At 43.9% G+C, this 144,179-nt stretch overlaps 1 protein-coding gene across 1 annotated transcript; it reads left to right on the top strand.

Annotated features, from left to right (window-relative positions):
• The first annotated feature begins 33,841 nt into the window (after positions 1-33,841).
• Positions 33,842-102,594, top strand: RNF43 (ring finger protein 43). The gene is made up of 10 exons (XM_044287093.1): positions 33,842-34,549; positions 87,587-87,709; positions 92,666-92,740; positions 94,632-94,763; positions 94,873-94,974; positions 97,307-97,504; positions 98,332-98,434; positions 98,712-99,791; positions 99,926-100,161; positions 101,837-102,594. The coding sequence occupies exons 1-9, from the start codon at positions 34,322-34,324 to the stop codon at positions 99,970-99,972; spliced, it is 2,088 nt and encodes a 695-aa protein (XP_044143028.1). The 5' UTR covers positions 33,842-34,321; the 3' UTR covers positions 99,973-100,161; positions 101,837-102,594.
• Positions 102,595-144,179: the final 41,585 nt, after the last annotated feature.

Raw genomic sequence — 144,179 nt, forward strand, 5'->3', positions numbered from 1 at the left:
CCTAAAAGCAGCAGTATAACTGCAATTTGGATCCTCAGTCAGTGCAGCAAGGTGTAATAGAATCGCTCCTATTACCCAGGCTGTACACTCTCCTAGTGCACCCTGTTCTCCTTTTATAGTGTAGATGATGCCTCTCTATCCTTTTCCTACACCTTGACTAATCTTTCCCTGAACGTCTAAATTGTTTTTTCAGCACAATAAAGTCTTTCCTAGCACTGTCCCTAGCGCCTGCTGACATCTCTTCCTGCACTAAGTACGCTGGAAAATCGCAGAATCCAAAATGGCTGAGGCTATTTATAGGGCTGTGACTTCACAAGACTGGCTGGCTGCTGATTGGCTGCATGCATGGCATTGTGGGTGATCCCTCGTTCCCAGAGTTCCTTGCTCCATGTCCTAACACGTGCATCAGCCATTTAGGAAAAAATGCGTTTCGTTACCACGAACTGTTATGAAATTCAGATCCAGTGCAAATCAAATTTTTCCTGAAATTCGGATCAAATTCCACTTCGTCAACTTTGATTTACTCATCTCTAATCATTATATATGTAGATACAATACAGCCCCAGTATATAGGTACAGTACATCAGTATATATGTAGATACAATACAGCCTCAGTATATAGGTACAGTACATCAATGTATATGTAGATCCAATACAGCCTCAGTATATAGGTACAGTACATCAGTATATATGTAGATACAGTACAGCCTCAGTATACAGGTACAATACATAAGTTTATAGGTGCAGGCATCAGTATATAGGTACAGTACATCAGTATATAGGTACCGTACATCAGTGAATATGTAGATACAATACAGCCTCAGTATATAGGTACAGTACATCAGTATATATGTAGATACAATACAGCCTCAGTATATAGGTACAGTACATCAGTATATACAGTACAGACCAAAAGTTTGGACACACCTTCTCATTCAAAGAGTTTTCTTTATTTTCATGACTATGAAAATTGTAGATTTACACTGAAGGCATCAAAACTAGAATTAACACATGTGGAATTATATGCATAACACAAAAGTGTGAAACAACTGAAAATATGTAATATTCTAGGTTCTTCAAAGTAGCCACCTTTTGCTTTGATTACTGCTTTGCACACTCTTGGCATTCTCTTGATGAGCTTCAAGAGGTAGTCACCTGACATGGTCTTCCAACAGTCTTGAAGGAGTGCTTAGCACTCTTTGGCCTTTTTGCCTTCACTCTGCGGTCCAGCTCACCCCAAACCATCTCGATTGGGTTCAAGTCCGGTGACTGTGGAGGCCAGGTCATCTGGCGCAGCACCCCATCACTCTCCTTCATCGTCAAATAGCCCTTACACAGCCTGGAGGTGTGTTTAGGGTCATTGTCCTGTTGAAAAATAAATGATGGTCCAACTAAACGCAAACCGGATGGAATAGCATGCTGCTGCAAGATGCTGTGGTAGCCATGTTGGTTCAGTATGCCTTCAATTTTGAATAAATCCCCAACAGTGTCACCAGCAAAGCACCCCCACACCATCACACCTCCTTCATGCTTCACGGTGGGAACCAGGCATGTAGAGTCCATCCGTTCACCTTTTCTGCGTCGCACAAATACACGGTGGTTGGAACCAAAGATCTCAAATTTGGACTCATCAGACCAAAGCACAGAATTCCACTGGTCTAATGTCCATTCCTTGTGTTCTTTAGCCCAAACAAGTCTCTTCTGCTTGTTGCCTGTACTTAGCAGTGGTTTCCTAGCAGATATTCTACCATGAAGGCCTGATTCACACAGTCTCCTCTTAACAGTTGTTCTAGAGATGTGTCTGCTGCTAGAACTCTGTGTGGCATTGACCTGGTCTCTAATCTGAGCTGCTGTTAACCTGTGGTTTCTGAGGCTGGTGACTCGGATGAACTTATCCTCCGCAGCAGAGGTGACTCTTGGTCTTCCTTTCCTGGGGCGGTCCGCATGTTTCTTTGTAGCGCTTGATGGTTTTTGTGACTGCACTTGGGGACACTTTCAAAGTTTTCCCAATTTTTCAGACTGACTGACCTTCATTTCTTAAAGTAATAATGGCCACTCGTTTTTCTTTACTTAGCTGCTTTTTTTTTGCCATAATACAAATTCTAACAGTCTATTCAGTAGGACTATCAGCTGTGTATCCACCTGACATCTCCACAACGCAACTGATGGTCCCAACCCCATTTATAAAGGCAAGAAATCCCACTTATTAAACCTGACAGGGCACACCTGTGAAGTGAAAACCATTTCAGGTGACTACCTCTTGAAGCTCATCAAGAGAATGCCAAGAGTGTGCAAAGCAGTAATCAAAGCAAAAGGTGGCTACTTTGAAGAACCTAGAATATGACATATTCAGTTGTTTCACACTTTTTTGTTATGTATATAATTGCACATGTGTTAATTCACAGTTTTGATGCCTTCAGTGTGAATCTACAATTTTCATAGTCATGAAAATAAAGGAAACTCTTTGAATGATGATACAGTACATCCTCAGTATATAGGGACAGCACATCAGTATATATGTAGATACACTACAGTCTCAGTATATAGGTACAGTACATCAGTATATATTGTGACACAGTGAGGGGTTGTGTCTGGCAAGGCAGGTATTTTCCTCCCAGCACGTGTGGCTGGGCTGGTTTCTAGCCAGGTAAAAGGTCAAATACCGGACCAGAGTTTAAGTGCCGGTCCGGGTTTTGGCAGCACCTGGCTGTCCTTATATAGGCAGCTGGGCTCAGCAGAGATGTCTCCGTTTTTGGGATCTGAGGCTTTGTGCCATGCTGGAGGGCTGAGAGCCGCATACTGGGGAAACAGGCCTCCTAAAGTCTGCTGTGGACTACTGGAGGCAGAACTGCTAGCAAGGTGACTTGTATTATATGAACTTTCCATTGTGTGTGAATTAAGACCAAGACTGCACAGTTACATGCTGTTTTGTGCAATTGCCTTAAGTTTGAATAAACACTAATGTTTTGAGTTAAGAACTTGTATTTTACCTCTGTACTGCACCCGCTTACCCTAGCTACCAAAGTGAAACCTCACAATTGGTGGAGGATGCGGGCAAGAGCAGTGTGGCTGGCGTGAACGCCGATAATTTTGGTTTCTGCATTTTTGAGGCATGGTTGTATGTCGTACATTAAACCAGATGTATTATAAGCAGTGCACGACAAAATGGAGGCTGTTGTGAAGGCCCTCATGGAGGCTAATATGCAGCAGCGAGAAACAAACCTGCAGCAACGCGAGGCTAATAAGCAGCAGCAGGATACTAGCCAGTTGCTGCTACAACAATTGATGGCTTTACAGACAGCAGGAGAAACCCTGAGCGTCCATGATGCCCGGAAAACAGTCCGTGCCGCAATTCGTAAGATGACCCCCGCAGACGACATCAAAACCTACCTGGCGATGTATGAGAAAGTGGCCATTAGGGAAAATCTACCCCGTGACCAGTGTGCTGAGGTCGTCGCTCCATTCCTGGCATCCAATTTCCAGCGGGTGTATTTTGACTTGCCGGACAATCAAGCGGCCGACTACCAAAAAGTAAAGGGTGAGATTTTGGCAAGACTGGTGGTAAATGTGTTGGTCCAGGCCCAGCGGGTACATCAGTGGGGGTTTAGGCCGGCTGAGCCTGCGATGATGCAGTATTATGACTTACTCCACCTCTTTCAAAAGTGGCTACAGTCTGATGTGCTGAGTCCCACGGCTATGCTGGATATACTATTGGCTGATATGTTCTGGAGGACTCTGCCACCCCCTCTCTAGCACTGGATCAACCAGGTGTTTCCTGGCAACGTCCTAGAAATAGTGGACCTGGTCGAGCGCTACGAGGCTACTAAGACTGTTACAGGGGGTTCTTTTTGGGAGGGGGCAGTCAAACCACATAAATCTCCATCCCAGACCTGACAACATGTACCAACCAAACCCACCCGGGGTGTACCCTCTACGGACCTGGCTCCGATAGTCAGCTGGCAGTGTCAGGAGCCGGGCCATGTAAGAGCTGACTGTCCCCATCAGGTGGAACCCATGGATACTAACTATGGCTACCGTCAGTCGCTATATGCCAGGAAGCTGTGTATAGCAGGTACCCCAAAAACTCTAAACCACCTGTGCCAGGTGGAGGTAGGAGACACTCCAGCAGAGGCTCTGCTGGACTCTAGTGTCCCTAGTAAGGGCTTCCCTGGTACGGTCAGTGAAGAATACTGGCTGGAATGTCAGGGTCATGTGCATCCATGGGGACTTAAAAGACTATCCTACTGCCCTCGTGTCTCTAACCACAGGGGCTGGCAGATGGACTCATAAAGTGGCAGTTGCCCCAAATTTACACTACGAACTTATAATAGGGAGAGACTTCCCGTGCTTCCCAGCACTGTGGCCTGCTATGAGAGTGACTGATACCCATGAGACATGGATAACCCTAGCAGAGTGGCCCAGCTTAGGGGAGAGACCAGAACCCTGGGAACCTGAGACTGAAGGTCCAGCGGTAGGGGTGACCGCCACTTTGGTGGAAGAGGGGGAGACAACCCCGCTAAGTGTGATGGTGGGAGACGTGGCGGACTTACCACCGGGTCCTGAATTGGCAGACCTTAATGTCTCCGGGGATAATTTTGGTACCGCCGAATGTCGGGACCCAACCCTATCCCGCGCCTGGGAAAATGTGTTAATAGTTGTCACGGCTGAGGATGGGGAAAACCCTCAGTCGTGCGATGCCAGAAGATGTAAGTGGCTGCTCGGCCAGGACGACAGAATTAGAGAGCAGGTCACCTCCTATCGCGTCCCTAATCTGACCCTGACTCCTAATCATATGAGCCAACCCTGATGGTGGGAGGGCTCAGACACCGGAAACCTTGGGGTCCCTGCTAGCCCTCAGGATTGCCCTGGAACAAGGAGCAGGGTAAGACGACCTGTTCCTCCTAGGCACGGAGGAACAGGAGTCTCACTGGCCAAGCTGCAAGGAAAAGGGGAACACAAACAGACATATGGATATGGCAGGTGAACTACACTAGTTCCAAACCTACCTGCCACAGCCTTGCTGACTTGATCCCGTGCACACATACATATACACACAGGAACCCAGATCCATAGCTGCATAAAACATAGAAAGAAAAGCAACATCAACTAAACATCACATATAACATTTATGACCACAAGGGTGGCCCTCACTGGCAGATGGTATACAAACCAGGAGGATGAATCCAGCAAACATGCCTGGAGTACCCCTCAGACCTCTGCTCTCAACTGAGGCTAAATAGCCCATGTAGCCACACCCACACACAGACACACCCAGTGTTCACACAAAGAGGGAGTTAACCCTTCCTACACCAGGCAAGGGATGGAAGCCACTTAAAGGGGGAAAGTGCACACATAACTAAAACCCTGTGCACACCAGACATACAAAAGACACACTTAACAAAGACAGGTTGCCAGGTGCAACCGCATGCACATTGCAGCAAGCTGCCTAGCACCAGCTCAGGCTGCTATACTGCTACATACATCATAAGAACATGTTGCCAGCGGCAACCACAAGTGAGGCAACATACAAGCGGCCCTCACCTGTGGTTGAAACAACCAAACGAGACCGCAGGCAACAGCCTGCGGTTCAGGAGTCACGACCATGACCATGGTCGTGACAATAGTAGAAAGTGAACCACAACAACCTAGGGCAGAGTCAGTGTTTCCCTGTTTTGTGGTTCATCAGGATATGTTGTATCGGGTAAACCAACTACGGCGTGAGCCTATTGAACAATTGGTGGTCCCTAAGGCTTATCGCAAGCTTGTGCTAGATCTAGCCCACCAACACGTTCTCGGGGATCACTTGGGACTGCAGAAAACTCAAGATTGTATTGTACAGCGGTTTTACTGGCCCAGCATATTCAAAGAAGTGGAAGAGTTTTGTAAGTCTTGCTTGACCTGCCAGATAACTAGCCCCCAGCCACATTTCTGTAGACTCCTAGTACATCTCCCAATTATCGAAGTACTGTTTGACTGAATAGCTATGGATCTCATAGGCCCAGTACCGAAGTCTGCCAGAGAGCATCAACACATCTTAGTCATTCTAGACTATGCCACTTGGTACCCGGAGGCAGTGCCACTGCGACATACCTCGGCCAAACTCATAGCTGAGGAGTTAATGGAGATGGTTTCCTGAGTAGGACTACCTAAAGAGGTTCTGACCGACCAAGGGACCCCTTTTATGTCCAAGGTGATGAGGGAACTCTGTAAGTTGCTGCACATAAAACAACTACAGATGTCGATTTACCATCCGCAAATGGACGGTCTGGTAGAATGGTTTAATTAAACATTAAAAAATATGTTGAAAAAGGTAGTGTCTAAAGATGGGAAGGATTGGGACTTCCTTCTGCCCTATCTCATGTTCGCAGTGCGAGAGGTATCCCAGGACTCTTGGTTCTCGCCCTTTGAACTGCTATATCCCAGACATCCTTGCGGTCTTTTGATCGTGGCCAAAGAGGTGTGGGAACAACAACCCACTCCACATAAAAAAGTCATTGAGTACGTTACCCAGATGCAAGATCGGATAGAGACAGTGTTGCCTCTTGTTTATTTATTTTTATATACTGTAGATTTTTATTAGCTCATAGCGTGCAAATTTTCAATAATACAGAAAGGAAGAAAAGGGAAAACATGAAATGGTACGACATAGCTCATACAGAGTCATTTGGCAGACCATCAAAATGGGAACATACACAATGAACATCGCGTGTGGTAGTACAGGTCCCATAATTATATCCAAAGATGTAGCACGTAAAACTCAGGACTAGGGATAAGACAACTGACAAGACACAAAGGGAAAGGAACAGGGGGAGGTAAGAGTGGGGATGGTAGGGTGGGAGGGGGGACCATTAGGGGGATGCCAGGTATGTATCTCAGGGTAGCCATATTGTTTGGAATTGTTCCACGGCGTTGTTAATGGACGCCATGAGATATTCCATGGATCTGAAGTCACGGACCCTGGCTATGAGCATGCACTTATTGGAAGGGGTAGTCTGCTTCCAGGATTTAGCAATCAAGGATTTGGCTGCAGTACATAGTGAGAGAAACAGCCTGGAGGAGTGCTTGTTGAACCCCGGAGGTGGCAGGTTAAAGGGGTTGTCCAGGTTCAGAGCTGAACCTGGACATCCCTCCATTTTCACCCCGGCAGCCCCCCTGACATGAGCATCGGAGCAGTTCATGCTCCGATGCTCTCCTTTGCCCTGCGCTAAATCGCGCAGGGCAAAAGCATTTTTCTGAGTTCCGGTGACATACCGGGCTCTCTATGGGGCTGACAGGCAGCCCGGTGACGTCACCGGCACTGATGGGCGGGATTTGGCTCTGCCCTAGCCAGTAAAACGGCTAGGGCAGAGCTAAAGCCTGCCCCTCAGAGCCGGTGACGTCACCGAACACACTGCTGGGCGGAAGTTACCGCCCGGCAGTGTGTATTGAAAACACAAGAGCCTGTGCCCTGCGCGATCTAGCGCAGGGCACGGGAGCGCATCGGAGCATGAGATGTTCCGATGCCAGGCTCAGGAGGGCTGCCGGGGTGAAAATAAGGGTATGTCCGGGTTCAGCTCTGAACCCGGACAACCCCTTTAAGTAAGTAGACCTTTGGGTCTAGCGGTACAGGGGATCCAAAAAGGGAATGAGCCACGTTCCTCACCTCCCGCCAAAATGGGATGATACTGAGGCACGTCCAGAAAATATGATAGAAAGAACCCACGTCGTTCAAGCACTGCCATTGGAACAGTGCGGTTTATGGAATGTAGGAGTGCAGGGGTATAGTACCAGTGCATTAGCAGCTTGTACTGCGTCTCCTTATACATGGTACAAATAGATGACTGGGCTGCCCTATTCCATACAGTCTGCCAGGCACTGCAATAAAGAGGCAATCCGAGGATGGTAGCCCATTTTTCCATTTAAGCATGATGTGGGGTCTCGCCCTCCGCAATTGTGGCCAGAAGGAGGTAGATAAGAGAGATCAGACCAGATGAAAGAGACCCAACGACAACCAGACCTGGACCATGGGGTCGGTCAAGCTAGAGGGAATAGCTGGGTTGTATAAAAAGTAGATCATAGAGGAGTGCTGAGAAGCTAAGGAAAACCGTCAGTGGCAGGTGTCTAATATGTGTTTGGTAAAGGCCATAGACCCTAGGAGGGGAGTGTGGGAAGCTACGGGGGCCCGCTGCCATAGCAGTGTGTTTGGATGAACCGGGGCAATCCCGAGTTTTTCGATTTCTACCCATTTGGTGTTTGCCTGTTGGGACGCCCCCACAAAGGAACGACACGCAAATTAGAAGCCCAGTAATAGTGCATAATATTAGGGACCGATATGTCGCCTCTATCTGTGGGCGCGAACATAACCTTACGGGGGATGCGGTGGCGTTGACCTTGCCATATAAAGTCGAGAATGGCCTGTTGGAGGAAGCGTAGTTCTGACATAGGGATTCATACTGGGAGCGTCTCAAAGTAATAAACCAATTTTGGGAAGAGGGACATATTCACCGCTGCTATGCGGCCTAACAAATGATTTGTATAGGGGTTTCCATTTTCTGAGGAAGGATTTAAGTTCACGGAAGAGGGGAGGGAAGTTACTGGGGAACAATAAGGCATACGTAGGAGTAATGTGAACCCCTAGGTACTTCAGCATGGTGTCCGACCATCGATAAGAGAAATTGCTCTGGAGCAATGCTAGATCACAGGCGGGTATAAGGATAGTTAGGGCTTCTGACTTAGAAGCATTGACCTTGTATCCCAAAAGGTTGCCGTAGTGAGTTAAGGCTTTTTGTGGGTTTGGTAGTGTAATACGGGGATTGGTCAGGGTGAGGAGGATATCGTCCGCATAAAGGGAGATCTTAAATTTCCTGTCCCGTACTTTAAGTCCATGAATGTCGGGGTTCAGTCCTATGTGTGCTGCAAGGGGTTCTATACACAATGCAAAAATAAGCGGTGAGAGGGGGCAGCCCTAACGTGTACCAAGCAGCCATATTTTTCTGTTCTTGGACAACCCCTTTAACAAATAGAAGTGCAAAGGTGGAAATGTAAAAGATTTATTGCTCAGATTGTATTTTTATGACTGGAAGTAATGTACAATCCACGATCAATCAGTAGTAATTCCTGTAATAAGGTAGCAATACAACTTTGTAATCATGGAATGACTATGTTGGCCTTCTCAGTTCTTGCTGATAAAAGCCAGTTTTATTGTTACTTTCAGGATTAGATTTAGGACAGGGGAAGTTTTTAGTATTCCTTCCACACTTGCTTGACAAGCCCTTTCTGTATTCAGAAGTCCTTGAGTTTTAAATGGCCAGAATGAGGCCAATATTCATATTGTACATATACCATTTATGCACACTTTATGGCACTTTTAGGGTGTCTAAGCAAATACATAAAATAGATTCAAAAATCACAGAACAACCTACCAATAAAACATAACCTTTACTTCCACAACTGAATTAAAAAACAGACATACCCCACTATGTCCCTGAGCTATTCCAGCTGTTACAAGTTATCCCCTATCCACAGAATAGGTGTCACTACCAGAGCTTTGAGACGTTCTCACAGCTCTGTGTCTCCACCCCTGTGATGATGTCACTTAGAGTTTGGAGGTGTTCTCACTGTTCTGTTTCTCCGCCCCTGTGATGAGGTCTTTACTCTCAGCTGTCTCTCCTGCGTTTGATTTCCCTGCCTTTAAATCACCCCTCCTCCTATTGCAGGGCGTGGATTATATTTCTCTTTTCAGTTGTAGCTCTGCCTTGAGTATCTTCACTTCTTTAGCTACTAGTTCTCTGGACCTGTGTTCTGTTGCTGCAAGCACTCCGGATATTGCCAGCGGCCCTTGGATCCGTCTTCTCTGCGGCTGCAGCTCCATCAGCTAAGTGTGCAGACTTTGTTGTGTACCTGGTGATTTCCTGACTGGATCTGAGGTGGCCACGGTTCCCTCCATATTCTGAGCAGGGCATCGGTGGCCGTGCCCCTTCCACTATTGTAGGGGTTACAGGGCTCATCAGTCTAAGGTACGCGGGCATGCCTCGTTCCACCATTTGGATCCGGGCATGTGCTTTAGCAGCATAGGGAGAGTGTTGAGGGTCTGACAGGGGTCACCCTTCCTCTTCCCTAGTTTGGGGTCCGGTCAGTAGCTCTTCTTACTGTGTATGCTCTGGTTACCCTTAAACAGCCGTGACAATAGGGGATGACTATTAGATCGGTGGGGGTCCTATTGCTGAACATGAGAATGGGGACCCTGTACCTGTTGGTGCCCCCCTCCCCTCAAATGAATGGAACAAGAAGTGGGATATGTGCACTGCTGCTCCTGCCACTTAATTCATCTCTACGGCAGCTCCCATACAGATGACTCGAACAGCACTGTGCTTGCCCAGCCTGCTGCTCCATTCACTTTTTCTTTTATTGGGGGGGGGGGGGCTCCGAGAGGTTTGGGGTCCCCTTTCTCATGATCTGTGGGTATCCCAGTGATAAGACCCCCCACTATCTAATAGCTATCCCACATACTGTGGATAGGGAAAATTTGTAACAGTTGGACTGCCCCTGTAAAGCATTTAGCCACCCTGAAAAGATCTAACCCAATCTGAACCCTCCACTGATGCACCCTGTACTACTGCCCACTAATAGTAAATGACCTATACTTGTAGCATAGGGTAGTAGATTATGATAGGTTCCTGCTGAGATCATATGCAAGCAGGAGCAGCCGGAGTACACACTGCAAGACCAAATTGTGGCAAAAATTGTCCAGAAACAAACAATATTGGAAGTATTATAGAAGGTATCGAAGGGGTTGTCTAGGAGTTAAGTATTGATGACCTTTTCTCAATATGTAGGAAACGTAATTCATACACAAGGGTGGTCTTTTTAAAAAGGTATTCTCATCTCATGTCTTATCCACTGGATATGTTCTAAATGTCTAGAACGGGGTACCTCTGACCTTGTTCCACTGGCCACTGCATACAAGGGGACCAGGTGTATGGAAACAGCTAGTTAGGATACTTAGTAAGAGAAGTCTGTTTGTAGTACACTCCACTTCTGGTCAGTTATAGCCAGCACTTTCCCCCTTCACTTTACGTTGCATTTCCCTTCTGGAACAAGACTTGTTGGTGGGTCTGTCTCCAAGACATCCATATCTGCTGCCAATTTCCTAGCAGAGACTGAGGCTCCTCATGGGTGCAAAAGCCTTGGGACCAGAGCTATGCAGTTGATTTTCCTTGGCTGTTTATTACCAAGTAGAGGCAATGACGTGGATATATAGCAAACAGGCTTCGCTTAGTAAGTGCCATAACATAGCAGAAGCTACTTCTAATTGGAGGTACATCTAAAGGGAATTGGTTGGAACATCCAATGATGCCATCTGTAACCCTCAGAAGGTGTATGCACGGATCCCTTAAGAATATGAAATTGATATTCTGCCCTTTTTAGATTGGACTAGTGTTTACTCATCTGTGCCAACCTGTAGCCTGGCAGACAGTTTGCCATGTATGTGGCTATTTCAGCCACAGTCACCTGTCTAGGGTCACAGACTGGCACATTTTACCCACTAGTTCATCTTTATAACATAAAACAGATGTCCTAATCCAAAAGGAACCTTTCATAGTGACAAGTTCCCCTAAACAGAGTACAGATTTAGATACTCGTGAGTATACTGTGTGCATATTAGATTGATAGCCTTGTCAGACCACCATTATAAACTGTGAATTATGGGAACCGTTGCATTCTGATAAGTGGTTGTCAGGGGTTATGTAAGTACACACTAGTTTGCACAGAGATATATGCAGCAGTGTTCTCCTATATGTAGCATCATAAAGTCAACAATGTACATTTCTGCCCCTGTAAAATCCGACTGGTATAGTTTGCAATGCACGAAATTATGTTAAACCCTCACACAGTGCCAGTCTGTCCAGGATACTGCTCTTCTACTAGCTTATATATTTAAGAGAACTGATAGTTTTCTTTGTTAAGATTTCTGGAGTTTTGCTCTATCTTATGTTTGTATATATGAATTTCAGATGTTAATAGTGCATTATGTTTTCTATTTATATAATTTATTCAATTACAGCATAATGTTTCTCTTCTGCTTTTATACTGTTTTTGTGCTATTTTCCCCTGACAGTGTGCTATCCTTAAAACAGCATCATAGGAAGGATTTGAAATTGCATTACTTCCTAGAGACAGCCAAGATGGTGCTAATTTGTGGCCTTTTCTGATTATTTTACACAGGGGTTTTCCAGCTTTTCACACATTTTAAAATTTTAAGCCCAGCCAGCATTGCCTCTTAAAAAATAATAATAATATACCATACTCAGCTTTCACTTACTCAGCGTTCCCGGGTCTGCAGTCTTCCTCTTCCTGTCCTATAAACTTCCAGATAGACTAAGTTATGTGCCTGCTGCAGCCATTCACTGGTTTTAGCAGTGACGTGCACTTGGGGACACATCATTGGCTGCAGAGGTGCATGTGACCCTGTTCGGCCAAAAGCTTTCAGGAAGGGAATGAGTTGAGTAAGGCCAGGAGATGGGGGGAAGAGTTCTGATTCAAATGTTTTGTAGTACAGGTCTATGAACCCGTCAGGTCCCAGAGATATGCCTAGGGGGAGAGTTTTAATCACATCCCTGAGTTCCTCAGCTGATATGGGGCTGTTCAGAGAGGCGACTGCCTTTGGAGAGAGCTTGGGCAATTTACAAGAGGTTAAGTAATTCCGTATGCGGGATAGGGGGGGGTGCGAGTGTTTGTTGTCAAGATTCAACAATTTTGAGTAATAATCACGAAAGCATCGAGCAATCGTGTCAGGGTGGTATTAGGGACAGCCAGCTGTGTCTTTCACTGCCCGGGGAGCAGGTTTAGAGGCAGCATCCCGTAAATGATAGGCCAAGATAGTGTGGGCTTTATTTCCTTTTTCGTAAAGCAGCATGCATTCTACAGTATGCATGGAGGCATCTTTTAGTTTTGCGTGGGCCTCCACAAGCTCCTGGAGAAGAGAAAGGCTCAGTCTATGACTTAGTTGGGTTTGTAGCAAAGTAATTTGCTAGTGCAATACATTGACCCCGAACTACCGCCTTATGGGCTTCCCAGACAAGTGCGTTGTGGTACAGGTTGAGAAGAGAGGGTGAGTGTAATGGGGGTGTGGTCTGACCATGAGATAAGTTTAGTGGTAACATCGTGCATAATCTTCAGAGTCAGAGCATTGCCAAAAAAGTTATCTATCTGGGTGTGCAATTTATGGGGGGGGGGGGGGGGGGGGATAGAAGGTAAACATTCTACCCGAGGGGTTATCCACCCTCCATAGGTCGTAGAGGGCAAAACGCCTGATCACGCTACGAAAGTTCCTACCCAGGCGGCACTGGGACAAGGGAGGGATGGGTAAGGAGAGAAGGGACAATCGGTCTGCATTCTCGAAGAAAAGCATATTAAAATCCCCACCCATGGAGTTTGCGTAGACCCGACATACAAACAGAAGTTGGGAGGTGTTGGGGGCATACACATTACAGAGTACGATGGGGCGACCTTTGTAAATCCCTTTCGGAATGACATAGTTTTCTAATATAGCTTGTATTTTTATGTAGATGGACCTGCTAATAACCTTAATACAGTTCCTATGTTTATGAGTTAGAAACGAAAGCAGATTTATTTACTGTGGCATCATGTTTTGGATGTCATATAACTGTTATATTTTGTGTTCACAGAAGCAGAAAAAGATAATATGCCTTTAAGATTCATTTTGTAATGTAAGGTAAGCTCAGTGACACAGCAGAAACAACAGAAAGCATAGTGTTAATCTGTTGTTTCTGGGCAGAAGTCTAGACCAATCACAGCCAGCTTCTCACACAGCAAGAGTTTTCACCAATCACAGCCAGCCCCACACACAGCCTGTCTGGGAATTCCCCTAGCAGGAGCTGCTAGAATCATTATTTACCAGAGACAGGAGCTGAAGAGACATTCACTCCACTGAGAGCTGTGTTTTTATGTGAACAAGAGGCCAAAATAGTTCCAATGGGGCAGGCGCAGCACTATGAAGTGCCGTTTGCGCTGTGGCATTAGAAGAATTTTGATATCTCTGACTTTTAGTCTAACCAGACTGTCTGTTACTCTGTAATTCCTATAGTGCCGTTCTATGGAAACAGTAGTTTTAAAGAGCACACCAAATGCTTTAAATAACTTCTTTATGAACTTAAACTTTTCTTCATATAAAAAATGCGGTACGTGGTCTCTCTGTGGATAGTGGTGCAGGCACTCTAGAAAAGTCTCCTTTAAGACATTTGTTCCAGCAACCTTCAGATTGCAGTATCCTGCTCTTCAGAATAAGGTCAGAGCTTTCCTTTTATTACTTATCATTGCATAAAGAGACATTTTTTCTGTTCAGAAATAAGAGACTTTAAATAAATGTTGTATTTAGAATGAAAGTCATTTATTTCTGCATTTGTCAGTATTGCATTTAAAGTGAAAGGACTCTTAATATTTGCATTGATTGTCAGTATTGCATTTAAAGTAAAATGTCTGAGCCTAGTATTACCATGCCACTGTTAGATGATGCAAAGATAGATAGAGTAGAAGTTGAAGAACAAGGGAGCCTGTCTGAGGTAGAAGAGTCTGATATAGCATTAGTCTTGACTCAAACAAATATAGCCCAACCAAATAAACTAAGGTGTTCATCACGTGCCAGAAAACAGAGCCTAAAGATGCTGGAAAATTTAAAGGGCTTCTGTCACCCCACTAAACCTTATATATTTTTTTGCTTACTTATAATCCCTACACTGCGATTTATGCCTACATAATCAAATTATTCATTTTGGTCCTGTAGATTTTGTTTAAAACATGCTTTTAAAATATGCTAATTACTTTGCTACCAGCAAGTAGGGCGGCCACTTGCTGGTAGCAGCCGCATCCTCCGATCCTAAAAACGCCCCCTCCGCATGTTGATTGACAGGGCCAGGGAACGGAATTGTTCTCTGCTGGCCCTGCCTGTCTGCATTAAAAATCTGGCGCCTGCGCCGCGACCGTACCTGGCGCACTGAGAGGCGGCCGCTCCATCCTCAATGCGCCTGCGCCGATGACGTCACATCTACACCAGGCGCATTGAGGATGGAGCGGCCGCCTCTCAGTGCGCCAGGTACGGTCGCGGCGCAGGCGCCAGATTTTTAATGCAGACAGGCAGGGCCAGCAGAGAACAATTCCGTTCCCTGGCCCTGTCAATCAACATGCGGAGGGGGCGTTTTTAGGATCGGAGGATGCGGCTGCTACCAGCAAGTGGCCGTCCTACTTGCTGGTAGCAAGGTAATTAGCATATTTTAAAAGCATGTTTTAAACAAAATCTACAGGACCAAAATGATTAATTTAATTATGTAGGCATAAATCGCAGTGTAGGGATTATAAGTAAGCAAAAAAAAAAAAAAAAAGTTTAGTTGGGTGACAGAAGCCCTTTAAAGCAAGCAGCATTGAAAGGAAAAAAGTTTGCCAGAATGTATGATAAAAGGAAATTATACATTAAAGACATTCGTAAAAAGCTAAAGCAAGAAAGTATAAAAGGGAACTTGAGTCATATGGTAGAGACACTAGAAGAATCTGAATCAGAGCTTATGGCAGCATATGTCAACCTGCGGTCATTTAAGACACCTTCCCAGGATATTGTAAGGAACATGGATACATGTACTGCGGTCACTAAAGATTTGGTAAAGTTTGGGAAGTAGAATATACAAGCTTTTTATGAAAGACTATGCTAGGTCCTTAAGTGGTACCACAATCTCAAGTTTGACTTCCTTCGCTAGCAGAAGTGCCACCCATATAGCAGAGTCCTCAAATACTTCAGCCAAAAGAAAGTAATTAGCTGAACAACTTGCTGTCAAGAGATCAGAAATTGAAATGGAAGCTGTCATCGAGGCGCAGTGACAACTGATAGCTGAAAAGAAAGCTGAAAAGGATGCAAAACACCATCAGATGGAAGCTGAAATTGAGGCATAGCGCCAACAGATGAAAAGTCTTGAAAGGAAGAAAGAAGTTAAGAACATAGATGCCAGACTCAGAGTACATGAGGAGGATATGAGTCAGAGTAGTCATAGGTTCAAACCTGTACTAAGTGAAGAAACAGACTCCTAATGTCCTTCATATGCCCAGGAGAATGGAAGGAAATCTCCAGCATGTAGTAAAGAAATACGTTATTATCCTTCCATCCCTGCTCATAAAAACAAAGAGAGGCCTAGTCCAGTGTTAGGAATAAGGTGTGTGGATTTACCCTCTATCTCTAACGGAAAATATTAAGAAAAGGACTTACCTAATTCAGAAGTAAATGAGAAAATAGAACCAGATGATTCTATTCCTAGATGCCATGGCAATGGTCAGGAGAGTGTTACATTCATTGTCCCAGCAAGACCACAGAGAACAGTCCTAGCTAGACAACCCGGAACCCACTGTATTTTCAGGAGACGTACTGAAGTTCATATTGTGGAAGGCAAGTTTGGATATGATCATTGGGCATCATTGCTTCAGTCCAGTTGACAAGTTATTCTACCTTCAGAGATATGTTTGTGGAGAAGCCACAGAAGTTCTTGAAGGTAACCTTCTATAGAAAAGACGAAGAAGCCTACAAACAAGCTTGGTGAAAATTGAATGCAAGATATGGTCATCCTTTCTTAGTACAAAGAGCCTTTAGAGAGAAACTGAATAACTGGTGTAATGCAAGGCACTAATGAAACAGACCAGTGAGGATGAAGTCAAAGGGGCTTACTAACAAAATAAACAAAGTCCAGGTAAACTTCACTGGGCAAATATAAGGCAAACAAAAAACGAAGGAAAGCCAGGAGTAGTCCCTATCCCTGCATAAGTCTCTGTGCAACTTGCCAGGTAAACGGATGCGTCACAGAAAGTCCCGGGTCCTGGGTCCCACTGGAACGGACGGAGTCCCAGCAATCTTCAGTCAGTAGCTAGCAGTACTGACATGCACCTGGATAAGGAAGGATAACAGTGGGCACTGACCGACCTGCAAGGCCACCTTTTATATGCCTGCTAACAAATCCCAGGGTGCCAAGTGTCCACTCCCCATAGGTCATGATCCTGCCCTACACCTGTGTATAAGGCTTTGGTCGGTCATTAGTCAATTAGACCAATGCCGGCCCCTTAATCTACTTTGAACTTGCGGCCAGGTGCTATTCCATTTGCTGGTCGGCGAAGCGCATAAGAAGAGTGTACGCGTTTTTGAACGTACACGCAGATGCACGACAGGCTCTGCGAGAGTGTGTCAACATGGACACCGGAATGGAATCCGCAATAGGCACCGGAGACAAGCTCGGCTGCAATGCACTGCCACTAGTCCGGCTAAGCTGTCCCCGAAAGCCATGCGGTCTTCCCCTCCGGCGCACATGCGAATGCATCCCCACTTCAGTTCGCAAAGGGGGCGGAGCTGGTGTATCAATGGAGACACGCTTAACCTGTCCCGCAGCTCCACAAGGACCCTTTTTGGTCACACCGGAGTGCGAGACAGGTGAGGATCTTACAACTGGCCTAAAATAGGTCCTAAAGAACACTTCAGACTCTAAAAATATGGTGACTTCCTGCAAGCATGCAGCAATGCCAGCCCACATGTTCAAGGACTGGAAGTACTGAATGATTATCTAGAAAACCACAGGATGCTGACTAAGCTACCTGAAGAAGTGGTTTCTAGATGGAATCGCTATGTGACTAAACAGTTAGATCTAGGTAAGAACTTTCAAAGTTTTAAAGAGTTCTCTGAGTTTGTCAATGAGGAAGCACAGATAGCATGTAATCCAGTAACATCATCTTACGTCTTAAAATCCTTAGAAGAAAGGCCTGCAAGAGAGATAAGACGTGCAAGAGCAACTAGCTTTGCAACCAACACAACAGCTAAAGGTCCAGATACCTACGAGAGCAAGTTCAAAGTCACTACTGGGATCAGTAGAGAGACAGAACCGACAAATCTTCAGACTACCTTCAAATGTATATTCTATGGAGAGAACCACTCCATACACCAGTGTCAACAATTGAAGGAAAAGCCCCCAGATGAAAAAAAAATTGTGCTGGATAACCAACTGTGTTTTGGATGCCTAAGAAAAGCCCATGTTACTAAGGAGTGTAAGAAAAAGGCCACATGCAGCGTTTTCAAAGGATGCCATCCTACACCACTACATGAAGAACGTCCAAAGAAAGATAAATCCTCAATACCTAAAGATACTGAGGAAGGAAAGAAAATATCGGTATTCTCTTGCAGAGTGAGGGAAGGAGAAAGCAATGGCACATCAATGGTTGTACCAGTGTGCATATTAAATCCTAGAAGGAGGAACAAGAAGGTATACGCCTATGCGCTACTGGATACCCAGAGTGATGTCACCTTCATTGATCAAAAATTTGCAAGAAATTACAAGTGGCTACAGAACCAGTGAAGCTCAATCTCACCACAATTACGGGGAGAGACAGTCAAAAGGTCAAAGGACTGAGAGTTAGAGGACTTCATTCAAACTGCACATTAGATCTATCTCCAGCTTATACAAAAGACGATATACCTCTAGATCAAGATCGCATACCTACCTGTGAAACAGCAAATGAATGGGAGCACCTATCTGTCATATCTCATGAAATGTCCCCATTGAAGGAGTTTGGTGTTGGACTGTTGATAGGCTACGATTGTCCCAAACCCTTGGTACCATGAAAGGTAATCACAGGAGGAAAGGGTGAACCCTATGCTGTTCAAACTGATCTAGGATGGGGTGTTGTTGGAGGAAAACAGCAGATCGCAAACTCAAGACAGGTGACAGGATTGTGTCATCGAATATCTGTCCAAGAGTTACTAACTGTAAGTCCAGCAAAAGTAATCAAGAGCCTTGAATCTGACATTGCAGATATCAGTTCTAAAGAAAAGAGTGTATCCTAAGAAGACATTAAATTTGTACACACTCTAGAAGAAAATATTCAGCAGAATCAACAAGGTCATCTTGAAATGCTCTTACCTTTTAGAGAACGACCTCGTCTGCCAAATAACAGTAATCTTGCCCTAGCAAGACTAAAATGTTTGAAGAAAAAGATGGAAAGAGATCCCAAATTCAAGCAGGATTATTTGAAATTCATGGAAGGCATCCTTAAAGAAGGACTTGCAGAGAAAGTTAATAACAAACCTAAAGAAGAAGTGTGTTACATCTCACATCAAGGTGTTTACCACGCAAAGAAACCAGATAAGATTAGAGTAGTATTTGATTGCTCAGCAAAGTACAATGGTGTTGCATTGAATGATCATCTACTAAAAGGACCAGATCTTACAACCCCCCTGTCTGGAGTACTCTGTAGATTCAGAAAGTATCCTGTAGCAGTCATGTGTGACGTTGAAAAGATGTTCCACCAGTTTCATGTGAAAAATGAAGATAGAGACTTCCTGAGGTTTCTATGGTAGGAGGATGGAGATACAGATACAGAGCCAGCAGAATACAGAATGAAAGTACACTTGTTTGGAGCAGCGTCATCTCCAGGTTGCGCCAATTATGGTATGAAGTACCTGGCTAATCAGAATGAAAAGGATTGCCCATCAGCAGCAAATTTTCTGAAGAAAAACATTTATGTAGATGATGGACTCGTAAGTCTAGAGTCTAAAGAATCTGCAATGAAACTAGTGAAAGAAAGCCAAGAGTAATGCGCAAGAGGAAACCTGCGCCTTCACAAATTCATCTCAAACAACAGAGAGGTACTGGAATCCATCAGTGACTCTGAACGTGCAGCAACAATGAAGAATGTAGATCTCAATAATGATCATCTTCCAGTTTATAACGTACTTGGATTGGGATGGAATGTAGAGAACGACAAGTTCTTATTTGAAGTATCTATTGAAGAGAAAGTTGCAACTAGATGAACCATTCTTTCCACAGTGGCTTCTATATTTGATCCATTGGGATTCTTGGCCCCAGTAATCCTCAGAGCAAAAGAAATACTGCAAGAATTATGCAGACAGAAGTTGGTATGGGATGAGCCCATACCTGAAAATTTGAGGCCAAGGTGGGAGAGTTGGATAAGAGACTTGCAAAACTTGAGAGAAGTTTGAATACCCAGATGTTTTGTACCTCATGGTTTTGGAGAGTACAAGAAAATAGAACTTCATCACTTTTCAGATGCCAGTAGTTGTAGTTATGGTCAGTGCTCCTACATCAGAGTGATAGGAGAAGAAAAGATACACTGTGCCCTGGTTATGGGGAAGGCCAGAGTTGCACCTACCACTATTCAAACAATACCAAGACTTGAACTGACAGCAGCCGTAGTTTTAGCATCAGTAAGAAAGTTTCTGAGAGAAGAATTGGAATTGAAAATAGATTAAGAAAATTTTTGGACAGACTCACAAGTTGTCCTAGGATTTGGGGGTGGGCGATATAGGCTATATGCGATATGTACAATATGAATTTGTGCAACGATACAGATTTTGTCTATATCGCATATATCGACATGATATGTGTGTGACGTCAGGTCCCGCCAAATGCATGCTGGGAAGAAGACGCGACACCTGCGGACTCCATTAGCCAGCTGCTGCCAAGCACCCTGCAGGAAAGGTAAGTAAAATAACAGAGATTCTTCTGGGGGGCTGGAGGATCGGGGGGGGGGGATATATTTGCAAAGACTGGCCATGGGGCTGATCTGATGGCACTGACTCTGAGGGAAATGTCTGATGATGGCAAATGCCATGGGGCTGATGGCACTGGTTCTGGGGGACATGTATGATTATGGCAATTGGCAAATGCCATGGGGCTGATGGCACTGGCTCTGAGGGAGATGTATAATGATGATGGCAAATGCCATGGGACTGATGGCACTGGCTCTGGGCCCCTGGGGGACATGTATGATGATGATGGCAAATGCAATGGGGCTGATGTCACTGGCTCTGAGGGACATGTATGATTATGATGGCAAATGCCATGGGGCTGATGGCACTGGCTCTGAGGGACATGTATGATTATGGCATATACCATGGGGCTGATGGCACTGGCTCTGGGGGACATGTATGATGATGATGGAAAATGCCATAGGGCTGATGGCAAATGGCACGTGGCTGATGGCGCTGTAATCAGGACAGGAGGAAGAAATTTAATGTTTATTTTTTTACATTTTGTACTTTATTTTTAACAAATTTGTATTTTACTAACACTTAGTCTTCATCTTTACATTGTTTGGAAAAAGATCTGTTACACAATATACATATAAAAAATTTCTTGAAAAGTTTTGTAATTTGTATTTTTTGTATACATACAGAAGAAAATAATATATCGCAATATATATCGCATATCGCACATGCTTCAAATTATATCGCAATATCGATTTTAGGCCATATCGCCCACCCCTACTAGGATACATAAACAATGAAGCTCAAAGATTCTATATCTTTGTCACCAACAGAATTGAGAAAATTCGGGAAATAACAAATCTGGAACATTGGCATCACATTGACACAAAACATAACCCAGCAGATCATGCTTCCAGAGGCCTGAATGTAACAGAATTGAAAAATTCTAATTGGTTCACAGGCCCAGAGTTCCTTTGGGAAAAGGAAATCACACCCAGTAAAGGTTACACAGAATTGTCTATGGGTGATCCAGAAGTAAAAATTGTACAAACATTGAGTACTGCTGCCAAGTGTCAAGATGACATACTTGAAAGACTAGCCAGATGTTCAAAATGGAATACAGTCATAAACGTAGTAGCTCGAATTCAACGTTTGGCAAAGGGAATCAGAAAGAAGGAATTGTTGAATGTAGAAGAAACAATGAAAGAGTCATAAGACTCATTCAACAAAGATTCTACAGTGAAGAGTTGAAGAGACTTAGTCAAGAACCTAAAAGTCTTCCAAACAACCACCCATTGTACAAGCTTAATCTTGTTCTGCAGGATGGTATACTGAAGATGGGAGGGAGACTGGAAAATGCATCATCATCCAGCAATTCTACCCAAAAACTCTACCTTCACAAGATTGATTATTGATCACTACCACATCATATCCTTGCATCAAGGAAGAAGCTTTACCCAAAGCTGTTTGAGAGAAGGTGGTTACTGGATTGTGAAAGGAAGCAAAGTATATAAGTAAATGTGTAGTCTGCAGAAAAATAGTTTAGTGCTCTCATTAAGAGAAACAAAATAAGAGTATTGCAGGTTTGATACCTTTTAATGGCTAACAAAAATAGAAGTAATGATGTTACATAGCGAGCTTTCAAGACATCACCAGTCTTTTCATCAGGCGTACTACAAGAATATTTGAAGAAACAGCAATATATATACAATAAGAACAGAGGCATGGGGGGAATGAATGGACATTAAAAAAAAAAACCAGAACAACATATTAAAGATCTTGAGAATGAGTCCTTAATTATCTTACAGATAAGGGGTGTGAAAGTTTTATGGTCTTTAAATTGATGTTATCTCAGAGACCTGACTATGTCTATAGAAGACTCTTTAGATCTTGTAGTGTGTCATAAATCCCGGGGACAAATTCAGTCCAGTATTCAAAGTGTCAAGCAGTGTTATAAATTTGTATTCCCAAATTCTTCTAGCTTTTTTTGGGATTTGAAGTTACCTTTTAATATGAGAACTTTCATATGTTCTACATTGTGTCCTGGGCTACAGAAATGCTTAGCCACAGGAAAGTATAGCTTCTTCTCTTTAATTGTGTGGCGGTGGGACCTCATCCTTGCATTGAGTCTCTGCCCTGTTTCTCCAACGTAGAGGCCTCTAACAGGACATTTAGTGCAGAGAATCAGATAAACAACATTAGATGTAGAACATGTGAATGTCCCAGGGATCCTATATTCCTGCTGTGTGTTGGGGATCCGGATCTTATCTGTTGTCATTATATGGGAACAGGTTTTGCATCTTCTTATATTACAGGGATGGGTTCCTTTTTCTGTGGTACATGGCCTTGAACTTGATCTGATCAGAATGTTCCTTAGATTTGGAGGGTGTCAGTAAGCTAGTAAGGAGGGGGGAGTCTGGGAAGATTGTTTTTAGTCGTTCATCCTTACGTAGGACATGATGTCATTTTTGGGCAGTTTTCCTCAGTACCTCTAGTTGTGAGTTGTAGGTCACAACCAGAGGTATGCGCTGGTTCTGTTTCTTTTCATTGTATTGGAGAAGTTGACTTCTGGGGATCTTGGTGGCTCTTGTGATCTGATCTTCAATCGAAGCAGGACGATAGCCCTGGTGTAAAAATGTCCTTTTCAGATATTGTAAATGCTCATCCCTGTCTAATGGGCTGGAGCAGATTCGATTATATCTGACGGCTTGACTATAGATGATGGACTTTTTAATATGTTTGGGGTGGAAGCTGTCCCATTTGGGGTATGTAGGCCGATCAATAGGTTTCCGATACAGGGATGTCTGTATTGAACTGTCTTGAAGTTTTATGGTAGTGTCCAGAAAGCTGACTTCTGTGTGGGAAAAGTTGAGGGTCAGGTTTATGGTGGGATGGAATTTGTTGAATTGTTCATGAAATTTTATCAGTTCATGTTCATAGTCGGCCCAGATTATATGGATGTCATCAATGAAATGGAAGTAGGCCAAGGGTTTTTTGAGACAGGATACCAAAAAGTCATTTTCCAGTTTTGCCATGAACAGATTTGCATATTGCGGTGCCATTTTACTGCCCATGGCGGTCCCAGTGCACTGTAAATATATCATGCAGACCTACAGAAGAACAAAGAATGGCAGATTTACTGGCAGATCGTGTAAACCTATCACCACCATTTCTTTATAGCGGAATGGATTGTTTTGGCCCATTTATTACCAAGCAAAACCACAAGGAGTACAAGAGATATGGACTCATATTTACAAGTCTGAGTTCCAGAGCAATTCACCTGGAAATGTTAGATGATATGTTAACTGACCCATTCATCAATGCCTTGAGATGTTTTATAGCTATTAGAGGTACTGTCAGAGAGCTTAGATCTGACCAAGGATCTAATTTTGTCAAAGCAAAGAATGAATTGAAGAAAGCTCTAAAAGAGATCTATAAAGAAAAAGTAACTGAGTATTTGTTAGAGAAACAGTGTGATTTTCATATGAGTGCACCACATGCAAGCCATACAGGAGTTTGGGAAAGACAAATCAGAACTGTGAGAAATGTGTTAAAAAAGAACGCCAGAAGAATAGATGATGCTTCACTTAGGACCCTATTCTATGAAGTAATGTCTATTGTTAACAGTCATCCACTTACAGTTGATAAGATCAACGATCCAACAAGTTTGGACCCTTACTCCCAACCATCTACTTAACCTTAAGTCTGATTACATACAGCCACCACCTGGCAAGTTCGCCAAAGAGGATTTATATGCCAGAAGGAGATGGCGAAGAGTTCAATATCTATCAGAACAGTTTTGGAACAGATGTAGGAAAGAGTTCTTAGCCATTCTTATGCTAAGAAGTGAATGGCAAAGACCCAGAAGAAATGTCCAAGTTGCTGACTTTGTGTTAGTGAAAGAATATTTACATAGAAGTCAATGGGATTTGGGCAAAGTTCTAGAAGTTCAAAAGGATGAAGACAAACTAGTAAGAAGAGTGTTGCTACAAATAGGAGACTCAAAACTTGACAAAAAAGAAAAACATCTCACTACTCCACTCTAGTTGAAACGTCCTATACAGAAGTTAGTTGTTCTACGTGAGAGTGATAAAAGACACTTGGAAGTTGAGAACCTGATGGAAAATTCCTCAAATTCATGTTCAAGTCCTACCACTAAGAACATAGAATTATAGGTAATTTTGGTGGGAGTGTATCTGGCCAGCTAAGACTTTTCCTAGTTTGCTAATATAGCTTGTATGTTTATGCAGCTAGACCTGCCAATAATTTAAATACAGTTCTTATGTTTATGTGTTAGAGACAAAAGCAGTTATTTACTGTGACATCATGTTTTGGATGTCATATAACTGTTATATTTTGTGTTCACAGAAGCAAAACAAGATAACGTGCTATTAAGATTCATTTTGTAATGTAAGGTAAGCTCAGTGACACAGCAGAAACAACAGAAAGCATAGTGTTAATATGTTGTTGCTGAAGTCTAGACCAATCACAGCCAGCTTCTCACACAGCAAGAGTTTTCACCAATCACAGCCAGCCTCACATCACAGCTAGCTTGCAATTTGTATTTGCAACTATTCAGATTCCATATTGCAATCCAAATTGCATACAACCACACCAGATCATACTCAACCAATCTGCAAAAAGTCACTGCTAACTGCATACTGCAAGTGAGCTATTAGTTAGACCTCAGATATACCTCTCAGAGAGATCGTAAAGTGCTTAAATAACACTTAAAGTGAGAGTACAGATACTCAAGAGAGAAATATATCCACCATTTTATGTTGAATGACAAGATTGAACAGTTGAACCACCATCTTATGCATACCGCCATTTTAAGATACTTTATTCAACATGTGTTTTGTACATGGACTGTCTGCTGCGGAGGCGGCCTTGTTATATATTAAGAAAAGTTGAAGTTAATAAAGAAGTTATTTCAAGCATCTGGTGTGCTCTTTAAACCTACTGTTTCCATAGAACGGCGCTAGAGGAATTACAGAGTAACAGACAGTCTGGTTAGACTAAAAGTCAGAGATATCAAAATTCTTCTAATGCCACAGCGCAAAAAGGCACTTCATAGTGCTGCACCTGCCACAAACAGTCTTACCAGCTATAAAGGTAGTAGCAGAAGCGCAGGAGGTGTCCACTCCAAGGAGGTGGCCTCCTACAGGCTGCTCTCTGTGGGGTAGGAAGAGCGTGAGCAAGGGATAGGGAGGGGGTATGGGAGGGGGAGGATGTGGGATGATAGGGAGCTTCTAGGCTTTGAGTAGGCAAAAAACTGTGAAGTCCCTAAAGAGGGACAAAAAAAAAAAAAAAGAGCGTCCAGGCACGCCGATGAGCCCTTCAGTGGGGGAAGATGTTCCGCCGGGTTCAGGGAACGCCAATCTCGGTGAAGGGGATGCTCCCCCGGGATCAGCAGACCTCACTTTGGGCGAGGGCAGTCGACGTCTCTTGTGACCCCCGTCGTCTGCCAAGCAAGAGGGGTGAGCAGGGATGTTGTGGCAATCTCCCAATCAGAGAGGTTAGGTACTGGCAAATCCAGCGTGGCACAGAATGGGCCGATGTCAGCGTAGGAGCGTAAGGCCACAGTGCGACCTTGGCCCCCCGAAAGTCCACAAAACGGGAGTATCTGGCTTTCATCATGATCACCTCTTTCCGGGCAAAGTCGTGAATGCAGCAAATAATGTCCCTGGGTTGGACAGTGGATCCTTTGGGTCGGAGGGCTCTGTGGGCCCTGTCCAGCTTAGTGGTATGAGACGGGGGGGGGGTCCTCCATAATTTTGTTGACAAGCAAGTCCAGGATTACCTGTATGCCCTCCTCCCCTGGGGGCTCTGGGAGACCACGGATTCTGATATTATTCCTCCTCCTAAGATTGTCTAAGTCCTATATATGACACTGCAACTCACAGAGCCCTGCAACTTGTGAGGACACTGAGGTATGGAGTTGAGAGACACAAGACAGTGTAACTATGTGATCTTTCTCTAGGGTCTCCACTCAGGTGGCAATAGAGTTTAGGTTGCACCGAACTGCAGAGATTTCAGAGCGGCATGTTGCGGTGACCTCTGTAACCAGAGCCTGGAAGTCGCCTTTAGTAGGCAGCTAGGAGAGCATAGAAGCCAAGTCCATAGGGGGGGACCAGTATAGTTGCCATGGTCAGAGTATGGGGAGTGTGCAGTGGTGCGGGGGGCGTACCGCTGCATGGAGGGGGTATCCCCTATGTCATCCTCAAGTTCCAGTGAGGAGATGTGGGCAGAGGACACTGCCACAACATTGGGCACATCTGGGGGTCCCCTTCTGCATGGAGAGAGAGCCAAGGGGGAGGATGGCTGAGGGGGGTCAGAGAAACGCCACTGGGCACTGACCTGAGAGGGGGGCTCCCCCGCTGTCTGTAGTTTGGCACATGCAGGCGCCAACTTGGGATCAAGGGCTTCCTGCTGGGTCCACGTCCAGGGCGGCGGTGGAGAGGCTGGAGGCTGGCAGGTCTCTGTGGCCACGTTAGCCGATGCTGTAGTAGTGGGCCAAATCCTGATCCTTGTGAAGTACTATTAGCTCTTTTAGATATATGGAGACTTGCAAGTGTAAGCAACAAGCACCGATGAAAGAAGACTTGCGTACAGTCTGCTTAGTTTCCAAGAAATTCTGTGTCTCTGTTAACCTGACTCAGACCTTTTACTGGGCCAACCCTGCTCTCCATGGCACATGGCCGCCCAAAATAATTAGATAGGCAGGTACAATCCACCTCATACCTTGACCAATAGAAATACATTTCAGAACTGGAAGGGACATATTTGGACACTTCCTGAGAGTGCCGGTGGGTGGAGCTCAAACATGCTCATTTGGTCTGCTGATCACAATCCACCACCACACCCAGGACATGTGCAAATTCTACCAAATGAATCAGCCTTTACTTAAACAGATATTGCCCTCTAATCAGACAACATCCATATAATCCAGTACAAATCTCCTACTGACCCAAAGTGAACCTCTGTTAGACATGGTTCCGAAAGGGGGGATCAGTCCCTGAGGAAGGTCTTTTAAAACAGGGTCGATCAAGAAAGGTGATATAGCATTCACATGGACACCAGTCCCACCAACCAATGTTTAGCAGCATGTTGGGGCCCCCATGGTTCAGTGAGACCGGCATCAGTGTGCTATATCCCACTGTTGCTGATGAGGACCCGCTGGTAGCTTTCACTAAGAACATTGTACTCAGAGCCAGCAGCCATTAGTTCACCCCTCAAACCAACGGTGGTGGCTTTCACATGGGGGAGTAGGAACCCGAGTGCTGATCAATAGAATTTCCCTGGTACCGTCTTGACCCAATCACACTCTCTTATAACCGTAATCCGGTCAGATTTTACATAGGGAGGCATATACAAAATAAACCTACACAACATTCATAAGCTAAAGAGAAAGTCCACTATAGTCATCCTATGCTAATAAAAATTTCCACGACAATGCTGGGGGCTCCTGTGCAGCAGGAGTGCCTGGTGTCTCACGGTCCCATCCTTCCCTGCAGCTCTGAGGGAGCGCTTCTGCAGGGGCAGCCAGGTCGGGCGGGAAAGATGGCGGCGAGCTCTGTCCTGAGCGCAGGACGAAGTCACGAAGCGTGCCTTGGTGCGGGGGGTCTGGAGGAGGTATGTGGGGGCTTCTTGGGCAGCTTCTTGCCCATGTGAGGGTCTGTGCTGAGGACTCAAAGCCCCTAATGTTGCAGCTTGGTGGCGGAGCTCGGTGCTCGCGCGTCCTGCTCCATGTGCTGCTAGCGTGTTGCCTATTGTTAGGGAGCATATGGAGGAAAAAAGGTGAACGGATGGACTCTACATGCCTGGTTCCCACTGTGAAGCATGGGGGAGGAGGTGTGGATGGTGTGGGGGTGCTTTGCTGGTTGGGGATTTATTCAAAATTGAAGGCATACTGAACCAGCATGGCTACCACAGCATCTTGCAGCGGCATGCTATTCCATCCGGTTTGCGTTTAGTTGGACCATCATTTATTTTTCAACAGGACAATGACCCCAAACACACCTCCAGGCTGTGTAAGGGCTATTTGACCATGAAGGAGAGTGATGGGGTGCTGCGCCAGATGACCTGGCCTCCACAGTCACCGGACCTGAACCCAATCGAGATGGTTTGGGGTGAGCTGGACCGCAGAGTGAAGGCAAAAGGGCCAACAAGTGCTAAGCATCTCTGGGAACTCCTTCAAGACTGTTGGAAGACCATTTCAGGTGACTACCTCTTGAAGCTCATCAAGAGAATGCCAAGAGTGTGCAAAGCAGTAATCAAAGCAAAAGGTGGCTACTTTGAAGAACCTAGAATATGACATATTTTCAGTTGTTTCACACTTTTTTGTTATGTATATAATGCCACATGTGTTAATTCATAGTTTTGATGCCTTCAGTTTGAATCTACAATTTTCATAGTCATGAAAATAAAGAAAACTCTTTGAATGAGAAGGTGTGTCCAAACTTTTGGTCTGTACTGTATATATATTGATGTACTGTACCTAAATACTGAGGCTGTACTGTATCTACACATATACTGATGTACTGTAGCTATAAACGGAGGCTGTATTGTATCTACATATATACTAATGTACTGTACCTATATACTGAGACTGTACTGTATCTACATGTATACTAATGTACTGTACCTACAGTATATACTGAGGCTGTATTGTATCTACATTTATACTAATGTACTGTACCTATATACTGAGGCTGTATTGTATCTACATTTATACTTATGTATATATATATATATATATATATATGTACAGTACATCAGTATATATGTAGATATAGTACAGCCACAGTATATAGGTACAGTACATAAGTATATATGTAGATATAGTACAGCCTCAGTATATAGGTACAGTACATCAGTATATATGTAGATATAGTACAGCCTCAGTATATAGGTACAGTACATCAGTATATATGTAGATATAGTACAGCCTCAGTATATAGGTACAGTACATCAGTGTATATGTAGGTACAGTACATCAGTATATATGTAGGTAGAGTACATCAGTATATAGGTACAGTTATACATCAGTGTATATGTAGATATAGTACAGCCACAGTATATAGGTACAGTACATCAGTATATATGTAGGTACAGTACAGCCTCAGTATATAGGTACAGTACATCAGTATATATGTAGATATAGTACAGCCACAGTATATAGGTACAGTTATACATCAGTGTATATGTAGATATAGTACAGCCACAGTATATAGGTACAGTACATCAGTATATATGTAGGTACAGTACAGCCTCAGTATATAGGTACAGTACATCAGTATATACACTACGTGCAGAATTATTAGGCAAATGAGTATTTTGACCACATCATCCTCTTTATGCATGTTGTCTTACTCCAAGCTGTATAGGCTCGAAAGCCTACTACCAATTAAGCATATTAGGTGATGTGCATCTCTGTAATGAGAAGGGGTGTGGTCTAATGACATCAACACCCTATATCAGGTGTGCATAATTATTAGGCAACTTCCTTTCCTTTGGCAAAATGGGTCAAAAGAAGGACTTGACAGGCTCAGAAAAGTCAAAAAATAGTGAGATATCTTGCAGAGGGATGCAGCACTCTTAAAATTGCAAAGCTTCTGAAGCGTGATCATCGAACAATCAAGCGTTTCATTCAAAATAGTCAACAGGGTCGCAAGAAGCGTGTGGAAAAACCAAGGCGCAAAATAACTGCCCATGAACTGAGAAAAGTCAAGCGTGCAGCTGCCAAGATGCCACTTGCCACCAGTTTGGCCATATTTCAGAGCTGCAACATCACTGGAGTGCCCAAAAGCACAAGGTGTGCAATACTCAGAGACATGGCCAAGGTAAGAAAGGCTGAAAGACGACCACCACTGAACAAGACACACAAGCTGAAACGTCAAGACTGGGCCAAGAAATATCTCAAGACTGATTTTTCTAAGGTTTTATGGACATATGAAATGAGAGTGAGTCTTGATGGGCCAGATGGCTGGATTGGTAAAGGGCAGAGAGCTCCAGTCCGACTCAGACGCCAGCAAGGTGGAGGTGGAGTACTGGTTTGGGCTGGTATCATTAAAGATGAGCTTGTGGGGCCTTTTCGGGTTGAGGATGGAGTCAAGCTCAACTCCCAGTCCTACTGCCAGTTTCTGGAAGACACCTTCTTCAAGCAGTGGTACAGGAAGAAGTCTGCAAGGTAAGAAAAACATGATTTTCATGCAGGACAATGCTCCATCACACGCGTCCAAGTACTCCACAGCGTGGCTGGCAAGAAAGGGTATAAAAGAAGAAAATCTAATGACATGGCCTCCTTGTTCACCTGATCTGAACCCCATTGAGAACCTGTGGTCCATCATCAAATGTGAGATTTACAAGGAGGGAAAACAGTACACCTCTCTGAACAGTGTCTGGGAGGCTGTGGTTGCTGCTGCACGCAATGTTGATGGTGAACAGATCAAAACACTGACAGAATCCATGGATGGCAGGCTTTTGAGTGTCCTTGCAAAGAAAGGTGGCTATATTGGTCACTGATTTGTTTTTGTTTTGTTTTTGAATGTCAGAAATGTATATTTGTGAATGTTGAGATGTTATATTGGTTTCACTGGTAAAAATAAATAATTGAAATGGGTATATATTTGTTTTTTGCTAAGTTGCCTAATAATTATGCACAGTAATAGTCACCTGCACACACAGATATCCCCCTAAAATAGCTAAAACTAAAAACAAACTAAAAACTACTTCCAAAAATATTCAGCTTTGATATTAATGAGTTTTTTGGGTTCATTGAGAACATGGTTGTTGTTCAATAATAAAATTAATCCTCAAAAATACAACTTGCCTAATAATTCTGCACTCCCTGTATGTAGGTACAGTACAGCCACAGTATATAGGTACAGTACATCAGTATATATGTAGGTACAGTACAGCCACAGTATATAGGTACAGTACATCAGTATATATGTAGGTACAGTACATCAGTATATATGTAGGTACAGTACAGCCACAGTATATAGGTACAGTACATCAGTATATATGTAGGTACAGTACAGCCTCAGTATATAGGTACAGTACATCAGTATATATAGGTACAGTACATCAGTATATATGTAGGTACAGTACAGCCTCAGTATATAGGTTCAGTACATCAGTATATATGTAGGTACAGTACAGCCTCAGTATATAGGTACAGTACATCAGTATATATGTAGGTACAGTACAGCCACAGTATATATGTAGGTACAGTACAGCCTCAGTATATAGGTACAGTACATCAGTATATATGTAGGTACAGTACAGCCTCAGTATATAGGTACAGTACATCAGTATATATGTAGGTACAGTACAGCCTCAGTATATAGGTACAGTACATCAGTATATATGTAGGTACAGTACAGCCTCAGTATATAGGTACAGTACATCAGTATATATAGGTACAGTACATCAGTATATATGTAGGTACAGTACAGCCACAATATATAGGTACAGTACAGCCACAGTATATATGTAGGTACAGTACAGCCTCAGTATATAGGTACAGTACAGCCTCAGTATATAGGTACAGTACATCATCGTATATGTAGGTACAGTACAGCCACAGTATATATGTACAGTACACCAGTATATAGGTACAGTACATCAGTATATAGGTACAGTACATCAGTATATATGTAGGTACAGTACATCAGTATATATGTAGGTACAGTACAGCCTCAGTATATAGGTACAGTACACCAGTATATATATAGGTACAGTGCATCAGTATATATGTAGGTACAGTACAGCCACAGTATATAGGTACAGTACAGCCACAGTATATATGTAGGTACAGTACAGCCTCAGTATATAGGTACAGTACATCAGTATATATAGGTACAGTACATCAGTATATATGTAGGTACAGTACAGCCTCAGTATATAGGTACAGTACATCAGTATATATGTAGGTACAGTACAGCCACAGTATATATGTAGGTACAGTACAGCCTCAGTATATAGGTACAGTACATCAGTATATATAGGTACAGTACATCAGTATATATGTAGGTACAGTACAGCCACAATATATAGGTACAGTACATCAGTATATATGTAGGTACAGTACAGCCACAATATATAGGTACAGTACAGCCACAGTATATATGTAGGTACAGCACAGCCTCAGTATATAGGTACAGTACAGCCTCAGTATATAGGTACAGTACAGCCTCAGTATATAGGTACAGTACATCAGTGTATATGTAGGTACAGTACAGCCACAGTATATATGTACAGTACACCAGTATATAGGTACAGTACACCAGTATATAGGTACAGTACATCAGTATATAGGTACAGTACACCAGTATATATGTAGGTACAGTACAGCCACAGTATATAGGTACAGTACATCAGTATATATGTAGGTACAGTACAGCCACAGTATATAGGTACAGTACAGCCACAGTATATAGGTACAGTACAGCCACAGTATATAGGTACAGTACACCAGTATATAGGTACAGTACAGCCTCAGTATATAGGTACAGTACATCATCGTATATGTAGGTACAGTACAGCCACAGTATATATGTACAGTACACCAGTATATAGGTACAGTACACCAGTATATAGGTACAGTACATCAGTATATATGTAGGTACAGTACATCAGTATATATGTAGGTACAGTACAGCCACAGTATATAGGTACAGTACAGCCACAGTATATAGGTACAGTACACCAGTATATAGGTACAGTACAGCCTCAGTATATAGGTACAGTACATCATCGTATATGTAGGTACAGTACAGCCACAGTATATATGTACAGTACACCAGTATATAGGTACAGTACACCAGTATATAGGTACAGTACATCAGTATATATGTAGGTACAGTACATCAGTATATATGTAGGTACAGTACAGCCACAGTATATAGGTACAGTACATCAGTATATATGTAGGTACAGTACATCAGTATATATGTAGGTACAGTACAGCCACAGTATATAGGTACAGTACATCAGTATATATGTAGGTACAGTACAGCCACAGTATATAGGTACAGTACACCAGTATATAGGTACAGTACACCAGTATATAGCTACAGTACATCAGTGTATAGCTACAGTCTATGTAGCTATACACAATGCAGTGGCGGCTAGGCTGCAGCTCCGGTACTGTGTGCGGCCTGGAGCCCCATGCAGAGCGGAGGCTGGAGCCGCAGACAGGGAGCTGCCATCTGGCGGCCGGGCTGCAGAGGGAGTCTGGGAGCCAGCAGAACCACATTCTCCAGCGAGGGGGGAGGGGATGGCCTGCAGCTGCTCCACCCTCACTTTGTGTCAGCAGGTAGGAGCCCAGCAGCCCAGTCCCCGGGGAGGGAGGCTCAGTGTCCCGGGAAGCGTCCTCACCGCACTGCGCCCTGAGCCGGGGGAGAAGTTGTGCGCAGGGCGCCGGAGTCCACACACTGCTCGGCGGGGATTGGCTCAGGGAGATGTGAGAGGAGCCAGCAGGGGCCTGAGGAGGAGGGGGCACCGGCTCCACACGGCCTCATCTACCTGTGCGTGAGAGGGAGGAGGAGGGCACGGCGCCGGCCACTCACTGCCACTTGTGCGGCTCGCTGCCCTCCACGCTGCTGCTGGGATGATGCTGGGCACGGCTGAGCCGCCCTGGTGCCTTTAGAAGACAAGTCAATGAATGGAAGTGACTGTGCTGTGAGCAGCTACTGAGGATTACGTGACAGCCCAGGCCATGGATGGGGGGCCCCTGCCCTGGGGGTAGCGGCTGGCACTGCTGGCACGCAGGGTTCCTGGGACTGGCTATGGATGCCTGCTGCTGGCTGCAGTATGAGTAGAGCCCGGCTGCAGCTGGCACCCCACTGGCTGCTGCTTCTGGTAACTCTGCAGGCGAGGCTGGCACTCACTGAGCTGGAGCACAAGCAGAAAGCCCTGGTCAAGGTTTTCCCTCTGAGGATGGAGAGCCCAAACTTTACCGTGGTGGGGGAGTTCGCCAAGGTGGCCGATGCGGGCAACGCCGAGGGCTGGCTGTTCCAGGTGAGTGTGCCCTGGCCTCATGTGACCGGGCCTGGCAGTGCCAGTGCCCACATGTTCGTACATGCATGTCTGCAGGAGCCTGGTAAGGGCACGGTTGCGGTGTTGTCAGAGGTGAGAACCTGGGTTGGCATAATAACTATGTAGTAACCAACAATAATAAGATGAAAGTAACCTCAACTACCGCTGCTAATTACCATGTGTGCCCACACGCTGCCCGCACCACCGCCCTGCGTCTACCTGCCTGATATCTTACTATTCATGGATGGTCCCCACCTGGGCAGTGGTGCAGGAAATCCTAAACTTTACTAAAAAAAATAATAATAATCCCTTGGTGCCCGTGAAGGTTGTGTGACACGCCAGGACGTCCATGGCCGCTCTGCTGGCACACTCACTACGTACTTGTCATGTGGAGATAAGGACTTGCAGTGCGCCGGTTAATAATGACCTTCATACGGCGGCAGATAACTGAACCGTCCTGGGAGACGTTTTTCTGCGTATGTCTCCTGGGCGAGACGTTTTCTCAGACCTCAATAATCTGATTTAGTTTCTTTTTTTTATATTTGTTCACGTCTGCGCATGTATTTTTATTGTTCTGCCCGATCCGTCATATGACGCCAACAGCGCCGGATGGATCCCACTGACTATAACGGGATTTGTTAGGTTTCTGACATTTCACGGCAGTGCTTTTTTTGGACAAAATCTGGGACGGAGCTGCCTCCGACGAACCTAGCCTAGTGTGTGTATCTGGTCTCGAGGCTCTGTTCACACTGGTGGTGTTTGCTTTCTGCACATTGGCATCAGGTTCACGATGGACCCGTCGTATGTCGTGGACGGAAGGGGATAGAGAGAGACTTGAGGTACAGGCCGTCCCCTCTGTAGTAAGACGGCTAGGTAAAGAACACTTACTCGTATAGAGAAAAGGTCTACAGTATACTTAGATTCTGTCCTCACCATTTGTAAGATTTCTGCTTGCTGTCAGTGAATGGAAATGTTCTATTTATTTCCAGAAATTGAAAGCCCATGTAGACCTTGGTGTATTGTCACGCAGCATATTTTACTGTCACAGATTTTCAGGTGTACATGCCATTGATCTGGCCACGGATCTAATGGGTTAATCTTCTTTTGGCTACCCACCATGGTTGGCCATGGCAAAAATGGATGTGTCATATGAACTGACTGTATCATAAAACACTATGATGCGGTCAGGTCTGGTCAGAAGAGCCGCGGTCATCCCAGACGGAGTTTCCCGGGCCGATCACGGTCGTGGGAATCGGCCCTTCTTCTAGCCATCCTAGTTTCCAGCACAGAACTGCAATATGATGTGGATTTTAACAAGACCAGAAAGACTGAGCAGAGATGTTCAATGAGAAGAGACATCGAATTGAAACACAAGAAGTTCAATTCTTTGACAGCAAACTGTGATATTGAACATCAGGCGTTTTATTCTCAGAGGCATTGGCTACCTGGGCCCAGTAAATGATCCTGTTCTCATACAGATTCATGGCAAATGCAAAAAAATGTAGATTACTCAATTGGTCAGATTTACGTCTCATGAGTCGCATGGCTCAGCGTATAAGTAATGTGTCTCGGTCATGACTTTTGTATGTAAGGTCTCCCACTAGTAACCCTCTAACTGAGCATTGCTAAGGATGACTGCTGAAAACGCTGGGTAAGGCTATATGCACACGAACGTGGTTTGGTTCTGCATCGGGTGCGGACCCATTCACTTAAATAGGGCCGCAAAAGATGCGGACAGCACACATTCCGTAGCCCCGCGAAAGAAATAGAACATGTCCTATTGTCCATTTTGCAGACAAGGATAGGCATTGTTACAATGGATCTGCAAAAAAACCGATGCTATAGGGACATCATCCAATATGCGGACCGCAAAACACATACGGTTGTGTGCATGTAGCCTAAGGCTACTTTCAAAACGGCCTCTTTCCTGGATCCGGCAGGATTCAGCAAAAACGCTTCCGTTGCGGATAATACAACCATCTGCATCCGTTATGAATGGGTCCGGTTGTATTATCTTTAACATTGCTAAGACGGATCCGTCATGAACTCCATTGAAAGTCAATGGGGGACGGATCGGTTTTCTATTGTCAGAGAAAACGGAACCGTCCCATCGACTTGCATTGTGGGTCATGACGGATCAGTCTTGCTCCGCATCCCAGTACTGAAAGCAAACCGCAGCATGCTGCTCTCCGGTATGAGAACGTAACAAAATGTATTTTGGACTAGCATTCCAATACGTTTTGTCCCCATTGACAATGAATGGGGACAAAACAGAAACTTTTTTTCCCGGTATTGAGACCCTATGACGGATCTCAATACCGGAAAACTAAAACGCTAGTGTGAAGGTAGCCTAACTGTTCGATGTGTAGGCTCTCAGCCTGCCTCTGGTCTCCCTGCCTCCTTAAATATGTAATAGAGATTACTAAGAATATGACAGATTTATCTGCTGCCCAGCTATCTTCCCATTGTGTGTAGCTCGTTGGCACAGCAAGATAGGATGCCGGTTCCAACGCTGATAGTATATAGGCACGCTGCAGCTCTGCGCCTCTCTAGCTTCCCGGTGTGTCCCTTGTTAGCCCTGAGAACATAGGGAGATGGCTGCAGTGTTCAGGGCTGACGGCAGGTATACAGACAGGTACATAGCACACTTAGGGTCCATTCACACGTCCGTAAGTGTATTGCGGATCCGCAAAACACCCGACACCTGCAATGTGTGATCCGCAATTTGCGGACCACACATCATAGACACTATAATAGAAAATGCCTTTTCTGGTCCGCAATTGCAAGAACGAATACGGACGTGTGAATGGACCCTTACTGTCAGCGCTGAATGCTGGGCTGCTGCGTGCCTGTATACTGCCAGCATTGAGCGCTGCAGCGTCACACATCTCACTATCTTCAGCACTACTGAGGGAGCAGAGAAGTATGTGGCATCATTTTTAGGAAGCTTGGGGTAAGGAGACCAGAGGCAGGCTGAGAAGCCAGTTAGAGGGTTGCTCAGGGGAGACTTTACATACACTTTAATTTTTATTAGAAAACTGTATTACAAAAACTCTCCCCACACATTGAAAATTGAAATGACTGTTACACTTTAAAGACAGAATGAGGAGAATTCCTGCCATTTTATTCCTGTCGGAACAATACTGTACATTTACATGCGGTAAGTATAGCTTCCTGTGCATCTGCAGCGCTCTGTAATAAGCAGCAGAGCCCCTGTAATCCTATCAGTCCTACAATCAGGCACAGAATAACTGATTATACAGATTAGTAAAATAAAATTGTCCGCCGCCTGCCAGCCTTATCGGGCTACACAAGTGCCTCTTTGTTCCAGTTTGATGATTTTATATTTTCCTGTATAACACTGGGATCTGGGCGAACTCTTATCTTTTCTTAAATTCCATGTCCTGAGCACTTCCAGTCTCGGAAAATTCTATTTGCTGCCATCCTATAGCAGAAACATCACTTAAGATGTCTGTGTAATTGAAAAGCTTTTTTTGTCGCGGCAGACGTGTGTTTTAGTGGATACATTTACTTCAGTAGGTCTGTGGTCTTCATTTTGCGGACCTATTCTATCTTTTTGCGGAATGGACATACGGATGCGGAAAGCGCACAGGGGATCAATGTGCTTTCCGCATCTATATCTCCGTTCCCGCAAATAGATAAAAACACGTCTTATACTTGGCTGCGAAATGCAGACCGCGGACCCATTGTACAGTCCCTGATAACAGATGTTATCAGTGGGGGTCCGAGAGACAAGACTCACACTGATGGGAGGCATACGTAGGGGGACATTTCTCAAACTGGCCTAGTTGCTCATAGCAACCAGTCAGATTTCACCTCAGCGCTTCTTTGGAAAATGAAAGGTGGAATCTGATTGGTTGCTCTGGGTAACTAAGCCCGCCTTCACTTATACCGGTTTGATAAATCTCCCCCATAGTGTTATATATCTAGTGAAGCGCTCTTTTGGCTTCACCCTATTGTCGCGAGTGATGTTGATGGGATACCACACAAAAATCAGTGACATGACAGCAGAACTACTGGCATCGGTGCTAAACCATGTTTTAATACTGAGCAATATTTGTAATGGGGGAGGGGTATGTATTTTGCACATTCACCATGTTCAAGTATGTTTAGGGGTAGTCTGAAATTCATACTGTCAAAGACTTAGACTGCTGGTTTATTCTGCCTCCATGCTTTACACTGCCACTCCACTTGTTTTGTTTGGCTGCTGTAGGAAGTTGGGAAATGGGGGGGGGGGGGGCTCATTTCCATTACAGCCGGGCCCCTTCTCACTGCTGGGACAGTACTGTGTTATCCCTGGCAGTCCAGTAGAGCGTGAATGGGGCAGCAGGGTGCATGCTGGAGCTGCCCCTCTCAGGATTGCTGGACCCCCGCCACTCGGCTATGTCCCATCCTGTGGATAGGACTTAGCGCGGTTCTCCATCTACGGACAGCAGCGTATGCTTGTGTGATAATCCCGTTATACATGACAAATCGTATAAAGTTCAGCCCTGACGTGTAAATGCCGTGCACTGTGCCGGGAGGGTCACCTGGTTCCCTGGAAGTGCTGTGTATAAAGATGTGGGAACTGTGGCGTATATCTCTAGTTTTTATAGGTTATTGACACGTTTCCCTTTACATATTCCCCGGCATTGCTGAATAGTACCGCCTGCCCGCTGGTCCCCAAGGACTATAATGACTCCGGCCGCTCCCCGGCAAACATGGAGGCATTCAGGCGGACAGAAACCACTGCACACAACAGTTTTTTGTCCAGGCGATTCCCGGAACAGCCTGCCGGAGAGCTATGCTGCAGATGTGAAACCAGTGTTAGGGTACTTTCACACTAGCGTTATTCTTTTCTGGAGTTGAGTTCCGACACAGGGGCTCTATACCGGGAAAAAAACGGATCAGTTTTATCTTAATGCATTCTGAGTGGAGAGAAATCCATTCAGGATGCATCGGTTCAGTCCCTCTTACGTTTTTTGGACAGAGGAAATACTGCAGCATGCTGCAGTTTTCTCTCCGGCTAAAAAATACAGATTACTTGCCGAAATGCCAGCATTAATTTGCATTGAAGTGTATTAGTGCCGGATCCGGCATTAAGTGTTCTGGCAAAACATATCCGGCTTTTTTCAGACCTTTAAAAATGCAAAAAAATAATAATAATACTGGATCTGTTTTTCCGGATGACACCGGAGAGACGGATCTGGCATTTCAATGCATTTGTCAGACGGATCCGGATCAGTCTGACAAATGCCATCAGTTTGTGTCCGGATTGCCGGATCCTCTGCCGCAAGTATGAAAGTACCCTTATTTGTGATTATTTTTTTTTATTTTTTATTTTTTTTCAGGCTTGACACACATGGTTTTAAAGGGGTTGTCCACCTTTGGCAGCATTTCTGGTTATTTCTCCATTGCACTGGACCTGCGGAGGGAAGCTCACCTACCTGCTCCCTTCTGCCGTGTCCCCCCTCCACCGCTGCTTAGTGCTACAGTCCCTATTTGTCAGCTCCCAGAATGGACGTGGGTCAGGTATACCGTTGAGGCAATGACTGGCTGCAGCAGTAGGTCTGGTGAGGTGGGCATCCACCTTTTTAAAGGGGTTGTCTGACCTTCAAAAAAAAAAAAAAGTGTAATGAAAAATAAAAATAAACTTGCATTTTGAAAGCTGCTCTGTTCCTGTGCCAAGGCTCCCATCCCCGTGGGTGATCTACGGCCATTTGAACAACAGCACAGATTCCCATCTGAAACAATAATTATTGAAATCCGCATGGAATTTAAACTGTGTGAACATACGCTGAAGGAAGCCATATGTAGCAAAATAAGAATAATTTAATATAAATGTCCTACCTTATGGAACAGAGTTTCGTAAAGTGTAAGAAGAGCTGCAGTGTAAAGTATGGATAGGGACAGAGCAGTAGAATGAGACGCCGATGAGACAGAAAGGGACTTAACCTTTTGGGTGGCTTTCTAAGGAAAGTGGAGGAGTTGCCCACAGCAGATACTAAGGCCTTTGATAACCCATGTGTGAACAAGGCCTGAGAAGATGAATTGTGGCTAGCTTGTCAGCGCTCCAACAGGTAATAAGAGGAATGCACCTTCCATAGAAGATACATTGTGTTTGTCAGATCTCGGTAAGGTTTGTGGGCACCTTAATTACTTGTCAGGCCTGTGTACCGCGCACACGCAGTGGGTGAACACTACCGCCTGGTGGGAGAGGGAGCAGGTGGGTTGTGAGGACGCGAGCTGGCGCGGTTATTAAAATCCACGCTTTTTATTATGTCATTAATGTTACAACATACAAGAAGCGGGAACTTCTCATTATCCAAGTCAAGGCTTCCGACCCGAGCCGATGCCAAGGAAAACAGATCTGCTCACAGAACAAGATGTTTTTCCAGGCATGCGTTTTTATGGGATTTTTTAAAAGTGTCTGTTGAATAAAGGAAAGTTTTGTGAGGAATACATGTCACTTTCTCTCCACGTTTTGTTATTTCTGGAGCCATACCATCCTCTGAAGTGCACAAGATGTGGCGTGTTAGAGAACCCTACTAGTAAAGGGGTTGTCCCACAAAGGATATGCTATATTTTTCTAACCAGAACCTGAATCTGAATACTTTTGTCATTTCAGGTAATTAAAAATGTGGTCTAGTCATTGAGTTATTCACTAAAAAGTATCTTTATAGCGCCACCTGCTGTTCTTTTTTTTTTATTATTTGTTTGTCCACCTCAGTGACATCACTGCAAAGGTCGCACATGCTCAGTTCCTAGACAACATTTTTAATTACCTGCAATTACAAAAGTGTTCAGGTTCTGGTTTGAAAATGTAGCATATTCTTCATGGGGCAACCCCTTTACTAGTAGGGTTCTCTAATATGCCACATCTCCTCACCCTAGATTTTTACTTTTATCCTTTTTAGTACATTTGACAACAGGACAAAATGAAGGTCCACATGAGTCGCTAATAATAATCTCATGATCGCCATAGTATGCTGTAAGACAATAAGGCCTTTGTGGTAACCTGGTCATCTGACTGGTGGAAGGACATGGATTATTGTACATTTTTTTTAACACACATTTTTTGTGCTTGCAGTCCCATATTGACTGTGTGTGTGTATGTATGTGTAAAAAAAAAAAAAAAAAAAAAAATATATATATATATATATTATTATTCCAGACCTCGTGCATTGAAAAGTAGGCTATATTCACACGTGGCAGATTTGTTACAGAGATTTACCTGAATGGGACTTCTGCCAAAACAACCCCAATCAGATGAATGGACCTGTGCTTGAGGTGCAGAAGCTTCCGCAACAAATCTGCAGAGTGTTAATATTCCCTTAGGGTCCTTTTACACTAATCTAAGGGCTCCGTGCCCGTATTCCGGCCCGCAATACACAGGTACCGGCTGTGCGATTCCCACATTACGATACAAACCCATTGACTTGAATCGGTCTGCGATCCGCAAAAGATAGGACACGTCCTGTCTTTTGCTGTGCGGAGGCATAGACCAGAAAGCCCACGGAAGCACTTCCGAGTGCTTCCGATCCATGCCTCCGCTCCGCAAAAGAGAGGACACGTCCCATCTTTTGCCGTATGTTGCGGATCGCAGACCCATTTAAGTCAATGGGTCTGCATCCGCAGCACGGAGGGCGCGCAGTCAGTGTTTTGCGGAACTGCCGTTTGCAGTCTGCAGTACGGGCACGAAGCCCTTACAGTCGTGTGAATGGACCCTTAAGGTAAGGTTTAAATGGTTAGATGATCGCCAAGTACAAACAGGTCTCCGATCAGTGCGCAAACAATCCTTTGTTGGCTGATTGGGGGCATCCAGAAAGCCCACTGGTTGGCAGCACATCTCCCAATGTAAACAGCAATACTGGATTGACACGAATAATATTACATTATGTATGGGGGCCACAAAGAGACATTCTACTGTATGAGGGAGGCCTAAGGCTACTTTCACACTAGCGTCTAACTGGATCTGGCAGGATTCTGCAAAAAAAAAAACGCTTCTGTTACTGATGTACAACAATCTGCATCCGTTATGAACGGATTCGGTCGTATGATCTTTAACATCGCCAAGACGGATCCGTCATTAACTCCATTGAAAGTCAATGGGGGACGGATCCGTTTTCTATTGTGGCAGAGAAAACGCATCCGTCCCCATTACCTTGCATTGGGGATCATGCCTGCCGGATCCGTCTTGATCAGTTTCCCAGGATGGGAGCAAACTACAACATGTTGCGGTTTTCTCTCCGGTATGGGAATGCCTATGAGCATTCCGTTCTGTTCAGTTTTGTCCCATTAACAATGAATGGGGACAAGACTGAAGCGTTTTTTTCCGGTATTGAGACCCTACGACTGAGCTCAATAGCGGAAACCTTAAACGCTAGTGTGAAAGTAGCCTAAACATGTAGCCCACAACCACATGCAGTATAATGTCTCCTTGTGACTCCCAAGTGTTTTTTCTTCTAAATGGGTATTTCTTGTGATGTATATCGTTATTGTGATACATTTCTTGATATCGTTATCGTGGGAATATTTTTGATATTGCCCAACCCTAAGCTAAAGTGCACCCAGTGGTTAGTGCACATAACCTCATTTGCATATACATTGAAGCACTAATATCTTTATAGCAGCATAAGGGATCAGGTTTTAAACAGCATTGTGTCAGTTTTAATAGGGTTGATCCTGTAGACAGATGCTCTTTAATGTTCTTTTTGTCCTGCTGCATTCGCACAGAGGGCAAGGCTCCAGCCAGCTGTCTTACTGCCAGACATGTGACATTGAGGGGGGGACGTGAGCTGCTGGGAGATTCTTTATATATGGCTCACGTTTAATTGTAATAGAAGACCAAATAGGAGGAGATGAAGGCAGCAGTGTTGTGGGGTTATTTTTTTTTTTACGCTTTTTTTACGCTTTTTTTTTTTTTTTTTGCGTTTCTTTGGGTCAACTTCGAATTCCCTAACTATGTGTATGATTATGGAGTTTTTAAATCTGATTATCAATTTGAAGCGCATTATCCTTCTAATGAGGGCGTTTCCTCCGTGCTGTGTGATGTAGAATTACTGGGCTTTCACTCACACTATTCTAGATACTAAAACTGCTGTGGAATGGGAACCTTGCGCAATATTTCCACGAATTATGAGGAGGCGGTTTGTGTGCAGACTGAACATAGCTAGGGTAGACACCCATAAAGAAATGGTAATCACAATTATAATTATCCCAATGAGTAAAAAGGCAGAATATTCTCCACGAGCCCGTCTAGACCATGACTACTCCCCATAGGTATTATGTCAGTCAGCCTACCACCCCTCAGCGACAAAGGTGTAGTATAAACTGAGAACGACTTTAACAAATGTCATGTTGTTTTTACACCATCAGTATAAAGCCTAGGCTAGGACTATATGGGGGGCGTTGTGTTATCCTGAAGCTATGGTGGGTCTCTGACCATGATATTGGGTCATTCCACCCAACAAAGTCGCCCATATGGCCCCAAGCATAGAGATAATCATGTATCTTCCAAGAAGACCTATTATGGCATGGAAGCAGAGGAGAAGTTGGTTCTGAAGGCTTCCAAGGGCTTATCACAAAAGATGGATGTAGAAAATGCAACGGTGGGTCGGCAATCCATGGCCGCCGGCTGTATGCACTCTGCATCACGGATGCGGACCCATTCCCTTGAATGGGTCCGCAATTCCAGAGATGCGGAACAGAGTCACGGAACAGAACACCAGAAGCACTACGGAGTGCTTACGTGGTGTTTCTTTCCGTGGTTCCGCACCGCAAAAAAAATATGACGTCATATTTTTTGGCGGTGCAGACTGACCACGGACCCATTCAAGTTGAATGGGTCCGGCCCGCTGCACGGAACGGCCGCACAACTGCCGCGTGCATAATACAGTACCAGCAAAGTGAATGAGATTAGACAAATCTCAAGTGCACTTGGAGTAATTTATGAAGGGGCTTGCAACTTTTTTAGTCATAAAAAAAAGGTGCAAGTCCCTTTTTTTTTTTTTTGATCAGCTGTGTGACTATGTTTCGATTGAACGCAGTGGTCGACAGTTGGGCGAGACGCGGACGTGCCCAGCGAATCTGCTAACCCATTTAGATGTAAATGATGTAAATGTTGACAAAAAGTACCCAAGACAGGGGCTGGAGTAGTTTTTACACCAGGTGAACAGACTGTCATAGATGCGCCTAATTTATGACTAGGTACACGCCTCGTCATAAATTAGCCGAATCTTACAGCAATGTAGGGGGGGGGGGTGTAAGACCAACAAAAAAGGTGGTCTTCGTAAATTGCCACCTTTGGGGGTTTTTCCATGCGGAAATTGACCTGTCACACAGATTTAGAAATCTGCAACATGCCAGTTGTATGATTTTATTTGCGCAGATTTCACACTTTGCAATTTGTGTTGAGCGAATTTGTGTTTTAAGTTCAGAGTCTAAAGTTCGGGTTATCGAAGAATCGCGTTATGGATTTCGCTACCACGGACCATAACAGAATTTAGAATCCATAACGCGATTCTTTGATAACCCGAACTTTAGATGCCTAACTTAAAACACAAGTTCGCTCAACACTATTTGCAATGTATCAGCACCAAATCTGAACCAAAAACCACAAGTAAGGCTGCTTTCACACTTGCGGCAGAGTGATCCGGTAAGCAGTTCCGTCAACGGAACTGCCTGTCAGATCCGGCAAAACGTTGATGGCATTTGTAAGACTGATCAGGATCCTGATCAGTCTTAAAAATGGTGTCATCCAGAAAAACGGATCCGGCATTTATTTTTTTCACATTTCATTCAAAAACGTCATTCACACTTATGGCAACAAAACAGTACAACAGCCCATTTGCAGTTTTGATGTTCGTTCATACCTAGACAGTTCATACAGCAAAAACAGTCACCTTTAGGCCTCATGCACACGACCGTTTTTTTTTAAGGTCCGCAAAAACAGGGTCCGTAGGTCCGTGATCCGTGACCGTTTTTTCGTCCGTGGATCTTCCTTGATTTTTGGAGGATCCACGGACATGAAAAATGAAAAAAAAAAATCTAAGTCAAGTTTGCCATTGAAATTATAGGAAAAAACGGACACGGATCACGGACACGGATGACAATCTTGTGTGCATCCGTGTTTTTTCACGGACCCATTGACTTGAATGGGTCCGTGAACCGTTGGCCGTGAAAAAAATAGGACAGGTCTTATTTTTTTCACGGATGCGTCTGCCAAACGGTGCATTTTCAGATTTTTCCACGGACCCATTGAAAGTCAATGGGTCCGCGAAAAAAAACGGAAAACGGCACAACGGCCACGGATGCACACAACGGTCGTGTGCATGAGGCCTTAATCCTAGGTGTTAATCCACACCCGGTCGGCATAGCACAGGACAGAGCAGTCCTCCCGGATTCAGGCCTTCAGCCTGGCACAAAGCTCAGATTCCACAGAGATTGTCAGAGAGAGATCATCACCACCACCTGATACTGCTAGCAGTTTTTTATAGGCCTCTCAAAACTCGGCCTGGAACGTAGGGAGTAGTCACCCACCCAGCACTTTGACTACTCCCAGTAAGAACCGTCCCAGATGCAGCTATTACAGCTATACTAAATAGCTAGGTGTCGAACAGCAGTTGCTGCTGACGCATAAAAACCGGCTCTTACTTCACCGAGGCCAGGAACCTCTGTGACAAATACCTTCCGTCAACGACGGTCCCTTGCGCCTACCTACCACTCCCAGAAAATCTCTTTGATGGTGGCCTTACCTGGTACCATCGCAGTTTCACTCCAAGTGCAGGAGAAGCACATTTAGGTTTTAGGTGTTACCGTTACTGTGTGTATGGGTACCCTTACTGTACTCTACATTTTCCGTGATTTTGCAATACTTATTTCTCATCTGCCAAGTTTTATTTGGCTTCATATTTTCTGAGACTGGTGTTTTTTGAATAGGATGAAGTTACTGACCCAACTAGCAGGGCTTGAAGTTTGTCAGAGAATAATCTTTACTTGCTACTTTTCCATTACCCCCTCCATTGCAGAGACTAGCCCACCGTTCATGAGCGTAGGTTGTGACATGATAACAGCACTTAGTCACAACTATGTCCAAGAGGTCCATCAGCGGACAATCCATCTGAAGCTGTCAGTGAAGGCACTTGCTTATCACTATTTAAGTTGTCTACGTGTAGAGAACATAGAGGTTGGGCTGTCATCAATTCCCGGCACAGTCTGGAACTCCCCGCATCTGCTTGATAGAAGTGATTGATTGTAGACCACCTCTGCCCACCACAGCTCTGATGTCGGACTGCAGAGATTTGTACAGGGCGAGGTTGTTCTATACGAGTAGCCGCTTACTGGCTGCACATGTTTTATATTATTTCCTATGGGCACCAGTGCTTTCTCAACTGAAGAAGGTCCCAGCAGCCACCTTTTATTGGCGGTTCAGGAGACCCCCTTTCTCGAGATAGGTGCAGGAGCCGTGGGGGGGGGGGGGGGGGGGGATATAGCTTATGAATCTGACATAAATGTCTAAGGTGGGAGTACCTCTTTAAAACTGTCAAATTGAAAAAATTTATTTTATCAGCTGTTTGCGTTTGGGACATGTTCCCACACACAATGTGCTTCTGGTGAGTGCGCCTCAATATCCAGCGGCCCTTGTGTCCTTGGGTCATTGAAAAGTTTTGCAGTATTCTGTATGAACTTGATTTTACGTACACTTTCATCTCCTTGGGGGTCACTTTTATCATGCTCGTCTGTTTATTTTTTTAGAGTGCGATTTGACCGGCGTAGTGAATCTTGCACAGCAGGTGATGAATTAGGCAATACGGCTTTGTATTCGTCAGGGCGCAGGCAGATTGTGTGCAATTACACTACTCGCTGGTCGGCTCACGAAGTGCAGCGAAAAAGTCGCAAAGTTTTCAAAACAAGTTGCATATTAGATTTATAAAGTCGCAGCCACATGCAGATGTTTGCAATTAAAATGTTTTTGCGCCTATTTCATGTGTAAAAAGGTACACCTACATAAAAAGGCCCAAAAAAATTAGCAAAAAAAAAAAAAGCCACCAGAATTTGTCTGAGCAAATGGTTCCAAAACGGGCGCACTTTTATTAGTAAATGCACCTAAAAAATTACAGTCTAAAATAGGAAAAATTAGACTAAGGCCTCATGCACACGGCCGTTGGGCGGGTCAGCAATCCACGGCCGCTGGCCGTGTGCACCACACATCACGGATGTGGACCCTGAATGGGTCCGCAATTCCGGAGATGCGGAACGGAGTCACGGGACGAAACACCGGTAGCACTACGGAGTGCTTCTGTGGTGTTTCTTTCCGTTGTTCCGCACTGCAAATTTTGCGGTGCAGACAGACCACGGACCCTTTCAAGTTGAATGGGTCCGGCCCACTGCACGGATGTTGCCCGTGCATTGGGGACCGCAATTGCGGTTCCCAATGCACAGAACGGCCGCACGACGGCCGTGTGCATGCGGCCTTAGGGCTCATGCACACTAACATTTTTTTTCCGCATCCTATCCTCATTTTATGTAGGTCGGATGCGGACCCAATCAGTTCAATGGAGCAGCAAAAGATGCGGACAGCATACAGTGTGCTGTTTGCATCCGTATGGCCGTTCCGTGGTATCCGCAAAAATATGAAACATGTCCTGTTCTTGTCCACATCACAGACAAGGATAGGACTGTTCTATTATGGGCCAGATGTTCCATTCCGGAAAATGCAGAAGGCACACGGCCGGTATCCGTGTTTTCCAGATCTGCCAATGCCGGCCACAAAACAGGCAACGGTCGTGTGCATGAGCCCTATAACAGATGCAAAACACTATAATGACCCACTTCCCCTTGTCTGCTAGATGCCCCACCTGCAGTCTTGTCCTTACAATATGTAATTGTTTATACAGCATTTATATTGTGATGTAAATATTTTAGCTTTTGTCACTTTAGTCTAACTAAGGCTACTTTCACACTTGCGTTTAGATTCTGGCAGGCAGTTCCGCAAACGGATAGCATTTGTAGATGGATCCGTATGCGGATCGGTCTTACAAATGCATTGCAATGCCGGATCCGTCTCTCTGGTGTCATCCAGAAAAACGAATCCGGAAAGCCATATTCGTTTTTCCAGAACACTTGGTGCCAGATCCAGCATTAGTGCATTTCAATGGAAAATAATACCGGATCCGGCATTCTGGCAAGTGTTCTGGAATTTTGGACGGAGAAAATACTGCAATATGCTGCGGTATTTTCTCAGTCCAAAAACCGTACAGTGACTGAACTGAAGACATCCTGATGCATCCTGAACGGATTGCTCTCCATTCAGAATGCATTAGGATAAAACTGATCTGTTTTTTTTCCGGTATTAAGCCCGTAGGACGGAACTCAATACTGTAAAACTTTAACCCCTTAGTTGTGTTAGAAATGTGCTAATCCAGCAGTTTCTGATCCTACGTTTGTTGAATTATTTCTTCGGGCTGTGTGCTTCAGGATAGGCTCACTGAGTTTTTTGGAGGAGGTTTTGAGGCAGATTTTCCTGCAGGTTTTTCAGCCAAAGCCAGAAGCAGATTCGAAAGGAATCGGAAATGTAAAGAAAGGACTTGTACTTCTTCCTGATGCATCCACTTTTGGCTTTAGCTGAAAAACCTGCTGGAAAATCTGCCTTTAAAACCTGCTCCAAAAAACTCCATGTGAACCTATCCTCATTGTGTATGGCTTCAATTCGAACTCCTTGCTCAGTAGTAATCATCTGGGGGATATGGAATATAGATGCCTTTAATTTAAAGGAGTCATTCTGGTGAAGGATTCTTCTAAGATGCTTTTAGTTTTTTTCTATTGATTCCTCATTTGATGTAAAACTGCACATAAGTGTTTATTGCATCTGCGAAAAGGCAAATTCCCATCCTGCTGGTCTAATATGTGTGTGGCAGCTGCGGTCAGCAGGATTTTCCACAGTTATAGGAAAACGTTCATTCTACTTCGGGGACGTTTTCAATGAATTTTACTTAACTGTTGTATTTTTGGGACCTGATTTGTTTTAATTTTTGCTTTTAAAATAGACGAAATAGCCAGTATAGTTGTAGTGTGTAGTGTGAAAGCAGCCACCAAGCCGAGTCTAAAACACTGAAGACATTCGCGTGTCACAATCGCAAACTTCGAAAACAAAGGAGGAAATTTATCAAAGACTGACGCCGGTCTTTGAAATCTCCTGCGCTGCCCAAGAATGCACCTAATTTATGACTAGGCGCCGGCCTCGACGTAAATTAGGCGCATGCTCCGGCAGTCCGCGCGCCAGAATATAATCAACGGTAGCTCGGAGCTGCCGTAGATTTCTGCCTTGATTTGTGCCAGAAAACTGGCGCAAGTGAACATGAACGTGAAGTGAATATGAAAAGTTATGTATTGGATGGACGACCCAAGAGCTGTGACTTACTCCGGGCACTTGGGAGGTCATTATGATGGTAAACAAATGCTTGCTCCTCAAGACCTACTCCATTGAGCCAGGTTCTTCAGATGGCCATATAGATGAGACAGAAGTAGGTTGATGGTTGAAAAACTGGTGAGCGATCGTTCTGCCCATCCCACTATACACATTATTAGTCATACTGGCCATTAACGGCCAACTAAGTGGCCATACATTTTCATTGGGAACTTTTACAAAAAGATCATTCATAGACTAATGTCAAGCAGGCAAAAAGTTAAACATGGCAGACTTCTTTCCGGACAATGTGATCAGTCGCCTAAAACGATTGTTCGTTGCTAAATTTCAAACGGATCAGTTTTGCGCTAATGCATTCTGAATGGAAAAGGATCCGCTAATTAAAAGTGCAAATATGTGGAGATGGAGCGTGAATCATTTCCGTAAAGGGGTTGTCCCACAAAGAATATTCTACATTTTTCAAACCAAATTCAATTAATTTTTTGGGAATTGGAAACAGAAATCTATCTGATTTAGCGCCACCTGCTGTTTGCCCTTCTTCTAAATTCTCTGTCCAGCTAACGGAGGTTGACATACACGCTCAGTTCCATCCTTCAATTGCCACCAGCTGCAGCAGAAAGGACACGTCTCCTGAGACGGGGCACAGCCCCTGAGCTGCCAGCTTGGAATAAATCTAGCAGAGAAATTAATGGGGAGATTTGGATCCATGTGAGGTACAGGGCTGGTTTTAGCTTTGTTAGAAAGAGGTTGTCATGTACTGTATGATGTCTGATTTAACACTTCTCATGGGATAACCTCTTTAAGGAGCTCCAGTTTGAGACAACATAGACCCATTGTAATGACCAGCAAATGGCTTTGGTTCCTGTGCTGTGATTTCAGAGTAGAAAACAAGGGGGAAATGGACACGTGACGCTTGCATGCTGCTTCCAGTCATCCAGTGGTTAAGCTGCAGACAGGGATCCTGGGCAATGCCAAGCAAATGATCCCCCCCCCCCCCCACGCTGGTTTTATAAACATTGTCCCGTATATCATTAGGATTCAGTCTACTCTATGATGTCATTTCTACCATTTTTAAAATGTGGCCGGAAATGCTGATGTGCAGAGAAGTGCCGAGCGTTCCTCATGTGTGCGGGACGTTCTCTGACTCCTACAAGATGTTTAGAATTAGTCTTTTCTTGCTGACATGTCTTGCGTACGGCTGCTATGTCTACATCCGTGTACTTTCTGGAAACGTGTCTTGTTTGGGAATTACCACTAAGTCTGGGTTCACGTCTCCTTTTGTGATGTCCGCTTATCGTCTATGCTGGGAAAGCTCCCAGTGTACTTGTTAAACTCACCCACTACCCCCCAGTATACCCCCAGAAAAACATGGCATTGTGTGGTACAATATTACTTTTAGTGGTATTGAATAATAAATGTGGGTGATAAATGTCGCTGTTTGGCATCCGCCTTGGCCCCTATTTAAAGGGGTTCTCCGAAAGTCTGATGTTGGCGACCTATCCTCAGTAGAGGCCATTAAGATCCGATTGGTGGGGGTCCTACTCCCAGCACCCTCACTGATCCGCTGTTTAAAAAGGCAGCGGCACTCGGGTCTTCCTAGGCCAGTGATGTCACGTTAGATCATATGGCCTAGGTCAGTGATGGCTAACCTCCGGCACTCCATCTGTGGTGAAACTATGACTCCCAGCATGTTCCATTCATTTCTATGGAGTTCCCATAACAGCCAAGCAAGTCTACATCTTGGGAGTCGTAGTTTTACTACAGCTGGATAGAGCTGAGCTGCAATACCAAGCACAGCCACTATGCAATGGACGGCGCTCTGTTTGGCAAGCTATGAGGAGGCTGTGGTGCTGACTAGAATGCCTTAAAGAGCTGAATTTGGGGTGGGGTACCAAGTGTCAGACCCATGCTGATATGATATTGATGTCCTGAGGATAGGTCATCAGTATCAGAATTTTGGAAAACTCTTTTAAAACAGAGGCCATTAAAGGGCATCTGTCAGCAGGTTTGTACCTATGAAACTGGGTGACCTGTTACATGTGCGTTTGGCAGCTGCAGGCACCCATGTTGGTCCCATGTTCATATGTGCCCGCATTGCTGAGAACAATGCACAGCATGGGAACAGAGCCTCTGATGAGCAAAGACCATGTGCCCAGGTGACGTGCCAGCGTGCCCTGCAGGCTTCTATCTGCTGCTGGAAGCTCAATGTAGAGGATTATATACGGAAAAACCAATAACCAAGAGGCTGGATGAAACCCTGTTTCGGACCTTTATGTTAAAACATAACTTTCATTTGATTGCTCTAATACCTAAACACCTAAAGGAAAAAAAGAATCCCTATCTTATGGAAAGGGGATAACTTAACATAACTGGAATACCCCGTTAAAGGGGTTGTCCGGGATTCTGAAAACAGCACCACACCTGTCCATGGTTTGTGTCTAGTATTAAAGGGGTTATGCAACCCCCTATAATGACCCCCCTAATGCCCAGGCCCTATACTTACCCCAGGACCCGCGTCACTGATGCTACCCGTATGGCTGCCACTGCATCTCTCCGTTGCGCATATCAAAACATCGGCTAGGGAGATGCAGCAGTGGCCGCGCGGGCATCAGGAGCAACCCAAGTGCGGGGTAAGTATAACCTATTTGAGGGTCCCGGGCATTAAGGGGTCATTATAGGGGTTGGATAACCCCTTTAATGCTCGGCTCCATTAAAGTGAATGGGGATGAGCAGCAATACTAGATGCAACCTGTGGACGAGTAATGTTCTGTTTTTGCAAGAAAGCAGCCATATTTTGTGGTCCTGGACAACCCCGATAAAGAGGCCCTGTCGCCTCTCCTCACATGTCTGTTTTAGCAACTACTTGCATCCCCCCTGGAGTAACAATTCTGGAGCATCTATTCTTATGACGCTATGATGTGCCATTCCTGTATTATTCCTTCTAGAAGTTAAATTTTCAAGTTGGAGGTGTGTCCCTGCAGAATCTGACACTATCCAGTCAGTGTGGCCAGTGACAGACTGCGCAGGGACACCCCCCCATCAGGTAATACCCAGCTGGACCCTTATTGTAAACTGCTAGTCATTCATTCTAGAAGGAATAATTAAGGAATGGCACAAGATAGAGTCCTAGGAACAGATGCTTCAAAAGGGGAATGCCAGTAGACTTGTCAGGAGAGGGGACAGGTCCTCATTAAATTGGCTCCTTTGCTATTTTTTACAGTAATTCGTTTTGTAGCTTAAGCAGGAAACTTGGGGGAACATTTGACGGCTTGCACAAAGCTGTCCATAGCGTGGCTGATTATTCTCGCTTCTACAGTGCTATGACATAGGGCCCCGCTCTGCCACAGCTGCATTGTAAGCCAGGGCTGGAGTGGGGTGAAAGTAAGGGCAGCACATTAGTGTCTTATAAGACGCAGTTTAAAGTAAATAAAGATGTTGCTACACGTCTGAAGATTAATATTATAAGCAACTGGTCTGTAATCGGGATCCCTGATCCTACAAGATGTGCTCCTATAACAAAGACAAGCAAACGCCTGACATATTGGAAGCAGACTGTCAAGAAAGTGGCGCACCTAACGCATCAAGGGTTTCTACACTTTTTTTTTTTTTTTTTTACATGCTTGTCAAAGAGTACTGACTTAGCGGAAAGGGGCAGGGTGTACGATGCGCCATATTGTGCCACAATTCTCGTCTACAAATCTGTCTTGCAGCGAGCCAACCTATAGTTGGTATAGAGTCCGAAAAAAGTGTCTGTCCCTTCTCCACATTCATCATCCAGCCTGAGCCCCTGGGATAAATCTGGTGCAGGGCTAATGGGGTTTCCATGGGGCGAGGAGCAACCGCTTGGCGGAAGAAAGTGTTCCTTCCCAACAACTGGCAGCTCGTCTCCAGGGGCGGACTGGGAACATAAAAATGGCCCTAGAAAAATAGCCTAAAAGTGGCTCCATGTTGTCAGTGGCTCCAAACTGACAGAAGTAGGAAGGGGCAGCAATACCATAGTGCAGCCCAAAATACATCGCCACAGATGGTGACACAGTTGGATTCAGGAGGGCACCTGGGGCTACTGGACAGATGCACAAGTATCTGATGCTCCTACTTGAATTAATGCTGAGGGCACCAGATTGTTACTGTTAAACCCCCTTGATTCTGATCAGCTACTAGTAACCATGATGTGGTGATAGAAGCAGGGGGCGTAAGAGGCTTCATTTTGCCCTATAATCACTTGTGTTAAAATGGAGAGGGCATTCCACATGTGTCATTATTGGAGGTCGCTGGGCTGCATCACAACCCACTTGCGGTTCCGTCAAGCAGAGGCGGTATTATTTACAGCACAGTTTTTGTATAGTGGCGACCTGCTATTATTTTTATACGCTTTACTTGCTAGTGCTAAAATGTCATTAAGTTTTACAACCAATAACTGTAAATACTAAACCTGGGTCATGGCAGGAAACCGAGGCAGGGCTTTGATCTTGCTAGGAAAAATGCCTGCATAGCATATCCAATTCCTTCACAGCAAGAGATTATTGCTAACAAAGGGCAAAATTTCACTTGTGTAATTCCGTAGCAACCAGTCATCGTTTAGCTATTGAATACACATGACAGATCACTGATATGCAAGTGGCGATGGCCTGCTGAACGCTCGAATATTGTCAAATCAATGGGAAGGCACCATCAGGGTACACTGCGTAGACTCTAAAAACACTCCTGTAAATGTTAAGCATTGCTTCGATCAGTGCGTTTACTGCGATTTATTCCATTTAATGTTGAGAATGTTGGGATTTTGCATCGTGGAGGGGTAAATACCACTTACTATATTAAGGAAGAAAATGAGTCAAATATCCCTCGTGTGCCAATAATGAAACTACAACTCTGGGTGATGGCCACACGTAAGAAAATATTTTCTCATAACCATCATTCAGGCAGTCATCGTCCTTGTTCTTGAGCTGCTTCTGGCCTTGACCTATGTGGTAGTTTAGAAAAACTAAGCCAACATGGGAGGACTTGAATGTGGCAAGTATCTTCGCTTAAGTGTGGGTGTCAATCCAATTTTAAGTTTATAGATAACTAGAAAAATTGTATAAAAAATTGACATAAAAAAATCTTCAGAATGGGGGTTCCCCGACCATCATACTGCCTGGTGAGGAGGCCTCAAGATACCACATGCATCCAGAAAGTGAAAGTATATGTTCTGGAGATGGCAGGTCCTCTAGCACTCGCTCCTATCGGACTTTTATGACTGTGGATGCCTTTAGGGGACTTTTCTTTTTTTTTTTTTTTTTTTTTTTTTTTTTTTTTTCTGAAATGCATGTATTTTTAGCTAAAAGTAATTTTTGCTACTGGGTTTTATTAAGCATTTTCCGCCATTTGTCTTCTGCAGGCTGCTCTGCCCCGATCAGTGTGAGATCTGTCAGAGAAGCCCCCTTAGTCTGTAGTCCCTTTCTCTGCTTTTCTGAACACAGATCTAAGGCTACTTTCACACTTGCGGCAGAGAGATCCGGCAGGCAGTTCTGTCGCCGGAACTGCCTACCGGATCAGGCAAAATGTATGCTAACTGATGGCATTAGTAAGGCCTATTGCACACGACCGTATGGCTTTTTCAGTGTTTTGCGGTCCGTTTTTCATGGATCCGTTGTTCCGTTTTTTGTTTCCGTTTCTGTTCCGTTTTTCCGTTCCGTTTTTCCGTATGGCATATACAGTATACAGTAATTACATAGATAAAATTGGGCTGGGCATAACATTTTCAATAGATGGTTCAGGAAAAAACGGAACGGAAACGGAAGACATACGGATGCATTTCCGTATGTGTTCCGTTTTTTTTGCGGATCCATTGACTTGAATGGAGCCACGGACTGTGATTTGCGGGCAATAATAGGACATGTTCTATGTTAAAACGGAACGGAAAAACGGAAATACGGAAACGGAATGCATACGGAGTACATTCCGTTTTTTTTGCGGAACCATTGAAATGAATGGTTCCGTATACGGACCGTATACGGAACGCAAAAAACGGCCAGTAAACGGGTAAAAAAAAACGGCCGTGTGCAATAGGCCTAAGACTGATCAGGATCCTGATCAGTCGAAAAAATGCATTGAAATGCCGGATCCGTCGTTCCGGTGTCATCTGGCAAAACGGACCCGGCATTTTATTTTTTTCACCTTTTTTTTCAGTCTGCGCATGCGCATAACGGAACGACGGATACGGTATTCTGAACGCCGGATCCGGCGCTAATACATCCCTATGGGAAAAAATGCCGGATCCGGCGTTCAGGCATGTCTTCAGTTTTTTTCACCGGAGAGAAAACCGTAGCATGCTGCGGTTTTCTCTTTTGCCTGATCAGTCAAAACGACTGAACTGAAGACATCCTGATGCAAACTGAACGGATTACTCTCCATTCAGAATGCATGGGGATAAAACTGATCAGTTCTTTTCCGGTATAGAGCCCCTGTGACGGAACTCAGTGCCGGAAAAGAACAACGCAAGTGTGAAAGTACCCTAAGCTGACGTATTTACAACCAAAGTCCTTAGCCTTGGAATTGGCAGTGGTGTAAGATCTTCAGGTGCTTTGCCTTATAGTTCCTGGTAATTGGTCCAAGTAAAGGTGCCTCCAATCACCCAACGAATTAGCAAAACACAAATTTGGACAGCACTCCCAGAGATTTAACCTGGATGGGTACACGCCTCTGAGGGTTTGGTCCAACTCGCCCCCAATGTAGAGTCCAACAAAGCAAAAGGAGAGGCAGCACTCCAAAATTATGCAAATCCAGCAATGATTTCGCTCCATATGTGAGGTTTCTGTTGAAAAGAATATTTTTGGAGTGCTGCCTCTCCTTTTTGCTTTGTTGGACAAAACACTCTTCTTTTGGGTGATCGCATCTTTCATGTATCGCCTAAAATCATAATTTGTCGGCAGCTTTATCACCGACAATCTGCAAAGTGGAATCATCATAATAAGAATCGTTCCTCCTGCTTCCACTTCGTATTGGGCTGTCTAAAAGGCTCTTTAATGCCAATCGACTTGTATGCCAAGGATCGGCGCTCGTTATTGGCCTGGCATCAGACCATTTAACAGGACACTCGGCCTAGATGAGTTGTGTGATTATTAGATCATGTCTCGTGTTGCCATACAAATATATAATACCAACTAGTATCTTGTTTTGTTGCTTAACGGGGTTATCCAAAGTCTAACACATTCCCCCCAATGCCCGGGTCCCTCATATAGATAAAATTTATCTGGCTCCCTGGCACCCACGTCGCTTTGGATCCATGCATGGCCGCCACTGCATCTCCCCGTTGCGCAGATCAAAACATCAGGCGATGGAGGGAGCAGCCAATAGCAGGCTGTCACGGGGTGTCACTAGGGAGGCTCGAGATGCAGGGTCAGCCGTGCGGGTATCAGGAGCAATGAAGGTGCCGGGGAGCAGAGTAATAATCTCTGAGGGGCCCGGGCATTGGGGGGAATGTGTTAGACTTTGGATAACCCCTTTAATCCTCGAGTCAGAGTCCGAAAGTAGCTGCTTCTTGTAGCAGTTTCTCCTGTGGACCTGATAGATTATTGACCCTTACAGTTTTACCATTCTACTAGGTGGACAGCTTTGGGTGATCCTGGCTTTTCTTAACCACTTCAGCCCCGCTAGGTGAAACCCCCTTCATGACCAGGCCACTTTTTACACTTCGGCACTACACTCCTTTCACCGTTTATCGCTCGGTCATGCAACTTACCACCCAAATGAATTTTACCTCCTTTTCTTCTCACTAATGGAGCTTTCATTTGGTGGTATTTTATTGCTGCTGACATTTTTACTTTTTTTGTTATTAATCAAAATGTAACGATTTTTTTTGCAAAAAAATGACATTTTTCACTTTCAGCTGTGAAATTTTGCAAAAAAAACGACATCCATATATAAATTTTTCGCTAAATTTATAGTTCTACATGTCTTTGATAAAAAAAAAATGTTTGGGCAAAAAAAAAATGGTTTGGGTAAAAGTTATAGCATTTACAAACTATAGTACAAAAATGTGAATTTCCGCTTTTTGAAACGGCTCTGATTTTCTGAGCACCTGTCATGTTTCCTGAGGTTCTACAATGCCCAAACAGTATAACTACCCCACAAATGACCCCATTTCGGAAAGTAGACACCCTAAGGTATTCGCTGATGGGCATAGTGAGTTCATAGAACTTTTTATTTTTTGTCACAAGTTAGCGGAAAATTATGATGATTTTTTTTTTTTTTTTTTTTTCTTACAAAGTCTCATATTCCACTAACTTGCGACAAAAAATAAAAAATTCTAGGAACTCACCATGCCCCTCACAGAATACCTTGGGGTGTCTTCTTTCCAAAATGGGGTCACTTGTGGCGTAGTTATACTGCCCTGGCAATTTAGGGGCCCAAATGTGTGAGAAGAACTTTGCAATCAAAATGTGTAAGAAATGACCGGTGAAATCCGAAAGGTGCACTTTGGAATATGCGCCCCTTTGCCCACCTTGGCAGCAAAAAAGTGTCACACATGTGGTATCGCCGTACTCAGGAGAAGTTGGGGAATGTGTTTTGGGGTGTCATTTTACATATACCCATGCTGGGTGAGAGAAATATCTTGGCAAACGACAACTTTTCCCATTTTTTTTATACAAAGTTGGCATTTGACCAAGATATTTTTCTCACCCAGCATGGGTATATGTAAAATGACACCCCAAAACACATTCCCCAACTTCTCCTGAGTACGACAATACCAGATGTGTGACACTTTTTTGCTGCCAAGGTGGGCAAAGGGGCACATATTCCAAAGTGCACCTTTCGGATTTTGCAGGGCATTTTTTACACATTTTGATTGCAAGGTACTTCTCACACATTTGGGCCCCTAAATTGCCAGGGCAGTATAACTACGCCACAAGTGACCCCATTTTGGAAAGAAGACACCCTAAGGTATTCCGTGAGGGGCACTGCGAGTTCCTAGAATTTTTTATTTTTTGTCACAAGTTAGCAGAAAATGATGATTTTTTTTTTTTTCTCTTTTTTCCTTACAAAGTCTCATATTCCACTAACTTGCGACAAAAAATAAAAAATTCTAGGAACTCGCCATGCCCCTCACGGAATACCTTGGGGTGTCTTCTTTCCAAAATGGGGTCACTTGTGGCGTAGTTATACTGCCCTGGCAATTTAGGGGCCCATATGTGTGAGAAGTACTTTGCAATCAAAATCTGTAAAAAATGACCGGTGAAATCCGAAAGGTGCACTTTGGCATATGCGCCCCTTTGCCCACCTTGGCATCAAAAAAGTGTCACACATCTGGTATCGCCGTACTCAGGAGAAGTTGGGGAATGTGTTTTGGGCTGTCATTTTACATATACCCATGCTGGGTGAGAGAAATATGTTGGCAAAAGACAACTTTTCCCATTTTTTTATACAAAGTTGGCATTTGACCAAGATATTTATCTCACCCAGCATGGGTATATGTAAAATGACACCCCAAAACACATTCCCCAACTTCTTCTGAGTACGGCGATACCAGATGTGTCACACTTTTTTGCAGCCTAGATGCGCAAAGGGGCCCAAATTCCTTTTAGGAGGGCATTTTTAGACATTTGGATCCCAGACTTCTTCTCACGCTTTAGGGCCCCTAAAAAGCCAGGGCAGTATAAATACCCCACATGTGACCCCACTTTGGAAAGAAGACACCCCAAGGTATCCAATGAGGGGCCTGGCAAGTTCAAAGAATTTTTTTTTTTTTCGCATAAGTTAGCGGAAATTGATTTTTTTTTGTTTTTTCTCACAAAGTCTCACTTTCCGCTAACTTAGGACAAAAATTTCAATCTTTCATGGACTCAATATGCCCCTCAGCAAATACCTTGGGGTGTCTTCTTTCCAAAATGGGGTCAGTTGTGGGGTGTTTGTACTGCCCTGGCATTTGAGGGTCTCCGCAATCATTACATGTATGGCCAGCATTAGGAGTTTCTGCTATTCTCCTTATATTGAGCATACAGGTAATGAGATTTTTTTTTTCCGTTCAGCCTCTGGGCTGAAAGAAAAAAATGAACGGCACAGATTTCTTCATTCGCATCGATCAATGTGGATGAAAAAATCTCTGCCAAAAAAAAAAAATGGAGGGGAAAGGCGTCTGCCAGGACATAGGAGCTCCGCCCTACATCCATACCCACTTAGCTCGTATGCCCTGGCAAACCAGATTTCTCCATTCGCATCAATCGATGTGGATGAATAAATCATTGCCGGGATTTTTTTTTTTATATATATATATACATACAAAGTGCTTGCCAAAGCATAGGAACGCCGCCTCCTCCTCAGCTCGTATGCCTCGGCAAACGTATCTGTCACTGCAGAGGAGAAAATCCCGTCTTGCAGCGCCGCATACACCGACTTGCGTGTAATCTGACAGCAGCGCAATGCTTCTGTCAGAATGCACATCGGTGCTGCAGCTAGTAGATTGGTTGGTCCACCTGGAAGGTAAAAAGACAAAAAAAAAAAAAAAGAAAAAAACAGGCCACAACGCAATAATTTTATTAACTTTGGAACAGAACATGTAACTTTAACTTTTGGAACTAAACATTAACCTGTTTGCTTACCTGTTTTTTTGTTTTTTTTTTTGTTTTTTTACCTTTATAGAACAAACCTCTCCTTCCCCATGGGTCAATGTGCAAAGCGCAAATCGCCCAAAGATGTGGCGAAGTGCGTTATGCACTTTGTCCCATGTGAAAGGAGACGTTTGCTGCAGCAGTGAGTGAATGGGCCCTAATAGCCCTGTGTGCCTATCCTGGTGAGATGATCCCTATGCTAATAGTGTACCTGTGAGTGGTACTTCCGGAAACACTCTCCAAAGCATAGGGCAGGGTGGTCCGGACAGTCAGGACAGAAATAGCGGGTGTCACGCCTTATTCCACTCCTGCTACAGACACGACATCTTTTTCGGGGTGACGGTTGGGTTGAGGTACCAGGAACGACATTGGGGAAATGTCGCTCGTGTAGACGGCTAACTACACTGGTGGTTGGGGCCACGGAACCTCCTGGATACAGGAGGTTCTCAATGATCTCTTCCTGAAATTTGAGGAAGGATCCAGTTCTCCCAGCCTTACTGTAGAGAACAAAACTATTGTACAGAGCCAATTGAATTAAATATACAGACACCTTCTTATACCAGCGTCTGGTGCGTCGGGAAACTAAATACGGAGCCAACATCTGGTCATTGAAGTCGACCCCTCCCATGTGGAGCTTATAGTCGTGGACTGAGAGGGGCTTTTCAATGACACGGGTTGCTCGCTCAATTTGTATTGTCGTGTCTGCGTGAATGGAGGAGAGCATGTAAACGTCACGCTTGTCTCTCCATTTCACCGCGAGCAGTTCTTCGTTACACAGTGCGGCCCTCTGCCCCCTTGCAAGACGGGTGGTAACGAGCCGTTGGGGGAAGCCCGCGCGACTAGTTCGCACGGTACCACAGGCGCCAATCCGTTCTAGAAACAAATGCCTAAAGAGGGCCACACTTGTGTAAAAATTGTCCACATAAAGATGGTACCCCTTGCCGAATAAGGGTGACACCAAGTCCCAAACTGTCTTCCCACTGCTCCCCAGGTAGTCAGGGCAACCCACCGGCTCCAGGGTCTGATCTTTTCCCTCATAGACCCGAAATTTGCGGGTATAGCCTGTGGCCCTTTCACAGAGCTTATACAATTTGACCCCATACCGGGCGCGCTTGCTTGGGATGTATTGCTTGAAGCCAAGGCGCCCGGTAAAATGTATCAGGGACTCGTCTATGCAGATGTTTTGCTCTGGGGTATAAATATCTGCAAATTTCTGGTTGAAATGGTCTATGAGGGGCCGAATTTTGTGGAGCCGGTCAAAAGCAGGGTGGCCCCTGGGACGGGAGGCGGTGTTGTCACTAAAGTGCAGGAACCGCAGGATGGCCTCAAAACGTGCCCTGGACATGGCAGCAGAGAACATGGGCATGTGATGAATCGGGTTCGTGGACCAATATGATCGCAATTCATGTTTTTTTGTCAGGCCCATGTTGAGGAGGAGGCCCAGAAAAGTTTTAAGTTCGGAAACTTGGACTGGTTTCCACCGGAAAGGCTGGGCATAAAAGCTTCCCGGGTTAGCGGTGATAAATTGTGTGGCATACCTGTTTGTTTCGGCCACAACTATGTCTAAAAGCTCCGCAGTCAAGAACAGCTCAAAAAATCCCAGGGCCGAACCGATCTGAGCCGTCTCAACCCGAACTCCAGACTGGGCAGTGAAAGGGAAAACTACAGGTGCGGCTGAAGTTGGGGACTGCCAATCAGGGTTTGCCAGCACCTCTGGGATTCTAGGGGCTCTACGGGCACGTCTTTGCGGTGGCTGCGACGGGGTCACTACTGCACGTGCCACCGTACCAGCTTCAACTGCCCTTCTGGTGCTCGCTACTTCACCAGGTTGTACGGCAGTGCTGGTACTAGGTCCAGGGAGGGCTGGGCTGCTGGTGTATGCCTCACCACGTAATCCGACAGCACCAGCCCCACTCTGCTGCTCTTGAAGCGGATCCTGCGCAACCTGCGGTCTAGCGACACGGGGCCGGGTACGCCTGGTGCTATCAGGGACCTCAGCCTCCTCGTCCGAACTTTGGGTCAGAGAGCCACTGCTTTCTACAGGTTCGTATTCTGACCCGCTGGATTCATCAGATGAGGGTTCCCACTCCTCATCCGACTGGGTCAGAAGCCTGTAGGCCTCTTCAGAAGAATACCCCCTGTTTGACATGTGGGCAACTAAATTTAGGGGTATTCCCTGAGACTACCCAAGAAAAAAAAAGCAAGCCTGTCTTACAAAGGGGAGGCTAGCGAAGTACCGGAGGCCGCTGCGGTTGATAAAAAATATCAAAACTGATTTTTTTATCGCCGCAGTGCGTGTAAAGTGAATGTGCAGTGATCAAAAAAAAATTTTTTTTTTGGCACTGCGGTGGGGCGGGTGTGGGCGAACGCACGTGTGGGCGACCGATCAGGCCTGATCGGGCAAACACTGCGTTTTGGGTGGAGGGCGAGCTAAAGTGACACTAGTACTATTATAGATCTGACCGTGATCAGTTTTGATCACTTTCAGATACTATAAAAGTACAAATGCTGATTAGCGATACGCTAATCAGCGAATAACGGACTGCGGTGCGGTGGGCTGGGCGCTAACTGATCGCTAACTACCTAACCAAGGGACCTAAACTATACCTAAAACCTAACGGTCAATAACAGTGAAAAAAAAAAGTGACAGTTTGCACTGATCACTTTTTTCTTTTCACTTGTGATTGACAGGGGGTGATCAAAGAGGTGATCAAAGGGTTAATTGGGGTTCAGGGGGGTGATCAGGGGCTATAGTGTAGTGTTGGTGTACTCACTGTGAAGCCTGCTCCTCTGCTGGATCCAACCGACGAAAAGAACCAGCAGAGGAGCAGGCAGCCATATAACAGATCATATTTACAAATATGATCTGCTATCTGGCACTTTGATTGGATTTTTTAAAAATCAGCAACCTGCCAGCCACGATCATTGGCTGGCAGGTTGCTGACGAAATGGTCCTGAAAGAAATGCCGGCGCGAACTGCGCACAGCGCGGGCGCATACTCGCGTCATCTCGCGTCTCGCGAGATGACGCGTATATGCGTGACTGTGCGCAGCCCTGCCACCTCCGGAACGCACATGTGCGTTAGGCGGTCCGGAGGTGGTTAAAGGAGTTGTCCCGCAAAAAATATTCTACAGTTTTCAAACCAGCACCTGGATCTGAATACTTTTGTAATTGCATGTAATTAAAATTTTAGCATAGCCACTGAGTTATTCAATAAAATGTATCTGTATAGCGCCATCCTGCTGTTTTTTTTTCTTTTTTCTTTCTTTGTCCTGCTCACTGATAAGGCCGCACATGCTCAGTCTCATCCTTCAGCTGCCTCCTGAGCTGTGATAGGGAGAGCATGGACACGCCCCCTGAGCTGTAGAATAAAAGACACTCCCATTGAGCTGTCAGCTTGATATAAATCTAGCAGAGCAATGAATGGAGAGATCTCTGGATCCATGTAAGGCACAGGGCTGGTTCTAGCTTTGTTAGAAATAGATGGCCATCTACTGTATGATCTCTGATTTTCATTTTTTACATTAGTCATGGGGTAACCCCTGATGTAAAAAATGAAAATCAGACATCATATAGTACATGACAATCTATTTCTTACAAACCAGGCCTGTACCACACATGGGTCCAGACTCCAGAGTTCTCCATGTTCACTGCTCCAATTGCTCTGCTGGATTATCTTCATTCTGGCAGCTCAGGGGGCGTGTTCTTTCTGCTGCAGCTCTCTCCCTGTAACTGCTTCTAACAGAACGTATGGCTGGTGACAGTTAAAGATTTAAACTAAGCGCGTTCGACCAGTTTAGTGAGACGGACAAAAATTAAGGAAAAGAACAAACAGCAGGTGGCGCTATACAGAGACATTTTATTGAATAACTCATTGGCTACTAAATTTTTAATCGCATGTAATTACAAAAGTATCCAGATCCAGGTGCTGGGTTGAAAAATGTTATCATTTGCTGATTTCTTCTCTCTCTTCTAGATATTTCTGTCCTGAAGATAGGTCACCAATATCATATAAGTGAGACCCCCTGGCACCCCCATGGATCTGCTATATTTGGCAGCTGCTGATGCCGGAAACAACACAGTAAATGGAGCCAGAATCAGAAAACTCCATCCACCGCGTGGAGGCCGCACCGACTTACTACAGCTCTACTCTGTCACTGTTTCCTGCATCGGCAGGTGCTGAGCATGGCTGATTGATGGGGCGCCGGGTGTCTGATCCCCGCCGATTTGATGTTTGATGACCTATCCTCATCATTATCCAGAAACCAGAACACCCCTTTAATCTAGCCGGTCGCATAATCAGGAATAAGTCTTCTTTATGCCTATCCAAGATCAGATAGTGAGACGTCAGGTTGGATTAATGTTTGGAGGAATACTTTCTACCCTGGTTAAAATTCAGGCGCCTCTTGTAGTCTTTGAGGTAGAACCTCTGATACTGGAGAAAGGCAGCTCCTCTGATTAATAACTCTGTTTCCTGTGAATCAAATAACTTGTAATTGATACGCACTTGTTTTACACTGTCCTCTGCTGATTTATATTGTACATAGCCCTCTATTTTAAAGGGGGTGGAGGGGGTGGCGCTGCGCCAAGGCGTATTAACTGATTGTCTCCCGGTGCATTCTGCATCTGAGGGAGTCAAAAGCAATAGCCTGTGTTTCAGTTCGCTGCTAATAAGGGGCAAAATGAAGGGCAGAAAGCAGCAAAAAGTTTTTCCTAACCTGACCTAGCTGTGTGTAAAGATTACACAGTCCATGGGAATGGTCACTGGTCGGTGTACATGCCAGTACGCTGTGTGCTCATGGCTGAATCTCTGCAGCTGCTACACTTTTGGCATTTTTTTAATATAGTGCCAGCTATACATTCATGCTTATGCCATTACAACACCAGTAACCCCCCGCAGTACTTGCATCTTTTGTTCCTTTATGTGGGTGGCTACATTATATGTTGTCACACCTCCTGTTAATTTGCATTACTAGATGAGTAGTCGTTCCAGAGGCCCCCGTCCTTGTCCTTGCTAAGTATTAGGCTCCATTTATTAAAATTGTTTATTCTGTAGAGCTGTAGTAGTGCAGCCTGTATACTCTCTTCAGTCTCTGCTGCCTGCACTGTTAATCCTGCTGCGGGCTGCAGGGGATGAGTATATGCTGCGCTGATACAGTGCTGCAAATCACCACAGGAGCCCGGCATTGACTGTAGCCGGGCTCCCGCAGTAATGGAGTTAACTCTGTTTCCGGCTGCCAAACTCGCTAGATGTTGCGGTCAGTAGCAACTGCGGCATCTAGGAAGTTACACTGAGGTACACTGTCCCCATCGGCCCCCCATAAACACAGTCCTGAGGCGTCGATGTGTTGCTGTATCATCCGGGGGCCTGCCATGACTATATGTCTATTAGACTGTGCCCTTTTCACGTGAACTGGTTTTCCCGCGTGGATGCAATGCGTGACATGAACACATATCACCCGCACTGAATCCTGACCCATTCATTTGAATGGGTCTATGTACGTCAGTTCTGCGTTGCATCACAAAACGCAGCATGTTCTATATTCTGCATTTTTCACGCATCCCTGGCCCCATAGAAGTAAATGGGGCTTCAGTAAAACGCATTGCATTGAAAAACGCCAATCCGTATCGTTTGTGTGAAAGAGGCCTAATAGACAGCCTGTCACTGGTACTGTGATACAAGGTATACCACTGCATTAGAAAAGCCATGGGAGTTAAAAAATAAAATACCGTAATTTAAGTTTGTTTGTTTATTTATGTAAACAAAATATAGATCTGAACCAATAAAGATGACATTATTTACACCGCCTCGTGAACAAGAGACAAAAATGAAAACCGCAATAAATGACAGAATTGCTCTTACTCTTGAAAAACTTCATGTTAATCATGTACCCCAAAATGGTACCATTTAAACCACATCTCGTCCTGCAAAAAACACGGCTACATCAGGGGAAAAATGAGTAAGTTCTGACTCTGCGACAACATGAAAAATCTATTGTGTTTGCATGAGACGTGCTACTAGTATGCAAAACTAGTAAAAAAAAGGAATAATACTATACATATTTGGTATTGCCATCATCATATTGACCCAGAATGGTGTCACTAAAAAACTACAATTCGACAGAAAAAAAAGTTCAGCAAAAAGATCAGCAGATCTATCTATCTATCCCATATCAATGTATCTATCTCGGTCTGTCTACTGACCTACCATATCGATCTAGCTATCTAACGTGTCTACCTAGCTCATGTCTATCTCTGGGGTTAGCCGATTTTTGCAATCACAGCTAGAATACCGGGTGCACCCTGCATACGGGTACTTGGAATTCTACCATTGCTGATTTGCCGTACAGGTGACCAGAGTGTTTCACACCGTTTCCTTGTCAGTTCAGTTTTCCGTGTGTAAGTGACCCAGAACAGCTGCCATGGCGCTCTCTAAAAGAGCAGCTGTTTCCCCTACTGGTCGTGCTGTACCTCGGAGAAGCAGTACATCGTCATACAGCTAAGAGAGTATGGGACTTTCCAGTTCAGAACTCTGCAACCAGATTGTTGTTTTCACTAAACTATTTACACTGTTGGAGAATCCCTTTAACTGCTGGAACCCCTACCGATCGGCGGGTGTACCCTGTGTGAATGGAGCAGTAGTTGAGCGTCATCAGCAGTCCCTTAGAGATTAATGGAGCAGCAGAACGCATGATCAACCATCGCTCCAGTCAAATGGGTTATAGGACCCCCGCTCTGGTGATTGGTGGTGATCTCAGCAGTCTGACCCCCACTGATCAGACACTTATCATCATCTATCCTATGGATCGATAATATGTTTGCAAACGACGACAACCCCTTTAAAGGGGTTTTCCAGTATTTTTGATATCGATGACCTATCAGGATCAGTGGGGTCCAGCACTCCGCCAGTTAGCTGTTTGTAAGTATCTAAGGCACCAGAAGTAGGTTACTGTAGGGCTGCACCCCCACCAATCTGATATTGATGGGTTATCCCCAGGAAAGGATATTTTCATACAGGAGTCTTGGGTCGTTTGGTGAGACCATTGAACCCTCGTGTCCTGCCTGACGCCCATAATGTTCTCGTGTACAATACACTCCAGTTGTAAAAATCTGATCACTGTACACAATATGCTTTTTTCCCTGATTAAACTGGTCATAAATGGGTGCATTCAGTAACAATTGTGCCTTTGTTTCGGAAGGTTGCTTTGGAGTGCTAATAGGTAATCTTTTTATGTCCCTTGCTTTTCATGAAAGACAGAACTGATAGCGTTATCTTGGTTGTCATGAGAAAGTTGACTTACAACCTGGCATGAATGGCCATTAAGGAGTAGACCTGGGGCAATAGAGGTGTCATTTCCTATAGTACGGAAAGATATTACAAATATGTGGTATTCTTTTGAACGTGCGCTACGTCTTCCTGAGAGTAAACAGTCGGACATATTGTTCTGCTAACGCTATGTGACCAGTCATATGGACTATGGGGGACATCTATTAACTCATATACGCCACTTTGTGGCTTATTAAAGTTGCAGATTTTATTGCACACCATGCTTGCGCCAAGATCTCTGGCTTATCCCCGCGCATGCCACTTTTGCAGAGGCATCCTGGCACATTTATCATGTTCCACACCGACTTTTGGCATGAACAGTGGCTTAAATCTACGGCATCGCCCTCCCTATAGGCTGCCGCATAGCTTTCTAGAAAGCGGTAAACTTAAGTAGAGGCCTGTGTTCCCTAGGGAAGAGCAGTGGGAGTTAAGACCGACGTGAAAAATGCCCGTCTTAATAAATGTCCCCCTATATCCTTGAAGGGGTTGTCTCACTTCCACAAATGGCATTTATCATGTAGAGAAAGTGAATACAAGGCACTTACTAATGTATTTTGATTGTCCATATTGCCTCCTTTTGATGGCTGGATTCATTTTTCAATCGCATTATAGACTTCTCGTTTCCAGGGGTTACGACCACCCCTGCAGTGCAGATACGAGGTGGACGGGAGCTGCTGTGCATGTGTGCCTATACACTCCCATGGTCCCGGTCACTAGAGAGGCCTGCACCTTTTCCTGTTGTGTGCAAACATGACCACCGCTGCTGGATTACAGGGTGGTCATAACCCCAGGATAGGAGCAGTGTACAATGCAATGGTACAATGCAATGAAAAATTAATCAAGCCAGCAAAGGAGGCAATATGGACAATTGGCCTGAGCTGCAATTCTTGGTGCCACTATTTTGGGAACAAGGCATTTATTATTTTTTTATTGATTTTATTTGACATTTGATGAAATCTTAAAGGGAATGTATTGCCTTTATTTATTTTTAAGTAATTAAGATCTATTTAAAAAAAATCTTATTTTTTCCTTTTTGATTGTACATTTTTACTTCTATTTTGTTTTGTACATGATCAGAACCTTTAGACTGAAAATGAGTCAATGACTGTGGGAGAGTGTTGTGATGATCTGTGACCAGAGCAGAGGTCATTGTGTAGGGAGGAGGAGGAGATGAGCTGTGACAATCACCTTTTGTGAATGGTGGATCTTGTGTTATCTATATATATATATTGTAGGTGTTACCTTTTCATGTAATTCTGTTTGTGGCGATGATTATGAAGTGACTGCTGAGTAATGACCAAAACAGGAAGGGTCAGACGTTCAGTGGTCTGTTTGAAAACTGATTTTTTTAAATTATAGATGAGATGGAAAAAATGTTTAAAAAGAAAAAAGTTTCACATAAAAATTAGATTTAAACAATGGGTCATTTTCTGATGGCACGCCCCCTTTAATGGCCTTTTCTCACAGGAAGGTTTTATGAGCTGTGCATAAGATCTGATCAGTACGACAGGGACAGTTTGATTGTGTTCACAGTGAAAAGATTTGCTCTAGGTGGTTCCTACAACTTTCATTCCTTTTAATGGGGTCAGATCTCCTTGCCCATTGTGAACAGTCCCAGAGATCAGACCCATACTGATCAGATATGGAACTTAGTCATAAGAAAATCCTTTATACAGCTCCCACTCACTTTCTGTATATGGATACACAAATGACATGGTGACGCAGCGGTAACCACACTGGGGTCACAACTGACTCTGACCACAGTGCATGGGATTTACATGTTCTTTTTCCGTTCACATGGGTCTTATTCTGGTACTCCAGTTAAATTTTTCTATTTCCATAAAAATAATAGGAGATTTAAAGGGTTTTTTTTCTCTAATGAGCCCATGGCACTAACCTGTGGAGGGAATATTTTTCAGATAGTACATGCCGTGGGCTCTTCTGCCTAGGTCTTGACTAGATGTGGCCTCTTCTTTTCCTGTTCACCTGCATTTACTTCACTGTACGGAAGTAAAGAGGCATCTACTTAAAGAGGACCTTTCACCGATTATGACACTGTGAACTAAGTATACAGACATGGAGAGCGGCGCCCGGGATATCACTGCACTTACTATTATCCCTGGGCGCCGCTCCGTTCTCCTGCTATGCCCTCCGGTATCTCCGGTCACTAAGTTATAGTAGGCGGAGTCTGCCCTTGTTCTTCTGTAGCGCTGGCCAATCGCATTGCAGAGCTCACAGCCTGGGAGAAAATAACCTCCCAGGCTGTGAGCTCTGCACTGCGATTGGCCAGCGCTACAGTAAGAACAAGGGCAGACTACGCCTACCTATAACTTAGTGACTGAAATCTCTGAGGAGATACCGGAGGGCATAGCAGGAGAACGGAGCGGCGCCCAGGGATAATAGTAAGTGCAGTGAGATCCCCGGGCGCCGCTCTCCATGTCTGTATACTTAGTTCACAATGTCAGGATCGGTGAAAGGTCCTCTTTAAAGACAACAATATTGTTCCTCTTTATATGATTGTGAAGAGAGTTCCTTAGGTTTCTTAGGCCTTTTTCTCATATCCATGTCCGTGATGCACATGTGCTATCCTTTATCATTATCAACGCCTGCGCAGTGCGCCCAGACGCAGTGTACGGCTCATTGCACAGGCGCAGACTCCCGGGAGCAATCAAAAGACAGCATTGGAGACAAGATCACTTGAACTTTGAGGTACTGTGGACGGTTGGGGGAGAGGGTGTTATGATGGTGACAGGACTCCCTCTAAAGTCAGTGGATATGTGAGCGGTTCACTGATGTGTGAAAGGCTCTAATTTGGAAATTTCTCCCATCCATCTATGGTGCATTGTCACATGGTTATAATACACAGCTTGGATACATGAGGGTAAGAACTTAAAGAGGTTGTTCAAAAATGGGGGGTTCTGGTTGAGCAAAGGGAACATGACTTACCTGTGTTCCGGCTCCCCACTCCTTCTTCTGCAGGCCTGCAAGGTTTTGCTGGACTTCATCGATGTCAACATCCATTTTTACATCACTGCAGCCAATCACTGGCGTTGTCCAGCTTCCTTTTGTCATGAAAAATGGTCATATGATGTCAAAACAAATGTTGACATTGATGGAGCCCAGCGAAGCACTGGAGGCCTGTAGGAGAAGGAGCGGGGAGTCGGCCCTGGGAAGCAGATAAGTAATCTTCCCTTTGCAGGTTCAGAAGAATGGGAGAGTTTGCCAAACCCTACCCCCATCCCCATCCTTGCACCACCCTTTAAACCGAAAAACAGTAAGGCCTCTTTCACACAGGCGTTGCAGGAAAATGTGCGGGTGCGTTGCGGGAACACGCGCGATTTTTCAGCGCGAGTGCAAAACATTGTAATGCTCTCTCGTGAGAAAAATCGCGCATGTTTGGTACCCAAACCCGAACTTCTTCACAGAAGTTCGGGCTTGGGATCGGTGTTCTGTAGATTGTGTATTATTTTCCCTTATAACATGGTTATAAGGGAAAATAATAGCATTCTGAATACAGAATGCGTAGTAAAATAGCGCTGGCGGGGTTAAAAAAAATAATAATAATAATAATAATTTAACTTGCCTTAGTCCACTTGATCGCGAAGCCGACATCTTCTTCTGTCTTTATCTTAGCTGTGTGGAGGAACAGGACCTGTGGTGACGTCACTCTGGTCATCACATGATCCATCACCATGGTAAAAGATCATGTGATGACCGGAGTGACGTCACCACAGGTCCTGTTCCTCCACACAGCTAAGATGAAGACAGAAGGAGATGCCGGCTGCGCGATCAGGTGGACTAAGGTGAGTTAAATTATTTTTTTAACCCCTCCAGTGCTATTGTACTATGCATTCTGTATTCAGAATGAAGGGAAAATAATAATGATTGGGTCTCCTAGCAACCGTGCGTGAAAATCGCACCGCATCCGCACTTGCTTGTGGATGCTTGTGATTTTCACGCAACCCCATTCATTTCTATGAGTCCCGCGTTACGTAAAAAACGCACAAAATAGAGCATGCTGCGATTTTCACGCAACGCATAAGTGATGCGTGAAAATCACCGCTCGTGTGCACAGCCCCATAGAAATGAATGGGTCGGGATTCAGTGCAATACGTTCAACTCGCGCATCGCATCCGCGCGTTTTTTCAAAGCTCCCCAAGGTCAATAATTCCACTAGGGAAAACACTTTTTTAAAATTTTTTTTTTTTTTAAATCTTTCATATTTTAATATTTTTCTAAATGTTAGAAGGCTGGGAAGCCTTTTAGGTGTTTTTGTTAATCGGCCTGGTTTCTCCTTCACTTCAGTGGGGAGAACTGTTAATAAATAGGAACACTTGAAGGCAGGACATGACCTTTCCCTGCATTATCACTCTCCTGCTATAATGGAAGGATAATATACTTCAGAGGCACCGCTCATTTTGCCTTCAAAACACGCCCTGGGAACAACTTTTTTCTTTTTTTTATTACAAGTGGAACAAAAGAAATAGTTTTATAACCATGCTACGTGCAGCTGCTGGCAGGAATGATAAAAGGGAGCGTGTGGGTTGGGGGAGAGCGAGGGAGACTTGAGATAATTCCTGACTTCACAGTAGAGACCTGCAGAACTTTGTTCATTGAACTGTTCTCCAAGGTGAAGAAATGCTGGATCTGCATTGTAGCTACTAGATCCATGCAGACATGTGGGAAGGCATGTTGGGATACGTAGCCACAGAGGAATTCCGTGTACTCTATTCACAAACACACATACATGAAGAGGCACAAGAAAATGAAATATGCTAACATAATACTTGTTAGCAGTTTGTTCTCTAAGGACATCTTTCTATAAAGATTATTTCCTCCCTAAAACTAAAAAAATAAAATAAAATCACCTTGTCACCATTACAGCTTCAGTAAAAGTCTTCACCCACCTCATCAATGGCAAATCTGCCTTGTTATATTCAGGGATAATTCAAGGGGATTCATATTTAAAGGTAGTGGAATGGTGGGTAACTACCTCCAATAGGGAGTTTGGATGACGGCCCTCTGAGTTGTCCTTTAATATCTAAAGGTGGCCATACACCGCCTACAGTCAGATCTGCTTTCACAGTGGTCATTAGACAAGACTCTATTCTCGAGATCTGGGTCGCAGAGTTGAGAGCCGCACTTATTGGACCATTTTATAACGGAATCTAGAACGCAGATGTGAACCCACCCTAAGCCAGAATAAACTCTGTCTTACATATATTTGCCATGCAGTATAATGGCGTTTGTCACAAAATGTCTGCTCCCATGATCACTACTTTCTGCCCTACAGCTCCAATTCTGAGAACCCGCCAAAGCTTTAATGCAAATGACAGAATTATTAGCAGCACTTTTTATAAACTGCACTCTTTAATAAGCTGTGGACCTTGGGTATTAGCGCCCCTTGAAATGCCCTTTTAATCCAGTGTGCACTATATTAATGTAGTTCTATGTAGGAATAGAGTGACTGTCCATTGTGAATAGTAAAGCTTAATAGTACATACTATTCTGGAACCTCAGAACTGGGAAAATGACTGAAGTGAGAACAGACTGGTGGAGCTAATTTGTGTTTGCTTGGTTGGCACCATTTTCAAAGAAGTAAACCTGACTCTGCTTGGATCCCCATTACACAGTGCCAGCGCTCTTGTAGCCATACCAAGTGGCATCGCAGCCTGCAAAAGCAGAGAGGTATGGAACATTTGATGAATTAATCTCCATTTTCCATGTGTGGGAGTAGTTGCATAATATCTCACGTTTCAAACAAGCACTTATTAAATGGAACAGATCATAATTAATACTATATTAAAGGCATTGTTAAAATAACACTTACACAAAGTAACCACATTACTGATTTATGAGGCTGCAACGTGTTCACCAGAGATGTCTGAAAACTGCAGCAGGTACCTGCAAACCATCTGTGATTTCACTGTTCACACTGTGCTCCCCAAAAGGCGGCGCGTGTACTGTTCTCTACAGCCAGGAAAATGGAAAGTTTCTGACTTTAACACCTATGAGTATCGTATTGCCCAGTTTCTAGCAGGAACGTCATCCTTGTGAATGGGGCTGGTGGCAGCATTCATCGTATTAGCGTGCAGAACCAGTTTTCCACCCAAATAATAAAATTTGCATGTGTTCAAGCATGATATGTTTCCCTTGTTAGAGTTGTTCTTTAAGGCCTCTTGCACACGAACAATGCACGGCACCGACCGTGGGCCAACCACATGTGGATCGTGACCCCTTTCACTTGAATGGGTCCGCATTCGTGATGTAGAATGCACGCGGCCGGTGTCCCATGTATTGTGGACCCACCGTATGCTGGCCGCACTACGGCCACGGGGGACACATGGTTGTGTGCAAGAGGCCTCAAGCTGCACCTCATATTCTCCAGTTTAAGAACCCCCCTTTTTAATATACGGTTTGCTTCACTGTATGCAAAATGACCCCCAGCTGAGGGGAAACCTGTCAGTAAGTGTTCAATACACCTGCAGCACCACCACAGTGTCTATTCAAATCAGTGGGTTGTCTCTGTAGTGGACCAGGACAGGTTCTCCAGAGCCACAAACGCTTTGTAACCACTTTAACCAAGAGATGAATATCCTGAGCGGAAGACTCCCTCGATTAACTCAGAATCCTTCAGATAACCCAGGGGTTAATCTCCGGCTGATTAATTCCATCTTCGATTGGTCTTGGCTGAGGTCTAAGTAAAGGGCAGGTCTTTATAGTATTTTTGTCCTACTGCAGACCAAGGGGGAAGGCTCCTGCTTCAGCCAGTTGTCTCACAGACAGACACAGGACAGTGAGAAGGAGGAGGGGGACACGGCTCTTTTTCTTGTAACATGAGACAAAATAAGATCAAAGGAAATGAGACGAAAGGAAGAAATGGTAGAATATATATATTTTTTATGTTTTTGTGCATTTTTTATGTTTAGTGTTCCTTTAAGGTGGGCCAGAAATTTACAACATTTAAACAGACCTGTCTGTGGTCACAAACCTTTAAAAATGTCTCCACGTCTCCTCTCTTCTGTCCATGTACTTGCACTGTACACTAGGGGGATGTACTTCCCTATGGTGACCTAGAATTACACTTGGGCGCTAGGAATGCAAACACCTCTTAGGGTTCCTGCTTATTTCAGTGGAGGTCCCACCCTGGGAAGACGAAATGCTATAATAATGTGGTTTTGGAAAGAGCACCATGAGGCACAACAACTGGGGAGGTAAACCTAAAGTCCAGCACATTCTCATACAAGTGACTGCTCGTCTGGTGCATAAAGGGTTAACCATGGAAAGTTTATAAAAGCTGCAAAGACCATTCATACAATTATTTGTGGAGGTTTTTCAGGAATGATGACGTGAGGTAAGGCAGGGAACGTGGGGACAGACAGTTTACTTCACTTTCTTTTAGTTACCCCATTGGGAGTACTACCTTTGGCGTCTGCAGCTCATGGGGTTCAGATTGGATAGTACCGGTGGCCGCAGCAAGAAGATATCCTGATCCTCAAGTTCTTCCCTCCATTAAACATTCTCGCCATTTATGTATTTACCTTTCATGTATTAAAAATACCTTTCCTTTTGACAAATGTATCATTTGCTTTTCTAAAGGACTGTGGTTTGAGGCCATTACTTTGTGTTTAAGGCTTGGCCCACATGTCGACATGCTGGTGCCTGTATCTATTGAGGAAACCAAGTTACCTGCGACCTTGTTTTACCGCTAGATAGGCCCACACATATTGCTCAGCACAATGCTAGTGAGCAAGCTGCTGTCATGGGACTGAATTAAGTAGTATTTTTTTAGCAGAGAGCAAATTTTTGGATTTAAAGGGGCATGCTCATTTTAGACATTTATGATATATCCCCAGGATTGGGGTTCCACCTCTGGAGTATGCAACTATCCTGAGGACTGAGGTCCCTGATCCTGAATGCGAAAGTGGTTGAGATTACGGAACTAGCGCTGTTTCTGTAACTCGTCACTTCTATGAGGGTTATGGAGACAATCTGGCACTGGAGGCTCAGCTCTTTCCGTAATCCTGTCCACCTCTGCGTTCAATCGCAGACTGCATGCACCGGCAACCGCTAGGATAGGTGCAGGTCTTAAAGGTGGGACCCACAGCATATCCTGTGGACACTCCACTTTAATATGAGGTTCTTCAGTATGATAGAAGACTGATTATATAGGACTCACTAAAGATAGCTATTCCAATGATAAAATTATATTAGGCAATTGCTATATATGCACTTCTCTGCTTGGATGAGTCCCACTTTACCTCCCTATACTTCTTCTCCAGTGGTTGTTTCCGAGGGGCATATTTCTGTATGCCAGTAGCTAGATTAGTCATTGAGGACATGATGAAAGCTGAGTGGTAACCTCTATAGGAGCTATAATGGCTGTCACATTGTTACCTGGGACATGTGTAGCTGGCTGCTGATTGAGTACCAGCTTCTTTTTAACTTGGGATTGACTAGGGGTACTTTCACACTTGCGGCAGAGGATTCCGGCAGGCAGTTCCGTCGCCGGAACTGCTTGCCGGATCCGTCAAAACGCATGCAAACTGGTAGCATTTGTCATACAGATCAGGATCCTGATCCGTATGACAAATGCATTGAAATGCCGGATCCGTCTCTCCGGTGTCATCTGGAAAAACTGATCCAACGTTTTGCCGGAACAATCGGCATTAATGCATGTCAATGGGAAAAAATGACGGATCCGGCATTCCGGCAAGTGTTCTGGAATTTTGGACGGAGATAAAAACGTAGCATGCTGCGGTATTATCTCTGTCCTGAAAATTCAAAAAGACTGAACTGAAGACTTCGTGATGCATCCTGAATGGATTGCTCTCTATTCAGAATGATAAAACTGATCAGTTCTTTTCCAGTATAGAGCCCCTAGGACAGAACTCTATGCCGGAAAAGAAAAACGTAGTGTGAAAGTACCCTAAGGCTACTTTCACACTAGCGTTTGATCGGATCCGTTCTGAACGGATCCGATCATATTAATGCAGACGGAGGCTCCGTTCAGTACGGATCCGTCTGCGTTAATAACTTAGAAAAAAATCTAAGTGTGAAAGCAGCCTGAGCGGATCCGTTCAGACTTTCAATGTAAAGTCAATGGGGGACGGATCCGCTTGAAGATTTAGCCATATGGTGTCATCTTCAAGCGGATCCATTCCCATTGACTTACATTGTAAGTCTGAACGGATCCGCTCGCCTCCGCACGGCCAGGCGGACAGCTGAACGCTGCTTGCAGCGTTCAGCTGTCCGCCTGGCCGTGCGGAGGCGAGCGGAGCGGAGGCTAAACGCCGCCAGACTGATGCAGTCTGAGCGGATCCGCTCCATTCAGACTGCATCAGGGCTGGACAGAGGCGTTCGGGTCCGCTCGTGAGCTCCTTCAAACGGAGCTCACGAGCGGACCGACGAGCACAAGTGTGAAAGGAGCCTAAATAAGGCAACCCCTCCTTAATTTGATTGAGAAGTACAGCGTTTGTATGAAAGGAGTATATATTGCTCCTATTACAGTTTCTTAGGCGTTCAAGCTTTGCAGATAGCACATTAATGCCAGTTTAGTGCTGGTAGAGCCAGACAAGCTTTGTTACATGTACTAACTATTTGGAAGTGACTAGTCCATTATTAGGGTACATTCACACAACAAATGTATTTTGCGGTCCGCCAAACGCAAATCCACAAAATTATAGCATCTGTGTGACATCCCCATTTTCTGAGGACCTATTATGAGTCTGTGGTCTGCATTTGTGCTCAATCATAAGACATGTTCCATTTTTTGGGCAGAACGCATGCTTTCTGCATCCGTATGTCCGTTCCGGAAAGGATAGAATGTGTCCTATTTTGGCTGCAAATGTGGACCACGGACTCCTTAAAGTCAGTGGGTTGGGAAGGAAATGCGGATGTCAAACGCAGATCCGCGTTTTGCGGAACGAAAAATTAATCTGGTTGTGTTCATCCACTTACAGCTTTTCTATGTTATGCTGCCATGATTTTTATCGTTTATACCTTGTCTAGGAGGAGACATGGAGTCCTAAAACCCGAGCTCAGCACATGTTTACAGGGTGAAGAATCCTCCCTTTGCTTCTTTTCTGCGGCTGCCCCTGCTCACTCCTTTTATCAGCATGTTGGCTTCTGTGAGAATGTGCCACGGGTGTGTAAGAATTTCGGCTCGCAGCCAAGACACACAGTGCTGCAATCGTTAACTCTGCTCTGCAAAGAGTTCAAACAGCACTAAAGGGGCCGACAGTTAATACAAGATGGAAAGAGGGAGAGGGAGGCAGGTCACTGCAGAGTGCTGCAAAATCTCAGCCCCTGCCCTGTCGCACGCATATTCCTCTGACTTTTCCATTTCTAATCCGTGATTTCTGTACAGTAAACCTCGCATTCATGTAATGTAGTTAGTATCAGTTTGGGGTAAGGCCACACGCTCAGTTTTTTTTTATTTTTTTATGTGGTTTTGGAAGCTAAAATCCAGAGTGGATCATAAGAGAGAAAGTATTAAGGACAGATAGGACTTCTCCTCTGCTTCTGTTTTGGGCTTCAAAAACAGCATAAAAGACCCGAACGTGTAGCCGTACCCGTAGGCAATATTGTTTCCCAAGCTCAGCCTCATAAAGAAACTGAGGGGGTCATTTAGTATTCCGAAATACACCTGAATTAGGCATATTTTAGGCACAGATGGCGGCGCAACAGTTATTGCGCCACTATCTGCGACTTCACCCCACTCACGCCAGGTCTACAATTGTGGGCGTGGTCTGGAAGGGGACGGCCCGGCAGGCCTGTCTCATTTACCATTTTCAATGCCCGTTTGAGGCGTAGAAAAAGGTCTAAATGTAAGACAGCTTGGAAGCAGTCTAGCGGCGGCTATGGGCTTTTTTTAGACGCCGATCTTAATAAATGCCCCCCTAAGGCAGGGCTGGCCAACCTGAGGCTCTCCAGCTGTTACAAAACTACAACTCCCAGCATGCCCAGGCTACCTACAGCTATCGGCCTACAGCAGGGCATGGTGGGAGTTGTAGTTTTACAACAGCTGGAGAGCCTCAGGTTGGCCATGCCTGCCCTAAGGGTTCAGATGTGACTGCATTTAATCCCAAATATTCTTCTCTCTTGTTCCCATGAGATTGAGACTTTTTTGTTGGGGTTCACACACAGTAGAGCTGGTGGTCACCAGTAAATGGTGGTTGTGTCGAATTGGGCAACGTCCAAAAGGTCATATTGACAGATTCCTAAACCAGGAATGGATCATAAATGGAGGAAATAAGGAAAGACGAAAAGTATAAAGGAAAGACAGAAGGCCCTTTTACATGAACCGAGCGATGGTCGGCCTGTGTAGAGATGGCACAGATCATTTGTTCGTTTGGCAGTGGGCCTAAAATAGTTGTCGACAGCGTATCTCCCCTGTAAACGGGGGATGTGGTGGCTACAATGTGTCATCTGTACTTGCGATCGTTGGCTGCATGAGCCTGTGTATTAAAAGCCATTTTAATTCAACTTTGATTGAATTGTTATAACTTCGATCTCGGCACTCAAATGGCGCCATGTAAAAGGACCCTTGATGTATGTTCCCACACAGCAGATTTGTTGCAGAAATTTCTTCATAGATCTGCCTTGGGGCACACTTACAAAGACCAGCGGATTGGCCTAATTTAAGACGAGGCGTGTACTTCGTCCTAAATTTGGCTAATTCTCCGGCAGCCATGCGCCAGGTAGCGTAGTTTTTAGCCAACATGTTTCCAGGTGCACATGTTAGTAAATTTGCCGGGGCCAGAGTCCCAGCACTGTTCACGACATGCCCCCATTCCACTCCAATCCCGCCCAACTGCCGAAAACTTTTCGACACCGGCCATGCAACTTAGTAGTATTGCACAGTCAGTCAAAAGGGGGACTCGCAACTATTTTTACTTCTACTATAGTCGCAATCCCTTGGTAAATAACCCCCCTTGTGTTTGTATAGAAGAAATGTGTGAACATACCTTTTTATAAGCCTCCATAAAAAATAAAAAAAACTTTTAGTCACTCCTTAAAAACGTGCATCAAAAATATGGACCTTACCTGACCGTATCTAATAGAATCTGATGTGCAATAGATTTTTATCTCCTGGGAGTCCTATCAACTTAAACAAATATTCAGTGGCGTCATTAAATTACCTCAAGTGAAGCGGGCCAAGTAGTGAACAGACTGAGCAATGGTTGATATGTTGGTTTATTTTTTATACCATTGGTTGCACAACTGATACATGTTCTGTACTTTTGTACTTTAAAAGCTAGGTTTTTGTTTCTGAACAGTCCAGTTGTCTTGCGCTTAATTAAAGATGGCTGCTTGACAAATATCCTGGGGTATTTATGTGCTACATATTCTGCAGAAAAGTTCAATGCTATAGTTGAAGGACTCTTAGAGGAGTATTAAGGTTTTTTCCTGCAGAATCTCAAACTTGATTTCAGATAGGTTGAGCCTGATGAACTAGCTTTTTGCTCGTTTATTGGATGGTCGGTGGCCCATTTAGACAGGCAGATCGTTGGGAACGAGTGTTTGCAGGGAAGTTTGTTCTCAATTATCAGACAGTGTAAATCCGCCCTAAGAGGCGAGTATGCAAGGAACCATTACTAGTCTAAATAGCATCAGGCTATTATAGCCAAGTGATAAAGTACAGGGAAGATCCGCCATATTGGACCAGAGTTTATTACTTGGCTATAATAGCCTGCGGAGCATTTGCAAAATACTTTAATCACAGTGTGTGATCATCACACTGGGCTACGTAGGTCACACACTGGGCTACGTAGGTCACACACTGGGCTACGTAGGTCACACACTGGGCTACGTAGGTCACACACTGGGCTACGTAGGTCACACACACTGCAGTACACACTGTACATCATACATTAGTTGCTGCACCGTCACCTTGTACTGCACATCCATCTTGATGTAGTTTTCCACCACTGAGGAGTCCTTTTCAGCTCCACTGCTGCCATGTTTGCTGGGGTCCTCAAGCACAGTCACCCCTCCCCCCTTACTACAGCAACTCTGTCTCCAGCTCCTCCTCCTTACAGATCCCGCCAATATGGCTCCTGCCCAAACCAGCCAATAACAAAGCTCCTTGCTGTAAGGAGCTTTGTTATTGGCTATTGCAGGCACAGGCAGCATCGCTGTGCCATGGAGGCAAATGACACCACTCCTCCTCAACTATATGTGACTAAGATAAATAAAAACACTGACAACTTTTTCTCAATGGAATAGAAATGGCCGAAGTGCTTTATTAAGGGTAACCAAAATTAAACCAATAAATAATTTAATAATTAATTAATAATTAAAACCATAACAATAAATACCAATTTAAAACCATCCATATAGACCAAGATCCACTCAGCATCAGCTGAGCGATACAGCCCCCCTAATAAAGCACAGCGACAGATGGCACAAAATTAAGGGAGGGAGGGCGGCGCTGTCCAGATCCGCGACGACTGCCCTGAGGTAGCGGCGAACCTGGGATCATAAAGGGGACAAATTTCCCGCCTTGCAGGCAGGGACGAATCACAGAGCTGGAAATCTCCCCCAGCAACAGGGCAGCAACCAATTAGAAACACCGCTTCAGTGGCCATCCAGAATCTCTAACATAAACAAAACCAGCTCCAACCGGATTCAGCTTCTTTGAGGTAAATTTACCTAAAAATTAGAGCGGGAAAGAGAAAGAAGGGGGGGGGGGGTAGAGAACACAAACTGCCTAGTAACTCTGCTCTAAAATATGGGGGTCATTGCCCCCATGTGTCCCCCAAGCTAATCGCTGTGGTGGGCCCTCACATTCACAGTGCTCACTGCGCTGATGAATGCCAGGGAGAAGTCTAAGGCATATTGGCATGCCTCTGACTTTTTTCAGGGAGTAAAATAGCTTAAACAGGGATCTATAATGCTTGCACAGGCGTTATTGCGACCCGTCTGTTATATTTTTGTTACATTTGTAGCATGCATTTAAAAGGCCCTATAGAGAAACCTATGAGAAAAACACTAGAAAAGACGCATCAGACCAACAAAACGCCACAAAAATGCGATAAGAATAAACATGTATATAGTATTTTAAGTGAATGCCTACAGTCTTTAATTTTAAAGTGACAGCTGGACATAGCATTTTTGTTCTAGAAAAATTCTGTTAAAACCGCAATGGAAAAACAATGTGTGTGAATTCAGCCTAAAGTATGTTTACACAGTGCAGTCAGATTTCAGTTTACTGCCACAATTAAATGCAAAATCACAGTAAAATGGCACAATTTTGCCAAAATTTCACAAAAACCTGCAGTGTTTTGACAAGGGTTTGCGCAGTAATCAAAGCAATGGGAGTAGGTTCACATTTGTTTAAAATGGATCCGACAGGCTATTCTGCCAGAGAACAGCCTGCTGAAGATTGCCTGACCTGGCCTACTGCCATTCACGGCTGGACCCGATTGACTATAATGGGAATCGGCTGCTTTGTGGCGAAATACTGCCTTACCACCGGACAAAAATCGTTGCATGCAACCGTTTTTGTCCAGCTTACAATTGACTATTATGTTGGAAAGCTGCCAGATCCCATTATAGACAATAGGGTCCGGTATTGAACAGCAATATCTGGGTAGGCCATATCCGGTAAACGCCGCCAGTCAGTTCTCTGCCAGGACAGCCTGCAGATCAGTTTGTGAACCTACCCTAAACTGTGTCACAATGTGTGAATATATGGTTAAAGGGGTTGTGTCAAGTTCTTGAATTATTCCTTATCCACAGGATAGGGGATAAGTATCTGATTAGTGGGGTCCAGCCGCTGGGGCCCCTACTGAACACGAGAAGGGGCTACACAGTTCACATTTTTCTATTTTTACAGCAGGAACCACAAATTTGTTTCTTTTTATAGAAAAAAAATTCTACAAACAAATAGCTCTGTCAATGTGCATTTTACTTTTGGTCATAGATCTTCAGTGTCAGACAGGAAGAATTCGGCCCGGTCTTGTTGTAGACTGTGCACTTTTTGCCATCTAATGTTAGAAAATGCCCTACAGGTTATTCCAGATTCAGCAGATACATCACTGCTTTTTAATTTAAAATAATTGTTTCCTGAATTTCGTAACATGACATTTTTGGCGGACTTACTCATTTTTACAGCAAAAAATTCTCAGGTGCAATTTTTTTTATTTATTTTTTTGTAACACAGTAGCAATGCAGATAATGTTAATGTCATTGACCTTGGTCATACACATAGCTAGCACCATGAGACAGTGAGCAGGAACTAAAAACAAAACCTGACCATACGCCTTAAATACTTTTTGACCAAACGCCTGTTTAGGTGTCCTTTATTCTTCTTGACTCAGCCATACACAGGCAAGCGCAACTTGATTGAAAATGTGTGTGTTCTTAGTGGGGAGAAAAACCCTGCCGGACACCTCTGATGGTGGCTCATCTCCATTAAGATAAAATTTGACATACCCGACCCTTCTTTCCTTGGACGAGAGTCGGCATACCCATGTAAACATGAATGAGTCAGCCATTTTATTCTTGTGTGTGGGGCACCATAAGTCCTTCACAGAGAAATTGGTCATATTTTCTTAAGTCTTTCAGAGCGTTTTTTCAAATCCAGTGGGGAAAGCTTGTGGAAACAGTGAGAGCAGAAAACACCCTATCCAGAGCATGCCATCTGGCCGTAGCAAAGGCGGGAAAAGGCATATATCCCAGTTTGTGAAGGTTCATTTATTCTATGCTCCTTCGTTCCCTTGATAGAAATAAGGTGCATCAGCCATGGCTTTTGAAATTGTACTACTGTGAGCGTTGTATCAGCGGCACACCTTGTCCTAATTCTGTGGCTTGAGTTGACTGACAGATCATTTCTGGTCTGTGTGTGCGCAGTCTGTTTGCCTTCATGCTATATACAGAGGGAAGACATTTGTAGGGCCCGCCGGGAAGATGGCATGTTTATCTGTGCATCTGTGCCCTTCTATTTTCAGACTAAATATTGTTCTCCTGCTCCGAGTACACAGACATTCCTTGTGGCTGGATTGGAGTGAGCCCTGGAGCCAGCAGCACAATTATTATATTCTCCTAAGCAGGTTCTGGATGTTTAGAACGTCTGGGGACATTCCTATCTTCTATCTCCTTCATTTCCTCCGTGGAGCCCCTCAACCCAGATACCTGATATTGTTCATCTATCTGCAAACATTTACCTTGCACTCTCTCCTTGTTTGCCCACCTATCTCATTTCACTGTCACTTTTTTCTTTGTACCTTTCAGACTGCAGGGATTGTTGTTCGACATGGTATGAGACCACATTTTTCTTCTAAAACTGCTTATCAGATGCACTGAACAAAGTATTTATTTATTTTTTATTTATTTTTTAAAAAATTGCCAAACAAAGCATAGGTATCACCCATGAAGAGCCAACTGACCCCTTAGCAGGTTCATACTGGGAGCAGTGTACGAAAGCACGACTTGACTGGCAAGAGTTAGGCCTCTTCCACACTGGCGTCCCGGATTTGCTCTGGATGGGTCGCGTGTGCATTGCGGGAAAACTGCGCGAGTAGGCACACAATTGCAGTCCGTTTTGACTGCGATTGCGTTCCGATGTTCAGTTTTTTCCGCGTGAGTGCAATGCGTTTAGCACACGCTAGAGAAAAAACTGAGTGTGGTACCCAGACCTGAACCCGGACTTCTTCACTGAAGTTCGGGTTAGGTGTTCTATTCAATTTATTATTTTCCCTTATAACATGGTTATACAGGAAAATAATAACATTCTTAATACAGAATGCTTATGAAAATGTTTTTTGAGAGGGGTTACATTATTTTTTTTTAATAACTCGCCTCATCCTCTTGTTCGCGCAGCCGGCATGGTCTTCTTTCTTCTTTTAGGACCTGCAAAACGACCTTTGATGACGTAATCGCGCTCACCACGTGGTTGGTGCAATTACGTCATCAAAGGTCCTTTTGCAGGTCCTGAAAGATAAAGAAAGAAGACCATGCCGGCTGCGCGAACAACAGGATGAGGTGAGGTAATTTTTTATTTATTTTTTAACCCCTCAAGCAACATTTTAGTAAGCATTCTGTATTAAGAATGCTATTATTTTCCTTTATAACCATGTTATAAGAGAAAATAATACAGTAAATTGACTTTTATCAATTTACTAACATCGTCTCCTAGCAACCATGTGTGAAAATCGCACCGCATCCGCGTTTACTTGCGGATGCTATGTGATTTTCACGCATTCGCATTCATTTCTATGGGGCCTGCCTTGCGTGAAAAATGCAGAATATAGAACATGCTGCGATTTTTCACGCAGCGCACAAGTGATGCGTGAAAATCACCGCTCATCTGAACAGTCCCATTGAAGTGAATGGGTCCGGATTCAGTGCGGGTGCAATGTGTTCACCTCACGCATTGCACCCGCACAGAATTCTCGCCTGTGTGAAAGGGGCCTTAAAATAGAGGACAGAGTGATGCCAGCATTAAATTCCACCTACGCCTCACACGTGATGAGCACAGGTCCTCAACACCGGCCACTATAAGTTTCCTGGACTGTTCCTCTTGTAGCACCTCCAATAAAGTAGAGTTTAATTGAGTGAGTACCAAGCTTTTCTCAGCAGACGTTGGTCTGTGGCTAATGGGGCATTCACACGACCATGATTGTCTCCTAACCCAGAGCTGATGCCAGGATATGTTCACACGGGGCAGCCATGCTGCAGATTTTTCAGCTGGACGGAAAGTCCACAGCATAATTGCACAAGTAGCTAAGTGAAGAAGATTTTAGCAATTCTCGCCCACCTGCTTCAGAAAAATCACTGAAGGATCCGCAAGGAAACCAACCTGCTGTGCAAATTTGAAATGGAGATTGTGTCAATTTAGGTTGCGGATTTCACTCGTTGCAGTGCCTATAGTACAATCTGCTGCAGAGCCACACATCTGTATGACAGTCTTGCAGATGCAGAATGCTTAGTTTACATTCTGTGTGGATGCACCTTTTAGGAGACAATCTGAGTGATATTTTTCATAGAGACTCTGTGGCATAAATTCCAGTCTGCCACAGTTGTACCAGCGGATCTGCAGAAGGATTAGCCCCGTTTTCATTCAGTGGGGGCAGAATTTCAAAATCTGTAGCGCTGTCATTATTCCATGCATATTTTTCTACTGCATTTGAAAGTGGTGCCCCATTTACTTGCATTGAATGCAGAACATTTGTGGAGTTACTCACAAATTGTTTCTCTAAATCCTCATAACTTCCAGAATGTGTGAACCTAGTCTTAGGGCCCATTCAGAGTCCATCTTATGCTGGATTCACACGGTTAATGGGAATGAATGTTCCTAGGAATGCTCGTTCCTGATAATATGCCCGCCTACAGGTGCCCGTAGATCACCCAGTGAACAAGGGAAACACTCATTCACCTGGTGAGTCATTCATGCGGACACCTAAATCATAATTTCTAGGCAGCAGATTGTGTTGTCTACACATCATGCTGCTGCCCGGAAACAATTCCCGAGCAGGCAATCATCGGCAGAGACCTTTAGGGTCCATGGACATGTAACCAGGCCAGTTATGGGGAGTTTGTTGGCTGATTAGACTGCTTATGCTTCACATAAAAAGACCATATCTCGGCAGCACATCATCTTGTGTAAATAGGATTGTACTACTGACAAATAGTAAAAGCGTATGGAGACGAATGATCGCAGTAACGATTGTTCATTACCATTTGAGCATGTAAATGCAGACCATATAGTGTCCATTGATTGGAAATGAACTTTCCTACTAAGCCATATTCCTGGTCATTGTTTATCAGCCCAACGTGGCAATGATTGGGAATGAACCGGGCATTCTAGCTTACTGCCAGCTCATTCAGCAGCATTTACATGCAATACTCATCCCCGCTGTATGCTACTGTGATCATTTGTCCCAATACAGATCCCTTGTTTGTTGGCAGCACATGCCAGGTTGCACAGAGTGATGTGTTGCCCACAAGCAACGATTTTAAGTTACGCATGAAAGATGCGATCAGACGACGGTCAAGCATTTGAGTTCATTCATTGGGTGATCAGTCATGAGTGGCATGTCTACACGGGGCATTTATTAGGTATGAGAGTTTGTATGAACATTGGCCCCTGATAATTGTCCCCATCCTTGGCTCGTAGTAAAGGGCCCTTAGTCATTCAGAGCATCTTCTCAGATTTTAAGAAACCTGTTGATCTCCTTATCAAACTTTCTCATCAATGTTCGTTTTGTATCTTAAAATAAGGAAACCGCAAGTTGTAAGATGTTCCTTGGGTAACAGAAGATCTCGTGCTCATGAATTTGTGTTAACAGACCAGGGTTGAAACAGTTGCATCTACAAAGTTGTGAATTTAGAAGAAAATCAATTTATCCGTCACTTAGACATTCTATTGTATCATGGCGCAGGTCAGAAAGTCTGTCTCCCAAGTGATCTCCTCTGTGAGCACCTATACAAGAGACCAACCTACATACATTTCTTACCAACAATCCAGCCCTGGGTCCTCATATGGCAGCCATGACTGAATATCCAAGAAAAAGAGGGGGCTTGCAGAATTGCTGTTGTTGACCATAGTCCATGTTCGCAGGAGTTTGATATACTTTTTGTTCACCAAAGTTGACCTTTCTTGCTATAATGCAGCGCAGTCTTGTCAATCATTATATGGCCGAGTTCTTACCAGTGTCTTCTTCTCTCTTTAGTTTCACCCGCTGTCTCTTTGCAATGCCAGTGATGATGAACCGCCAAAACTTGGATTCATTTCCATTGTCAAACTGGAGAGCCCAGAACGTTCCCCCCAACCGTGCCTACCCCTAGCAAGCAAGGTAAAGTAGCACCTTATATGACCGCATACATGAGTGAATGCTTATTAGGTGCGTTGTTCAATATGTTTTTCTCAACAGAGACCATCATTAAAGGGGATCCATGTCGTAATTAGAGTTTCAACCAAAACACTACTACTTAGGCCTCTTGCACATGACCGTATGTATTTTGCGGTCGGCAAAAAACAGATCCGCAAAAAATACGGATGACGTCTGTGTGCATTCCGTATTTTGCGGAACGGAACAGCTGGCCCTTAATAGAACAGTACTATCCTTGTCCGTTATGCGGACAATAAGGCCTCTTTCACACGGGCGTCATGTTTTTTGCCCGGATAAGAGGCGGGTGCGTTGCGGGAAAATGCGCGATTTTTCCGCACGAGTGCAAAACATTGTCATGCGTTTTGCACTCGCGTGAGAAAAATCGCGCATGTTTGGTACCCAGACCTGAACTTCTTCACAGAAGTTCGGGCTTGGGATTGATGTTCTGAAGATTGTATTATTTTCCCTTATAACATGGTTATAAGGGAAAATAATACATTCTGAATACAGAATGCTTAGTATAATAGTGCTGGAAGGGTTAAAAATAATAAAAAAGTTAACTCACCTTCTCCTCTTGTTCGCGTAGATGCCGGTCTGTTCTTTAGCTGTGGGCTGAATGACCTGAGGTGATGTCAGATCACATGCTCCAATCACATGGTCCATCACCGTGGTGATGGAGCATGTGATCTGACATCACCACAGGTCCTTCAGCCCACAGCTAAAGAACAGACCGGCATCTACGCGAACAAGAGGAGAAGGTGAGTTAACTTTTTTTATTATTTTTAACCCTTCCAGCACTATTATACTAAGCATTCTGTATAACCATGTTATAAGGGAAAATAATACAGTGAATAGACTGTCACCTAGAACCCATGCGTGAAAATCGCACCGCATCCGCACTTGCTTGCGGATGCATGCGATTTTCACGCAACCCCATTCATTTCTATAGGGCCTGCGTTACGTGAAAAACGCACAAAGAGGAGCATGCTGCGATTTTCACGCAACGCACAAGTGATGCGTGAAAATCACCGCTCGTGTGCACAGTCCCATAGAAATGAATGGGTCAGGATTCAGTGCGGGTGCAATGCGTTCACCGCACGCATCGCACCCGCACGGAAAACTCGCCCGTGTGAAAGGGGCCTAATAGGACAAGTTCTATCTATTAGCGGAACGGATAAACGGAAACGGAATGCACACAGAGTACTTTCCGTTTTTTTTGCAGACCCATTAAAACGAATGGTTATGTGTACGGTCCACAAAAAAAAAAAAACAGAACAGACATGGAAAGAAGATGCAAAAGATATTTTGTGTGGTCTTCGAAGCGGCACAATCAGCAGTAGTCCCAAACAACAGGAGTAGGTCTCTTCTCCTTTTTTAACCAAAATAAACTTCAATTCAGGGTCTGCGCTTGATCAGTAAGGAACAGTTCACACACAGCAACACTTCCACAAGATGATTTTATCTCGATTCAAAACAATTCCAGCTCCTTGGTCTCAATATCCACCAGCAATCACAGCTCTTTTATCCTTTAAAAGGAAACACTACAGTGTAATACCCATGGGTTATTGAAACACTACATATTTTATTTTACTTACAAGATCGACACTTGTTCACATCACATATGAAGTCTATTTGCCCGACCCGGGTTTCACTGTCCGCTTTTTCTGGGGCGTTCCTCTCCTCTCCTCTCCAATTGACACAACTGAAAAAACCTCTAGTCTCTGGTCACACGTCTTAAGTCTCTGTGTTAGATCAACTTCCAAACTTTTTTTAAAAAATTTATTTTTAAATTCTATGTATATGGCCAAAGAAATAGGCACTGTGATGCACGTCTGAACACCCGGTGATCTAACACAGAGACTTACCACGTGTGACCAGAGACTAGAGGTTTTTTCAGTTGTGTCAATTGGAGAGGAGAGGAACGCCCCAGAAGAAGCAGACAGTGAAACCCGGGTCGGGCAAATTGACTTCATATGTGATGTGAACAAGTGTCGATCTTGTAAGTAAAATAAAATATGTAGTGTTTCAATAACCCGTGGGTATGTCGTGTTCCTTTTAAAGGATAAAAAAGCTGTGATTGCTGGTGGATATTGAGACCGAGGAGCTGGAATTGTTTTGAATCGAGATAAAATCGTCTTGTGGAAGTGTTGCTGTGTGTAAACTGTTCCTTACTGATGAAGTTCAAGCGCGGACCCTGAATTGCAGTTTATTATGGAAAGAAAATACGTTTGTGTGCAAGAGGCCTTAACCTGAATCATGTAAAACCCTGACCACAAGATCTTCACAGACTTCTGCTATGGGGGTTAATGCTTATTTACATAAGGCTTGTTTGGCCGGCCAAGTCCATCTCACCGAATGTATCCCACTTGGGGCCCATGCACAAAGTATGGATCTGCAAAAGACGGATACCGGCCGTGTGCGTTCCGCGTTTTGCAGAACGGGAATGTTCTGCTCTGTCCTTGTCCAAAATGCAGACAAGAATAGGACATGATCAATATTTTTGCCCGTGCCACGGAACGACATATGAATGCATACAGCACACAGTGTGGTATCTGCATCTTTTGCAGCCCCATTGAAGTTAGTGCGTATCGGATGCAGAAAAAAAAATTGTTTTTGTGCATGAGCCCCTATCCTGTGGATGTGTGGCAAGTAATTGGGTAATTCTTACTTTGCCCACATGAGTCCCAAGATCAGTTCTTGAGGTGGCCATACACTTAAGATGGTTGTCTCAGCTTGCAAGGATCTCCATTGTATGCATCAAGGAGCAGGTTTACCCCAGCGGAAAAAAAATAAATATATATATATATATAATATATATATAAAAATTTTAATCTACTTCTGAAGCGCTTGATTTAGGAACTCGCAGGTAGTGCCATTAATAACAACACCATGAAGAATTGGTATAATGATGATGGTGTCTGCAGATCCCAGGGTGCTTTTTCATCCTCCTTTTGATCATACAGCTGGCTGCTGACCTCTGACCGTGCACCTGAAGACATGGAATGCAGAGGGGGTAGTAGTAGTTAAAACCCATGTGTTATCCCCGGGCATCTCTACTGTATTTCTGGACATGCTTAGGGCCCTATTACATGGGCAGATAGAGCAGACAATTGTCAGGAGGGAAGAATTACAAGCAGCAATCTCCTCCTCAGTATAGGGACGAGCGATCACTAACACATTGCTTGTCCTTATACTGCCTCAATGTTTGGCGACAGCAGAGCGTCTATTACACGGAGCGATCTGCAGCCGGCAAACCATATATTTTTTAACATGTTAAAAGATCAAGCTGTAATCGGCAGCAATATTACACATGTGAACGCTTATTAGTGATTATCCTAACGATAATCTGCCCCTGTGATAGGGCCTTTAGGTTAGTTAACTTCACTGGACAGTTAAAGGAAATGTGTCGCCAAAATTTTTGTCTGCTAGTTTAAACTAGATAGTAACACATCTCCTTTTTGTTTTCTAATCTAATTTTATTTTCAGATTTTTTTAATTTATTTTTTATTCTGTTTCCTGAACATGATTATGGGGGCGGCCATCTTGCCTGAGCTGTTCGTAACAGCGTTTAAAATGCATTGAAAATTGCTTTACGGCAGCCCCATGGTCCATAGACACAATGGTCAGGAGAGGACCTCATAGACTTCTATGGTAGAGTTTTCTAGACACGCTCTGTGACCTGTGCAGAGGTCATTGTACAAGGAAGGGATAGATAAGTTTTGACAATCACCTATAGTGAATGGTGTATCCTGTCTTATCTATACACAGAGGTGGTATCTCTTTATCATATAAATAACTGGTATATAACTGCAGTAAAGTGATCTGTACAGACCAAGAAGTAGTGACAATTATTAGACATAGTGGCCCGTGCAAAAACTGCAGGATTTTATGGTTTTTGTTTAACCCTAGATAGTGACATGGAAAAATTTAAAATGACATTATCAAAAATTCTTTCAAAACCTGTTAAACCTAAAAATATGATTTAAACAATAGGCCATTTTCTGATGACACATTCCCTTTAATTGACTGCACTTTTTGAGTAAATGCCTCCATTTATTATGCCTTCATTGTAGAAAGGATTGACCTGAGAAACCACATGGAGCTGGACTTTAAGGTCTAAAAAGGTTCCCAAAATATATAATTTTCTTACTGTTCCATTCCTGGTTTACCAGTGTACGCATCTATCCTGACAAGTCTTCCACTAGGGCACCTACTATTTGTATTTTTTTGTTATAGAGTTTGTCCACTTTGGGCAATTTTGCGGAACGGGTGCAGACCCATTTATTTCAATGTGGCCGCAAAAGATGCGGACAGCGCACTGTGTGCTGTCCTCATCCATAGTTCCATTCCCGCGGCCCCGCAAAAAAGAGAGAGCGTGTCCTTCTCGTCCGCAATTGTGAACAAGAATAGGCATTTCTATCATAGGCCATGTGAGGTCAGCAAAATGCGGAATGCAAACGGCCGGTATCCGTGTTCTGCAGACCACAAAACACTTACGGACTTCTGAATGGACCCTAAAGGCGTTGTCCCAAAATATCAACTCATTCCCTCATCCACAGGATAGCGTATACGTCTCTGACCCACCACTGATCCCGAGGACAGGGTGGTTGCGAATGGTTGAAGGGTAATAGACAAGCTCCTCAAGCATGGCCGTGCTGCATGATCATGAGGCACGGCTCTGCACCCATAATATGTGCCGTCCATGTGCTGAGTGAGAGAATATAGGGATTTGTGCCCTGAAATCTAATAGCACATTGTGAAGGCTTAGTTAAGGTTTCCCCCGCAGATTTCCTTTTAGAATATGATACCTTAAAGTGTGCCGCTCCGTTCTGACTCCTCACCCTCCTTTCCCTCCAATCCCTTTGTTGTCTTCTGCTCTCTGGTATCTGCCCTCCAGTAATCTCACGGCTCTTATTTCAGGTTCAGCTCGCAGGGAAAAGGGGTTCCCGTGCTGTAATCTTCGATATTAGTGACGATGAGGGAGCTGAATACCAGGTAATTCAATCCACACTGCTTTGTGAAATCTGTATACCAACTTTTTGTATCTGTGGGCTATTTAAAAGTGTTTATTTCCACGGCATGTGAAGCAGATATCCAGCCCCTCCTTTCATTATTAGGGCTCTATTCCCTCTGTTTCTGTTTGCCAATAATGTCATGTAGTCCTCTATAGTCCCTTTTTTTTTTTTTTTTTTTTTGTTACTAGCAGTCTATTCAGTGTATGCTTGTTGGAACTGTAATTCGCTCTCCGCACACTGAGCTGCAGTATAAAGCATGGGGGATGAACACAGCAGTAGCTAAACCTCTGATGTGCTATCAAGTAGATCTCAGGCTTAAAGAGGTTGTCCAAGTTAAATGAAAAAAAAAAATTTGTCTGCAGCTGTAATTAGCCTAAAACAACAAGTACCACTTTTCTCCCCCGCCCAGCGTCGCTCACTGGTCCGTCACCTTTGACATCCTCTTCTTGGCTGCAGTGGAGACTTTTCAAACTGCATCGGGGAGGACCGGAGTGCTGCTCTGGAAGCAGAAGGGGAGGAAAGGGTTACTTGTTGCTTGGGCTTTTATGTAAGCTCGGACCTCCCTTTTAACTCTCACTCCTATCGGATGATGGGGCAAGTCTGCAGTCAGTCACTGTGGCTCTGTGGAGCGAAGCAGTGTCATTAGTGGTCAGCATTACTTAGTGGTAGTAACATATGAGTTCCTCTCCAACCTCGCTAGCATCTCTTCCATCTTGCATTACTACATACCACAGATGAAGGTAATACTCGCTGATACACAGGCATCTGAGCAGCATGCAGACAAACAAAAATGCTACAATGGACGGTCACACAGGTGCAAAATACTGGTGAACAGCTACTCCAACACCTATCATTCATCAGGGGGATTGGATGCTTAGTATTCTAACTGTACACAAATAAGGCTTCAGATAGGTTCCAGTGGCTCTGTTACGTGTTGTGCACCATGCTGGCTAACAGGCTATTGGTCACACCTATGGCATTAGATCTAGTGGATTGCCACCCCACAAAGTAGTGCCACACCATCCTCCCCCAACATCACAGGGTCCTCATCGCTCAGGGCATCATGTACTGTCCATGCATCTTTTCCAAGTTGTTAGTTTACTAGTGATTGGGGTTTACTTTTAAAGGGAGCGTTTCACCAGGACATTCACTGGTAAGCCAGACACAATGCCGTGCAGGGCTAGCCCAGCTTTGTGAGCCGTTGCTTTATTCTGGAGAAAAGGTACTTTTAATCCATGTGCAAATGAGCAATTTAGTGCACTGAGGGCGGGCCCAAACCAGTGTGCACCCTTGCTCCTCCTGTTTCCTCTGCCAGCCCCTCCCTCTCCTTGATTGACGGGGTCAGGCTAATGCATAGTCACCTTGCCTGGCCGTGTCAATCAAGGAGGGGGAGGAACTGGCAGAGGGAACAGGAGGAGCAAGGGTGCACAGAGGGGCTTGGGTCTGCCCTTGGTGCACTAAACTGCTCATTTGCTTATGGATTAAAAGTACTTTCTCTGTAGAATGAAGCAACTGATTACGAAGTGAAAGGTATCATTATATTCGGCTGAGTAAATTTCCTGCTTACAGACCCCATTTAAAGGGAACCTGTCAGCTACAGGACCATGTTATAGAGCAGGAGGATACAGTATACCTGCTCATTCTGGGATTAGGGGTCCAGTGGGTGTCCTTGCTTGCACATGAATATATACTACCGAGTCTTATCCAGAAATCCATATATCAGTCTGCTCATCTCCTCCTGCTCTCAAACCTGCTACCAGCAGATTGCACAGCAAACTAGGTTCTCTTTAACAGGTCTTCTTCATCGTAATTCAATGAAAACCTGGTATTTAACACTGTCTTTATAGTATTGGTTTTCCTTTTTATCTTAGTTACAGCAACCAGCTGCTCAAAATCCACCTGTGGTACTAGTACGAGGCCGCGATGCAGAGCGGCTGATGTCCCTTGTGCACAACAACACTGAAGCTCTTGTCAGGATCGAGGTTCCGGAGCCACTCAAGCAGGTGAGGCTGGGGGATCCCCGGGTTGATAGAGGGTAGTGGGTAGGGTTGATCTTGTTTGAATTGAGTTGTTGAAGTGCCCGACACTCATGAACGGTTTCCTTTGCTACAGGTTGTCCATGACATCTGGATCCTGGCCACACTGGTTGCGACCTTGTCCATCATCTTCATATTTGCTGCATTTCGGGTTTGTTGCAAGCCAGCCCCAGCACAGGTAATGGACCTGTGGACATTTATTGGTGCAGAAGAAGTATGCTGTATAGTTTACTTGCTCATATATGTACAAATATAATACATGTAGGTTTAGTATTACACACACAGAGTGGACTGTATACTCTTTCTAAGTACTTTCCCGCACCCCAAGCTCCACTTTACCCATGCCTTTGATATCAGGATAAGGACGAAAGAGGATCTATCAGCTGTCCTGACATGTCTGTTTTAGTAAATAATTGTATTCCCCCATTTAATATAACCATTCTGGAGTATCCTTTCTTAGAACGTTATGTTGTTTCATTCCTCTGTTACTCCTATTGGAAACATGAATAAATTGCCAGCTGGAGGTAATTTATCAGCTGGGGACATGTCTCTACATACAGACGTGGACAAAATTGTTGGTACCCTTTGGTCAATGAAAGAAAAAGTCACAATGGTCACAGAAATAACTTTAATCTGACAAAAGTAATAATAAATTAAAATTCTATAAATGTTAACCAATGAAAGTCAGACATTGTTTTTCAACCATGCTTCAACAGAATTATGTAAAAAAATAAACTCATGAAACAGGCATGGACAAAAATGATGGTACCCCTAGAAAACACAGAACATAATGTGACCAAAGGGACATGTTAATTCAAGGTGTGTCCACTAATTAGCATCACAGGTGTCTACAACCTTGTAATCAGCCATTGGGCCTATATATATGGCTCCAGGTAATCACTGTGTTGTTTGGTGATATGGTGTGTACCACACTCGACATGGACCAGAGGAAGCAAAGGAAAGAGCTGTCTCAAGAGATCAGAAAGAAAATTATAGACAAGCATGTTAAAGGTAAAGGCTATAAGACCATCTCCAAGCAACTAGATGTTCCTGTGAGTACAGTTGCACATATTATTCATAAGTTTAAGATCCATGGGACTGTAGCCAACCTCCCTGGACGTGGCCGCAGGAGGAAAATTGATGACAAATCTAAGAGACGGATAATCCGAATGGTAACAAAAGAGCCTAGAAAGACTTCTAAAGAGATTCAAGGTGAACTTCATGCTCAAGGAACATCAGTGTCAGATCGCACCATCCGTCGTTGTTTGAGCCAAAGTGGACTACATGGGAGACGACCAAGGAGGACACCATTGTTGAAAACGAATCATAAAAAAGCAAGACTGGAATATGCCAAACTACATGTTGACAAGCCACAAAGCTTCTGGGAGAATGTCCTGTGGACAGATGAGACAAAAATCGAAGTTTTTGCCAAGGCACATCAGCTGTATGTTCACAGACGAAAAAATGAAGCATATCAAGAAAAGAACACTGTCCCTACTGTGAAACATGGAGGAGGCTCTGTTATGTTCTGGGGCTGCTTTGCTGCGTCTGGCACAGGGTGTCTTGAATCTGTGCAGGGTACAATGAAATCTCAAGACTATCAAGGAATTCTAGAGAGAAATGTACTAGCCAGTGTCAGAAAGCTTGGTCTCAGTCGCAGGTCATGGGTCTTGCAACAGGACAATGACCCAAAACACACCGCTAAAAACACCCAAGAATGGCTAAGAGGAAAAAATTGGACTATTCTAAAGTGGCCTTCTATGAGCCCTGACCTCAATCCTATTGAGCATCTTTGGAAGGAGCTGAAACATGCAGTCTGGAAAAGGCACCCTTCAAACCGGACACAACTGGAGCAGTTTGCTCATGAGGAGTGGGCCAAAATACCTGCTGAGAGGTGCAGATGTCTCATTGACAGTTACAGGAAGCGTTTGATTGCAGTGATTGCCTCAAAAGGTTGCGCAACAAAATATTAAGTTAGGGGTACCATCATTTTTGTCCATGCCTGTTTCATGAGTTTATTTTTTTACATAATTCTGTTGAAGCATGGTTGAAAAACAATGTCTGACTTTCATTGGTTAACATTTATAGAATTTTAATTTATTATTACTTTTGTCAGATTAAAGTTATTTCTGTGACCATTGTGACTTTTTCTTTCATTGACCAAAGGGTACCAACAATTTTGTCCACGTCTGTACTCTGACATTTTCTAGTCCTTGGTGAGACTGCTTCAGACTGTGACATAAAGAATAGGAGAGCCGGGGAAGAGCACAATATAAAGTTGCAAGAAAATATACTCCTTGAGAAAGAATACAAGCATTCACTAAAACGGACATGTCAGGAGAGGTGACAGGGTTAAGTACAAGAGTATGCCCAAAACTTACCCTGTTCTACGATGGTTCTTGAATTTTGGTAAATATGGTGATTCCCTAAAGATCTTGCAGCCTAGTGTAAATAATTCAAGGGCAGAAAGGCAAGAAATCTCTTATACTTTGTGCCTATGGCTCTTACAGGATCCTGTGCAGCAACAGACTGAGCTGGCCATAAGTCGCCTTGGCACCAGAAAATACCAAGCTCGAGGAGGAAGAGATTATGGCAGGAGTTCAAATGGTTGTCAAGTAGAAAAGGCTAGTTCCAGCAGAGAAACGGCCAGTTCCATTAGCTCCACACCCATGTGTGCCATATGTCTGGATGACTTCTCTGATGGACAGGTAATTATTTCAAAACATTTCCTGAAAGGACCTACTTTTAAAAGCATGTGATTTCACGCATCCTACTGCATTTGCCTTATGTTTTTTGTAGATAGAGCACATAGTGGAAGAGCAATAGATTTCTAGATTTAAAGGGATTCTGTCACCTCGTTTTAGGTTATAGAGATGCGGACATGCACTGCTAGATCGCCGCTAGCATGTCCGCAATATACCATGCGCATTTCCTTCCCTGAGGCTTATGCCAGCACAGGGAAGGAACACTATACCGGCATTGCGTATGCGTGAGATCGCGCATCGCGAGATTACGGCACTCTAACTGTGATCTCGTGCATACGCAGTGCCGATATAGTGTTCCTTCCCTGTGCTGGCATCAGCCTCAGGGAAGGAACTGCGCATGAGCGAGCTCGCGCATCTCGAGATTATGGCACTCTAACTGTGAGCTAGGAGGAGATTCGGAGGGCGCAGGCGGTGCTGGGCTCCTTCACAGGGGAGCGAGGCTGGGCACCAAGAAGGTTAGTACAGCCCCTTGGGCACCTTACAAGGCTCATTTACATATCTCTCAAATCATTTTTTAAACTAAATAAAAGGACACCGATTTATGGGACAGGTATATTGCGGACATGCTAGCTGCGATCTAGCCGTGCATGTCCGCATCTCTATAACCTAAAACGAGGTGACAGAATCCCTTTAATAGCAGTTGCCAGCTGAAAGAAGCATGTTGTATATAGACAAAACGTGCACCATCCTAGCCTTACAAAAATTCTTCATATTATTTGTGTAAGTGTTGGACTTACAAGAAGCAACGCCTGTGACTTTCTTTTTTGTAGGACTTACGGATTTTACCTTGTAGCCACGAGTACCACCTGAGTTGTGTGGATCCTTGGCTGAGGGAGAATCACACCTGTCCCCTCTGCATGTTTGACATCTTAGGTAAGTGAGCACATATTGTGGGTTGGTGGACTTGCAATGCTGTGGGTGAGGTCATAGCTTTCACCAGTTATTTGTGGGGTCGACGTTAATGCCAAAGTTGGTCTTTTTCTATAAGCCTACCTGTCTCTTCAAAACCGTATCCCTAAAAACAGGTTTGAGCCACATCTAGAAAATGAAACGAGTGCCATGAGCCACCATCAATGCTGAGGCAGTGTCGATAGGTACTTGGAATCCTAGACTTGCCGCACTTAAGCTTTGCTTTTCTTTTTTCATACAGCAGAACCAAACAATTCTTCGCATCCGGCACCTATAAGACCTCCCTCCAACCAACAGTTTTGGAGGAGATATCCAGGAACTGCTCACTTTCAGTATCCTCCTCATCCACATACGACACCATTAATATATCCCCCACTGAACAATAGTATATTTTTGTCCCGCTCCCCATATACTTTTGGTACTGGACATCAGTGGGAAGTTCCGCGTTCTCACCGCCGTACACCAGAGGGACCGAGGGAACTTGGAATTTCTCCACTCTGCCAAGTGTCCAGTGGATATTTGCCTGATGATCCAGGCAGTGATAGCAGCTCTGGTCCTTTTAATGGCTCCTCCAGTGAGAATTGTACAGATGTCAGTCTACGTTGCCTCCAAGGATCCTCCTCCTCTTCTTGCCACAGCTCTCAGAGCAACCCAGGAGACTCACCATCTCCAGCACTTGCCTCTATTCAACTACCTCAAAATGATCTCCCAGGATTTAACACTGTTGTGCCTACCCAAAGTTCTTATGCCAGCCATGTTCACTACCACCAGCACAGACATCACCATTACAAACGGCAACATCCCAATTCATCTCACCCCCACAGACCCAAACGGAGACCTCGGCCCTCTAGGGGGGAGGCAAGGATAGACGTTGGGAGTCATAGGGAGCACAGGTCAGCTAATGGCCATAGTGGGGAATCTAGATCTCTTTTGACTCGGAAAGAGCCATGGACTCATTCATCTAGGCAGTACCTTGATTCAAGGATTAGCAGGGAAGCTGTGAGGCACAGCCAGTCCTCACCACAATCGCCATCCCCAACGCATGAGTCAAATGAACCTGAAGCCCCATTGTCTTTGAGAGGACACAGGAGTGAACCTCCAAGTAGAAGTCATCGGAAGAAAAGATCACCTCCCCAGGTGCATCTTTCCTCTTATAGCACCCGCCACTTCAACACAAGCCATGGTGTTCAGAACTGTGAAAGAGTCCATCCACTCTGGACAGATGGAGCCAGACTGCCACATACAAGAGTGAACACACACCGGGAAAACACAGCAATGATGCACTTGTATCACCCTCCTCATCACACTGATCATGACCAAGGTAAGCCACATCACCTAAGGAAAACCTACTAAACCTGTAAGCTCACCTGCTGCTTGGGATTGTTTGAATTATGGATTATGGCGATAAGTAAACCAGACAGAACTCAGTCTGCATTTTTATATGTTTTTCTCTAGGCGCTGGTACTGAGGAGCTTGAAGCTGTATGTGAACACGCAGTGTAGAACTTCAGGCATTTCAACCATTTGGCAAGACCCACCAGTACAGGCTCCAGTGATGGGGACTCAGTCTCCAGCAGGCTGCTTCCACAACCAAGCTTCCAGATTTTCCCTTAGCCTCTAAGGTCATTTTACACCCGTTTCATCGTCATAGAGTCTGTGCAGCTGCTGACTGAGCCGAGAACATCTGTGCATGTGAGTTTATACTTCCAGCTCATACGCCTAAGGAGAAATCTCTTAAACGTGTGACGGTTTTTCTAAGTATATTCATGTCACTATGAGAGCTGTATACAGTTTAATGGCTATAAAAGTCATGTCAATGTAAAACTGTAAAAGATGTGCTTAAAGAAACATAAGTGTTAGGTATTTACCGGGTTCCTTATAGATTTATTGTATGATTCAAATGATTGATAGCTGGCAGATTTGGGCTGCCTCTATGAAACAGATGTAGTGCTCAGTTGTAGTGTAAATCGAGGAAACACAGATGTGGAATGATAAAATAAAAAAACAGGGGTCGATGAGTACCTCTTATCCTACTATGTCCTTGCTGTAATAAAAATCATATAGACCTCAAAATGAGCTTGTAGTGGGTTGTGTTTCAGCCAAGCAGACAATCTGATCAAGCAGAGCTGCAGTGTAAAGAAGGGACAAATCAGCAATATGCACTAGTAGCGAGACAGGAAGTGGATTTCAGTCTAGCGCAGACTCCTTTTAGACCATACATTAAAGGGGTCGTGCAGTCTTTTGTTAAGTAATGGCCTATCCACTAACTTCCGACAGCGCCCGCATCAATTCGCTATGCTCTGTAGGTCCATATCCAAAAGCCGGCGCTGGAACTACACTGGTGTGATGAGTGCTGTCCAGTACAGGCCTGACCCGTGCAGTGTAGTTCTGGCGCTGACTTCCAGAGACAGAGCTACACAGAACTGCTGTTTGGTGTAGGTGTGAGGTGCTGGACCGATCAGCTAGTAAACAATCACCCAGTGATACTGAGGACAGGCCATTACTAAGATAAGGCTTGATAACTCCTTTAGACACCTCCTGACCTTTCTTTAAAGATGGAGCCTACTCCAGAGAGCAGCAGGCACTATAGCTGCCGGGTTTCTATTTTAAACAGCATACACCCAGGATTAATGCCTGTGATCAGCGATAATGCCAATCACAGACCTTTAATCTGTCACCTGAGAGGCTTTTCCCTGGGAGTGTTCCTGGCACACAAATGGCTTCCCCGCGCTGAGATCCTATGTATGCCCAGTCCACTCCTGTTCCTCTACGTATGCCCAGTCTCATAGTATGTTCCACTGTGCAGACCCCATATGAACCATCCAGCATCTGTGCAGTGGAAATAATGATGGACAGGAAGAAGTGGAACTGGATTACGCTGAGCATGCATAGGATACTTCCAGTAGAATTAAGAGCGCAGACGTGCAATCCCAAATGAACGGGTGGGTGAGGTTAGACATCATATGAACATGCCACTGTTTACAGCTGTGAATAGCAAACAAACAGCAAAACGGGTATCGGGAACAAAGGTAATTTATACATCAGATACATTAAACTACATACAGTGAGGAACATAAAATGATATAACCGTGGCCAACCCTTTAAATGAGGAGAGGTCATCTGTTCCAGAGACTTATTTCATGGTTAACGGCTGCAAAAAGTTTCTGTTGCACTGGATTGATTTGAATACACATTGTGTAATGCTGAATTCCACCTGTGGTGGCGCTGCAGGGAAACAATACCCCTGGGCAGATTACAACTGATTGCTGGTCCCAGCAGGGGAACACTTTGTGATAAGGGATCCTTTTTAATAGATTGGCATTGTCCAACGCCGAGAATCCTTTTTAATTCTACTTTTATCTCCTAGGGTTTCCTGTGACCTTACAGAGCAATGTTCCTCACCCCAGAAGAGTGCCGGATGCAGCTCTTCACAGACCACCTCTGCCACTTTCAAAACATTGATCCACACATGCCACTCTTCACACCTTTCCAAAGGAGAGTATTTCTGCAAGAAAAAGCTACCCAGGATGTCTCCGTGACTGCATTTGTGAGCCTGACTAGGAGCACACCCTTTTTGGAAATATCCAGTGCATACCAGGCATGGTTTTTACCCAGGACTGAACCAATCCATTTGGAATTGAATGTCTAGATACGGCCAATGGCCAAGTTGCCAATGCAATATAATACTGTATTCTATTGAATTCACTGGACACCAGGTGTTAACAATGATTTTAATTTGCACTTAATAATTCACTTTTCTAATTGTAGACTGAGAGCCGGTTTTGGCCTTCAAACATTACTGAAACCTTATCTGTGATATGGCAGCTGTTGTTTCTGTAGTCTGAGATTCCAGAAATTAGGTACCTAATTGGGTAACTTCACCACAAATGACATTTCTCAGGTACTGCCAGCGAATCTCAGCTCTACATCTCAAGACTAAGAAACTTTTACGTTAAACTCTTTCTGTGCCTCATGTCCCAAAAGAACTGATTGTAAGCTCTTGTGCCTCCTTGATGCCTTGTAAAAAGTGTCTAAAAATATGGTTTGTATATTTGTAAAAGTTTTATATTTATGAGACCTATTGTGGTTCTTTTGAAGAACTAATGAAGCTCATTTTCCTATGGATTTCTGTCTTGCTCTTCATTTGTTGTGAAAAGAAAATAAGGATTGGTACAGAATAATCCAATGAGATTGTCCTTGGCTAAAAATCAAATTTTTGCTTTTCAGTTTCAGCAATTTTGTGACTTTTGCAAACAAAAATTGATTGGCTTTCATGGACGTCACTACCAATCATTCTACTTACCTCAAACCTTTTGCGCAAGCCCTTAAAGTAGAAATCCCGGCAAAATGTTTGTTCTCTGACCTCCTAGAAAGTGATGTCATGTGACCAACTCTCGATCTCGAACGGACACATGACAGGAAGTCAGTTACGTCTCTATTCATTCCTATGAGACTGAGAGTGAGGCTCCCATAGGAACACATAGAGAAACTGACTTCCTGTCCACACATAAGATGCTGTGTCAGTTGGAGAGTCTGATTGCTGGTCTCATGACACAGCCGAGAAGCAGAAGGAGGGGATAGCTCACAGATACAGTCACTGGTAAGAAAATTACTATCACTACAGATTACATCATGTACCTTTCTTTAAGTTTTAATTCCCTACAGGGCAGTTTCCCAGAGGGCCGCTGGGCAGGTACAAAACAATTCAATGCAATCCACTTTAATGCTAGTAGCATCAGGTACTTATACACCTGACCAATGGCCGCAGTCCTGAATTCAAGTGTATCGCCATCTTCAGGATGGTGATACACCAGTATTTCCTGCCGCCCTGTGGTATTTGGCTTTGCTGAGCCGGTATTTTGTGCTGCACTATGGTATTGCAGGCCCTGCCTACTTCTTTTGCCCCGCCTTTTGTTAATTGGGACACTCCTACAACATGGGACAGCTTTTATTTTTTATTTTTTTCCAGGGCCACTTTAAGTTCCCAGTCCATTGCTGTGGCTGAGAGTTCTCCAGCATACCCAGATAGTGCCGCGTGCTTATTGGACCCCATTGACTATAATAGGATGCCACTCCCTGGCATATCAACTGGGATTCAGATGGAAAAAAATTGTTGCATGCAACGGTTTTTGCCCAGCTAAATGGCCGGATCCCTGCCACATCCCATTATAGTCAATGGGGTCTGACAGGCACGTGGCACTATCTGGCTATGCCAAATTTCTTCAATGAATGTGCCTCATACATACAATGTACCCAATATTTGTAAAACCTGCAAAAAGGAAAAATGGACTTGAATAAGGTCTGCTTTATACATACATACAAGTTTGCCTGAATTCTCTATAAATATGTTCTCTCTTTCATGGAGCCAATTAAAGAATTCCTTAGTCACTCAGAGTGGTTCCTAAATGCCAGACCTCCACCAGTCTGATTCCTGTGAAAGACTACACTTGGGCTGCTTTCAAACGGATGTCCGTGTGTAGTCCGTGAAATACGATCCATGTGACAATCACTTGACCCGGATCGGCCGTTGCTTGTCCAACCTGAAGTGATCTATGGTGCTGTAAGTCCCAGCCCAACCATGAGTCTACTGTCCTGTACTCAAATAATGCTGTTAGTACAATACATTAGACCCTGCGGTTAAGCTGGGACTGATAGCATCATAGATCACCATGAATGCAGTGAGTTTGGATTAATGATGAGACGAGCAGTTGTAATTACACTGCACCTCCCTACCCCTTCAAACAGCTGATCAGCAGGGGTGCTGGGAGTAGGACCCTCGCCGATCTGATATTAAGGACCTATCCTCAGGATAGGTCATCAATATTAACCCACTGCACAACCCCTTTAAGTTATGGCTTTTGGAAGGCATGGGGTAGAAAACAAAAATGGAAAATAGGCTGTGATGGAAAGGGGTTAAAAAGTGTATTCAGAATTGACAGTTGAACATATTACCGAATCATAAGTATAAAAAGAATATATTTAGGGCAACAAAGCCCAATAGGCATCCCTCGTGGTATATGCAAGGGTAGGCACGAAACTTAAAGTGGACCTGGAAAAAAACTAAAAGTCGCCCCAATGTTTTAAGTGGGTCCAAATTTAACAGAAGGTGGGACAACACAAGTAGATGGGGCCAATACAAGTTGGCAGGGTCCGTAATACCATAGTGGTGTACAAAATACCATCCTAAAGAACCAAATACCACAGTGCAACACAAAATACCTTCCCAGAAGCTGTCCCTCCATGGTGGCCATCAACAGCTGCCATGTTCTGTCCACCTCCTCCATTTGTCTCTAATAAGTATATGGAGCAGGGCGAAATGTGGGTCACAGCACTAAGCCAACCTTACCTTGAGCTTGCTGCCTGGACTTCCCTTAATGATGACCCCTACAGTTCCCCCAGTAGTATGTACCTGGCCAGCAGCAGTGAGGAGGGTTCGGGTGGCCCTGTGGGCATCGGCCCACCTGGAAAATTCCCTGTAGGGTTTATGACCAGTCCACCCCTGTTGATGAGTCCCACAAGGAAGGATAATTCATATAATGCATCTGCATTCCCCACGACACTGATCAGATATCAACTCCTATGCTGTGCCCAGCCCTTAAGAACAGAGACATTCCCCCTATATATAAGCGCCCTGGGGCACATTCAGCAAAACTGTCTAAAAGAACAGCGTCGTTTTCATTTTTCAACAGCAGAATACAAAATGAAAGCTGTACTCCGATTGGCTGCTGTAGGCAACAAAGGCATTTTTTATTTTGGACATTTTCATAAATCTCCACCCATGGGTATTTCCTACCTTCAAATATCATTGGGTCTGTACACCTTCAGTATATATATGGGAGGGAAGTGAGGTGTATATACCTGTAATTTGTGGCTCTTCGACAAGTATTCCGCCAAGAACAAGGTCTTAGAATATTTAATTTATTTGTTTTTAGGCCGGGTTCACACATTGGTCCAGTGAGTGCACGTAGACCTTGTTGTAAATTGTGCCAAAAATTGATGCATCTAGTTATGAGAAAATTCTCTGCACTTAGCTGCACAAGAAGCTGTAGCCTAAATAGTAATTTTATTTATTTTTTCAAAAATTGCGTCACAATTCTGGCTTAAAATTGTGCCACAAACTAAGCCAAACCAATCGTTGGTTTGGCTTATAGCCATGCACCAGGTTTATCATCCAGCATGAGTCACTGTGATAAATCTGGTGCATGTCTAGACGGTCTAGGGTTCCACCATCTACAGGCTTAGTAAGTCTGCCCCATTGTGTAAATGTTACGCTGCTGAATCGACCTACATTTTGTTGCTTATTTCACCCATTGCATTGTAAGGGCACATGGCATTGTCATTTCTGCTGATTTTCATGTGGTGTTCATTGTGCTTCTGCACTAAATCCACGCCAAAATCTGCATGTGTTACTTGCGGATTTTCCCCAGATCTCTCTCCTTGCACTGAAAATCCGTACAGTTGACATGCTGCGAATTTCAAGGTCCACACCGCAGGACGGTTTCCATGTGGAAAATTTTTAAACCATGTACATAACCTTTTTATTATTTCATTTACTTAGCTGGTACTGTAGTATTACACTGTGGATTTTCTGCATTGTGGGGGTCACTTATCAAACTGGTGTAAAGTAGAACTGGCTTAGTTGTCCATATCAACCAATCAAATTCCACCTTTCATTTTAGACAGCTCCTTCGGAAAATGAAAGGAGGAATCAGATTGGTTGCTATAAGAAACTAAGCCAGTTCTACTTTACACCAGTTTAATAAATGACCCCCTATGTGCATATACCCTAATGGATGAAATCCGCTCGAACACGTTTCCATTGTACTGTGTTGAAGATAATGCAGCAAATCAGTGTCCTAAATTCTATAAAGAAAAATGCCTGGCAAAAAGACGTGTATACTTACCCTTAACCTAACCCTGGTTCAGTGTGAAGTCAAGGACCACATTTGAGACCCCTTCCCCCACACTATATTGAATTAACCACCATTGTTTTAGGGTTGTTTCCTTTTAATCTTGAGATTTTTTTTTTCCATTTTTTGTTTTCATTTTTCATCCCTGCCCTCCTGCAGCCATAACTTTATTTTTCCGTTCACATAGCTGTATGAGGGCTTATTTTGTGCAGGACAGACTGTACTTTCTATTGGTACTAATTACTGTTGTATACAATGAAAAATTGTATTGGAAAAAAATAGCAATTCCAACACTGTTTTATGGGTTTCGTTTTAAGGCACTCATTAAGGGGTAACACTGACCTGTTACCTTCATTCTCCGGGTCAGTATGATTACAGTGACGCCACATTTAGATCATTTTCTTGTGTTTTAATACCAAAAAAATAAAAACCTTATTAAAAATGAATTTTCTTTTTGCCACCCCCATAACTTTTTATAGTTATGACTACAGGGTGCGGGGTGCTCATTTTTTTGCAGGATGATTTTGATAACTTATAAGCAATGAAAGAAAAGGGAAAAAAAAATGTATTTAGTAATAGTATTGGTATTTTGGAACATGGCGATGCCCATGATGTTTATTTTCTGTTTATTTTTATTCTAAGGAAAGGGAGGAATAAAATTTTAAAGTTTAAAACGTTTTACTATTTTTTTTTAGGCCCCCTTAAGGACCATATTTAGCAATGGAATTCAGTACATTTGTAAATAGAAAATTCTGTATATGATAATGTAGTGCTGCCACCTGTAGGCTTACAATGGAATATACCTGTAAAAGGCTTGATAGTCTCCAGCAGGCTCAGGCCTTTCGTAACCAGTTAAAGGCTCCCCCGATCACTGCCGGAGCACTGGAAGTGCAGTGCTTCCGGGTTTTTTAGCCCTCAGATAGCATGGTCATATTTGACCATGGCATCTGAGGGGTTAGAGAACTGTGATCGGTGTTATCGCTGATCGCAGACATTAACAGTTTCTGCTGTTTAAAACAGCGGGTGCAATTTTTAAAGATTGATTGGACTTCCTCTATACATGTACGGCATTTGTGCAAGCACTGCGTCCCTTTTAATATTTAATTGCACCTCATCTCCCTTGTGTCTCCTGTGAATGGGACCACCAGTTGTAATTACACTGCACCACTGCTACAACGCAGATGACGCCCATATGAGCGCCACAACCTCTTTAAACAGCTGATTGGTAGTGGTGCCGGGAGACAGACCCCGCCAATCTGATGATGATCTATCCTGAGGCTAGGTCATTGATATCACACTGTACACTGCTTTTAATGCAGGAGAAAAAACTACCATTTAGGCTTCGTGCACACGACCTTGTCCTTATTTTGGGCAGCAAAAAAAGCGGATCCACAAAATACGGATACCGTCTGTGTGCATTCCATACCACATCCACAATAGAGACAGTAGGGCATGTTCTATAATTTTGCAGAATGGAAATCTGCAAAAAACACTAATGTGTGCATGGGCCCCATAGAAATCTGGAGCACACGGATGGAAAAAAAAAACATGAGGCCTTACCGTCAGACAATAAAAGTGGATAATTCAAGTTTGAAAAGACGAGCCAGCTTCTCTTCTCCCCCTGTTTAGTGACGTGTTACTGTGTGCAGGCTCCTAGCACCACACTGCATTTGAACTTTCATGATTTAATCGTATTCTTTAAAGTACATTTTCTTCTCATCAGAATACATAATCCTCCACAATTAACTGTTTGCCTATCTCCCTTTATCTTGTTTTAACTTGGGACTTTAAACCGGAGATTATGGTTTAACTAAGGTTTTGCAGCACACATTACACAGTGCACACTGAGACTGTTCTTTTGATCTTGGCTAGGGGGCTTTCACCACGTGTGCTGTGTGACCCCTGAGCCCTGGGGATTTTTCTGGCTTAGGTACAATGGCATAGAGTGGTATGATTGTGCTATTTAACTTTTAGATTTTTCTTTCGGGTAGATTTATTGACTGGAGCTTTTCCCAATGCAATAGAACACCACGCTGTTAATAAGTACTCAGTGGCATGATTGTACGCCGCCAAGTGAATGGTATATGTTTCATAATATAGCTAGACCTGGACCTCGCCCTCTAAATTGTAAGGGTATTTTACGCTTTAATGCCCAAGTTAAATGTCATGTTTACCGTGAATAACTTTTTCATATGGTCTGCACCCTGGAAAATGGCCATTCTGTTGCTATGCTTTTTCATATAGCAGAAAAAATATGCATGACAAGTTTGAGCAAATATGTAAAAAAAAAAAAATTATAATAATCTTTCTTCATGTTTGTTCGATTTTGTGTTACTTGTAAAGTTTAATAATTGCCTGTATTTTATATAGATTCATTTCCAATCCTGTAGACTACTGATCAGTGGGACCTCCAGATTGCTAAATCTACTGTTGAAACCATTCAAGAGAGGACTGGAGACAGAAAGTAGAGATGAGCAAATCAATTAGAAAATTCTCCAATTTTTCCAAAATTTCCCATTCTATCAAATCAGAATTTTTGGGGATTTGATTTGGGAGAGCGAAACTTTTCTAGCCAATTAGAGGACATTCAATTTGGGTACAGTTTATTGGGACACAAATCAAATTGCATGAGTGATTCGACCCAAACAGAATTTTGAGCGAGTCGTGCATCTCTAGTTAGCAGGGTCCCAAGGTCAGACTCCTGTAGTCTAACAACTATCACCTATCTTATACATAGATAACATGTTATTTTTCTAATGGCTCATGCACATGCATTAAAGATTACGAATTCGTCTTTTTTTGAGCGTCAGTTTTATGCGGGCCGCAATACAGCCACAGCCGGGCAATGACCGTGTGTATGAGGCCCTAAATCTATGCATACTGGGATAACATTTATCTTAAGGGCAAAAATAATTTTTACAAATGTATTTGATTACCCGACCACCAGCTGCAGCATCTTGGCATAAACCTAGTAAGCCGGTGATATTTGTGTCACTTGGAAATCCATTGACATGAGTGAACTAGGGAATTCACTAATGTATCTATTCCATAATCAGCAGACCAAGATGAAAGTCTTCTCAAAAAAGTACTCTATTTGAACAGCTTCTAAAAAATATATATGATACAAGCTCAATGCAATGGCATCCAGCATCTACCCTTATTTACAGGTGTGTGTATGTCTGCAGGTAGATATTTCAAAATGTCCCAGCATCACTAAAACACTTCAGTCTACAAGCAGATACACTGTGACGTTCCTTCTTCTGTCATCTAAGGAATCACAAGGGAGAAGTGGGAACTTTTAGATATAGAGGATATTTTTTTTTTGTGTTAAAAAGCTGAAAGACCTTTTAAATGCCACTGGGAATTTTATAATCTCATCTGGCATTTTTACACCCCCTTCGACAATTTTTAGGAACACGGTATGTGGCTGAACTATTCATCATTGTTTATCATTCATCGTTATTTATGCCAGAAACTGGCGTAAATTATGACTGAAGTCTAGGGTTGAGCGAACCCGAACTTTAGGATTTTTGGAACCCGGACCTGAACTTTTTCAGTAAAAGTTCGGGTTCGGCGAGTTAATGGCGCTTTTTGAAAGGCTGCAGAGCGGCCAATCAACAAGCGTTTAACTCGTGTGCCCTTAGAAGCCATCGCAGCCATGCCTACTTATGGCATGGCTGTGAATGGCCAGAGCACCATGTGACCCAGCCTCTATATAAGCTGGAGTCACGTAGCGCCGCCCGTCACTCTGCTCTGATTAGTGTAGGGAGAGGATAGGAAAGAATCTTTAATCAGAAGTGCTTGTTAACTCAGCAATCTACCTAGATTTAGTTTTGTGGGTGCAGTACACAATCTTTTTACCCTGCCCTGAGCCCAGTGACACAGAAAAATAACTTTTATCCGTCTGTTAGTTAGGTGGGCGGCGGCGGCCATTTTATACAAGCTCAGTGCACCAACACAGCATATGTGCATTTGTGACATTCAAATCCAAGCTTGAAATACTGCAATAATAATAATCTGGGTTTAAAAAAAACGCCAATTTTTGGCAATATCCTACATCTGGTGCCTTTGCAGCATTTGTTAGTGTGAAAGACAAGCTTGAAACACGTCAATAATTTTCTGGGTTTAAAAAACACCCATTTTTGGCAATACCCTACATCTGGGGCCTGATTTTGTCCCCCACTTGGTTGTGCAGGGAAGGGATGGCTCACCTGGAAAAGTAGTGGCGGCTAGGCACGACGTACTGTGGGACAGCCATTGCCATAAGGCTTTTAAAGCTCTCTGTCTCCACTGGACGGAATGACAGCATTTCAAAGGGCAGGAATTTTTAAATCCTGGCATTCAGGGTCAGGGATCGCGGGTGGGTAGGGGGGTACTTCCTCTTCCGCTCCAGTGTTTGGGAGATGGAGAGCTGAACGCTTCCGTGGGACATTGTGGAGATGCTTGGTAACCCAGGTGGTGGTGTTGCTGGCAGATCCTCTGTTTACGGGGTGGCAGGTGCCACTGTCCCTCCAGAGGTGGATGAAGAGGCTGAGACTGCAGCAGAAGAGGAAGCAGGAGGAACCAGAGACCTTTTTTGGTTTTTGAGGTGTCTACTCCACTGCAGCTCATGCTTTGCACTTAGATGCCTAGTCATGAAGGTTGTGCTCAGGTTTAGAACGTTTATGCCTTGCTTCAGGCTCTGATTGCACAGCGTGCAAACCACTCGTGTCTTGTCGTCAGCACATTGTCTGAAGAACTGCCACGTCAGGGAACTCCTTGGAGCTGGCTTTGGTATGCTCAGTCCCTTGCTGCGGTGGGCAGTAGCAGACGTACTGTCTAGGGGACGGCCGCTCCGCTTTGGCACCCTGCTCCCTCTTCTGCTGTGCTGGTGGCTCTGTGCGACCACAGCCTCTTCCTCCAAACTACACAGGTCACTCGCATGACCTTGATTCCATGTGGGGTTGAGGACCTCATCGTCCTCCACATCATCTTCCACCCAGTCTTCACCCCTGCCCTCCTTGTCGGTCTTCACACTTTTGAAAGCCACAGCAGTTGGCACCTGCGTTTCGTCATCATCCGAGACGTGCTGCGGTGGTCCTCCCATGTACTCATCTTAAAAGCAGAAGTGACTGCTGCATGACCTGGGGCTCAGACTGCTTGGCTGATTTGCAAGGGGGTGAGGTGAAAGACTGATGGACATAGGCTGCAGGTGTGAACTCTGATCTGTCAGCAGGATACTGGGTGGGAGACAATGTAAAGGAACTGGAGGCACTGTCAACAACCCAATCTACTATCGCCTGTACTTGTTGTGGCCTCACCATTCGTAGAGCCGCATTAGGCCCGACCAAATAACGCTGAAGGTTCTGCCGCCTACCCGCACCTGAGGAAGGTGTTTCACTTGTGCGTGTAGCTGGCACAGATCGACCATGTCCTTCCCTGAAACAGGAGCTCCACCAGCAGCACCACGACTGGGGCCATGTGCCTTATTTGACGCTCTCCTCATATTTTGGATCTTGCCCAAAATGGGTCTGGCAGGACTGGGGGTGAACACAGGGCCATCCTCCATCACGTATTGTTATTAACCCCTCCCTTGCCAGCCCACCCAGCCCCATTTTGCTGTGTGTTCTGCTTTAAACTTTTTTTAGTCCATGAAGGGGTTAATTAAGTGTTGGAGGGGGTGGGGGGTGGTATTGTGTTTGGGAGCCATTTAACAAGTTTGACAACTTGGGTTTGAGCGTGGTTGTGGTTGAGTGTCATCCACAGATCCCCCATAACAGTGTTATCCAAAGATCCCCCATAACAGTGTCATCCACAAATCCCCCGTAACAGTGTCATCCACAGATGCCCATAACAGTGTCATCCACAGATTCCCATAAATAACAGTGTCATCCAAAGATGCCCATATCAGCGGGTCATCCACAGATGCCCATAACAGTGTCATCCACAGATGCCAATAACAGTGTCATCCACAGATGCCCATAACAGCGGGTCATCCACAGATGCCCATAACAGCGGGTCATCCACAGATGCCCATAACAGCGGGTCATCCACAGATCCCCCATAACAGTGCACCTGCGCACTGAGGAGAGACAGAAAGGATGGGAAAGAATCCACGGAAGCAAGCAGAGGACGGCACAGCAGACGACTGAATAGCTTCTTTTGTAAGTAAATTATTTTATTATAAATGTATCCCTGCATACCGCAATTCTCTCGTATTTTGTTATCTTATTTATATATACTTATTTAGTTTTTTTCAGTAGTATAATTAAGTGGTGAAAATTATTAGTGGCCCCCCCCCCCCCCCATTTTTGACTGTGGTATCTTTGTGCCCGGCCCCCCATTTCTTGTTCCTAGAGTCGCCACTGCCTGTTTAGCATCAACTTACCAATCCATAGATATCTGTAGAAGATCCGCAACCTCCGGCAGAATCTTTCCAGTTTCCATTACCTATCATATAATATATACATGTGTTCATCTGGTTCGATGGTCGCCTATTGTACAGTGAAAGTCTGTTCCTGTGTAAAAGCCATTTCCTCACCAAATGGAAATGCTCACAGTATCAGAAGATTACTTTGCTGAAATTCATATACTGTTCCCCCTATCCAGTGGAGCACCAGGCAGCTTCCTACTCTGCCTACCCTTTTCCCAACCTGGATGACGTAGCAAGTGGTGCACCATTGTAATCAGATGTTTTGCAGGAGTGTTGCCTTCAGGTGACCTGAAAGATTTCTCCTGAACTCTTGGAATAATCTTGACCTGTGCCTGAGTAGATATTTTTAAATAAACTATTAGACCCCACGATCACAAGATATGCCAAATATATCACAGCAGTCAGCAGTGCACAATGAGGGGCATTTATCAAGGCTATTATGCAGATAATACAGGGCTCCAGACAAAACAAAATATCAAGGCTCCTAATCTGAAAAATTTCACGCATGGTTGCTAGGAGATGATCGGGATGGGGACCCGATCATTATTATTTTCCTTTATAACAAAGTTATAAGGGTAAATAATAGCATCCTTAAAAAGAATGCTAAGTAAATTAGGGATGGAGGGGTAAAAAATAAAAATTAAAAATTAAACTCACCTCATCCACTTGTTCACGCTGCCCGTCTCGTCTTCTGTCTTCTTCTTTGATGACCTGGAGGAAAAGGACGTTTGGTGACGTCACTGCGCTGATCACATGGTCCATCACACGTGATAGACCATGTGATGAGTGCAGCGACGTCATCAAAGGTTCTTTTCCTCCTAGGTCATCAAAGAAGAAGACAGAAGGGAAGCCAGGCTGCGCGAAGTCGATGAGGTGAGTTAAATTATTATTATTTTTTTTTATTAACCCCTCCATCCCTATTTTACTAAGCATTCTGTATTAAGAATGCTAATGATCAGGTCCCCATCCCCATCATCCCCTAGCAACCATGCGTGATAATCGCACCACATCCGCACTTGCTTGCGGATGCTTGCGATTTTCACGCAGCCCTATTCACTTCTATGGGGCCTGCGTTGCGTGAAAAATGCACAATATAGAACATGCTGCGATTTTCACGCAACGCACAAGTGATGCGTGAAAATCACCGCTCATGTGCACAGCCCCATAGAAATGAATGGGTCCGTATTTAGTGCGGGTCCAATGAGTTCACCTCACGCATTGCACCTGCGCGGAAAACTCGCCCATGTGAAAGAGGCCTAAGGGTTACATAGCATCATAAATCAATATAAGGCTATGTGACCCCCGGCAGCGCTGGGAGGTCAGGCTGTGAGCTGCATTGCGGACTCGCTGTGGGAGGAACGCAAGTCTCAAGGGGTCTTTGGCTGTGACAAACATCATATGGCCAGAGATAGCAGTGTAGCAATGCAGCATTGCCACTAGTGAGAGGGGTCATTTTGCGACCTGCACATTGTCATGACAGCCCCAATAATTCTCCCAACTGTAGGGTTGCAATGCGACCCCATTCACTGTCACGATTTGAAACCCTGCACTACACTACGATGATTGGTCGTGCTGGCAACAGTACATTCCTTTCTTTTTATTTAGCACACAGCACCAGGTCCTGTGACAGAATTGCGTGAACCAGCTATGGAATCGGCTTCATCTGCTAGTAAAATAGTATATAAGGCCGAAAAAAGACATTTGTCCATCCAGTTCGGCCTGTTATCCTGCAAGTTGATCCAGAGGAAGGCAAAAAAAAACTGTGAGGTAGAAGCCAATTTTCCTCACTTAAGGGGGAAAAAATGTCTTCCCGACTCCAATCAGGCAATCAGAATAAATCCCTGGATCAACGACCCCTCTCTAGTAGCTATAGCCTGTAATATTATTACACTCCAGAAATACATCCAGGCCCCTCTTGAATTCCTTTATTGTACTCACCATCACCACCTCCTCAGACAGAGAGTTCCATAGTCTCACTGCTCTTACCGTAAAGAATCCTCTTCTATGTTTGTGTACAAACCTTCTTTCCTCCAGACACAGAGGATGTCCCCTCGTCACAGTCACAGTCCTGGGGATAAATAGATGATGGGATAGATCTCTGTACTGACCCCTGATATATTTATACATAGTAATTAGATCTCCCCTCAGTCGTCTTTTTTCTAAAGTGAATAAGCCTAATGTTGATAATTTTTCAGGGTATTGTAGTTGCCCGATTCCAGTTATTACTTTAAAAAAGGAAAATGTCAGTCCTGTGTCCCACAACACGGACACTTATCTGCGCTGCTGGTTCCGGTGTAGTGTGGTGGGTATTCACACTGAAAGTCAGGTAGTTAAAGGTTTGAAACCGCGCTGCTAATGGTTCAGTCAGACGCTGCACAAGTGGCAGAAATAGGGTATTAGCCTTCGTCCTCTCTCAAGGATTCGATCCTCCTCAGACCGCCTCCTCTGTAGGATTAAATGACCAGCATATAGTGAAGTACCCTCTTAGTTGTTATTAAAAAGGTTTTATTCTACTCACAGACAATGGTAGATCATAGGCATATCACATATAGTAAAAACAACTCGATCTCTTGCCCGACCCGGGTTTCGCTCTCTGGCTTCCTCAGGGGCGACAACTGCGCATGTCCACAGCTGGGCCCTTTAAATAGCCCAGTCTCCCATTATCAGGCCGTGGGAATCGCCTCCAATCAAAATGTCTTAAATACATGTTAAAATACAATACTCATAACATATCCTTAATAGGAACATTCATCTTGCTATAAAACAGTATCAGCCATACACCAAACTGTATCAAAAATCAATTAGAGGATATTTTAAATATACAATATACTCTTCTCACGTAGCTATGCCGCAGCTTTATCGTATATGCAACCTTTTCACCAACTTAGCTTATCCCCTTACTCAACCACATTTATATATTAGCATGCTTCCTTTTTCCACATTTTTATGTCCACAAAAACTTTTAATTCACAGTATTCTCACTTCTCTTATACACTTCACCACATGCTCACCTGATTACATCTCCACCCACTGTTGATCACGTTACTCCAGATGGTGTTACCCCACCCCTTCTCATTCATAAACCTCAGATCACATGATTCAGCTACCCAATCCCTAGTTACTCCTCATGACATCTCTTGAAAGGTCCTCAACACAAGGTAAAAGTTCTTACTATTTAATATTTTATGAACACTTCTTTATATCAAACATGGCTTTAGATCAAACTCTATGTTTAAACCACTCGGCTGCAAGGTGCCCAGTTGGTAGATCCATTGGACTTATTTTCGATTAATTTGTGCCACATAATCGCCTCCACGCCAATGTGGTTTAACCACTTCAACCCCAGCAAACTTCAAGCCCCGCGGATTTTTACCATGCATCAGCTTGAAGTGAGCTGATACACTATGGCTCATCAATCCTCTCTTAATATTTCCAATGTGCTCCTGGATCCTCACCTTTAATTTCCTCACTGTTCTACCCACGTATTGGAGTCCACAAGGGCACTCCAATACGTAGATAATACCTTCATTTTCACAGGAACATTTTCCCTTTATCTTAAATTCTCCTCCATTCTTTTTAGAAACATAGAGTTTGATCTTAACTCATGTTTGCTATAAAGAAGTGTTCATAAAATATTAAATAGTAAGAACTTTTACCTTGTGTTGCCCTGTTCACAGGAGCACAGAACCGTACACAGTACTCCATGTGTGGTCTGACCAGTGTGGTCTGACCAGAGGTGGATGGTTGCATATCCACGTACCTCGACTATATAACCCCTGAACACCCTACAATAGTGAGGGGACACGACCACCGGCTCCCTACACCAGACATGGAGGGAGTCAGGGTCACCTGGGATCCAGCAAACAGAAAATAACAGATAAATGTTCAGCACTTAACTTTGTAGCAGACTGGAAAACAAGATCAGCATGCACACACACTCCAGGAAGTAGTATAAGCCGCCCAGTAATGCATTATGGGGCGGAATTTAAAGGGATGCAATCAGTCCAACCACATGACAGCTGAGAGAGGCTAACGAGATGAGGAACTGAACATCACAACAAAGAAACTCAAGGAGGAGGTTCTGAAAGGCTTCTGTCAGAGCTTCTCAGCTGTCTGGTTGTGACAGTACCCCTCCCTCTACGAGTGGACTCCGGACACTCAGAGCCCACCTTCTCAGGATGGGACCTATGGAAAGCCCTGATGAGACGAGAGGCCTTAATGTCCGTCACTGGGACCCACATCCTCTCCTCAGGACCATAACCCTCCCAATGAACAAGGTACTGGAGAGAACCGCGGACAAGCCGAGAATCCACAATCCTAGAGACCTGAAATTCAAGATTCCCATCAACCATAATCGGAGGAGGAGGCAAAGGCGAGGGTACAATGGGTTGAACATAAGGTTTCAATAAAAACATTATGGATCTTCGAAGTCTGAGGAAGATCAAGATGGTAGGCAACAGGATTGATGACAGACAGGATTTTGTAAGGCCCAATAAACCTAGGACCCAACTTCCAGGAGGGAACCTTCAATTTGATATTCTTGGTAGACAACCACACCAGATCACCAACATTCAGGTCCGGACCAAGCACATGTCTCTTATCTGCCACACGCTTATATCTCTCACTCATGCTCTTTAGATTATCCTGAATCTTTTGCCAAATAGATGACAAAGACAAGGAGAATCTGTCCTCATCAGGTAAACCAGAAGACCCCTCTCCCGAGAAAGTCCCAAACTGCGGCTGAAACCCATATGCACCAAAAAATGGTGACTTATCAGAGGACTCCTGACGACGGTTATTTAAAGCAAACTCAGCGAGGGACAAAAAAGAACACCAATCCTCTTGATTCTCCGCCACAAAACAGCGCAGATATGTCTCCAGATTCTGATTGACGCGCTCTGTCTGGCCATTCGACTGCGGGTGGAAAGCAGAAGAGAATGACAACCGAACCCCCAAGCGAGAACAGAAAGCCTTCCAGAATCTGGAAACAAACTGCGTTCCCCTATCAGAGACTATGTCCGAAGGAATACCGTGCAATTTGACAATGTGATCAATAAATGCCTGCGCCAGCGTCTTAGCATTGGGCAAACCAGGAAAAGGGATGAAATGCACCATTTTGCTAAAACGGTCCACCACCACCAGAATCACAGTCTTCCCTGAGGAACGAGGCAGGTCCGTTATGAAGTCCATGGACAGATGTGTCCAAGGACGGGAAGGAATGGGTAAGGGAAGGAGAGGACCTGATGGCCGTGAATGAGGGACCTTGGCACGAGCGCAAGTCTCGCAGGCTGCCACAAAACCCTCAACCGACTTACGAAGCGCAGGCCACCAGAATCTCCGAGCGATGAGATCTAGTGTGGCTCTTGCCCCCGGGTGCCCAGCAAGGACCGTATCGTGGTGTTCCTTAAAAATCTTGTGTCTTAAAGCGAGAGGCACAAACAACCTCCCAGGAGGACAAAGATCAGGAGCCTCTGACTGGGCTGCCTGCACCTCTGCCTCCAATTCAGAAAAAAGAGCAGAGACCACCACACCTTCAGCCAAAATGGGACCCGGGTCTTCAAAATTCCCGCCTACCGGAAAACAACGTGACAGGGCATCTGCCTTCACATTCTTAACTCCAGGGCGGAACGTGACAACAAAATTAAACCTAGAAAAGAACAAAGACCATCTGGCCTGTCTCGGGTTCAGACGCTTGGCTGACTCCAAGTAGGCCAGATTTTTATGGTCAGTAAATACGGTAATAGGGTGTCTGGCTCCCTCTAGCCAATGGCGCCATTCCTCAAAAGCCAACTTGATGGCCAACAATTCCCTATCTCCCACATCGTAATTTCTCTCTGCGGAGGAGGGTTTTTTCGAGAAAAAGGCACACGGTCGCCATTTGGCTGGAGAGGAACCCTGAGACAAGACCGCCCCCACACCCACCTCAGAAGCATCAACCTCAACTATGAAGGGTAAAGAAATATCAGGTTGCACCAAGATGGGAGCGGAAGCAAAACTCTCCTTGATATTAGAAAAAGCCTTACGCGCCTCTACTGACCAAGAAGAAAAATCTACCCCCTTTCTGGTCATATCAGTGAGTGGTTTAACAATAGAGGAATAATTCAAAATAAACTTCCTGTAATAATTGGCAAAGCCCTAAAACGCATCAGCGCCTTTTGATTCTCAGGAAGCTCCCACTCAAGCACAGCGCGGACCTTCTCGGGGTCCATGCGAAAACCAGAAGCGGAGAGAAGAAACCCCAGAAATTGAATTTCTGGAACCGCAAACACACATTTTTCCAGTTTCGCATATAATTTATTCTCCCGCAGGATGAGCAAGACCTGACGTAAATGTTCCTTATGAGTTTTGAAATCAGGAGAAAAAATCAAAATGTCATCCAAATACACTAATACAAATTTTCCCATTAAATGATAAAAAATGCTGTTCACGAAATGCTGAAAAACGGCTGGGGCATTCATCAAACCAAAAGGCATAACCAAATTCTCAAAATGGCCCTCAGGGGTATTGAAGGCCATCTTCCATTCGTCTCCTTCTCTGGCCCTGACCAGGTTGTATGCCCCTCTTAGATCTAATTTGGAAAAGACTTTAGCCCCAACAACCTGGTTAAACAGGTCCGGGATCAGAGGAAGCGGATAAGGGTCACGAATAGTGATACTGTTCAGCTCCCTGAAATCCAGACAAGGTCTTAAAGAACCATCTTTTTTCTTAACAAAGAAAAAAACAGCGGCAACAGGTGACTTCGAGGGTCGTATGTGTCCTTTTCTAAGACTCTCAGAGATATAAGCACGCATAGCGATCCTCTCAGGTTGGGAAAGATTGTATAAACGAGATTTAGGCAGTTTGGCGCCTGGGATGAGATTAATAGGGCAATCGTACTCCCTGTGCGGGGGCAAATCCTGAACTCCACTCTCAGAGAAGACATCCGAAAATTCAGAGAGAAAAGATGGTACAGTCTTAGTAGCAACCTCAGAAACAGATGTCGTGAGGCAATTCTCTCTGCAAAAGTCACTCCAACCATTTATTTGCCTCGCTTGCCAATCAATGGTGGGGTTATGTTTAGTGAGCCAGGGTAGCCCCAACACTAGAGGAGTAGGCAAACCGCTAAGGACGAAACATGACACATCCTCAACATGAGCATCACTCACAATTAAACGGATATTGTGAACTATGCCCTTTAATGATTTCTGAGAAAGTGGAGCGGAATCAATAGCAAAAACAGGAATATCCTTTCCCAAAGTGCGCACCTGGAAACCATGAGTTATTGCAAATTGATTATCAATGAGATTGACAGCTGCTCCACTATCCACAAAAATCTCACAAAAAATGTTCTTGCTCTCTAGCGCCACCCTGGCAGGACAAAACGGGAACTACAAGCAAACGTAAAACCTTCAATCTCCGCCTCAACCCTGCCAATAGTAACAGACGGAACATTTTTAAAAGATTTTTTCCTGTTTGTTTCTTTATTACTCCCAGAAAACTGCCTGAATCTCCTAGAAGGACAAACATTTGCCAAATGATTTATACCTCCACAACAAAAACAAACCCTCCCATGTGAGCTGAATCTTCTATTGTCAGAAGCAATCAACCCCAGCTGCATGGGCTCCTGCTCAGCAGGGGCTGACAGCGACCGAGACCCCTGCGCACAGAATGAGACCGCTGCACTGTCCTGGGACTGAGTATGACAGGAAGGGGACATCTCTCCTCTCTCTCTAAGACGCCTGTCAATACGAACGGCCTGAGACATAGCAGAGTCCAAAGAAATAGGCCTCTCATGAAAGGCATCTTTCAATCCCTCTGAAAGACCATGGCAAAATTGACTTCGGAGTGCAGCATCATTCCAACCAGTATCAGCTGCCCATCTCCGAAATTCTGAGCAGTATATTTCTGCGGATTGTTTACCCTGGCATAATAGACGTAGTCTAGCCAGAGCAATACGATCCGGATCATCATATATCTGACCCAGGGCTAAAAAGAATTCATCCACTGAACGGAGAGGCCGTGCCCCCTCCGGCAGCGAAAAAGGCCCAAGACTGAGCGTTACCCCTGAGCAGCGATATAATGATCCCCATCCTCCGTTCCTCATCACCAGAGGAATGGGGAAGAAGGCGAAAATGGAGTTTGCAAGCCTCTCTAAAACGCACAAAATTCTCACTACCCCCGGAGAACGTATTCGGGAGCGAGATCTTAGGCTCAGAACAAACTCCATGAACGCAAGCTGAACCGGTCACTTGAAGCTGAGAAAAAGTCTTACGGAGATCAGCTACCTCCAATGAAAGACCCTGGAAGCGTTCAGCCAAAAGTGAAACCGGATCCATGCTTGAGACGGTTTTGGCGGCTTATAATGTCACGGACGGTGTACAGGAAACAAGACAAAGCAACATGCATATATGACTCACTGGATCCAAAGCTAAGGAACCATAAGGGAGACCCCTGCACAAGACCTGAGACTTTCCCTGGCTGCTCAGCCTATGCAACGATCCCAGAGGTGGATGGTTGCATATCCACGTACCTCGACTATATAACCCCTGAACACCCTACAATAGTGAGGGGACACGACCACCGGCTCCCTACACCAGACACGGAGGGAGTCAGGGTCACCTGGGATCCAGCAAACAGAAAATAACAGATAAATGTTCAGCACTTAACTTTGTAGCAGACTGGAAAACAAGATCAGCATGCACACACACTCCAGGAAGTAGTATAAGCCGCCCAGTAATGCATTATGGGGCGGAATTTAAAGGGATGCAATCAGTCCAACCACATGACAGCTGAGAGAGGCTAACGAGATGAGGAACTGAACATCACAACAAAGAAACTCAAGGAGGAGGTTCTGAAAGGCTTCTGTCAGAGCTTCTCAGCTGTCTGGTTGTGACACTATGCCCCTTCTGATGCAACCCATTATCTTATTGGCCTTGACAGCAGCTGCCTGACACTGTTTTTTACTGCTTAGTTTGATGTTTATTAAAATTCCTAGGTCCTTTTCCATGTCAGTGTTACCGAGTGTTTTACCATTTAGTATGTACGGATGACTTGCATTATTCCTTCCCATGTGCATAATCTTACATTTGTCAGTGTTAAACCTTATCTGCCACTTATCTGCCCAAGCCTCCAATCTATCCAGATCCATCTGTAGCTGTATATGGTCCTCTTCAGTGTTAATTACTTTACACAGTTTAGTGTCATCTGCAAAAATGTATATTTTACTGTGCAAGCCTTCTACAAGATCATTAATAAATATATTGAAGAGAATAGGACCCAATACTGACCCCCTGAGGTACCCCACTAGTGACAGTGACCCAATCTGAGTGTGTACCGTTAATAACCACCCTCTGTTTTCTATCATTGAGCCAGTTACTTACCCACATACAGACGTTTTCTCCCAGTCCGAGCATTCTCTTTTTATATACTAACCTTTTATGTGGTACAGTGTCAAATACTTTGGAGAAGTCCAGATATACGACATCCATTGATTCGCCGCTGTCATATCTAGAACTTACCTCCTCATAGAAACTGATTAAATTAGTTTGACATGACCGACCCCTCATGAAGCCATGCTGATATGGCGTTATTTGCTTGTTTTCATTGAGATCCTCCAAGATAGCATCTCTTAGAAAACCTTCAAACAGTTTACCAACAACAGATGTTAAACTTACCGGCCTATAATTTCCGGGGTCTGTTTTTAAACCCTTTTTGAATCATGGCACCACATTTGCTATGCGCCAATTCTGTGGGACACTCACTGTCAGAGTCTGTAAATATCAGAAATAAGGTCCATGCGAGGGGTGCGATTTGTCTATTTTAATCTTTTTAAGTCACTGTTGTACTTCTTCCTGGGTCAGACAGGTCACTTTTAATAGGGAATTTACTTACTTCTGACAGTTTATTTTCCTCAATGAATACAGTGGAGAAAAAAAAATTAGCTTTGCTTTCTCCTCGTTGCTCTCTGCAGCTCCCCCCTCATTGCTCTGTAGGGGGCCGACACCTTCAGATTTATATTTTTTACCATTTATATAATTGAAAAACATTTTAGGGTTAGTTTTGCTCTCTTTGGCAATTAATCTCTCGGCTCTTATTTGTTTTTTACATATTCTATTTTTTTCCTTAGTTTTTCAGTGCTTCCCTCCTGTTTTAGTGATTTAAATGCTTTCTTTTTGTCATTTATTGCTTTCTTTACAGTTCTATTTATCCACATTGGTTTCTTCGTGTTTCTTAACCCTTTATTCCTATAAGGTACGTACGTACCTCTCACAATTAGATTTCAGGATGAGGCCTATGGCCTCTCTTAGTTGGCTAAATTTAGCTTTTTTGAAGTTTTGTATTTTTGTTCCTCCCTGTAGAAACGCTCATTTGAAAGATAATTGGAAGGTTATTACTTTCACTTTTACTATCTCATTAAGTAGTAGATTTTCTGTGGACTCTGGTATATTAGGTGGTTTATAATAAACTCCTATTAGTAATTTATTATTATTTATTATTATTTTTGCATCCATGTATTTCAACCCACAGTGACTCCACATGTTTATGTCCCTCATTTACAGTATATCTTCTCGGACTGTGGGCTTTAGACAGGACTTTACATAAAGGCAGACCCCTCCCCCTCTCCGGTTTTGACGATACCTTCTAAACAGACTGTAACCCTGTACATTAACCGCCCAGTCATAGCTATAATTCTCAGTTATTCCCACTATGTCATAGTCCTCCTCACACATCACTAATTCCAGTTCCCCAGTTTTATTAGTCAGGCTTCTGGCATTAGTATACATACATTTGAGAGGTTTATGTATATTTTTTACCTTACACCTTTCCTTCTGAACTGTTCTAGTCCCTCCTTCCATTCCTCCCCCAGTCCCACTACCTTGCCCCCGGTCTTTATCTGCACTATCTTCCCATCCTATAATGTAATTACCCTCTTCCCCCCCCCCCCCCCAGTCCCTAGTTTAAACACTTCTCCAACCTTCTAGCCATCTTTCTTCCCAGCACAGCTGCCCCTTCCCCATTGATGTGCAGCCCGTCCCTACGACAGAGCCTGTAGCCGATAGAGAAGTCGGCCCAGTTCTCCAGGAACCCAAACCCCTCCTTCCTACACCAGTTCTTGAGCTACTTGTTAACATCCCTAATCTCCCACTGCCTTTCTTGTGTGGCTCGTGGTACAGGCAGTATTTTGGAAAACACTACCTTTGTGGTCTTTGCCCTCAGCTTTTGACCTAAATCCCTAAAATCATTTTTAAGGACCTAGTGTGAGGAGACATAAAGCCCAGCGTTACTCAGCATTCTGTGTGTGGCTGAGCACACTGCAGCTGTCCACCATCATTGCCCTCTTTTCTCCACCACTTACCCCTTACATGGGGGGCACAGGGCACCCTCAGCACATGGCGCAGTGTACGCAGAACGCTCACCTCCGCGCTCTGCAGGACTGAAAAACTTGTCTACTTTAGCTCTCCCTTGTCTACGGAGCAGTCGGCAGTGAGCGCACTCCCCATTTTCATAACTGAAAAGCAAGCTGCTGTGTTCAGCGCGGGAGAAGGGTGTGTGAGAGGAGCAGCCAATGGCATGGAAGCACACTGATACTGACAAATCAGCAGCCTCCTCACTAATAACAGAGCTCTGTACTGTACGGAGCTCTGTTATTGGATTGTTGTGTGTCTGCTGGATGCAAGACCTTTCTTCTTAAAGCGACAGAGCAGCGGAGGGTCTTGTCGCCATTTTGCAATTCTAAGTCGCATTGGCGCCTGTATTATGGTGGAAAAAAGTAGCAAATTATGGTGCACACCATATTTGCGCCATAATTTGCAACTTTTTGAGCTTCACTTCACTTTTCTAAAGTGAAAAAAAAAACTAACAGACATATGAAGTGCCAGAGATGTGTATTTTATTAAGAGACACTTACCTCTTAAAGGGGTTGTGTCACTTCAGCAAATGGCATTTATAATGTAGAGAAAGTTAATACAAGGCACTTACTAATGTATTGTGATTGTCCATATTGCCTCCTTTGCTGGCTGGATTCATTTTTCCATAACATTATTCACTGCTCGTTGTCATGGTTATGACCACCCTACAGTCCATCAACGGTGGCAGTGCTTGCACACTATAGGAAAAAGTGCTGGACTATGCACACTCCAAAAAAGACAAGGTGGCATTAGCAGGAGGTGCTCAAACCCACATGCAGTCGTGCATATATATTGGGGAGCAAATCCTGCACTTGTGGCCCGTTGCTAATGGCGATCCCCAGCAAAATGCATACGGTGGAGGATGCCCGCGGCGAACCACAAGTACCACAATAGACATCTCACACAAGGTAACAAGTGCGGATGTAATAATCAATATAACAATATAACAAAACAACAACAAATACAGGTGCACTCTGCGGTCTCACTAAACCCTCAAACTGATTTTAAAATTGAGAGATTAGTCAACATGTCCTACGGTGTAGAACATGTCTAAGCCCGGGCACCACGTCAAGGTTTCTCAAGTAGCCCGGGACCTAACGCTCTCCTACCTGCGCCGTATGGGCGATACCAGGAGCCAGTGGGCAAATTACAGGAACATGAGGCCGACTCACAAACAGCTCACCAGTTACCTCCAGCATGTAACCATGCTTGCAATGGGAGGAGGGAGGAGTCTGTGAGTCCCACTCAAGACTGACTGATATGGCCCAGGCCTCACAGGTGCACCTAAATGTGGCCTGTAGATGGAAAACAGGCACATTTGAATTGGAGTTTATACACCTCCAGGAATCTATATATACAAACCAAAAAAGACAAGGTGGCATTAGCAGGAGGTGCTCAAACCCACATGCAGTCGTGCATATATATAGGGGAGCAAATCCTGCACTTGTGGCCCGTTGCTAATGGCGATCCCCAGCAAAATGCATACGGTGGAGGATGCCCGCGGCGAACCACAAGTACCACAATAGACATCTCACACAAGGTAACAAGTGCGGATGTAATAATCAATATAACAATATAACAAAACAACAACAAATACAGGTGCACTCTGCGGTCTCACTAAACCCACAAACTGATTTTAAAATTGAGAGATTAGTCAACATGTCCTACGGTGTAGAACATGTCTAAGCCCGGGCACCACGTCAAGGTTTCTCAAGTAGCCCGGGACCTAACGCTCTCCTACCTGCGCCGTATGGGCGATACCAGGAGCCAGTGGGCAAATTACAGGAACATGAGGCCGACTCCCACTGTTTCAGCCACCAGAGAGGCCTGAGCTTCTTCCTATAGTTTAAATGCATGACCACTGCTGCTGAATTACAGGGTGGTCGTAACCATGGAAACAAGCTGTGTATAATGTGATGGGAAAAAATAATTTAGCCAGAAAAAGAAGCAATATGGATAATCACAATACATTAGCAAGTGGATTGTATTAACATTCCCTACATTATAAATGCCATTTGTTGAAGTGAGACAAAGCGCATCTCACTCTAGCGCAGGGAGCCTTGATAAATCTCCCCCAGTGTGTGAGAGACTTGGTGCTTCTTGCTAGAAGTTAGAAACTTTTCTATTTTTAAGAAAACTCTTAGCTAGCTATAAGCTAAGGCTACATGGCGACATACACTCACCTGAAGAATTATTAGGAACACCTGTTCTATTTCTCATTAATGCGATTATCTAGTCAACTAATCACATGGCAGTTGCTTCAATGCATGTAGGGTTGTGGTCCTGGTCAAGACAACCTCCTGAACTTCAAACTGAATGTCAGAATGGGAAAGAAAGGTGATTTAAGCCATTTTGAGCGTGGCATGGTTGTTGGTGCCAGACGGGCCGGTCTGAGTATTTCACAATCTGCTCAGTTACTGGGATTTTCACGCACAACCATTTCTAGGGTTTACAAAGAATGGTGTGAAAAGGGAAAAACATCCAGTATGCGGCAGTCCTGTGGGCGAAAATGCCTTGTTGATGCTAGAGGTCAGAGGAGAATGGGCCGACTGATTCAAGCTGATAGAAGAGCAACGTTGACTGAAATACCCACTAGTTACAACCGAGGTATGCAGCAAAGCATTTGTGAAGCCACAACACGCACAACCTTGAGGCGGATGGGCTACAACAGCAGAAGACCCCACCGCTCATCTCCACTACAAATAGGAAAAAGAGGCTACAATTTGCACGAGCTCACCAGAATTGGACTGTTGAAGACTGTAAAAATGGTTTCTTGAACATGACAATGAGTTCACTGTACTAAAATGGCCCCCACAGTCACCAGATCTCAACCCAATAGAGCATCTTTGGGATGTGGTGGAACGGGAGCTTCGTGCCCTGGATGTGCATCCCATAAAATCTCCATCAACTGCAAGATGCTATCATATCAATATGAGCCAACATTTCTAAAGAATGCTATCAGCACCTTGTTGAATCAATGCAGCATAGAATTAAGGCAGTTCTGAAGGCAAAAGGGGGTCCAACACCGTATAAGTATGGTGTTCCTAATAATTCTTTAGGTGAGTGTACAGGTCCTTCTAAAAAAATTAGCATATTGTGATAAAGTTCATTATTTTCTGTAATGTACTGATAAACATTAGACTTTCATATATTTTAGATTCAATACACACAACTGAAGTAGTTCAAGCCTTTTATTGTTTTAATATTGATGATTTTGGCATACAGCTCATGAAAACCCAAAATTCCTATCTAAAAAAATTTGCATATTTCATCCGACCAATAAAAGAAAAGTGTTTTTAATACAAAAAAAGTCAACCTTCAAATAATTATGTTCAGTTATGCACTCAATACTTGGTCGGGAATCCTTTTTCAGAAATGACTGCTTCAATGCGGTGTGGCATGGAGGCAATCAGCCTGTGGCACTGCTGAGGTGTTATGGAGGCCCAGGATGCTTCGATAGCGGCCTTAAGCTCATCCAGAGTGTTGGGTCTTGTGTCTCTCAACTTTCTCTTCCCAATATCCCACACATTCTCTATGGGGTTCAGGTCAGGAGAGTTGGCAGGCCAATTGAGCACAGTAATACCATGGTCAGTAAACCATTTACCAGTGGTTTTGGCACTGTGAGCAGGTGCCAGGTCGTGCTGAAAAATGAAATCTTCATCTCCATAAAGCTTTTCAGCAGATGGAAGCGTGAAGTGCTCCAAAATCTCCTGATAGCTAGCTGCATTCACCCTGCCCTTGATAAAACACAGTGGACCAACACCAGCAGCTGACATGGCACCCCAGACCATCACTGACTGTGGGTACTTGACACTGGACTTCAGGCATTTTGGAATTTCCCTCTCCCCAGTCTTCCTCCAGACTCTGGCACCTTGATTTCCGAATGACATGCAAAAATTGCTTTCATCCGAAAAAAGTACTTTGGACCACTGAGCAACAGTCCAGTGCTGCTTCTCTGTAGCCCAGGTCAGGCGCTTCTGCCGCTGTTTCTGGTTCAAAAGTGGCTTGACCTGGGGAATGCGGCACCTGTAGCCCATTTCCTGCACACGCCTGTACACGGTGGCTCTGGATGTTTCTACTCCAGACTCAGTCCACTGCTTCCGCAGGTCCCCCAAGGTCTGGAATCGGTCCTTCTCCACAATCTTCCTCGGGGTCCGGTCACCTCTTCTCGTTGTGCAGCGTTTTCTGCCACACTTTTTCCTTCCCACAGACTTCCCACTGAGGTGCCTTGATACAGCACTCTGGGAACAGCCTATTCGTTCAGAAATTTCTTTCTGTGTCTTACCCTCTTGCTTGAGGTTGTCAATGATGGCCTTCTGGACAGCAGTCAGGTCGGCAGTCTTACCCATGATTGCGGTTTTGAGTAATGAACCAGGCTGGGAGTTTTTAAAAGCCTCAGGAATCTTTTGCAGGTGTTTAGAGTTAATTAGTTGATTCAGATGATTAGGTTAATAGCTCGTTTAGAGAACCTTTTCATGATATGCTAATTTTTTTAGATAGGAATTTTGGGTTTTCATGAGCTGTATGCCAAAATCATCAATATTAAAACAATAAAAGGCTTGAACTACTTCAGTTGTGTGTAATGAATCTAAAATATATGAAAGTCTAATGTTTATCAGTACATTACAGAAAATAATGAACTTTATCACAATATGCTAATTTTTTTAGAAGGACCTTTATGTTGCTGAAAAGTCGCTCATTTTATTTTTTTGTAATGATGGTCAATGTTTTCGCAATACGACATGTGACATTCTGCAAGTGTGACGCAATATTCACAAAAAATCCATCCAAGTCGGATTTGTTTCCAACTGTTGCATCGTAGTTGCAGAATGTCACATGCTACATTGTGACACCTTTGACCATGATTACAAAAAATGTTGTGTAGCTCTAGCCGTAGACCTATAATTTTGCACCAGAAATCTGGCATATTTCAGGGCTCAATAAAACCACACTACTTTTTCTAGACACTTTTGAAAAGTGACTAGTAAAGCTCAACAATCTTTTTTTTTGTTGCATAAATTAATAATACCTTTGTCAAAACTGACTTGTGCCAAAAAAAAAGGTGGGCAGCGACACCCCCAACTGGTAACACCCATCTGGACCTTCATGTTAGGCTACTTTTAGCTTTTTTCTTTTCCGGCATAGAGTTCCGTCACAGGGGCTCTATACCGGAAAATAACTGATCAGTTATATCCCCATGCATTCTGAATAGAGAGTAATCTGTTCAGGATGCATCAGGATGTCTTCAGCTCAGTCATTTTGACTGATCAGGCAAAAGAGAAAACCATAGCATGCTACGGTTTTATCTCTGGCGGAAAAAAAAACTGAAGACTTGCCTGAATTCCAGATCCGGCATTCAAAATACCGGAATGACGGATCCGTCCTTCCGGTCTGCGCATGCGCAGACCGTTAAAAATGAGGGAAAAAAAATACCGAATCCGTTTTGCCTGATGACATCGGAAAAACGGATCCGGTATTGCAATGCATTTTTCTGACTGATCAGTCAGAAAAAATGACATACATTTGCATACAGTTTGCCTGATCAGGCAGGCTTTTCAGGCAACGGAACTGCCTGCCGGAATCAAACAACGCAAGTGTGAAAATACCCTTAGGCCCCTTTCACACGGGCGTTGCGGGAAAATGTGCGGGTGCTTTGCGGGAACATCCGCGATTTTTCTGCGCGAGTGCAAAATATGCGTTTTGGACTCGCGTGAGAAAATTGCGCGTGTTTGGTACCAAAACCCGAACTTCTTCACAGAAGTTCGGGCTTGGGATCGGTGTTCTGTAGATTGTATTATTTTCCCTTATAACATGGTTATAAGGGAAAATAATAGCATTGTGAATACAAAATGCATAGTAAAATAGCGCTGTAGGGGTTAAAAATTATTAAAAAATAATTTAACTCACCTTAGTCCACTTGCTCGCATAGCCCGGCATCTCCTTCTGTCTTCATCTTAGCTTTGTGTAGCAACAGGACCTGTGGTGACGTCACTCCGGTCATCACATGATCCATCACCATGGTAAAAGATCATGTGAAGGATCATGTGATGACTGTGACGTCACCAAAGGTTCTTGTAGCTACACAAAGCTAAGATGAAGACAGAAGGAGATGCCGGGCAGCGCGAACAAGTGGATTAAGGTGAGTTAAATTATTATTATTATTTTTTTAACCCGTCCAGCCTTATTGTACTATGCATTCTGTATTCAGAATGCTATTATTTTCCCTTATAACCATGTTATAAGGGAAAATAATAATGATCGGGTCTCCATCCCGATCGTCTCCTAGCAACCGTGCGCGAAAATCGCACCGCATCCGCACTTGCTTGCGGATGCTTGCGATTTTCACGTAGCCCCATTCACTTCTATGGGGCCTGCGTTGTGTGGATTATCGCAACGCACAAAGAGGAGCATGCTGCGATTTTCACGCAACGCATAAGTGATGCGTGAAAATCACCGCTCATGTGAACAGCCCCATAGAAATGAATGGGTCGGTATTCAGTGCGGGTGCAATGCATTCAATTCACGCATCGCACCCGTGCGGAATACTAGCCCGTGTGAAAGGGGCCAAAGTAGATATCAGAACAAACATCCTCCTCAGCACATAGGATGCAGTACCTTCCCCATGACTTGTAGGATGACTGCATGCCTCACACATCAAAGGGTTGTACTCTTTCTTGGTATCAATTTTCTTTTGCCTTTGGTGAGCTGTAAAAAAAATTAACAAAAGATCATAGAGAACTCTGCAGTATGATAACATCATTCCCTATAGCAAACACTGCTGTAGTACCCTTGTGGCCTCAGTCAGAAGGAACAGGAGAACGGTTGTCATTATGTGAACTATGGGGTATGTATGGCTCATCAGTAAAAGAACATTTCAGAACTACCTAGCAAAAAATTAGGAGTTGATGTAATCCTGTCAATATACAGTTTTCTACCTAGCTCAGATTTTATTTTTTTTTAAAATAAAAATTATTTTTGGAAATCAAACTGGGGACAAGTCATCAAGAAGGCAGCTATAGTTGGAACGTGTTGAATTTTACCTCCAGACAAAGCCTACATATTAAGTCCACATGCACACAACTGTCTACAAAACCTTGATCCTCTTGTAGAACTCTTGTATTATCCTTGTCCGCAAAATGGACAAGAATAGGACATGTTCTATCTTTTTTATGGGGAACTGAACTAACATACGGATGTGGACAGCATGCATCTTTTTTTGGGCCCCATTGAAACAAATGGGTCCACATCCGATCTGCAAAAAAAGCAGGTCGCATGTGGACTGAAAATATGGTCATGTGCATGAGGCCTAAATGGGTATTCCTATCTCAGACATTGATAGCATATCACATCTATCTCCAAAACGGGCACCTTGAAGTGAAGTAGAGCACACCACGCAAGCGGGACCCCCATCCATTTATCTTTCTGGCTCTGGGTTATTTCCGGTAGTTCTATAGGGGTGAATGCATAGGTCGCCGTGCATGCCAGGTGCGTTCTCCATTGACCACTATGGGACTTCTGAAAATAGCCAACTGTTGAATTTACTCTGGGACACTTTGCTTCAATAGCCAGTGGAAAGCAACGTCATTGAAGACTTGTTCTGGAACACGTCCAGCTCCTCTGTGGATCAAAATTGAGCTGCTTAGTCCAGTAATCATTTGTTAGAGGGTCCATTAAAAGTGGGGTGCGGGGCAGTAATTATAACTATATTACTTTATGTTGCCTTCAGTTTAGTTTTACTATTGTGACCTTGGCATCTATTTTCTCATTTTTCATACCAAACACGCCAGGGTTTTTCCTATTATTTCTCTCGGATTTACCCCTGAGCTTACTCCATCGGTCCTGCCTGCGCCATTTGGTCATTGCAGCTAGGTCCTGCATCCCGGTGAAATGGAAGTCTCCAAATCCACCATCCATCGAGCTTTGGATACAGAAAGTGGAAGAGATCCCGAGAATGGAGGAACTAACAGCGTCCTTAAAGAACAATCATAAAGCTTTTGTTACTACTTGGACCCCTTGGTTTGTCTTCCAGGATTCAATGGAAAACCAATCCTTACTGGCTTGAAGGGGTCATTTCTATCATTGCCATCTGCTTAGCCTTTTTCTTTTGTTCTCTTTTACCTTATGTGGCCTACCCTTCCCTTTTGTGGGTTTGTCTTGTCATCTCCTCTGTATTTGTTCAGTATTATTATGATTTTTCCCCCTTTTTTTGTTTTTGTTTTTCAAAATTCTGGATTAAGCCCTAATGTTTTATAACGCTCATGGAGTGGTTGTATTGCTTTTTCATGTTAATTATTCAATATGATGGCTATCATATCTTACATATATTTAGACCTTGTTGACAGGATGTTAATATGTTACTTCTGACTTTTTGTTGGCCTGGTGCCAACATACCCATCCTGTTATATGTGGATCCACATGATGTAACTTTAACCATATTCTTGAAAACTCATAAATAAAGAATTTAAACGTTTTACCATTGTGCAATACATCTTTTCAAAGTTGATAGAATGCCCTAAAGGAGATATCCCCCAATGGACATTTATCACCTATCCACAATGTACGGTAGGTTATTAATGTCTGATTGTTGGTAGACCCCATTTTGGGAAGCTGCAGTCTCTAGAATGGGTGTTACAAGTCTCCTAGAGTTTGAATGGAGCAGTGGTCGAGCAGGTTTTCTTTCACTCCATTCAAAGTCTATTGGGCTGCACTCTGCTGTTTATATCAGTTCAATGAATATGGAGGCACCATGTTTGCTGGACCACCGCTCAGCAATCAGACATTTATCACCTATCCTGGATGGATAGCTAATAAATGTCCCCAATGAAAAAGATAACATCTTCCCATTAAAAATATTGGAAATCAACCATTTATCCAGTACATGCTGCCATAATCGGATACGGAGTCTGCCTGCTGTACAAAAGAATCAGATATATACTAGGAGTAAAGCAAACAAAGCCAGTGGCCTCAGGCTGCAGAATTGTGGAGGCAGAAAACTGCAGGCAAATGATTTACTGAATAACTTACTCCATTCCGATTTCTGTTGACATTAGCCACTAGCCCTTCCTCATTGCTATCGAAAATCCCAAAAGACTGTCCCATTCTTAGGATTTAAAAAAAATCTATTTTTACAAGGTCCTGTAGCACATGCAAGACTGGAAGTTGAAAGTTAACCCCTATAGACTACATGCATAGTTGCAGCTAATTGGCTACATTAAAAATTAACAGGAATTCATGTAATTAAAGCAGTAGTTCGAGTGGAATCAAGTGACTACATGGGGGTGACAGTCCTGAGTGAAGTTGACTCTGAAATGATTGGGAGAGATTTACTAACTAAAATGCTCCTGAATTATGGTTCAGTTTGTTAAAAAAAAAAAAAGGCATAAATGCCTTGCATCAGATTTATTATTGTGTGCCACAATTTTGGTACAAACTGTTGGTCTAAAGTAAGCCACCCAGAATATGGTATATGGAACTGAGTAACTTTATTTAGCAAGAGGTGCCAAATCTACAACCCTAGTTCTAAAAAAGTTGTCCCACTGTGTAAAATGTAATTGTACATTAAAACAGAATACAATGATTTGCAAATCTCATAGGCCCATATTTTATTCACAATAGATCATAGAATACATATCTGATGTTGAAAGTGAGACATTTTACCATTTCCTGAAAAAAATTAACTAATTTACGACTTGATAGCAACAACGCATCTCAAAAAAGTTAGGACAAGGCCATATCCATCTTTGTATAGTATCCCATCTTCTTTTAACAACAGTACTACAACAGTCTGTAAACATCTGGGAAGTGAGGAGACCAATTGCTGGAGTTTTGGGAGAGGGATGTTGTCCTATTCTTGTCTGATTTAGGATTCTAGCTGTTCAACAGCCTTGGATCTTCTTTGGCAGAATTTTTGTTACATGATGTACCAAATGTTTTCTATTGGTGGAAGGTCTGGATTGCAGGCAGGCCAGTTCAGCACCCGGACTCTTCTTCTGCGAAGCCATGCTGTTCTGATAGATACACCATGTGGTCTAGCATTGTCTCGCTGAAATATGCGAAGCCTTCGCTGAAGGAGACATTGTCTGGATGTGAGCATATGTTGTTCTAAAACCTCTATATAATGTTCAGCACTGATAGTGCCTTTCGAGGTGTGCAAACTGCCTATGTCATAGGCACAAATGCAACCTCATACCATTAAAGATGCACGCATTTGAACTGTGTGCTGATAAGCTGGATGGTCCATGGTTTACAAAAAGAAATTCAAATGTTCATTCATCTTTATTGCATAACACACCTTTAACTTGCATTTGTGGATTGCACAGCAAACTGTGTTCACAAACAATGATTTTTTTCACAGATTGGTGAACCTCTGCCCATCTTTGCTTCTGGGACACTTTGCCTCTCTCACATGTTCTTTTTATACCTAGTCATATGACGTACTGGCAAATTGCTCTTCCAGCTGTTTTTTATCACTTACTTTTCCAGCCTTTTCTTGGCCCTGTGTTCTATGATCTATTGTGAATAAAATATACTCCATGAGATTTGCAAATCATTGATTTATGGCCTCTTAGTGCTCCCACACATTAGATATGTCCCCTTAGTGCCGCCACATAGTAGTCATGGCCCTTAGTGCCCCACACAGAGTGGTTATGGCTCTTTAGTCGGTCCTCACGGTAGTACCCCCCTTACAGTAGTGAAGCCCTTGTGGTGTAAACAAATCTTACCTATCCTCGTTCCCCTGTTGAACAAAGCACATCCTGCTCTCCCCAGCAAGCACAATGCAATAATGGCTTGTGTGCTCTTCTATTAAGACCAGCAGGTGTAATGAAGTCACTGTTTTTGACATCCACATGTTAGATTTTAGTTGCAGAAAATTTTCTACGACTGAATATCAGTTCCATGCACCTGAACAGGGAGAAATGCATATGCTTCCCACCAAAACAACCCCATTCACATGAATGGAACTGCTTTTCAATTGCAGAAAACTTTTAACAACAAAATCTGCCGCATTTGAAGGCACTCTTAGAATGCAGTAAGACCAAATTTACTTACCTGAAATTTTCTTTTACTGTAATCCGAAGGCAGAACACCACAGCTTAAGTTTAGTTACAACCCTATCAGACAGAAGTACAAAAAATAATTGACAATAAGAAACTATTATCAATTGTATTTGGGAGGAATATTGTGCTGCATTTGAACTACAGGAAAAGAAAATGCCATAGCTATCAAAATATAAAAGTATTTATCTCATACAATGAACGCCATAACAGGAAAAAAATCAAAATGGCCCATGGAGTAAAGGTAACGTCACATTTTCCTCTCGGTGAATGCAGTAAATAAAAAAATAAAAATGAAAATTGTCCGTATCCTTGTGTAAGTACTGTAAATGTTGCAAAGGCAAAAATAATAAATGCTGTAACGGGAAAAAATATAAAAAATGCCCAAATCGCCATTTTCTTTTGTTGCTTTGCCTCTTCTAAAAAACTCAATAAAAGGTGATCAAAAAGTCAGACATAACGTTAATTCAGTAAGTAAATAAAAACAACAGATTGCCCCGCAAAAAAAAAAAGTCCTTACTGACTTTCCTATCTCTATTAACTTCTTGACACTGGAGAACTAAGGCCTTTTTTCTAAAATAAAGCAACCTCTGGAGATATTGGAAGACAGAACTTCTAACATGAAGGAGCTGAAAATCCTGGCAGGCATTCTTATCTGGTTTTAGTACAGGTAAGTACATTTCTTGATTGATGGTAAGAGAAAACTGTACTTTAGGTATAAATTGGGGAACAGTTCTAAGAACTAAACAATAAGTTAGATCCTTAATGGGGTTGTCCAACCATTGATACTTATGACCTATCTTCAGGATAGGTCATAAATATCTAATCGCCAGAGGTCCAACACCCGGCACCCCCACCGATCATCAGTGTAGTGTAATACAAGTACCACCACCGCTCCACTGGAGATGAGAAGTAGTGTAATCACAAGGAGGCGGCGTTTGCATGGAGCGCTGCCTCCTCAAACAGCTGAGTTCAGACCACTGCCGATCAGATATTGATGATCTGTCCTAATGATAGGTCATCAATATTATTGGCTGAACAACCCCTTTAAGGTATGGTTCTTTATATGAGAGGGTTTGAAATTTACTGAGGTATCAAGCTGAGGTAATGGCTACCAAAAACACTGTTCTCCATAGATAACTGAGGTTTATGTCTTGTAGAGGTTAAAATGGATGCTGAACCAAGTATTTAAATGGGCTCTCCGGGAATTAAGAAAATGAAAATACTTAAAAGTTATTTGGAAATATATTTATAATAAAGTAATTTTTATTAGTTATAATGGCTCTAGGGAGCAAGCATTAGACGAAATAAAATGGCCGCCATCCTATTAGTGCACACTGTCCTAATCACACAGGAGGATGGTTACTTGACAACACTGAGCTTAAGAGCTGCCACATCCTCCTCTCTGCTCTGCTTGTCAGGAATTATTATCCTGAATACAGCTGATAAGATCTTCAGCTGAATCTCTGTAGGAATGGAGGTCATGAGGAGGCATGAAGTACAGAGAGGATGGACAGGACCAGGGGCAGATTGGGAACTTAAAGTGACCCTGGAAAAAAACTAAAAGTGGCCCCATGTTATAGGCAGTTCCAAACTGACAGATGACTGGTCAACACAAATAAGCAAGGCCAACACAAATAGGCATGGCCAACACAAATAGACAAGGCCAATGTAATTACAAGGACCTAACACTGGTAGGCAGGCACAACAGAAGTAGGCTGGGGCAACCATACTGCAGCACAAAATACTGCCGTCCTCACCACAGTATTCAGCTGTACCACTGTCCTGAGGATGGTGATACACCTGACTTCAGGAGGGCACCTTCAGCTGCTAGCTGTTGGCCAGGTGCGTATGTACCTGATGCCCACAGCATTCATTAATGCTGATAGCATCAGGTCATTATGTACCTGGCTGGTGGCCATGAGGAGGGCTTGGGTGGCCACCTGGTCATCAGATCATCAGACCACCGGGAAATTTCCCTGTAGAGTCTATGGCCAATCCACCCTTGAACAGGACTGTAGTAATGGAGATTGCATACAGTATCCATGACAAGTAGGAAAGAGGATGACCCCTGACAAGTAGAAGGGGAGGATGATAGAGTTCTTTAGGTCAGTGTTGTGAAGTAACTTGCCCTCCTGTGTGATTAGGACAGGTTTTGTGTGTACTAATAGGATGGCGGCCATTTTGATTCCACAGATTATTGCTGCCTTGACCAAATGAGCCATTATAACTAATGAAAGGTATTTGGGAATATATTTATAACAAACTAATATTTAAGTATTTTCATTTTCTTAATTCCCGGAGAACTCCTTTAAGAATCAAAGAAAGATCCCATGAGGATATAGGAACATGATCTGAAAGTCTAAGTTTTAGCAGGGCTTCAAATCTTCCTGGAAAAGCTGAGGAAATTTAGGAAAGTGTACCTTAAAGAGGTTTTCCAGGTTCTAGATATTGATGGCTTATTATCAGTGGGGGCCTGACACCCCCATCAATCTGCTGTTCTCAGCAGCTGCCTAGTGCTGGAAAAAATATAATGGATGGAGACGTCCATAGAGACCTCTGTCCACTGTGTAGTGACCAAGCCAGCTTACAAGTTGCAGTAACCTTACATGGCCGCTACACAATGAGCAGAGCTTTCTGTTTCCTGTTTCTGTTTCCAGTCACTGTGTTTTTTTATGGTGTCGGGCATTAGTTGAGAAAAGCTGATCGACGGAAGTGCCAAGTGACAAACCCCCTCTGATCTGATATTGATGACCTATAGTAAGAATACTGTAGGTCATCAATATCTATAATCTATAAAACCCTTTGAAGAGTGTTAGGTATTGCAAGTATGAGAATATGGTGATACACATCTTTTAAGTGTATTTTGGCTATGAAGTTGTTTGTCCTGAGAATAGTTACCACTGTATAGACTCCATTTTGATTTTCTACTTGACAAGTAGAATTTGTTGACGTATGGATGAACTTGCACCAATTTCCATTTCCCACCCAGTTTACAAACCCGGAAAAATCAAAGAATATACGCCTGATCTAACCTTGTCCGTTGCTACTGGTTCCCTTTACAACAAGCTCTCTTACAAACTGGGCAAGAACTGGAGTGGCCTTGAGTGGGAAAAAATGTCTGGTGGAAAGATGAAAAACTTTGTTGCGTGACCAGATTTGATCATAGAGGATACCCATGAGTCTCTTGAAGTTATGCTCCAATTTTCACAAAAAACATTAATTTTACCCCAACTTGTCTTTACTTATGGACTTAAGACCTGAGGATCAACACTCTTTCTTAAACATATATTTAATCTCTGTTACATTTTACAGTTTCTTTCACCGCATTCAGTTAGAGCATCTACGGTTAAAGAGATATCAGTCATCTGAAACTGAGCTTGGGCTCACCTGCGACCAGTTCTACTTAAGATGCCATATACAGCCAGGTCCATAAATATTGGGACGTCGACACAATTCTAAAATTTTGGGCTCTACATACCACCACAATGGATTTGAAATGTAACGAACAAGATGTGCTTTAACTGCAGACTGTCAGTTTTAATTTGATTGTATTTACATCCAAATCCGGTGAAAGGTGTAGGAATTACAACAGGTTGCATATGTGCCTCCCACTTGTTAAGGGACCAAAAGTAATGGGACAGAATAATAATAAATCAAACTTTCACTTTTTAATACTTGGTTGCAAATCCTTTGCAGTCAATTACGGCCTGAAGTCTGGAATGCATAGACATCACCAGACGCTGGGTTTCATCCCTGGTGATGCTCTGCCAGGCCTCTACTGCAACTGTCTTCAGTTCCTTCTTGTTCTTGGGGCATTTTCCCTTCAGTTTTGTCTTCAGCAAGTGAATTGCATGCTCAATCAGATTCAGGTCAGGTGATTGACTTGGCCATTGTATAACATTCCACTTCTTTCCCTTAAAAAACTCTTTGGTTGCTTTTGAAGTATGCTTTGGGTCATTGTCCATCTGCACTGTGAAGCGCCGTCCGATGAGTTCTGAAGCATTTGGCTGAATATGAGCAGATAACATTGCCCGAAAAGCTTCAGAATTCATCCTTCTGCTTTTGTCAGCATTAACATCATCAATAAATACAAGAGAACCAGTTCCATTGGCAGCCATGCATGCGCATGCCATGACACTACCACCACCATGCTTCACTGATGAGGTGGTATGCTTAGGCTCATGAGCAGTTCCTTTGCTTCTCCATACTCTTCTCTTCCCATCACTCTGGTACAAGTTGATCTTGGTCTCATCTGTCCATAGGATGTTGTTCCAGAACTGTGAAGGCTTTTTTAGATGTCGTTTGGCAAACTCTAATCTGGCCTTCCTGTTTTTGAGGCACACCAATGGTTTACATCTTGTGGTGAACCCTCTGTATTCACTCTGGTGACGTCTTCTCTTGATTGTTGACTTTGACACACATACACCTACCTCCTGGAGAGTGTTCTTGATCTGGCCAACTGTTGTGAAGGGTGTTTTCTTGACGAGGGAAAGAATTCTTCGGTCATCCACCACAGTTGTTTTCCGTGGTGTTTTGGGTCTTTTGGTGTTGCTGAGCTCACCGGTGCGCTCCTTCTTTTTAAGAATGTTCCAAACAGTTGTTTTGGCCACGCCTAATGTTTTTGCTATCTCTCTGATGGGTTTGTTATGTTTTTTCAGCCTAATGATGGCTTGCTTCACTGATAGTGACAGCTCTTTGGATCTCATCTTGAGAGGTAACAGCAACAGATTCCAAATGCAAATAGCACACTTTAAATGAACTCTGGATCTTTTATCTGCTCATTGTAATTGGCATAATGAGGGAATAACACACACCCGGCCATGGAACAGCTGAGAAGCCAATTGTCCCATTACTTTTGGTTCCTTAACAAGTGGGAGGCACATATGCAAACTGTTGTCATTCCTACACCGTTCACCTGATTTGGATGTAAATACCCTCAAATTAAAGCTGACAGTCTGCAGTTAAAGCACATCTACATTGTGGTGTTGAATAGAGCCCAAAATGCTAGAATTGTGTCGATGTCCCAATATTTATGGACCTGACTGTAAGTTCTTTCTACTGATTTGAAGCTGTCGATAAAGTTCTTTTACACTTACCAAACCTTGGACACTTGTGAGAAGAAACCACCTCTTTAAAAGTCTCTGTTAATTGTGAAAAACCCTTTTTGATTTAGATTTGTTCCTCTAGAGTACAGGAATCACAGAAGGCTCTGGCACAATCATAATGTAATAGCTGTTGGCAACCTCTACAAAGCCTATGATGTGACTTCCTGGCTGTTTTCCTTTGTTCCATATGGCTGGACATCTAGAAAAGAGAATACAATAAGTAAAATGGCCCGCAAATACAAGAATGAGGTAACCACTCACGATAAAAAATAACCTTTTGTGCTGCCTGAAGCTGCTGCACATCTTCAAACTAAGCCAACAAATAACTTCTGCACTAAGACTCTGATCCTTGACTGTAGTGATGACAGTGAGACTGAAAATATCGCCTTTAGCACGATCACAGAACCCCTACTCGTAGAAAGTAGCCACAGGTGCAGCAACCAACTGCTCACAGCAGGGTCACTGCAAGCAAGGGAATAATGAATCTGGAAGCCTCTTAGTGTAGTTGCCAGGATGATATGCTGTTCACCCCCGTCTGGTTAGTTTTTGGCTAGTCTACAGTCAGTCTGGCACTGCCTGTTGTTGGTGGCACATGCTTTTGATCCTGGCTGAAGCCTCCAGAAAAACTCTAATCATATAGAGTGTAGAAGCTCCATATGCAAAACAAATATGCCAGGAGACTAAAGCCGTTTTTTTGCTGTCCGTGTTGCATTTGTGTTTCACTGACACTGAACAACTGAAAAATCATTTTCAAAGCATCTCTTCTTAATGATCTGTGAAACACGGATGCAACACGGATGGCATCCGTGTTGCATCTGTGGTTTTCACAAACCCATAGACTATAATGGACGTGATCCGTGAACACGGAAAAAATAGAGCATGCATCCGTGCTAAAAACATTGACCCACGGACAACACTGATGTCTGAATACGCACATTAGAATGAATGGGGACGTGTGTTGTCCGTGGAGAACACGTACAGCACACGTCCATGAAACACTGACATGTGAATGAGGCTTAACACTGAGAGACAGCAGGAAAGATTTCCACAGACTGTGTAGGACCAGGTGAGAGCGTTTGTAGGGCCAGCAGAGACAACCTTGGACTTTGCTGCATGTGCAACAGATTGTAGCCTTCAGCACCTACCACATTTTTGAAAGACTTGCACATCTATGGTCAATTTGGAAATATTGCAAAATGTGTTTAGCGTGAGACTATTACCACCATCATTGCCGCTGCTTATACACAGCCATTGGAATAAGTAAACTCTGTGTTATACCTTAGAACTGTGCCTATTGCTGCTATCTGTACTGCAACTCTCAACATCCTCAGAAAAGACACTGCTCTTTGTTATCACTAAACTGGTCATGTGGTCTTTGCCTTCATCTTTTGACAGTTCTGCTTCTTGCCAATAGTACACCATCAAGGGCACTCCAACTACTACCAGACATGTCCCTAAGAGGTCCAGAGTGTACCCTGGGGGAAGAAAGGGTGCACCCTCCATTCAGTACTATCGTATTCCTAATTACTTTCTCTACTTCTGTCCAACAGGGTAATACCTAAAGGTAACCCTTGGTGTTCTCCCTGAAGGATGACCAGGAATTACTACTTTTTTTTAAATCAGATTGTTATTGTTTTTCTGAATGTGAAAAGGGGTGTGTGCTGTCAAAATGACTATATCATCTTTAATGGTAAGAAGTTTTAGAAACAACTGCCATAGTTATTTGCTAAGGACATGCTAAATAGTTTCATAAAAGCAATGATTGTACCTGGAGCCATGTGTGTAGAACTGAGTCCATGAGAGTAGTAATGAGTCATTGCTGAGTATGTATCTGGAAATTTGTATAGACAAGTGATAAGCAAAATCAGTCTATTTCCTGTAAGTCCCCATGAATGCTGGTTGTGTGTGATACAGGTAGAGATCTCTAAATGAAAAAAAAAAAATCAAATATTGGCTGCAGTGAAAACCAATGTGATCTAGTGCCCTCTGCTGGCAATGTTACTCATATTACAATAACCTATATTGTGAAAGTATTTATATTATCACAACATTGTAGTGCACAGTAGAATAACGACAGATTTGTGTCACTGTTAACTAATGTAGTCCTGTATGGTTACAAAAATCTAGAATGACCCAATACGTGTTTCAAGTTTGGGGTCCATACTATTCTGGATATATTAGAACCCGGTCTGTATTAGCTACTCCTGTCTAGTACCTGCACTTTACATAGAGCTTATATACTGGAGCTTATGTTCTCTAGCTGCTTATGTAACTTTGTTATTTTTTTAGTGGATGTTTGCACTTGCACTTTACTTGTTCACTTTTTTGCACTTTGTATTGTTGCACATATACCTATATTTAGTTCATTTTGAGGTTGATTTGCAGTGCTATAGAATTGTTAATTTCTAACAATAATTTGTTTTCCCTTAGTCCTAACAGCAGCACAACTGGGGTATAACCGCCCCTGTGGACAATCAGGACAGGTGGAACTTTTATTAATTAAATCCAAAGAAAGTGATAATTTACCAATTAGGCCCCTATAAAGACCTCCCCAAACACACACACCATGCAAAATATTAAGTAATAAACCCACAGAAAAGGAAGGGATATACATGTGCTGCTGTTAGGACTAAGGGAAAACAAATTATCGTTAGAAATTAACGATTCCCTTACATCCCAACAGCCGCACAACTGGAGACTTAGCAAGAAGAGAACCTATGAGGGAGGGTCTTCCAGCTGAACTGAATTCAAGACAGACCTGCCAAAGGCTGTGTGTTCTGAACTCCTTAAGTCAAGCCTATGATGGCTTACAAATGTAGAGTGGGAACTCCATGAGGCAGCAGCACAAATGTGCTCCAAAGGTACTAGGCTCCTCTCAGCCATAGATGCAGCTACTGCTCGGGTACAATGAGCGTGGATAAAAGCAGGGGGCGCCAATCCCTGAGCGACAAAAGCTTCTCTGATGGCTTCTTTGATCCAAAGGCTTAATGTCGGTTTAGACGTTTTAAGACCTTTGTTTCTTCCAGCAAAAAGAATAAAAAAATTCTCGGATCTTCTAAAGTCTTTAGTTCTTTCTAGGTATATTCTCATACTTCTGACAACATCTAGGGTCTGTAATACCTGCTCTTTTTCCGACTCTGGAGACGGGTAAAAAACAGGTAAAGAAATGACCTAGTTTAAATTGCGGAAAGAAGGTACCTTTAGGAACAAAGGTAGGGAGAAACCGCAGGAGGACTCTATCTGGTAAAAATAGAGTACAGGTCCTTCTAAAAAAATTTGCATATTGTGATAAAGTTCATTATTTTACTGTAATGTACTGATAAACATTAGACTTTCATATATTTTAGATTCATTACACACAACTGAAGTAGTTCAAGCCTTTTATTGTTTTAATATTGATGATTTTGGCATACAGCTCATGAAAACCCCAAATTCCTATCTAAAAAAATTAGCATATCATGAAAAGGTTCTCTAAACGAGTTATTAACCTAATCATCTGAATCAACTAATTAACTCTAAACACCTGCAAAAGATTCCTGAGGCTTTTAAAAACTCCCAGCCTGGTTCATTACTCAAAACGCCAATCATGGGTAAGACTGCCGACCTGACTGCTGTCCAGAAGGCCATCATTGACACCCTCAAGCAAGAGGGTAAGACACAGAAAGAAATTTCTGAACGAATAGGCTGTTCCCAGAGTGCTGTATCAAGGCACCTCAGTGGGAAGTCTGTGGGAAGGAAAAAGTGTGGCAGAAAACGCTGCACAACGAGAAGAGGTGACCGGACCCTGAGGAAGATTGTGGAGAAGGACCGATTCCAGACCTTGGGGGACCTGCGGAAGC

The sequence above is a fragment of the Bufo gargarizans genome, chromosome 3 (assembly GCF_014858855.1).
Source record: "Bufo gargarizans isolate SCDJY-AF-19 chromosome 3, ASM1485885v1, whole genome shotgun sequence".
Lineage (NCBI taxonomy): Eukaryota > Metazoa > Chordata > Amphibia > Anura > Bufonidae > Bufo > Bufo gargarizans.

Excerpts from the sequence above, each read along its gene's own strand:
- RNF43 (XM_044287093.1), top strand. The coding sequence starts at position 34,322 with ATGCCTGCTGCTGGCTGCAGTATGAGTAGAGCCCGGCTGCAGCTGGCA. Across the intron at positions 87,710-92,665 it reads GCCTACCCCTAGCAAGCAAG|GTTCAGCTCGCAGGGAAAAG; the intron begins GTAAAGTAGCAC and ends CTCTTATTTCAG. Across the intron at positions 97,505-98,331 it reads ATGACTTCTCTGATGGACAG|GACTTACGGATTTTACCTTG; the intron begins GTAATTATTTCA and ends TCTTTTTTGTAG.